Below are 144,179 nucleotides of genomic sequence, written 5' to 3' on the forward strand. Positions count from 1 at the left end.
GGCAAGTTTCATTGCACTAACAGTGGGTCCAATCCAAATTTTGGTCTTTCCTTTTTTATTGTTGTTCTTGTTTTTGGTTGACTTTCTTTTTCATGGTTAGATCATTATATTTACCTGGTAATAATGCTAACAGAGTTCACAACTTATTTTCTTCTTGTTTGCTTATTCTTGCATATCGTTATTAGCAATTTCTTTGTAAAACATCTTTTTAAGGCATTTATCCTTCACAAAGTTTAGTTTGGTAAAGCTAGTAGATAAGAAATTCCATGAACCAAGTACACATCAAGTATTGTATGTACTTCTGCATTAAGGTGAATTCTTTAGCATCTGAGCCATCAGGGAAACCTATAAAAAGTATCATCTATAACAATTCACTTTAAAAATTCCTTTTGTCAGAGAGTGTTTTACCTATGCTCTCTTCTGGGAGTTTTATAGTTTCTGGTCTTACATTTAGATCTTTAATCCATTTTGAGTTTATTTTTGTGTATGGTGTTAGAAAGAGTTCTAGTTTCATTCTTTTACAAGTGGTTGATCAGTTTTTCCAGCACCACTTGTTAAAGAGGTTGTCTTTTTTCCATTGTATATTCTTGCCTCCTTTGTAGAAGATAAGGTGTCTGTAGGTACGTGGATTTATCTCTGGGCTTTCTATTCTGTTCCATTGATCTATATGTCTGTCTTTGTGCCAGTACCATACTGTCTTGATGACTGTGGCTTTGTAGTAGAGCCTGAAGTCAGGCAGGTTGATTCCTCCAGTTCCATTCTTCTTTCCCAAGATTGCTTTGGCTATTCAAGGTTTTTGGATTTCCATACAAATTGTGAAATTATTTGTTCTAGTTCTGTAAAGAATACCGTTGGTAGCTTGATAGGGATTGCATTGAATCTATAGATTGCTTTGGGTAGTATACTCATTTTCACAATATTGATTCTCCCAATCCATGAACATGGTATATTTCTCCATCTATTTGTATCCTCTTTGATTTCTTTCATCAGTGTTTTATAGTTTTCTATGTATAGATCTTTTGTTTCTTTAGGTAGATATACTCCTAAGTATTTTATTCTTTTTGTTGCAATGGTGAATGGTATTGTTTCCTTAATTTCTCTTTCTGTTTTCTCATTGTTAGTGTATAGGAATGCAAGGGATTTCTGTGTGTTAATTTTATATCCTGCAACTTTACTGTATTCATTGATTAGCTCTAGTAATATTCTGACAGATGTATAGAACAGACTTCTAGACTCTGTGGGAGAAGGCGAGGGTGGGATGTTCAGAGAGAACAGCACTGAAACAAGTATACTATCAAGGGTGAAACAGATCACCAGCCCAGGTTGGATGCATGAGACAAGTGCTCAGGGCTGGTGCACTGGGAAGACCCAGAGGGATGGGATGGAGAGGGAGGCGGGAGGGGGGATCGGGATGGGGAACACATGTAAATTCATGGCTGATTCATGTCAATGTATGGCAAAAACCATTACAATATTGTAAAGTAATTAGCTTCCAAAGAATAAAAATAAATGGAAAGAAAAATCTCCAAATTAAACAGAAAAAAAAAAGTCTATTTGTCCTCCACTTTAGAGGGCTGAAGTCCCACTTTCCCCTCAGGATATCTTAGTTACCAACATTTCTGTTGGATCATTTGGTATCCACCAAAAATGGGGAAATCCCACTGTCTATCTGTACATTAAACATTAGTAAAATTAATTCATTTGTATTAAATATGAAAATAAATATGTTTAAATTTCTCCTCTTCTCACATCAATGCATAGTCTTGCACATTCCCTGAATTATCTGTATTCCATTTCAGGGACCATCATGTTAGAAACTGAGTCTATTCTCTAATATGTAAATTTTTAAAAAGAAAAATGACAAATATGACCAGTAATAGGAAAGATAAAGGAACTATTTCTACTGGAATAGTTTTATTTAGTCTCTAATCAAGCAAGCCTTGCCAATGTCCTATCCTTCCGAAGTTAAACAAATTTATATTAAGATGTAGGCTGACGTGTTAAAAACTCAACATACCTCAGAGATTTTACAGATTTGGTTCAAGATCACTGCAATAAAGCAAATAGTACAATTAAATATATATATATAAAGCACCTTCTTTTTCCAAATATCATTAAGGTCTATATTTGATTGAAGTAGCAAGTTGATAATTGTAAATACATCCTATTACACAAGTACTGTTCATTTCTGCTGTTCCATCTTGTCCATATTCTGCAATCCCTTCTTTTCCTTTTTTAATTTTCTCCTGTTTATTCCATCATAGTAACTGTCCACTTGGATAAACTCTTATTCTTTTCATGTTTTTGTCTTTGTATAGATTTTCTATGCCAACTTGTCCCCCAGCATCTTCATGTTACTTAAAAAAAAAAAATGTCTGAATCTGTTTCATTAGGTGTATCAAAGCATAGTTCCATTCAAAGTACAAGTATATGGTAAAATGACTGTATTCATTATTTCCTTTTTCAATAAAATATTACACTCCATACTTTAGATTTTTAAAAATCCCTACTGTTTACTTCAAGCATAATTAGAAAGTAGCTCTGAGAAAAGGTCCAAAAGGATACTTTAATGGCATTTTATAGTGCTTTTCAGATACATGATAGGTAACATAATTTAGTGGTAACTATGGATTATAGAGTCCGACCTGGATTCAAAATCTAACCCTAGAACTTACTAGCTATGTCATCTTGTGTTTTGTTACTTTACTATGGACTTGGCCAACATACAAAAAGAGATAATAATATTTTAATAATCATCTACAGTAGTCATGTATGGATGTGAGAGTTGGACCATAAAGAATGCTGAGCATGGAAGAATTGATGTTTTCAAACTGTGGTGCTGGAGAAGATTCTTGAGAGTCCTTTGGACAGCAAGATCAAACCAGTGAATCCTAAAAGAAAGCAACTCTGAATATTCACTGGAAGGACTGATGCTAAAGCTGAAGCTCCAATACTTTGGCCACCTGATGCGAAGAGCTAATTCACTGGAAAAGACCCTGATGCTGGGAAAGATTGAGGGCAAGAGGAGAAGAGGGCGACAGAAGATGTGATGGTTGGATGGCATCACTGACTCAATGGACATGAGTTTGAGCAAACTCAGGGAGATACTGAAGGACAGAGAAGCCTGGAGTGCTGCAGTTCAAGGGGTTGCAAAGAGTCAGACATGACTGAGCGATTGAACAACAACAGCAGCGCTTACTTGTGAGGTTGGTAAACATATAATCAGCATTGTTCTCAAACATACTTTCATTTTAAGAACAAGAATCACATTTAACTGGCTCTAGTTCAAGTAATGGCAACAGCTAAGATGACAGTGGCTTGTAAGCTTTGCAACTCCTTAGAAATTCAGGCAATAATTTTAAAATTAAAGTATAAAGAAAACTTTACTTCTTGCTTCCAGCAAAAATTTTGATGGACAAGGAAAATTGATTCTAAGACTGGAGAACAAAACTGTTATTCTCTATTATAAATGTATCAAGCACTGAATTTTCCATTTCTTTCTCTACCTAACAGAGCAAATGAATTTATAACTAACAAGAAATTCAGTTTCTTTAATACAGATATGGATATTCAAGTTATCTGCTTCTTAAGTGAGCTTTGGCAGTTTGTCTTTTAAGGACATAGTCAATTTCATAAAAATTTATCGGCATAAAGTTACCAATAAATATTATTGTTGTTCTAATGTCCCTATGGGATCTGTAGTGGTGTCTCTTCTTTCTTTACTAACATTCCTGATCTGTGTCTTACTTTTCCCTTATCATTCTAACTAGTGCATGCATGCTCAGTGGCTCAGTTAGGTCTGATTCTTTCCAAACCTACCAAGATAGAGATCAATCTTTTCAACTGTATGCCATGAACTTTGCTATTTGTGTTTTCATTTCATTCAATTAAAGATATTTTCCAATTTCCCTTGACTTTTTTGAGCAGGGGATATTTATAAGTGTGCCGTCCAATTTCCATATATTTGTAGATTTTTCAGACGCTATTTTTATGCTAATTTCTTCATAGCCTGAGAATATATTTTGTTTGGTTTCAATCCTCTTAAATATATTATCTTATGGCCCAGAATATAGTCTATTGTGGTAAATGTTTCATGAGTATTTTAAAAGAATGCTCTACTGGTTTGGAGTGGTGGTGTTTAGTTGCTAAGTGCTGTCGAACTCTTGGGACCCCATGGACTATAGCCTGCTGGGTTCTGTCCATGGGATTCTCTATGCAACAATTGTGAAGTGGGTTTCCACTGGGTGGTGTGGTCTGTAAATATTGTATCAAGATATTAAAGGGATTTCCCTGGTGGTCCAGTGGCTAAGACTCTAAGCTCCCAAATACAGGGGGTCCAGGTTTGATCCCTGGTCAGGGAACTAGATCCTGCATGCTGTAACTAAAGATTACAAACACACACACAAACACACACACACGTTAGTCATTCAAGTTGTGTCAAACTCTTTGCGACCCAATGTACTACAGACTGCCAGGCTCCTCTGTCCATGGAACTTTCCAAGTAAAGATTCCACATGCTGCAACTAAAAGAGCTTGCATGCACACTATACTATGTGCTGCAATCAAGACCTGTTGCAGTCAAATAAACATATTTTAAAAACAGATGTTAGTGTTGTTCAAGTTTTTTAGAACCTTACTAACTTTCTATCTACTTAAGAAGTTCAATTACTAAGAAAGTACTGTTGAAATTTCTAACTGCAGACTTGTCTATTTCTCTGTCAGTTCTGGTTTTGCTTTATACACTTTGAAGTCCTGTTCAGTTCAGTTCAGTCGCTCAGTCGTGTCTGACTCTTTGCGACCCCATGAACTGCAGCACACCAGGCCTTCTTATCAATCACCAACTCCCAGAGTCCACCCAAACCCATGTCCATTGAATCAGTGATATCATCCAACCATCTCATCTTCTATCATTCCCTTCTCCTCCTGCCCTCAATATTTCCCAGCATCAGGGTCTTTTCAAGTGAATCAGCACTTCGCATCAGGTGGCCAAAGTATTGGAGTTTCAGCTTCAACATCAGTCCTATCAATGAACACCCAGGACTGATCTCCTTTAAGATGGACTGGTTGGATCTCCTTGCAGTCCAAGGGACTCTCAAGAGTCTTCTCCAACAACACAGTTCAAAAGCATCAATTCTTTGGCACTCAGCTTTCTTTATAGTCCAACTCTCACATCCATACATGACCACTGGAAAAACCATAGCCTTGACTAGATGGAAGATTGTTGACAAAGTAATGTCTCTGCTTTTTAATATGCTGTCTAGGTTGGTCATAACTTTCCTTCCAAGGAGTAAGTGTCTTTTAATTTCATGGCTACAATCACCATCTGCAGTGATTTTGAAACCCAGAAAAATAAAGTCAACCACTGTTTCCCTATCTATTTGCCATGAAGTGATGGGATCGGATGCCATGATCTTAGTTTTCTGAATGTTGAGCTTGAAGCCAACTTTTTCACTCTTGTCTTTCACTTTCATCAAGAGGCTCCTTAGTTTTTCTTCACTTTCTGCCATAAGGGTGGTATCATCTGTATATCTGTATATCTGAGGTTATTGATATTTCTCACAGCAATCTTGATTCCAGCTCATGCTTCCTACAGCCCAGCGTTTCTCATGATGTACTCTGCATATAAGTTAAATAAGCAGGGTGACAGTATACAGCCTTGACATACTCCTTTACCTATTTGGAACCAGTCTGTTGTTCCCTGTCCAGTTCTAACTGTTGCTTCCTGACCTGCATACAGGTTTCTCAAGAGGAGGGTCAGGTGGTCTGGTATTCCCATCTCTTTCAGAATTTTACTCAGTTTATTGTGATCCACACAGTCGAAAGCTTTAGCATAGTCAATAAAGCAGAAATAGATGTTCCTCTGGAACTCTCTTGCTTTTTCCATGATCCAGTGGATGTTGGCAATTTGATCTCTGGTTCCTCTGCCTTTTCGAAAACCAGCTTGAACATTTGAAAGTTCACGGTTCATGTATTTGCTGAAGCCTGGCTTGGAGAATTTTGAGCATTACTTTATTAGTGTGTGAGATGAGTGCAATTGTGTGGTAGTCTGAGCATTCTTTGGCATTGCCTTTCTTTGGGATTGGAGTGAAAACTGACCTTTTCCAGTCCTGTGGCCACTGCTGAGTTTTCCAAATTTGATGGCATATTGAGTGCAGCACTTTCACAGCATCATCTTTCAGGATTTGAAATAGCTCAACCGGAATTCCATCACCTCCACTAACTTTGTTCATAGTGATGCTTCCTAAGGCCCACTTGACTTCACATGCCAGGATGTCTGGCTCTAGGTGAGTGATCATACCATCGTGATTATCTGGGTCATGAAGATCTTTTTTGTACAGTTCTTCTGTGTATTCTTGCCACCTCTTCTTAATATCTTCTGCTTCTGTCAGATCCCTACCATTTCTGTCCTTTATTGAGCCCACCTTTGCATGAAATGTTCCCTTGGTATCATTTTCTTGAAGAGATCGCTAGTCTTTCCCATTCTGTTATTTTCCTCTATTTCTTTGCATTGATCGCTGAGGAAGACTTCTTATCTCTCCTTGCTATTCCTTGGAATGCTGCATTCAAATGGGTGAATCTTTCCTTTTCTCCTTTGCTTTTCGCCTCCTTTCTTTTCACAGCTATTTGTAAGGCCTCCTCAGACAGCCATTTTGTTTTTTTGCATTTCTTTTTCTTGGGGATGGTCTTGATTCCTGTCTCCTGTAAAATATCAGACCCTCTGTCCGTAGTTCATCAGGCACTCTGTCTATCAGATCTAATCCCTTGAATCTATTTCTCACTTCCACTGTATATTCATAAGGGATTTGATTTAGGTCATACCTGAATGGTCTAATGGTTTTCTCCACTTTCTTCAATTTCAGTCTGAATTCGGCAATAAGGAGTTCATGATCTGAGCCATAGTCAGCTCCCGGTCCTGTTTTTACTGATTGTATAGAGCTTCTCCATCTTTGGCTGCAAAGAATATAATCAACCTGATTTCAGTGTTGACCATCTGGGGATGTCTATGTGTAGAGTCTTCTCTTATGTTGTTGGAAGAGGGTGTTTGCTATGACCAGTGCGTTCTCCTGGCATAACTCTACTAGTCTTTACCCTGCTTCATTCCGTACTTCAAGGCCAAATTTGCCTGTTACTCCAGGTGATTCTTGACTTGCTACTTTTGCATTCCAGTCCCCTATAATGAAAAGGACATCTTTTTTGGGTAGTAGTTCTAAAAGGTCTTGTAGGTCTTCATAGAACTGTTCAACTTCAGCTTCTTCAGCATTACTGATCTGGGCATAGACTTGGATTACTGTGATCTTGAATGGTTTGCCTTGGAAATGAACAGAGATCATTCTGTCGTTTCTGAGATTGCACCCAAGTGCTGCATTTTGGACTCCTTTGTTGACTATGATGGCTACTCCATTTCTTCTAAGGGATTCCTGCCCACAGTAGTAGATATAATGGTCATCTGAGTTAAATTCACCCATTCCATTACATTTTAGTTCTCTGATTCCTAGAAAGTTGAAGCTCACTCTTGTCATCTCCTGTTTGACCACTTCCAATTTGCCTTGATGAAGTTCTGTACATATTTAAATTTTTATGTCATCTTAACAAACTGACTTCTAGTATCATAAAACACCCCTCTTAATAATATCTTGTTTTCTTATATTAGATAGCCACTTCAATGGTCTTTCCACTACAACTGAATTCATTAGCATTTGTACACAGTATCTTTTTCCATTCTTTTACTCTTACCCTATGCCTTTAAAGAGGTTTCCACATACACAGCTTATAGTTGGGTCTTGCTTCTTTCCCAAGATGCCAATCTATCTTGTAATTGGAATATTTTCGTTTAACTTTTAGACCATTTATATTTGGTATAATTACAAATATGATTAAGCTTAAATCTAACATTCTGCTATTTCTATTTGTCCCATTGCTCTTTGTTCCCTGTTAAATGCATTCCTTATCCTCTTTTGCAGTCTTTTTTATGACTCCATTTTAGCACATTCCACTTACCATTAACACCTTATTAGGAGTTCATCTGTTTCATTTATTTAGTGATTTCCCAAGTTTGTATTTATAAACAAGAAATTTACAAAGAAAAAAAAAATCACCCAGTTTTATATTAGTTTTATTTTTCAAGCAGAATTATTACCCATCTTCAGCAAGCTGAGTTTTAAATTTCAACTTTAATTAGAGATTTAATTAAAATTTAGAAATTCAATGATATGGGGAGAAGGTCTATTGTTAGAAAATACAGGAAAAAATGTCAAACTTCTCACTGTGGGAACAATTAGGAGTAAAGAAAGAGTAGAAAGTATCATAAGAAAAACTAACATGACAGATGCAAGTGTTGTATTATCATAAATAAGGCAGTCAAGTATTTTATAGTATAAGCTATGTCCCTCTAACCTACAGAGGATGGTAAAAGCAGCAAAGTCAACTCTTAAAAATCTGGGGACTTCTTTCTCCCCGTGGATGTCACCAAGAAAGCATTGTTGAAGTCTCCGCTCCCCCACTGCACCACTGCCGTCATGTCTAAGTCAGAGTCTTCCAGAGAGCCCGAACAGCTGCGGAAGCTCTTCATCGGAGGATTGAGCTTTGAGACAACCGATGAGTGTCTGAGGAGCCATTTTGAGCATTGGGGAAGACTCACAGATTTGTGGTAATGAGGGATCCAAACACCAAGCGCTCCAGAGGCGTCGGGTTTGTCACATACGCCACGGTGGAGGAGGTGGATGTGGCCGTGAATGCAAGGCCACACAAAGTGGACGGAAGAGCTGTGGAACCACAGAGGGACGTCTCAAGAGAAGATTCTCAAAGACCTCATGCCCACCTAACTGAAAAAGATTTTTGTTGGTGGCATTAAAGACACCGAAGAACATCACCTGAGAAATAATTTTGAACAGTATGGGAAAATTGAAGTGATTGAAATCATGACTGACCGAGACAGTGACGAAAAGAGAGGCTTTGCTTTCATAACATTTGATGACCATGACTCCGTAGACAAGATTGTCATTCAGAAATACCACACTGTGAACGGTCACAACTGTGAAGTGAGAAAAACCCTGTCTAAGCAAGAGCTGGCTAGTGCTGCATCCAGCCAGAGAGGTTGAAGTGGTTCTGGAAACTTTGCTGGTGGTCGTGGAGGTGATTTCCGGGGGAATAACAACTTTGGTTCTGGAGGAAACGTCAGTGGTTGAGGTGGCTTTTGTGACTGCCGTAGTGGTGGCGGATATGGTGGCAGTGGGGATGGTTATAATGGATTTGGTAATGATGGTGGTTATGGAGGAGGCAGCCCTGATACTCTGGAGAAAGCACAGAGGCTATGGAAGTGGTGGACAGGGTTACGGAAACCAGGGCAGTGGCTGTGGTGGGAGTGGAAGCTATGACAGCTGTAACAATTGTGGAGGTGGAGGTGGCTTTGGTGGTGGTAGTGGAAGCAATTTTGGAGGTGGTGGAAGCTACAATGATTTTGGCAATTACAGCGATCAATCTTCAAATTTTGGACGCATGAAAGGAGGAAGCTTTGGAGCAGTTCTGGCCCCTAAGGTGGTGGAGGTCAATACTTTGCCAAACCATGAAACCAAGTTGGCTATGGTGGTCCCAGCACTGGCAGTGGCGAGTTTTAATTACTGACAGAAAACAAAGCTTATCAGGAGAGGAGAGCCAGAGAAGGAACAGGGAAGCTACAGGTTACAAAAGATTTGTGAATTCAACCAAGCACAGTGGTGGCAGGGCCTAGCTGTTACAAAGAAGACGTGTTTTAGACAATACTCATGTGTATGGGCAAAAAAACTTGCACTGTACTTGTGACTAATTGTGTAACAGGTTATTTTAGTTTCTGTTCTGTGGAGAGTGTAAAGCATTCCAACAAAGGATTTTAATGTAGTTTTTTTTTTTGCACCCATGCTGTTGATTGCTAAATGTAATAGTCTGATTATGACGTTGAATAAATGTCTTTCCTTTAAAAAAAAAAAAGTATATTATCTATGGTGAAACAGATCACCAGCCCAGGTGGGATGCATGAGTCAAGTGCTCGGGCCTGGTGGGCTGGGAAGACCCAGAGGAATCAGGTGGAGAGGGAGGTGGGAGGGGGGATCGGGATGGGGAATACGTGTAACTCTATGGCTGATTCATATTAATGTATGACAAAACCCACTGAAAAATAAAAAAAACAAAAAAACCCAAAAACCTGGGGACTTCCTTGGTGGTCCAATGGTTAAGACTCCATGCTTCCATGACAAGGGACATGGGTTCAATCCCTGGTCTGGAAACTAAGATCTCACATAAAAAAAAAAAAAAAAGAGTACACCTATGTTCATAGCAGTATTATTCATAATAGCTAAAATGTGGCAGCAACTCAAGTGTCCATCAGCAACCCAAGTGTTCCTCAATGAATGAATGGATAGACAAAATGTGGTATATACATAAAACAGAATTTTTATTCAGCCTTAAAAAGAAAGGAAATTCTGACATATGCAACATAGATGAACTTTGAGGACATTATGCAAAATAAAATAAGCCAGTCATAAAAAGACAAATTCCGCATGATTCTACATAGAGTAGTCAAAAACCACAGAGAAAGAAAGTAGAATGATGGTTGCCAGAGGCTGAGGGGAGGATGGGGGTTATTAATTCATCACCATTAGATTTTCCATTTTAAAAGATGAAAAGAGTTATAGAGATGGATGGTGGTAATGGTAGTACAATATTATGAATGTATTTAATGTCATTGACTGTTCACTTAAAAACAAGATGGCAAATTTTATCACAATTTTTAAAAATTAAAAAAAGAAACCTATTAGAACATATCCATTTGTTCAAATATATGCTGGCTGTCAGCTATTTGCAGAATGTCCTGCTGCCAGTATTCAACCTCTCATGTATTCCAAGCTAAATCTGATATGGCTCGAGACACTTTTTTTAAGAATGAAAAAGCAGGGAATTCATGTAACTCTATGGCTGATTCACATCAATGTATGACAAAACCCACTGAAAAATAAAAAATAAAAGAAAAAGAAAAAAAATAAATTAAAAAAAAAAAAAAGAATGAAAAAGCAGACTGGTACATGTTTTCTTATTTTATTAAATCTTACTAGTATTCCTTAAGGAATAAACACACAGCTGAGCAGGCTACAGTGAAGAATCTTTTCATAAGAAAGTTAAGACATTAAAAGCTATTTCCAGGTATTATCTTCAGTGATGTTTCTTATCTTTTTTCTGGGACTCCAGGTAATATTCAGCCCCTACAGCTACCACAAATGCAGCAAATCCCCACTTGAATCCTTTTAATAATGCTCCAACAAAGGAAACATTATTTGCAAAGCCACCCATGTATCTCCAAGCTTCATTGCTAGAGGGGGAAAAAAGGAGGGGAAAATTATAATCACATATGACTTATTCATTAAGTAAAATAAATTTGATTTTCACCTTTCTAACAGACTTAAATGCTACCTTACATAAGATAATTTAAGTGGATCACAATAGGAATTGTCTGTGGTATAAGATAAGTGGCTCTATATGCTCACATTTCATATATGAAATATAAGAAAAAGCACTTGATGGTTTCATATTTCACACTCATAATACTCAGAATGTTACAGAATTCTCAAACGCGAGACTCCCCTTGGCCTACCCACCACAGGTCAGTTGTGTAGCTTTGCCCAGGCTAGTCATCATAGCGTCATGGAAAGAGGAAGTTAGGAGACTTAGGTATTCATCTTAGCTCTGTCACTTTACGAGATACACACCTTTTAGGCTCAATAAATTACTTAATCTGTCAGGGCCTGTTTCTTCTACTCAGTAATTATTACTATCAACCTTATAGTGTTATTATAAGGATTAAACAGAGTAAGATATGATGTATTTCGGCACTAGATACTACTATTACTATTCAATGGAATCACTGCTATTCCCTGTCATGTAAGTCTGACTTTAGAGGATTAATTTCTTGCTCTGGAAACAGTTCTTTTGAGTATCCAGAACACAGAAAGAAACAAATCAGAGAGTTCTAGTGAGAAAAAGGGTTCTGTCACAGGTAAGGATAAATCATCTTACTTAATGATGAAAGACTGCATGCTCTCCCAAGTTAGGAACAAAACTAGGATGTCCACAATAAACCACTTTTATTCAATATTATATTAGCAATGTTAGCCAGTGCAATAACTCAAGAAAAAAAACTGAAAGAAAAGTGCAGTCTTTGTAGACGAAATCATCTTCTATGAAGTAAATAGAAATCTCTGAGAAACATCTGCTAGAACTAAAAATTCAATTTAGCAAGTTAACAAGATAAAGTCAATATATAAAAAGCAATTACATTTTTATATACCAGCAATGAACACTTGGAAACAGAAGTTTAAAAATACTATTTATAATAGCAAAAAATATGGAATAATTCAGGATAAACTTAACAAAATATGTACAAGACTGTACAAAAACTGCTAAGAAAATTAAAGGGGATCTAAATTGTCCATGGACTAGAAGATTCAATATTGTTAAGACATAAATCATCCTCAATCAAGTTAAAGATGCAAGGTGATCCCAATTAAAATCCAAGCAGGCTTTTTGCAGAAACTGAAAAGCTCATTCTAAAATTTAAATATAAATACAATGAACCTAGAATAGCTAACACAATATTTTTTTAAAAAGCAGACATCTCGTTTTATACTATCTGATCTGAAGATAGTGTCGTATTGACAAAAGATAGACATATTGATCAAGGTAACAAAAAGAATCCAGAAATAGTCCACACAGATATTGTCTATAGATTTTTGACAATGGTGTCAAGGTCAACTAATGGGGAAAGACAGTCTTTTAATATATAGTGCTAGAACTGGATGTTTATGTGTAAAAACTTTAACCTTCATCCTTATCTCATATGACATTAAAAATTAACTCAAAATGGATCATATACCTAAATGGAGGAAAGAATACTATAAAAGCTTCCAGAAGAAAGATTAGGAAAATCTTAGGATGCAAAAAGCACAAACTATAAAATAAAAAAAATGCTAAATTGGGACTTCGTCAATATTTAAAACTGTCTTAAAGACATCATTAAGAAAATGAAAAGATAAGTCATACTCTGGGAAAAACTCTGCAAAACTTTGATCTGATAAAGGACTTGGGGACTTCCCTGGTGGCCCAGTGGTTAAGGCTCTGTGCTTCAACACAGAAGGCCTCAGTCTGACCCCTGGTTGGGGAACTAAGATTTCCACATTCTTCAGTGGGACCAAAAATAAACAAATAAAACCATTTAAAACAACATATATATACTCTTATAATTCAATGAAAGAAAAACATTCTGATAAATAAAATGGGCAAAAGATCTGAATAGACATTGCACCAAAAGAAATATACAAATGGAAAATAAGCATATGAAAAGATTCTCATGATCTTCATTCTTCATGGAAATGTAAATTAAAACCAAAGAGATGTTACTATCACATTCACTAGAATGGCTAAAATTAAAAGGCTGATAATACCAAGTATTTTTTTTTTTTTGGCCACACCACAGGGCACAGTGGCTTAGTTCCCCAGCCAGGGACTGAACCCACACCCCCAACGATGGAAGCACGGAGGCAGAAGAATGGAGTCTTAGCCACTGGACTGCCAGGAAAGACCCAACACCAAGTATTAATGAGGACACTGAACAATTGAAATTCTCATATGTCGATGGTTGAGAATGCAAAACGGTACAACCATGTTGTAAAACAGTTTGGCAGTTTTTCATTTAAAAAATAAAACAAAACCCAAAAAAAAACCACTTTTCAAAAGATTCAGAAATCCCACTGTAAGGTATTTATCCAAGAGAAATAAAAGCATATGCTCACACAGAGTTGTACTTGAATGTTTAAAGCAACTTTACTCATAATAGCCCTAAACTGGAAACCCAGACAGAACTGGTGAACAGTAAACAAAATGACGCACAATCGTACTCAGCAATAAAAAAGGAAGAACCTATGCTGTAAGTTCACAACATACCTAAGTCTCAAAGGCATTATGCTAAGTAAAAGTGGCCAGGACAAAAGGTTATAGATTGTGTAATTCCAGTTTCATGAAATTCTAGAAAAAGCAGATCCAGGGTGGCCAGGATCCAGGGGAGGACAGCACTGAATACAGAGGATCACGAGGGGGCTTTTGGGTATGCTAGAAGTGTTCTGTGTCATACTGTGGTGGTGGTCATGTAACTGTACATATCTGTCAATACTCATGGAATGACACATTTAAAATAGGGTGAATTTTACTGTAAGTGATATTTTAATAAAGCTGATCTTAAATGTAAAAAGCCATTTTCACTCATTTTTTTTTTAAAGAATATATTGAAAAGGAACATAGATACTGTTTCTCTAGGATAAATTCTATCAAAATTATTTGATTGTTCTTACCGGCCCCATGGATCCCTTAGTCCTCGTGCAGCCAGTTTCTCCTGGACAGTTTCCAATGGTGTCCCTTCTATCTTCCATTGTTTATAATCTGGAAGTTCCATTTTACTAGGACCATGTTCATGTCCATGTCCGTGGGCCATGTCTACAGAAAAAATTAATTTAAGGGAGAAATACATACATTACAGATATCAAGTACCGAGTTTACTATTTTTTTAAGGCAAAACATTTAAACTGACTTTTAAAAAGAGAGCATTTGAAAACTCTTAAGAAATTTTATTAAAGTGTCTTATTACATAACTAACACCTGTTCATGGTTTGGAAACATACATACACAAGATATAAAAAGAGCCCATCACTAATAGAGTACATTTACTATTTGGTTTCTTTCTTACTTATAATAATAGCAAATATTTATCATGCTCTATGTGCCAGGTGCACTATGTTAAAGCAATTTAAGTGTCGACTCTGTTACAGTCTTCCTAAAACAACTCTTTGAACTTAGATTACTATTATTATCTTCATTTTATAGATGAAGCCAAAGAGGCTCCAAGAAGCTAAGTACCTTTCTGAAGGTAACAAAAAATGGTACGGCTGGGTTTTGAAACTTAAAGCTTCATTTCAGAGCCCTTGCTCCTAACTTTTAAGCAATACTGTCTACTTTTTTTTTAGTCTTTCACAGTGCATGAATATGTATAATAACATATTGTACATACTGTTTCGTTACTTGCTTTCTTCAGACAATTCTTTAAAACTGCAGTATTACTGTGGTTAATATATATGGATCACAAGAACTTTTTCTGTGAAGAGCCACATAGTCAATATTTTAGGCTTTGTTGGTCACGAGGTAAAATCAAGGATAGTATGTAGATATTTATATAACAGGAGAGAAAACAAATTTCCATAAATATCTTACTGATATAATTCAAAATATAACAGCTGAGTATAATTTTTGTAATACTAGTCTTCTGATGAAAAAAAAATGCAATTCCCTTTCAGTGGGTAACATTTTGCTTAACTGGGGCTCAAAGTTTAGTGTTCCTTAGTATCAAACTGATTGTAAATGTTCATCTGTAAAAATTCTTCTTAGCTCACTGGCCACATAAAAACAGGCAATAGGCTGAGTTTGGCCAGCAGGCTGTAGTTTGCTGACTCCTGTAATAGATCAACAGAGACTTTTAAAAACAATTTTTATTGAAATATAGTTGACCTACATGTGTTGATTTTCCCCAGTGGCTCAGTGGTAAAGAATCCACCTGCAATGCAGGAGATGTGGGTTCGATCCCTGGGTTGGGGAGATCCCCTGGAGAAGGAAATGGCAACCCACTCCAGTCTTTGCCTGGGAAATCCCAAGGACAGAGGAGTCTGTCAGGCTATAGTCCATGGGGTAGTCCATGGGGTTGCAAAGAGTCAGACATGACTCAGTGACCACACACACACACACACACACACACACACACACGAGTCTGTCAGGCTATAGTCCATCGGGTCGCAAAGAGTCAGGCATGACTCAGCGACTACACACACACACACGCACACACACACACACACACAATGTTGTGTTAGTTTCATGTGTGCAGCAAAGTGATTCAGACATAAACATCCATAAATGTAAGTATTCTTTTTTATATTCTCTTCCATTAACAGAGTCCTGAGGACCCTCTCTTAATTGATGTTTGCTTAAATAAAATTGCCCCCAATGGGTATATAAAATTTCAGTTTTCCAGAGTTATTTTTAAAAATAATACAGAAATAAACTTGAGCTCAGTCCCCAGCTATATTGTTATGAATTTCAAATAACGAAGGTATAAATTAATAATGCTATACTGTAATTTGTGTAAGATTAGCAGTAGCAATTCTATAATCACTGCTTTCCAGAAATAAAACCAAACCAAATAATTATTACCATTTTGTCTGCATTTATAACTATAAACAAATCCAATAAGGCAGGATTCCTACACTGCATTTTAGAAGACAGAGGTAATTATTAGATAGTGTATACTAAAGACATATTATGTGAAGCACTCATTTCATTAAATAATAGTTCCCAGAACATGGGGGACAAAATTGTACAAAGTAATTTCGACAAATCAGCCAACACTTAATATTTTTATTTATAGACATTAAATTGGTTTAAAACATTTATTTAAATTTATTTAAAACATTATGTTGATGATTTCACATTTAAAGGAGAATAAAAACCAATACCCAACAAACACAAGTTAAAACTACAACATTCACAGTTTTGAATAAAACATTTAATCCACTATTTCATTACTGTTTGGTGGATTCAGTAATATAAACAAATTATGGTTTCAGATTTTAGTCTGACTTTTGAGATTCAATACATTATCACAAAAGAAATACTTTTAGAAGCATTTTTGTTTCATTTTGTTTTTTTAACAACTGAGCCCCATGGGAAGTCCCTTGAATATTTTATGGCCTAGCAATTCCAGTCACAGGCACTGTGTTTTTATATATATAAACAGCATATGCTGTAAGGGTAAAATAAAATACATCAGTTTTGAAGACAGCATGAAGAAAATGCATTTCATTAGTAGCTTTTAATACTAAGTACATCTCACAATGATAATATTTTGAATATATATACTGGGCTACATAAAATATACTATTAAAAATAATTTTATGTTTCTTAACCAACACAACATTGTAAAGCAATTACCCTCCAATTAAGAGCAAATAAATTTTAAAAATTTTGTTTCTTTATACTTTTTTAATATGGCTGTTAGGCATTAGACAGCACTGCTCTAGAGAAGCTCTTGCATTTGGATAACAATTTTATATTATAAGAATCTTTCTAATCATATTATTTATGCTTGCCCCAAACTGTAAACAACTCAAATTCACAACCATGAAAGACTTTGAATGAATTTCACAATGAGCAAGGGGTAAGTCAGAAAAAATATATATAACTTTTAATGCATTTACATAAATGAAAAAAAACCCTAACAATTCATTTTTTTAGGAAAGCATCGTGGAAAAAATTTAAGTGAAACAAGTACATGATTATTACAAGTTAGGAGAGTGGTTACCTCCTGGTAGAGATGGCATCACAGAAACTCATTCACAGAACTTCTAAGGCAGTTTTTCAAAGTACTGTAATTACTGTACCCCAAAAGAGCTTTTTAAGACCTTTTTGTCCCTGTTAATTATGTTCTCACCTTACCCCTCCACATGAAATTTTAATACCCCAGTTTATGTACTATAGCTTTTTGGAGGGCCACAAACCATTGTATTGTTAACATCTAAGGTTTTTTTTTTTTTTTTTTTGCCCTCTCACCCCCATCCAAGAACCAATTTTTACTGACTTAAAGACAATCATCTCTGTTGAAAATGCATATTTTAAACTTTTGGCAATGCTTTATTTCCTAACCTGAAGGTTGGCGAATAGATGGGAAAACAATGGAAACAGACTTTATTTTCTTGGGCTACAAAATCACTGCAGATGGTGACTGCAGCCATGAAATTAAAAGATGCTTGCTCCTTAGAAGAAAAGCTATGACAAATATAGACAGCATATTAAAAAGCAGAGACATTGCTGTGCCAACAAAGGTCCGTCTAGTCAAAGCTATGGTTTTTCCAGTAGTCTTGTATGGATATGAGAGTTGGACCATAAAGAAAGCTGAGCGCCAAAGAACTGATGCTTCTGAACTGTGGTGTTGGAGAAGACTCTTGAGAGTCCCTTGGACCGCAAGGAATCCAACCAGTCCATCCTAAAGAAAATCAGTCCTGAACATTCATTGGAAGGACTGATGCTGAAGCTGAAACTCCAATACTTTGGCCACCTGATGCAAAGAACTGACTCCTTGGAAAAGACCCTGATGCTGAGAAAGATTGAAGGCAGGAGGAAAAGGGGATGACAGACGATGAGATGGTTGGATGGCATCACCGATTCGATGGACATGAGTTTGAGCAAGCTCCGGGAGCTGGTGACAGACAGGGAAGCCTGGTGTGCTGCAGTCCATGGGGGTCACAAAGAGTTGGACACAACTGAGCGACTGAACTGAACAGGATCAATTGTTTGCTTGATTATAATTTATTTAAATGTACTTATGTTTTATATAGCTTTCTTATATGTATTAGGCCCCTCTGCCCATGGGATTTTCCAGGCAAGAACACTGGAGTGGGTTGCCATTTCCTTCTCCATCTGCTATGTATATGTCACGATAAAAATTAAAATTAGATAAAGTGACTTAAACTGTGTCAAGGATTCATTAACAGGTGATTAATTTCCATTTCAGAGCTGCTCAAATAAGAACAGCAAGGAAATTAGTTCAACAAGGAAAGAACATGTAATCACTAATTTTTTCCCCCACCTCATTCTATCTATGTCTGAAGTGAACCTATAAGTTTGGTGAAGATCAACCTCCACTAAAGGGAGACGGCTCTAGTACAGGAAGAATGCAGGCATACTTTCCCTAAGAAGGAAATAAATGGGTAATGCCACTCACAATACACATAATTTCACAGTTTACCAAAGACTTTGAACTATATGTTTCCATTTCTCCTCATTTAAAAAATTGTGATTACCAAAGGGAAATTAGAAAATTAAACACAAACGAACTGGTTTCACCTTTGGTGTCCCTTCCAGTCCCTGCACCTCTGATAGGCAATTTAAAAAGAGAAATCACACTAAACATTAATGTGATGACTTTGTATCTCCTTTTCACTTTAACTCTGTGTCATAAACATTCATGCCAGAAAAATCTTATTTAAAAGTTACTACAGGGACTTCCCTGGTGGTCCAGTGGTTTAGAATCTGCCTTGCAATGCAAAGCAACTAAGCCTGGTGTGCCACAAGTGCTGACTGCCACAACACTGATCCCAAACACTGCAATGAAAGGTCAAGCATGACACAACAAAGATCCCATATGCTGCAACTAAGGCCCGACTGCAACCAGATAAATAAATAGTAAATCTTCAAAAACAAAACCAAACAAATAAAAGTATACTATGCATTCCAGGTAGCTCAGCGGTAAACACTCCGCCTGCAAAGCAGGAGATGCGTGTTGGAGCCCTGAGTCAGGAAGACCCCTTGGAGGAGGAAATGGCAACCCACTCCAGTAATCTTGCCAGGAAAAATCCCACGGATAGAGAAGCCTGGTGGGCTACAGTTCATGGGGTCGCAAAAAAGTCAGAGACAACTGAGCAACTCCCAGGTGGCTCAGCGGTAAAGAATCTGCCTGCAATGCAGGAGATGCGGGTCCTGGGTCGGGAAGATCCCCTGGAGAAGGAAATGGCAACTCACTCCAGTATTCTTCTCTGGGAAATCCCATGGACAGAGAAGCCTGGTGGGCAACTGTCCATGGAGTCGCAAGAGAGCCGGACACGAGTTAGCGACTAAAGAACAACAACAAACACAGGCTCGTGAGGCAGGCATTGTTAATTTACAAACTTTCCGTTCGAGGATGGTTGCGCCATCATTCGACTCAAAGGTAAACCAAAAAACACGGTGTGGGGGATGCTGAGGGTGGCAGAGGAGGGAAAAAAGGGTCTGGACTTAACTAGAGTGATTCTCACTGCATCCATCTACAGCCACCCCTCACTACTCCAGGACTTCATCGTTTTTCTCCTGCTAGTTCTTCGATCCTTTCCCTCTTGAGCATTCTCATCATCCTCCATTTAGTCTCTCCCTTTTGACAATCCTCAGAATAGAGTCCCATCCTTATTCCCGAGCGAGAGCTCTCCCAACAGCACCCCAATTTACCTGACAGCAATCTGACCTCTCAGGACACTCAAGATTCACCCCTCCAGCCAGAGGTAAACGGAAACGGAAGTTGTCACCTAGAGTTACTTACGGCAGGAAACCAGAGGATAAATTAAATATTCTTGCCCTCGGTCACAGATTCCTGGGCCAGTGGAGGTGACATGAAGCAGGCTTGAAGTGGATATTTTCCCTGCATATCTGTGCATCTGTAGTTTGACTGAAGTAAGGGAAACTGTGGAGGACAGAGGGTGGGGAAGACGCGACGTCGTCCTTGCTAGGAGGCCGGAATCTTTAGACACTGCACAGTGGGAGGGCCTCAGGCATTCTGCTACCAATCAGCGGCACCGTTGTTGGAGCGTGGAATCACCCAATGAGAGGGCGGGTTGTTGCGCTGCAGTTGGCAGGCTGCTGCGGGAGGCGGTGGCGGTAAGAAGCCGGAGGCAGCGGGGTGACAGGTAGGCGGCGGCGCTGTCTTTGGGGGACGCGGAGTGCCAGATAGGAAGGATTTTCTTCTTCTCCGGCTGCAGGAGCTATAGACGGGCTCTGCCGACGGTGGTCTGGGAAGGCGTTAGCTCGAGTTTTGGTGGTTCCGGAACCACTAGGAGACAGGTAGCCGCTTGGAAGGGTCGCGAGGAGGAGAAGCAGCCGAGACGGGTGGAGGCTGAGCCCTGCGGGGCGACGTGGGAGCCTCGGGCGTGGGGGCTGCGGTGTCGCTGGCGGAGACCGGAGAGAGGCGGGAGCAAGACGGTGTTGTGAAGGCTGGAGCAATTCCTTGTATGGAGCTCAGAGAGAGGAGGACGCGGCATTGCAGACACCTGAGAGAAATCCTAGGGCTTGCTTCTTCCTAGGGCCGTTTTCTCAGAGTGGGAACGGGGGTAGCGGAGAAGAAAGATATATATTGGCGGGGAGATTCTTGAGACTCTTCATAGCTATACATTATGTAACCCTTGGCTGTTATTTACCCAAACAACTAGGTTGTCCCTCCTGGGAAGAGGAAAGAGGAGGTCTTGCAACCTATTAACGTGTCTAAGTAGGTTTGTTTTTTTTTTTTTTTTTTTTTTTTTCGTTGGTTTGACTGTTTTCTATCCCGGCAGGCTCTGTGGGCGAAGAACCATGAAGGATAGAGTAGTCACGAAGAGCTTATCCCAAATATGGACTTGGGTTGAGAGATGTGTTAGTTTGAGATGAGCGTGGCCAGGTTCACGTTTTGTAGTTCGTGAATTTATTTGTTTTAAGGGTCATGACTGACTACGATTTTTTTTTTTCAAATCTTAAGGGAAGTGGAGACGCTCAAAAATCTATAGCAGAAGGTAAGTGCAACTTAGAAAATGACTAGAAAATTAGTTGGTAAATTTTTTTTCTTTTACTTCCTAAATATTGTGGACGTTAGAGACTGAAAATGAGATGGTGGTCTAATTTTTTTGGGGGGTGGGGGGGAAGGGGAAGTTATCTTTTAAGTAATTTGCTCTGTAAGTCTGGGAAACTAGGTATGAATTATTTATTTCTTAGGTTTAAAAAGTATGTCCTTTGACTCTCTCCGATAGAGGTAAACTGTATTTACAGATATAATTCTAAGTTTCTGTCACTCATTTGCACTTTGAAATGTAGAATTAAAATGGAATTCCATTCACTATGTGTTATGGAATGACATACTACATTAAAAACTTGATTTTTTATAGCTCACTGGAAAGCAGTTTTAAAAGAGGCATTGTACATTTCTAAAATGTAAGCTGATTGAAATGTTGCCTTTAGCTTAGACTATAAAGACTAATAGTATTTATTACCAAGTATGTAATTTTCCTGAGCTTATTTTAATACTGCCTGTCAGAAGAACTTTCCAAAATTCTTTTTTTCCTATTATTGATGATTTATATTATATATCCCTGAAACTAAATCAGAAAGTTTTTTTCTCTACATGTCACTTGGTAAAGTGTGTTGGATCATTATGAGTTTGTTCTGAAATCTTTAGAGTACTGAGATATTTATCAGTGTTTCAGATAAAATTTTGATACTTGGTATTTCATTCCTTTTTATCTTTTGGCAAGAATAATTCTCAGTCACAAAGAACAGGTCTGCTTCTGTTTTAGGTGCAGTTCTGTAGTGTGAGTACCTATGAACAAATCTCTGCTTTCATGCAGGTTATGTCTATCTTGTGTGTGTATGTATGTGTTTCTCCTTATTATGTAACCAGCCTACTAGAGATGTCTTAGAGAATGGCTGATTCTAAATGGCCAGTAGGTGTCATTGTTGAATGCAATAAAGTTGAACACTGAGTAGGAAATAAGCAAGTGATTTAAGGAACACTAATCCAAATTAGAATATAATAATAATTGGCTGATTATTTATATGTGATTAGGAATTCTCTTTTCTAGTACATTTCAGTATTGAAGCTGTTTATGAGGGATTTGAAACAAAGGCCGAGAAGAAGTATAATTGTTTGCTCGAAAATGGACCTTGAAAGCCTGTTTTTCTAATCCAGCTCTTAAACTGTCTTGACAAGCAATATAGATTAGGATTGTTTGATTTTTTTTTTCATACAGTTTTGGCATTCTGTAGTAGTTTATTAGGTTTTAGAACGGTTAAGGTTTTTAGCTTGACTAGGTTTTATAATAGAAAAATAATGCTACATAATGAAAAACTAAAATAATAAAATATGGGCAGAAAGTGTCCAAATAAGTTATCAGCTGCACAAAATAATACTTTGTTATTGTTCTTGTAATGCAGGAACAGAGAAATTTTTGTCTTTCTTTTTCTATGGCTTAGTTTTTTTGATGTTCAAAATAGCTTCTTTTTACATTTTATCTGACTAGTAGACTGTGTTTTCCTCAGGATGATGAGCTGAACGTTCATGTAAAATGTAATACAATGGGTTCTGGAGGGAGCTGGCACAGAAAACTCGGGCTGCTTAGGGCTGCTGTTAGTAGAGCCCCTCACCTGCTATGCTTTCTGCTGTGCTCTGGCCAGTTTGTAGTTCTGCTGTTTTTGTTTGCTGTTGATACAATGCTTAAAAATAGGATTGGAAAATATTTTAAAATTTTTAAAACGCAGAATTGGACCTAATTCAGGAATTCTCCATGAGAGTGAGGAGTTACATATATGTCAGAATAATCTAAAGAGTTTAAAAAAAAAAAAAATAGGTCCACATGCATATCTATTATATCATCTCCACTTTGCTGAAGAATCTTAGTGGTAGGGAGAATATGAAGGAGGTAGATCTATTTTGAAGGAAAAGTAAATCCCCTAGATGATACGGTTTACCACAGGCTTCGACTTGAGAATCATTGATCTCATTTTAGGCTCTCCCAATGTGGTGTGAACCAGAACAGTAGTTTTAGCTTGAGACAGAGGGCTTCTAAACCTAAAATCTTCTAAAATATCAATATATTATAGCTCAATAAATTTTTTCCATTTATTGTCATAACTGGGATGGGTTTTCTAGCCAGCAGCTAAAGTTGCCAGAAATAAAAACTGTGCTTAATGTTTTGGTTGGAATTAGTTTTTACTTGGCACTTAGCTCCTTTACATAAACCAAGCTAATTTCTTTCATTATTCAAACCTGTTCTCTTAATGTCTCTGAAAGCTATCTAGTTCTAAAACTAGAATTGGGACATAAGAATTTGAAGTCTTTTCTTTGTGGTTGTGCTGGGTTTTTGTTGCTGCACAGGCTTTCTAGTTGTGGAGATCAGGAGCTACTCTCTAATTTCGGTGCGAAGGCTTCTTATTACGGTGGCTTCTCTTGTTTTGGAGTGTGGGCTCTAGGGCTTCAGTAGTTGTGGCTCTCAGGCTGTAGCGCACAGGCTCAGTAGCTGTGGCACATGGGCTTAGTTGCTCTGCGGCATATGGGATCCTCCCAGACCAGGGATTGAACCCTTGTCTCCTGCATTGGCCGGTGGATTCTTCACTGCCGAAGCCACCAGGGAAGCCTGGAAGTTTTCTTGATGAAAGGGTTTTTCTTGCAATTATCGGTATGGTATGATGAAGATACTTATCTTTTGGTAAAAAAAAAATAATACATATTAAAACTTGAAATTGTGAATGTATTCACTTTGACACAGGATATATTTAGAAATTCATGGTTCATCCTTATAAAACCTGGACGTTCTATTTAGGTGTTTGTCTTCCATGGAGACAGGTATGAGAAAAAATAAATGTGTAGACTTTATTTTCGGAGAAAGGAGTAAAAAACTCAATTATGTAATATATTAAAAGGTGTGACTTTGTTTATAAAATTATAATTCTTTCTCAGTTTGAGATACAACTGCAAAAAATGTAGTCATAAAATAATGGTACATGGCACTTAAATTGTTAAATGGCAAAGCATGGATTCCATAATAGTTATTTTATTCTGTTGCAAAATACTGAACTTCCAAAATGGTTACAATCAAACTTACCTATCACTTTTATCATTATGAATCCTTGGCTTTTTTTATTGAGATATAATTGACATTATTCATTGACTTTTGATATTGCTTGATTCTTATTTAGCTCCTAAGATTTGTTAGTTTACCTCTTTAAATTCCTTTCTACGTATCTTTTTTTGAAAAATGGGTGGAGGGAGTTGGATGCTGAGAGAGGAGTGAAATTTATGCTTTTTACATATTCTTTTGTACTGAGGCTTAATTTTATTTTTTAATTGACTTTTTAGAGTAGTTTTAGGTTCATAGCAAAATTGAGTAGAAAATACAGAGATTTCCTATACACACTTTCACACGTGCATGGCTTCCAGTACACCCCACAGAGTGGTGCATTTGTCACAGTTGATGAGCCCACATTGATATCACCCAAAGTCCATGGTTTACACTAGGGTTCAGTTTGGGTATTGTACACTGTATGGGTTTGGACAAAAGTATACTGACATATTAAGACTTTTTAATCAGCTTTTATTCCTTTTATATTTCTTTTTAAATGAGAAAGAGAGTGGGGGAGGGGAAAGTATATTACTCTTTATACCTCATACTTTATAATAGCATTGTAAAACTGATAAAGTGGACATGAAGTGCTGTAAGATCTAAAGTTAATATAAATTTGCAGTCTGTCATAGTACCTACTGTTCTATTGTTAGTGGGGAGAAAAACTAAAGGGAACGATTATTTCTATTCTTCAGGGTTCTGTTATTAGATCTCTTGTCACTTTGTACCCTGTCTGTCTCCTGTTACTCAGCATCTAAATGTGATGATTCTCAAATCTCTGTCTCTAACCAGAGTTTTTCTTGATACCTAGTTCTGTTTTGTAATCTAATTGCCTGCAAGATGGGAATGATCTGCAAATCATCTGTGTACGCGTACTCAGTCGTGTCCGACTGTTTGAGACCCCATGGATTGTAGCCCGCCAGACTCCTCTGTCCACAGGATTCTCCAGGCAAGAATACTGGAGTGGGTTGCTATTTCCTCCTCCAGGGAATCTTCCCGACCCAGGGATCAAACCTGTATCTGCTACATTGGCAGGTGGATTCTTTACCACTGTGGCACCTGAGAAACCCTGCATATCCCATAAATACAGCATATCTAAACTTCAATTCAAATTTTGTCATCTATCTAATGTGCTGAAGCTGGAACCTAGTGTTAGTCTTGACACTTTATTTATATACCCCTCATCTAAGCAATGCTAGGTTCTGTTGACTCTACCTCCTTACTGTTTCTTTGATTCCATTTATTTCTGTCAGTTTCTACAACCACTGGAAACAATGTGAAAAGTTAGGACCTAGGGGCAGATTATCTAGGTTAGAATCCCAGATTCACCATTTATAGTTTCAGTTTCTTTGAAAAAACAGAGTTGTGCAACCCAGAAACTGCACTATTGAACATTTATTCCAGGGAGATTGAAACTTCAACTCATATAAAAAGCTGTACCTGAACGTTGATAGCAATTTTATTCCTAATTTCCAAAAATTGGAAACAACCCAAATGTTTTTCAACAGGTGAATGGTTACACAAGTGGTGGCACGTTCATAATACACAGCAGTGAAAAGAGTGGGCTGCTGATGCGTGCGACAGCCAGGATGAGTCTTCTGTGAAAAAGGCCTCTCTCGGAGGGGCACATTCTGTGTGATTCGCTGTACGTAGTGTTCTGGGATTCCAGTTACAGAGGCCAAGAGCAGAGTGCTGTTCGCAGGGGCTAGCCATCAGGGAAACGGGCGTGAGTGACTCTGAGGGATCCTCTTGGTGACAGTAGTTCTGTGCCTTGATTGTGGTGGTAGTTACACATGTCTACATCTTTTATAAAGTTGTCTAGAACTACACATACACATGCACAGGCAAATGAATGCTTGTAAAACTGGTAATATCTGAGTAACCTGAGTGATGGTATCTGCCGACTATACCAATGTTGGCTTCCTGGTCTTGGTATTTTACTATAGCTATGCAAGTTGTTACCATTGGGAAGAGGATACATGGGACCTTCTGGCACATAGTTTGGGAATGTGAGTCTGTAATTGTTTTAAAAATAAAAAGTTCTTTAAAAGGGTTGTATTAAGGATTAAATGAGCAAATACATAACAGATTTCTAACTACAGTACTTGGTACATCATAAATGTGTTATACCACTACTATATATAAAATAATAGAGACTTACTATTTAGCACAGGGAACTATGTTCAGTATCTTGTAATAATGTATAATGGAAAAGAGTCTGAAAAAGAATATATATTCTGTATATACACATCTGCATATATGTAACTGAATCACTTTGCTGTATACAAGATAAAAGTTTTTAAAAGACAGTCACCAAGTGACATTCTATAAAATAAATACATAATGCATGTAATAGTAGCAATAGCAGTAGCAGTAATTAGTCTAGGCATCTAATTTCCTACTAGACCCTTTCTAATTTCTCACTAGGACCCTTCCAAAGTATTCTTATTGGTCACCTGCCTTTGTAGGTCTTTCCTCCCTCTAGTCCATGCTACATTGTAACCAGGGTTCTCTTTTAAAAAGTGCCTATTACATATTACTCACTTCATTACAAAATCCTTTAATGGCTCTCTACTGTGTTTTCATACATTAATTTCTTTTTTGTTTTTAATTGTAGTAGAATGAAGTGTTGGGGTCAGCATGGCTTATAAGATACTATAATAGGTGAACTAAAGATAAAAACAGAAAAATCTGAAGCGGTTGTTCTCACCTTCAAAAAGCTATTGTTTTAAGTATTATCTTAAAGTTTGTTGCTGCTGCCTAAACCAGTACCCCAAAATTTAATGACTCAGGACTAAAAGATGTTTTTATGTTTCCTGATTCTGTAGGAAGACTAGCCTACCAGAGGATGAGAAGCCACACTGAGAAGAACTGAAGCCCTTTAATGAACAGCCAGCACCATGTGCAGACGTGCGTGTATGAACATCTTGGACCTTCTGACTCAGTCAGCTGTGTGAGAGAGCCAGGTGAAACCAGCAAGGGACTGTGTAGCCAGCCTGCAGATGTTCGCACTCGCATGTTTGCCCATGGTGCTGGCTGTTCATTAAAGGGCTTCAGTGCTTCTCAGTGTGGCTTCTCATCCTCTGGTAGGCTCGTTTGGCATCCTTACAGGGCATTCTTAAGGTAGCCTTCTAAAAAGGTGAAGGTGGAATCTGTAAGGCTGCAAGGCCTCTTTGAGGATTGGGCTTTGGAACTTATATAACATCCCTTCCACCAAATTGTATTGGTCAAAGCAATTCACTAAGCTAGCCCAAATTCAAGGGAGTGGAGAAATAGAAAAGGACCTTTCTCTCCATCAATTTAGGCTGCTATAATAAAGTACCATAGACTGCGTGGTTTAAACAATAAACATTTATTTCTTACATTTCTTGAACTTAGGGAGTCCAAGATCAAGGTGCCAGCAAATTTAATGTCAGCTGGTGACCCATTTCCTATATCTGAGATGGCTGCATTCTCATTGTGTTTTAACATGTGAGAGAGCTCACTGGGGATCTTTCTTATAAGGGCACTAATCCTATTCATGAGATGCTACCCCATGAGCTAATCACACCCCACCAAAGGCCCCACCTCCTAATTACATTGGGGGTTAGTATTTCAGTATATGAATTTTGGGGAGGCACAAAAATTCAGTCTATAATAGTCCACAGAGAAATCAGGTTATTTTCTATTTTCTTAATGTATGGATGAAAAACCCAAAAAATTATACAGTCACTATAAAAATGTGAAATTTTTTGTTGATTTAACAAAAATAAAAACACAGTTACCAAAGACATAAAATGGCAAGCCAAGAACAGGTTCAAAATCTTTATGAAGTAGAATATTGATCATAATATGAGAGAATCAGCCTTATCAAACTGTTGTGCTACAATAGTATTTCTTGGAAATTTGAAGGAGTTAATATGTAGAAAATTCACTGGTTTTTATTTGAACAGGTTTAAATAGCTGATTTAACATTTTCTATTAAAATGTTTATTTTTCCTAACCTCTTATTTTCATATAATTTGGTTTTGGCCAGTCACAATAAGTCACATTACTTTTCTAGAATATAACTCCTAAATGTTGGCAAGAAATTATAGTACTGTATTATGCAATCTTTTCAGTATACTAAACTATTATAAACACCCCTCCATCTGAGCTATAATGGTGGTGTACTTTCACAGAGTAGATTCTTTAGTCAGTTTTGCTTTCTATGCTACCCCCCAACTTCCCACCCCCCCACCCCGTTTCAATGGAGATGAACACTTTATTAGCATTGAAGCATAACTGAGATGGCTTGTTGGTATCTTAGACCATAGATTTGTTGCTGAAGTCTCTTTCTTACCTTACCAGTTAGGAATTGTTTGGGCTACTAGAAAGATAAGAAATAACCATTGCTTAAATAAGATAGTAGTTAATTTCTTTGTCTTGTAAAAACAAATTCAAAAATAACAATATAAGGCTTATACAGCAGCACCATAGGCTTGTCAAGGACCAGACACATTCTGTTTTTCCTTTGCCATCTTTAGCATGTGGCTTCTATTTTCATGATCACAGAATGGTTGCTGTATATCCAGCTGTCATATCCATGATCTAGACAAAAGAAAGGAGGAAGAAAAGATAAAAGGGGCATACCTTTCATCTTTTAAGAAACCTTTCTAGGGATTTCCCTGGTAGGCCAGTAGTTAGGACTCAGTGCTTTCCCTGCCATGGACCTGAGTTAAATCCCTGATTGGAGAACTACGATTCTGCAAATCATGTCGCGTGGCCAAGGCAGGGAAAAGGAAGGAGAGAAATCTTTGTATAACTCTGATCTTGATGACCAAAACTTAGTCACTTGGCCATACTTAGCTGTAAATAAGATTCAGAAATGGCTTTAGCTGACAGTGTAGACTAGATTATTGCAGATGGAGTGTGGATCTATATCAGATGGGAACTAGTAATCTTTGCCATACTTGCCTCCCTGTCTCCTCTCCTGAAGGGCTTCCCAGGTTGCTCTGATGGTAAAGTATCTACCTGCAATGCAGGAGACCTGGGTTTGAACCCTGAGTTGGGAAGATCCCTTGGAGAAGGGAATGGTAGCCCATTCCCGTTTTCTTACTGGAGAATCCCATCGGCAAAGGAGCCTGGCGGGCTACAGTCCATGGGGTCACAAAGAGTCAGACATGACTGAGCGACTAACACTTTCACTTTTCACTTTCACTCCTCTCCTGAGTCTGCTGCTAACTGACCGCTTGTTGCTGTTCAGCCCTTCATTCAGTCGTCATGAACGAAGTGCTGACTGTGTGCTGAGCCCTGTCGGGAACTGCGAATACAGGTACATCTAAGACATACTCCAGGTCTGGAGAAGTTACAAATCTTCTAGCTTTCCTGCCCTGACCCCAACCCCAAGCAATCACAGATCTCTCCTTAGGGTGTTACTGATACCCTGTTCTAGTCTTTGACTTGCCTTTTCACTCTCTTAGTCTGCCTTTTAATGACAGGTGTGATGCAGTCGAATTTATTGTTGCTGTGGTAGTGGTTAGTGCCTTTTTGTTTGCTTAAAAAATATTTGCCTGCTGTGTGGATGGAATTGAAATTTGAGGGAGAATGGATACAGATATATGTATGGTTGGGTCCCTTTGCTGTTCACCTTCAACTATCACAACATTGTAAAAAAAGAAAAAAATGCCTGCTTCAAAGACACAAAGATATTTTGCTATGGTTTTTTTTTTGGTTTGTTTACTTTCATTTTTAGATCTACATTCTATTTGGAATTTATTTTTGTGAGTTGTGTAAGGTTAGAGATCATGATACAATATTTTCTATAGGGATATCCAGTTGACCCTGCATCTTTTATTTAAAAGACTCTTTTCCCAAATGCACTACAATTTGCCTTTGTGATAAATCAGACAATCCTACTTGTATGTGACTTTCTAGGCTTTACTTTTTCATTGGTAAGTTTTAGTTACTGTACTTGTACAGTTAATTACTGTGGCTTTATAATAGGTTTTAACATTTTGGAGTATAGTCCTCCAATTTTTGTTGTTTTTAAAGGTTGCCTTGGTTATTCTTGGCTCCTTGTATTTCCATAGGGATTTCAGAATCAGCTTGTCAGTCTGTCTTTTAAAGGAGAGCAGTGGGATTTTGATTAAGATTGCTTCAAAACTAGAAGTCAGTTAGGGGAGAATTGACATTTTTACTCTGAGCTGCCAGGCTGTGAATGTGATATGGCCTTCAGTTTATCTATCAAAAATGTTTTCTTGTTCTCAGTATAGTGGTCTTGCATATCTTCTGTTAGATTTTTTTCTCTCTCTTTTTTAGTGCTATTGGAAGTTGCGTTTTTATTTGTTTAGTTTCTTTTTTTAATCTTTTTAAGTTTTTTGGCCATGTTGTACGGTGTATGGGATCTTTGTTTCCCAACCAGGGTTCAAACCTGTGTCCCCTGCATTTAGACCATGGAGTCTTAACCACTGGACCAACAAAGAAGTCCCTGATTTTGGCTTTAATATCTTCTTTGACCCATAGATGTTTAGAATTATAATTTAAAATTTCCAGGTAGCTGAGGTTTCTTTAGGTTTTTATTTATCCAGTTCAGGTCAGTTGCTCAGTCGTGTCCGACTCTTTGCAACCCCATGGACTACAGCACGCCAGGCTTCCCTGTACATCACCAACTCCCAGAGCTTACTCAAAACTCATGTCCATTGAGCTGGTGATGCCATCCAACCATCTCATCCTCTGTTGTCCCCTTCTCCTCCCACCTTCAATCTTCCCCAGCATCAGGGTCTTTTCCAAGGAGTCAGGTGCATCAGGTGGCCAAAGTATTTGAGTTTAAGCTTCAGCATCAGTCCTTCCAATGAATATTTAGGACTGATTTCCTTTAGAATGGACTGGATTGATCTTGCAGTCCAAGGGACTCTCAAGAGCCTTCTCCAACACCACAGTTCAAAAGCATCAATTCTTCAGTGTTCAGCTTTCTTATAGTCCAACTCTCACATCCATACTTGACTACTGGAAAAACCATAATTTTACTAGATGGACCTTTGTTGGCAAAATAATGTCTCTGCTTTTTAATATGCTGTCTAGGTTGGTCATAGCTTTTCTTCCAAGGAGCAAGCATCTTTTAATTTCATGACTGCAGACACCATCTGCAGTGATTCTGGAGCCCAAAAAAATAAAGTCTCTCACTGTTTCCATTGTTTCCCCATCTATTTTCTATGAAGTGATGGAACTGGATGCCATGATCTTTGTTTTCTGATTGTTGAGTTTTAAGCCAACTTTTTTGCCCTCTTTGACTTTCATCAAGAGGTTCTTTAGTTCTTCTTTGATTTCTGCCATAAGGGTAGTGTCATCTGCATCATCATCGTCATTTAGTTGCTAAGTCGTGCCCAACTCTTGCGACCCCATGGACTGTGGCCTGCCAGGATCCTCTGTCCATGGAAGTCTCCAGGCAAAAATATTGGAGTGGGTTACCATTTCCTTCTCCAGGGGATCTTCCCGACCCAGGAATCAAACCCAGGTCTCCTGCATTGCAGGCAGATTCTTTACCAACTAAGCTACAGTATTTCTCACAGCAGTCTTGATTCCAGCTTGTGCTTCATCCAGCCCAGCATTTCGCATGATGTATTCTGCATATAAGTTAAATAAGCAGGGTGACAGTATACAGCCTTGACGTACTCCTTTCCCAATTTGGAACCAGTCTGTTGTTCCATATCCGGTCCTAACTGTTGCTTCTTGACCTGCAGTCAGATTTCTCAAGAGGCAGGTTAGGTGGTTTGATATTCCCATCTCTTTCAGAATTTTCCACAGTTTATTGTGATCCACACAGTCAAAGGCTTTGGCATAGTCAATAAAGCGGAAATAGATGTTTTTCTGGAACTCTCTTGCTTTTTCGATGATCCAGCGGATGTTGGCAATTTGACCTCTGGTTCAAATTGATCTCTGCCTTTTCTAAATCCAGCTTGAACATCTGGAAGTTCATGATTTGCGTACTGTTGAAGCCTGGCTTGGAGAATTTTGAGCGTTTCTTTACTAGTGTGTGAGATGAGTGCAATTGTGCAGTCGTTTGAACATTCTTTAGCATTGCCTTTCTCTGGGATTGGAATGAAAACTGACTTTTTCCGGCCTGTGGCCACTGCTGAGTTTTCCAGATTTGCTGGCATATTGAGTGCAGCACTGTCACAGCATCATCTTTTAGGATTTGAAATAGCTCAACTGGAATTCCATCACCTCCACTAGCTTTGTTTGTAGTGATGCTTCCTAAGGCCCACTTGACTTTCATTCCAGGATGTCTGGTTCTAGGTGAGTGATCACACCATCGTGGTTAACTGGGTCATGAAGATCTTTTTTATATAGTTCTTCTGTGTATCCTTACCACCTCTTCTTAATATCTTCTGCTTCTGTTAGGTCCCTACTATTTCTGTCCTTTATTGAGCCCATCTTTGCATGAAATGTTCCCTTGGTATCTCCAGCGGATCTTCCCAACCCAGGGATCTAACCCAGGTCTCCCGCATTGCAGGCAGATTCTTTACCAGCTGAGCCACGAGGGAAGCCCTTTTATTTATTATTGTTATTTTATTTGTTATTGTTAATTATGGGCTTCCCTTGTGGCTCAGTTGGTAAAGAATTCGCTTGCAATGAGGAGACCTGGGTTCAGTCCCTGGGTTGGGAAGATCCCCTGGAGAGAGGAATGGCTACCCATTCCAGTATTCTAGCGTGAAGAATTCTGGGACAGAGGAGCCTGACAGCCTACAGTCTGTGGGGTCACAAAGAGTCAGACATGACTGAGTGATTATTGTTATTATTTATTTATTTTTGTAGTTAAAGAACATACTCTGAATGACTCAATTTTCTTATTGTTTGCCTGTTGGGTTTTCTTGTTTGGTTTTGTTTTCCTCAATTGAGAGCCTAGTATCTGTTTCCTTAACTTTGAAAGTCTTTTAGTGACCTATCTCTACAGAGCTTCCCAGCATAGCTCTCAAGTCTGCCTGCCTGCACTGCTTCAAAATCTGGCAATTGTCTCGGTGGTTCCAAATTCCTAAAGTTCAAGAAGACAGTCTCCTTAACATCAAATGTCTCTTCCCAAAGTGTTAACCAATTTCTTGTATATCTTTCCAGAGACATTCTGTCAGTCCTTTTCAAGTTTTTTCCCGATGGCAAAACTTCTCATGAAATAAAAAATTTCATGTGATAGCCCAGTGTGTAAGAGATGAAAAGTCAGCTGCCAGTCTTGGAGTAGGAGGTTTCCCGATGCATCTTCAGTTTGAAAAACTTTGGAGAATTTAGTATATGTGCTGCCGAAGCGAGTACAACTTTGGAGAATTTAAAGTGATAACGTCATTTAACTCCAAGAGAATTTTATTGCAGTATTCCTTGTATTAAAAAAGTATTTTGTCAAAACCCACTGGGGAAAAAAAAAGTATTTTGTGATGAACTATTTCAAAACGTTAATTTACTCTTGATATTTTGGATTCTGAAGTTGTGATGAATTTTGAATCAAAGAAATAGAGTATAATGTGGTCAGCAACTGCATGATAGTAGTTATGACTTTATGAGAAAAGTATACTTTTTTAAAAGTATACTTTAAGCAGTTTGAAAATAATTTTTAATGTTTTTGAACTTCAAGTAGTAGCATTTTCTGTGTTCTTTCGCAAAATGATAAACTTTTCAGTCTGTGAAATTCATGCAAAATTGTAATGTGGCTATTTATATTTATTATTTAAATTCTATTTTATGCTGCACATTAAAATTTTATTGATTGTTACGTCTGTGTGTGTGTGTAAGAGCACTGTAATGTTTCAAAAATTGGATTTATAGGCTTTTTGACTAGGAATTAACTTATTTTTGTAGATTATTCAGGTTAACCTCCAGAAATTTTAAATAGCTTACTCAAAGTCTTTATAGATATTTAATGGTAAATTTGAAATAAAACTCAGACTTTTCTCCAAATCTGATGTTTTAAAAATAAGTTTGATAATGGTATTTGAGTATCTCCTGGTTATAATAGAAAACTTAAAAATAATCCTAATTATTTTTTAAATTAGGTAAACTGTATTATAAATGTATTTTCAAAATTATTCTTTCTCCTTTACTTTACATTCTTGATAATATTCTCTCTCGGTATTTCACAGTTTTTCCTTTTCACTTTTTGTAGAGTTGGAAAATATTTAAGTCTCAACAAATGAATTCCACACTTGAACTCTGCTGCATTCCTGTGCCACCTCCTCCATTAGAACACTGATCTTACAACAGAGGTAAAATTATAGAATTTAACTTTTTAAAGGATAAAGAATGAAGTTCCCATAGTTAGACAGGTTGGAATTTTTGGTAATTTTTGGTGGGTAGCTTCTATTTACTAAGCAGTTTTTACCTAGGAGACTTGAAATAATCACATCTTAATTATTGCCTTTTAATTTTACTTTTGAAAGTGTTTCCTTTTTAATTGTTGTCTTTAAAACTTTTTGTTTCCTAAACTTTGTAGCTCTTAAATTATTGAGTTTACTCAGCATAATTGTGTTGTCTAACTACATCTAGATCAGTGCTGTTTATAGAATTTCTTTGATAATGTCTGTGTTCTACATTTGTGCTTCTAATATGGGAGACACTAGCTACATGCAGCTACTAAGTGCTTGAAATGTGGCTAGTGCAAGTAAAGAATTGGTGGGTTTTTTTTTAATAGTACAGTTTTTTTCTAATTTTTTTGGCCATGCCATGTGGCTTATAGGATCTTAGTTCTGTGACCAAGGATCAAACTGAGACCCTCTTCTGTGAAAGCTCTGAGTCCTAACCACTGGACAGCCAGGAAATTCCCAGGAATTGATTTTTAAATTTTATTTTAAAACTGGTCAGTGCAGCTCTAATGTTTTACTTAGAGTTTGGTATTTACAATAATAGCATGTGTTAAGTGCTTTGTTTCATACTTATACCTTGAAATATGTAGATAGTTGATGACCTTGTTTGAAAATTTACAGTAACAAAACCATTTTTTACTGTCATATGTCACCCTAATAATTGTATAGCTTTTTTTATCCAATAATTTTGGTCCATTAGAAATCCTTGAGAGCCTTTAGAAGTCCTTGAGAGCAGTTGTCATCATTTAGCTCACTGCTGTCTGTTAACTTATTTAACCTTTAAAAAAAATTCTTTGACATAGGTAATCTCCATTTTATAAATGAGGGATTTGAGACCACAGATTAGTTAAGTAACTTTCTCAAGTTAATATAAGTTGTAGGTCATGGAGCTGGAATTCAAACTCAGGCAGTCTAGAGCAAAAGCCTGTACTCCTTATAACTAGTAGGCCCTATTGCCTGTTGTATCCTGTTAGTTGCTCACTTGTGCCCGACTCTTTGTGACCCTGTAAACTGTAGTCCACGAGGGGCCTCTGTCCATGGAGTTCTCCAGGCAAGAATACTGGAGTGGGTAGTCATTCCCTTCTCCCAATCTTCCTGACCCGGGGATATGAACCCGGGTCTCCTGCATTGTAGGTGGATTCTTTATCATCTGAGCTACCAGGGAAGCCTAGTTCTCTCTAAATTGTCCATTTCTAAAGAAGAATATATATCCTGATGATCAGATAAGATACAATATATATCTGTGTAGGTAGTGGAGAACTTAACTGTACTTGTACAAGTATTGTGAATTTGCTTTCTGACAAGTATTTATTGATCTAAGATCATATTTCAGGACTTTATTTTTTTTATTATGTTTTATTCAGATCTTACTAATAAAGGTTGCCATTTCCATGGTCACTGAAAAGATAATCATTTTCTGTGATAGCCTTTTTAATTTGTTTCATACTCTGGAAGTGAGGCAGTATGGGCCTGAGTCGATCTGCATGCTAGAACATCAGCTTGATTTTTGCTTTTAAATATAGCTTTTATATACCAAGTGATGGGATGAGTGTAATATGCAGCAGAAGAAATGATTTTCAGAATTCTGTATTGTCTATTTAAATAAAAAGAGGACTTGCAGTATGTTAATAACTATGTTCATAGCCACCTCTAAATGCTAAAAGATGCTGATTCTAGTTAAATACATATATTAAAATTTTTTCTTTGTAGCCTACTGGTTACAAAAGAAGGCACTAAAATATCTTTATAGGATTTTAGATTTAGAAAGTAACTTATCATTGTAGCGACCTGAAGCACAAAGGGTTTAAGTTATTTGTCCAAGATCGTGTGAGCTTTGCGGTTCATTGATTCAGCAAATAGACATTAAGTACCTGTGATATGTCTGGATACCATAAAATATTTGTTAGCTTTGAGTTCATAGTGAGCACTCAGTTGCGAGCAAAACAGAAAAGGACCCTTCTATTCTCATGGAATTTGTAATCTGTTAGGAAAGATAGACGATAAGTAATAAGGTTTAGTAAGCAAGGTATAAAATCCATGTCCATAGGAAGAAAATGAACTGTTTTTGTTGGAGAAGGGGAAAAGGGCTTCTGTCTAGATAAAGTGGTCAAGAAAGGCCTGCTGAGACTGACAGGATTGGAGTAATTATTGTAGGACAGCACTACAGGCTGGAACAGAATCCCTGGTGTGAAGGTGTGCATGAAGTGATAGAGACCCTGAGAAGTGAATATGGTCAGAACATAGACAGCTCTAATACCTACTAAAATCTATGGTTGAAAGATGTAATTGTTCCTTTCTCACAGCTCACACTTCCAGTTCAAAGATAAATAGGTCATAGGTATGTAATGCACACATAGGGAACGTAGTCAATAATATCGTAACAAATTTGTGTGGTGAAGGTTGGTAACTGGTCTTATTGCAGTGATCTTTTCATAATGTATAAAAATATCAAATTTTTATACATACCAAAAATAGCAAATATAATATTGTATGTTAATTATAACTCAATTTTAAAAAATAAACATAGCTAGAGTTAGTGACCTGAAGCTTAATCTGGCTCCAGAGTCTGTGCTCAGTATGTGTCCTGGGAATCCTTTAAGTGGATCTGTGGAGTTAAAACTGATTTTCATACTAATACTAAGATAGTATTTGACTTCTTCTTCACTGTCATTCTTTGGTGAATATACCTTGAAGATTTCTAGCAACAGATTGGATGCAGAGGCAAGTATAAGATTTGCAGAAATTGTAAAACAGCACTATTCTTGTCACTATAGTTGTTTTTGTTTTGGAAAAAGAAGGTTTCTTTTTAAAATGTTGTTAACATGAAATGAGCTTATATAAGAAACTTGAATTTAATGGGTTTATGTAATAAATTTGAATGTAATGAATTAATAAACTTGTAAAATGTAGGGGTGAAACAGTGTCTACTGAGACAAAAATTGAGGCTAAACCACTACATTCTATTTCCTGTCATTAAATCAGGTAAAGTCCAAAAAGCAGCTAATACAGTGTTTATACTTAAAAGGCTCACTGATAACTTTCTTTTTTCTCACTTTCAAGACACGTTTTTTCACATTTTTGAAATCAAGATGTATATTGCCCAAATATGCTTTTCAGCAGCCAGGCAAGTAAATTTTGAAATAGCAGTAATCATTCATATTTGGTGTTTTGGGAATTTAGCTTTGTGTATTCATTTAGTCAGTTATCATTTCAGTTGATTTTAGTAAAACCACATAGGGTTGAATTGTTAACTGAATTTTTGCCCCTAATTGTTACTTAAAATGTCTACAAAATATCACAGTATAATACAGTTTTGCAGTAATAATTTTCTCAGCAGAAGATTGCCTGACACATGGCAGTTAATTCAAAGATGGCAAAATTGCCAGATCTCTGTCTCTAATATCATACCTGAGCAAGGTTAGTATGAATGACTCACGTATCTGGGAGAATATCTGCCTGTCAGAAGTTTCTGGATGATTTTGAAAGAGGCTCTTAGTTTCCATCTGTATTTAATTTGGAAAAAATTATTAAGCTTAATTAAACAGAAAATGCAGAAGATATTTCAGGTTTTGTTGTGACCAAAAATAAGTGTCATTGCGAAGGTGCTAAATAAATTGAGTTCATGAGCACAAATAATTAAATCAGATGGTTGAGTACCTGCTATGTGCCTGGCACTTGGGACACAGTGCCTATCCTTGTGAAGTACAAATTCTAGTGGGAAAGCAAACAATAAGTAAATAATTAGAACATTGTACATCAGCTATGCCTCATTTAAAAAAAAGATTATTTACAGATTTTGCTAAAATGATACGAAGGAAAGGACAGAGTGTTAAGGGTTGGAGGGAAGAGCATGTGGAGGCAGCCAATATAAACAGAGTAGACACAGGGGACTTCTGTGAAGAGGTTAACATTGAACAGCCATATACAGAGAACTAGGAGAGAGTGGCAAGTGTAAAGAGACTAAAGGTGGCCAGAAATGTAAGGGATAATTTTTAAAAGTCTTATGGGATTATATGGATAAGCTTGTGCTCTTATCCTTTAATTAAGCATTTTGTTTCATTTTCATAAAGGATTATTTCTTAATTTGTTAATAAACTACTGTCTTAAAATTAGTATCATAAAATCAGGGAAGTATGGTGTTTTGGTTATAATTATTATCACCACTATATTCTCCTGTCTAAAGTTAATTAACTTGCAGTCACATAGAAAAACAGTATTGATAGAAACTAAAGTGATTTGACATGGCAAATTTGTTTTTATGGGAGATATCATATAGAAATTTAAAATGAGAAATTTAAAAAATAAATAAAATGAGAAATTTAACTTGGATGTAATACTTTTTTTTTTAAACTGAAGGTAGTTATCAGGTTTACTTGGGGGAACTTTTTCAAAATGTATATTCTGGGCTCTGTATCAGGGATTCCAGTGAAGTATATATCAGATTAAAAAGTTTTGTGCTTCTTTCAAAAAATAATGTTTGATTTTCTTTTTAATTTTAAGAGCTGTTGATGTTCTTTGTAAAGATTTTGAAAATTTTTGATTAATTGTACTTGCTTTTTGTTGTCCTTTTCTATAAAGAAGTCAGTTGTAGTCAAAGTATAGATATTTCCTAAAACATAGAAATAAATCTTAATTTAAGTCATCTTCAGTATTTTAAATATTTATCTAAAAACTTGTTCATTTTGATTTTTTTTTAAGTATTTATTTTTGTATGTGTAACAATAGCTAGTTTGAAGTGATGAAAAAGAATCACAGTTGCAACAAGAAACTATAAACTGTTGACCCTTGAACAACACTGGTTTGAACTGAGCAAATCCACTTATACTCAGATTTTTTCAGTAAATACATGCAGTGCTACACAGTACATGGTTGGTTGAATCTGCTGATAGGGAGGGCTGGCTGTGGGAATTGTGTATCCTTGGCTTTTGGTATCTACAGTGGATCTGGAACCAACCAACAGAGAAGATTTTATGTAGGAATCAACTTAATTTGAATGTGTTGATCTGTGTGAAGAAAGCACAGAATTTATACAGGCATAAAAAAGATTTTTAATAAAGAGCAATGCTGTGCTTCTGTATTGGATGACTCAATGATGTGAGGATGTCATTTGAAATTAATTTGTAAATTTAATTCCTATGAGGATGGAGTATAGAAAAGAAAGTTATCAGTAGAAGTCTAATATTTAACTAGAAGAATAAAGCAGGCAATAATAATGAAATACATTTTTAGGAAAAATTAATATGGGACTTGTACTATTATAAAGTGTTAGTCATTCAGTCGTGTCCAACTCTTTGTGACCCCATAGACTGTATATTTACAAAGTGCATTATAAAGCCACAGTAATTAAAATATTATAGTCCTGGTACAAAATTGGGAATAATAGCTCATAAATAGTTCCAAATATATGTGGGACTTTTTATTGTTGTCCAGTCACTGAGTCGTGTCTGACTCTTCGTGACCCCAGAGACTGCAGCACGCCAGGCCTCCCTGTCCGTCACCAACTCCCAGAGCTTGCTCAAACTCATGTCCATTGAGTCAGTGATGCCATCCAACCATCTTATCCTCTGTTGCCCCCTTCTCCTCCTGCCCTCAATCTTTCCCAGCATCAGGTTCTTTTCAAATGAGTCAGCTCTTCACATCAGGTGCCCAAAGTATTGGAGTTTCTGCTTCAACAATAATCCTACCAATGAATACCCAGGCCTGATCTCCTTTAGCATGGACTGGTTGGATCTCCTTGCAGTTCAAGGGACTCTCAAGAGTCTTCTCCAACAACACAGTTCAAAAGCATCAATTTTTCAGCGCTCAGCTTTCTTTATGGTCCAACTCTCACATCCATACACGACCACTGGAAAAACCTTAGCCTTGACTAGACGGACCTTTGTTGACAAAGTAATGTCTCTGCTTTTTAATATGCTGTCTAGGTTGGTCATAACTTTCCTTCCAAGGAGTAAGCATCTTTTAATTTCATGGCTGCAGTCACCATCTGCAGTGATTTTGGAGCCCAGAAAATAAAGTCACTGAATAATGTATGTATTTTTCCTCCCAGCTTTTCACATTTACATAATTTTTAATGGAATTATAACTTATATACTATTATACAACTTGCTTTTTCTACCTGGACATTTTTCCATTTTAGAAAACATAAATCTACCTTCTTCAATGGCCTTATTTTGTATAGTGTGTATGTACGTATATGTTTATCATCATTTTGCTATACATACATGACCCTTAATTTCTAACTTTTTTACCTTTGTAAAAATCTGTCACATTGTTTATTCTATTATGTATAACTTATTCCAGTTGTATATTTGGTAAAAGCAGGGCTTCCCTTGTAGCTCAGTCAATAAAGAATCTACCTGCAATGCAGGAGACCTGGGTTCGATTCCTGGGTCGGGAAGATCCCCTGGAGAAGGAAATGGCAACCCACTCCAGTGTTCTTGCCTGGAAAATCCTATGAACGCAGGAGACTGGAAGGTTACAGTCTGTGGGGTCGCAAGAGCCAGACACAACTGAGCGACTAAGCATACACACTAGGCATGGACTTTTTCTTGGGTATTGTGCAATTTGATTTTACTTAGTAAACTAGATTTTGATACTTTGGAATATAGTTGTTGGGGAAAATATAAAAGCATTAGGAAATTAGGTTTCAAACATATCATTAAAGATAGAACTTATTTCTTTATAAACAATTTTGTTTTAATTGAACACTAGTCTGAAACTGGGGCTTGCCCTGTGGCTCAGCAGTAAAGAATCCGCCTGCGATTCAGGAGCCGCAGGAGACACAGGTCCCCGGAGCAGGGCATGGCAACCCACTCTAGTATTCTTGCCTGGAGAATTCCATGGACAGAGGAGTCTGGCAGGCTTCAGTCCATAGATTGCAAAGAGTCAGACACTACTGAAGCTACTTTCAGGAAGGCAGTCTAAAAGTAAGCCTCCTTATCTAAAATATGCACTAGATGAGTTTCTCCTTCAATGAAAGGCACACATGATTTACTGTCCTCAAATTCAGTGCTTTTTTTTTTTTTCCTTTTATTTCTTCCAGAAAAGAGGAATAGAAGGTAGAAGAAGATGCTGGGAACTGAACGTGGTGTTGTGGAAGAATGGTTATCAGAATTCAAGGTAAGTTGAGTTGAGAATGAGAATGTGTCATATGATTCTGTATGTCATAATTCAGTGTATATGTGTTCATGGAGAAACTGACACAAAAGTTATAAAATGGGAATGGCAAAATATGAAATAACTTGTTTCTATAATTGCACCTCTTTAAAAAGACACTAATGTGAATAATTGCAAAAGACCCTGATGCAGGGAAAGATTGAGGGCAAGAGGAGAAGGGAGCAACAGAGATGGTTTGATGACTTTAACGACTCAGTGGACATGAGTTTGAACAAGTCTGGGAGATAGTGAAGGACAGGGAAGCCTGCTCTGCTGCAGTACATGGGGTCACAAAGAGTCGGACATGACTTAGTGACTCAACAACAACAAATAATGTGAATTATGGCCAGAAGATATTATGTAAAAATGAATCTAGTTGTTAGGATTGATCAGGTAATATATAAATTTTAAGATATACTCAATAAAAGAAGGGAAGTCTCCAAGCTTTAATAAGGCATGGAAATCAAATTTGTGCTTTATGTTTTTATTTCCTGTGATTAAAAATCACTCATTAATTTGACTAAAAACTGTATAATTTATTGACACTATAGAAATAAGTGTTTTGTGAAAATAAAATACAGGAATCAAAATATATCCCACTCTGGTTTTTTTTAACTAAAGTGATTCATTTCAGCAAAGCTTGTGTAATATGTGATTTCTAATCATTTCTCATGGTTGACTAGTTAGAAGAATTGTATAACATCCTAATTTATTTGTTTTATTAGCTCATGGTTATTTCATGTATTAATTATTTCTTACTTTTATTAATTGACTCTGTTATAAATCTTTTTGAGAGGGACTCATATAAATTTAAGTTTTTGACTTCTCAAATATTAAGTTCACTTTAAGTTTCCTTTGATGTTTCTTTTAGGCATTACCTGACACTCAGATCACCAATTATGCAGCAACTTTACACCGGAAAAAAACACTGGTACCAGCCCTCTATAAAGTTATTCAAGACTCAAATAATGAGGTAGGGCAGTTTATAAGAAAAATGATTTCATTGTACTACATAAGAAATATGTGTACTAAAACACATATATGTAAGTTTTGTAGTTTTCCTTTTTTTTGTTTAATCCTTCCAATGGGACTGGAAAACTTTCTTTCTGCTTTTTTTCATTCTGATAGTTGCTTTGGCTTTCCCCATGACCTCCCTCTCCATATTTTTTAATGTTTTGATTAAATTTGTTCCAGTTGAGGACAGCATGTTTTAATTCTTGGCTTGAGTGACCTCCATCTTAGGAGAGTATTTATTTAACTTGAAACTTTCCTTGTTTCCTGTTTTGGAATGTTTTCTTCCTGGAATCTAAATTTTAGCCATACATGGTTTGAGATTTATTTAAGTATTGTTTGCAGTCCTTCTACTGACAGCATGGAACTCTGTGTAATCACTGTAATCAGAGAATTCAGTCAAACTGGTAACGTGAAATGTTGCTGCTAGTAAATTTAGCTTGGAAATGACCAGAGAAAGCCTAAATAGTCACAATCAATAAACTTAGAGAAAGAGTTTGCTGTTGTTTAGCCTTGTGCTAGAAGGGGGAAAATAGTGCAGCTATTGACTCTATATGTTAACTTATGCAAAATACACACATTATTTTTCCATTCACACAATAGTATGACATACAGTTTTATCACCACTGGATTCATGTATGCTTTAAAATGAAATGAAAGGAACACACAGGAAAGTAGCTTCTTATCTTCCCAGATACAGCCTCCAAGAGTGCCTCTGCTGTGTACTGGAGTGAGTTTGAAGAAGTTCAGGTAATCATCTCCTAACCAGCAGCTTAACTTAAAGTGCATCTTCATTTTTGTCCTATCACTAAAAGCTTGCTTATTGACCTCTTTCTTTCCTATCTCCTAAACTTGAATTGGCTCTCAGCTGGGCTTGCATCTGTTGCTATTTATAGCAGCAACCGCAGGACTCATTTGCTTCTTTTTCTCTTGCTATGTATTTTTGAATGTTTTGTAACTTTAGGTATGGTAATGGACACATATGCTTATCCTTCTTGGTCAGGAGTTTTCAGAATTCTGTGTGAATATTGAATGTATGTATTCCCTTGTTTTGTCTTAACATTAAGCTTTGCTTATTAAAATATATTTGTTTTATGCTTTCTTTTTATAAGTTTTTCATGGGCAGTGGTTATATATTTTTATATCTGTTTATATATATATATAGATATATGTATGTTAATTCCCTAGAATGTAGTATTTTATCACTAGTAAATATTGATTAGAAGAATAGTGAAATACATGAAGGGAATTCGCTAGCCAAGTTCTAACCACTGGACTGCCAGGAAATTCCTGTAGAAGTTTAATATTCCATATCATGACCAATCTGTACTATATAACTCGTTTAATCTCTAGACCAACATGTTTCTTTTTCTCCTTTCCCTCCTTCCAGATCCCTTAGTCACTGCAGCAGTTCTGCTTCTTCCACTTCCAGAAAACCATTGACCCTACTGCTTCTCTATGCTTTAATTGCTCACTTCCCTCTTCTCTTAGCCACGTTCTCTCGGTCCCTCATTGCAGTCGTTCCCTCGCACACCTTCTCAGTCCCTTCATTCACATTCTTCGGGCAGAATCTCAGCACTGGATGAAACCCACCCATCCATCTGCTTCATGCCTGTACCTGAGCAGCTCATTGTACCTGGAGAAAACAGTTTTGTTGACTTTCTCCGCTTAAATGCAGGACTGAAAATTAAAAATGAGCATATAATGGTTAATTGTACACTTTCCCACTGTTCATTTTATTCCTTCTTTTTCCCCACACTTACCATTCTTCCCCATTTTCAGTTTGCTTTCTGTGTCATTATAAAAGAAGGAAATAGTTGGAAGCTATTTTCCTACTCAAATCTGCAGCTCTGCCAGCATCTCTAGTCAAACTCTCGTGCTATTTCTGCTGTTCAGTGGATGAAGTGTCTCAGATTGTATCAAAAACTATCTCTTGCACTTAGGCCTGGATCTCATCTTCTCTAACCACCTCAAAGATTGCTCCTGCAGTTGCCTGCTATTTTTCTTTTATTGATTTTTTTTTCCTTTCTTGATGAAAGGAATATGATAAACAACAATATTCTGTTTTTTAAAAGCCTTCTTTGATTTGCCTCCCATTTTATCTACAACATTTTCCTGTCCCCCTTCCCAGTGAACTTTATAGTATTGCTATTCAGCCTCTGCCTACTTGTGCTCATTTCCTCTCCTCATATTTTTTCATTACCCACTCATATTTGGATTCATTCTCCATTATTCCACCCAGACTGCTCTCAATGCATTCATCATATGGCATACCTCTTAGTAATTATCATGTCAAAACTATTTGCTAAGTTTGAGAAAAGTGTAAGTTATTCTTAACATCTTTTGCTGTAGGTGATAGCACCATTTAAGTGTAAGTGTTAGTTGCTCACTTATGTCTGACTCTTTGCAACCCCATGAACTGTAGCCTACCAGGCTCCTCTGTTCATGGAATTCTCCAGAAAAGAATACTGGAGTGGGTTGTCATCCCCTTCTCCAGGGGATCTTCCTAACCCATGGATTGAACCTGCATCTCCTATATTGGCAAGAGGATTCTTTACCATCTGAGCCACCAGGGAAGCCCTATCTACCTATATTTCTGTCTGTTTATTTACTTATTTATATGCTGTGCCGCATGGCATGTGGGATCTTAGTTCCCCAACCACGGATTAAACCCAGGCCCTTGGCAGTGAAAGGACAGAGTCCTAACCACGGGGACTGCCAGGGAAGTACCATGCTCTTTTTCAAACTCTGTGGGGAGGTCATTTCTGATACTGAGAAACTGAGAACATGATGGCATGATACATACGCTTGGAATTAAAGATTTTAACAGTACATTGGCAAGTTTTTAATAGTCTTATTTTGCAGTGGTATCTGATGAAAATTGACTGAATTGCCAGTCACTCCTCTGCCCTCCTTTTAAACAAAAAAAGTATTAATTTTGGTTAATCTATATTTCTTTGCAGTGCTTATTAAAATACGGTCTCTACATGCTAATGTACTTTCTACTGAGGACAGGAAATAAGGTCTTTATAACATAGACAAATCATAATAGTACCACAGCCAATGAAATTTAGAGAAGGCAATTTTAGCATCTTACTGAAGAGGAAAGTAGATTTAAAACATAGACATATATTTTCAATTCTTAAATTTATGAAGGGAACAATGTTTAATTCCCCTAAAGAGCTGAATGTTGTTGTCAGTACTTTAAAAAGCTACCAGCAGTTGGCCATTTTCAAGAGTTCATTACTTCATTATTGGCACTACATAGACTATACTGCTTGAAATTAAGCAATCCTCACCTCTTCCTCCACGTCCTTTCTGGTATAAGAAGAGTCGTATAGTGAAAACATCATCTGTGTCAAAAGATCTGAATTCTGGTGTCTTTCTCCACCACTAATTTCTGTGACCTTGGGCAAATTGTCTTACTGGTCTAGACTTCAGTGTAAGGGGAGAGTCGGCATGATTTTTAAGATTTTAAATTCTATGATAGTGATTTCATATAAAGCATTTGGTGGTTAGTAGACTAGAAAATATGTAAATTTTTTTAGCTTTAGAGTTCTTAAGAGTTAAGCTTAAGTCATCTAAATAATATTAACTGTACAAGCAATGTAGGATTTGTTGACTTTAATTTACTATTGTGAAAGTAATGACTTTGTTCTGAAGTGTTACATTATTAGAAACATATATCTACATTCAAGCAGTTTTACAAGTGTGTATATATATTATCATTTAGAGTAGAAGTGTATAAATTACTGAATTATTCCTTTTTTTAAAATTTATTTTATTTTATTTATTTGGCTGCACGGGGTCTTAATTGAGGTATGCAGGATCTTTGATCTTTGCTGCTGCATGTGGGATCTAGTTCCCTGACCAGGGATCAAACCTGGGCCCCCACCACTAGGAGCATGGCGCTTTAGCCACAGGGCCATCAGAGAAGTCCCTGAATTATTCCTTTTTTTAAAGCTACTGTTACATTATTATATGTAAAATAGATAACTATTATGGACTTACTATACAACACAGGGAACCCTACTCAATAATTCTGTAATGACCAATATGAGAAAAGAATCTAAAAAAGAGTGGATATTTTGTTAAAATGTCTAATTTGAAGAATCTCTCTCATGACAACCATCAACAGTGAATACTCCTCCTTTAGTATGCTAAATGATACCTTTGACCTAGTCCAGTAATTTTTGTCCCCTGTTATACCTAAGCTCATGCTTTAGTCAGTCACTCAGTCATGTCAGTCATGTCTGACTCTTTGTGACCCCATGGACTATAGCCCACCTGTCTCCTCTGTCTTACGAAACTCCAGAATACTGGAGTGGGTAGCCATTCCCTTCTCCAGGGGATCTTACCAACCCAGGGGTTGAACCCAGGTCTCCTATACTGCAGGCAGATTCTTTACCTTCTGAGCCACCAAGGAAGCCGAAGCTCATCCCTTAGGTCTGTCAAACTTTAACAGATTTATTCAAGTACAATTCTGTGAGCACTACCGAGGGCCAAGATGGTATGTTTCATCCTTCTTAAAAAAAAACACGAACCTACTTTCTGAATCTCACAGTTTGAATGATGTCAGGCCCTCTCTAAATTTTAGATGGTTAATAAATACAAGAAAAGGACTCAGCAAAATAAAAAGAGTGGGTATATGTATATGTGTAACTGATTCACTGTGCTATATACCTGAAACTAACACAACCTTGTAAATCAATATACACCAATAAAAATTTTTTTAAAAACAAAAAGCTGGAGTTAAATTTTAATTTACATTATTTTATAGTTTCCTTTCAGTGTTTTACCTGCATTTTAAGATCACAGGCAGTTTTGTGAAGTTATTCTAGCAACACCATTGTAAATTAGCAGTATAAGTTTAGGAGGAAGGAAGAGGTTTATTAAAACTGCTCGTTTTCTTCTTAAGATTATGAAGTTCCTTATGTCATATTTTGTGATATTATATGAAAAATTATCAAGTTAAACATTGGAAGGGCTATTTCTGTATAGTTCCTCCTTTTCAAAGTCTTTCCAGTAAATACAATTAGCAAGATTTAAGTCAGTCTTAAAATATAAAAGTAATCTATTTTATTTATATGTCTTTAAATGAAAAGGTCAGTTTTCATTCCAATCCCAAAGAAAGGCAATGCCAAAGAATGCTTAAATTACCACACAGTTGCACTCATCTCACATGCCAGTAAAGTAATGCTCAAAATTCTCCAGGCCAGGCTTCAGTAATATGTGAACTGTAAACTTCCAGATGTTCAAGCTGGTTTTAGAAAAGGCAGAGGAACCAGAGATCAAATTGCCAACATCTGCTGGATCATCAAAAAAGAAAGGGAGTTCTGGAAAAACATCTATATTTCTGCTTTATTGACTATGCCAAAGCCTTTGACTGTGTGGATCACAATAAACTGTGGAAAATTTCGAAAGAGATGGGCATTCCAGACCACCTGACCTGCCTCTTGAGAAACCTGTATGCAGGTCAGGAAGCAACAGTTAGAACTGGACATGGAACAACAGACTGGTTCCAAATAGGAAAAGGAGTATGTCAAGGCTGTATATTGTCACCCTGCTTATTTAACTTATATGCAGAGTACATCATGAGAAATGCTGGGCTGGAAGAAGCACAAGCTGGAATCAAGATTGCCAGGAGAAATATCAATAACTTCAGATATGCAGATGATATCACCCTTATGGCCGAAAGTGAAGAACTAAAGAGCCTCTTGATGAAAGTGAAAGAGGAGAGTGAAAAAGTTGGCTTAAAGCTCAACATTCAGAAAACTAAGATCATGGCATCTGGTCCCATCACTTCATGGGAAATAGATGGGGAAACAGTAGAAACAATGGCTGACTTAATTTTTGGGGGCTCCAAAGTCACTGCAGATGGTGATTGCAACCATGAAATTAAAAGATGCTTACTCCTTGGAAGGAAAGTTATGACCAACCTAGACAGCATATTAAAAAGCAGAGACGTTACTTTGCCAATAAAGATCCATCTAGTCAAGGCTGTGGTTTTTCCAGTAGTCATGTATGAATATGAGAGTTGGACTATAAAGAAAGCTGAGCACAGAAGAATTGATGCTTTTGAACTGTGGTTTGGAGAAGACTCTGAGAGTCCCTTGGGCTGCAAGGAGATCCAACCAGTAAATCCTAAAAGATATCAGTCCCGAATATTCTTTGGAAGGACTGATGCTGAAGCTGAAGTTCCAATACTTTGGCCACCTCATGCGAAAAACTGACTCATTTGAAAAGACCCTGATGATGGGAAAGATTGAAGACAGGAGGAGAAGGGGACGAGAGAGGATGAGATGTTTGGATGGCATCACCAACTAATGAACATGAATTTGAGCAAGCTCTGGGAGTTGGTGATGGACAGGGAAGCCTGGTATGCTGCAGTCCAAGGGATCTCTAAGAGTCGGACATGACTGAGTGACTGAACTGAACTGAAAGTTGAAATTTAAAGTTTATTTCCAGCAATAACGTTTGACTTTCTTTTCTTCCAATAGAAATTTTTTTAAATGGAAGATTGTAAGGTTGGTAGGAACAGAAAAAGAAACTCACTGACTATAAACTAGTATATTAGTTAAAGGACTGATTATCTAAGAAGTTAAATAGTATAGTGTATTGAAAGAGATGTTGATATTAAATGGGCATGAACGACTTCTTATAGAATTAGTCAGTTCAGTGTGTAGTTTCTGTATAAATAGAGATTGAGGTTTTGGTTGCACTGATTTCGAATAAGCAAAAATTAATATTGAGAATTTATTTTTAAAATACAAGTATATGTGCCTTAAAAAAAACACAGTTACAGCCAAAAGAATGGAAATAGCTAATGCACTTTATTTTCTTTTTAGCTCCTGGAGCCTGTCTGCCACCAGCTGTTTGAGCTCTATCGTAGCTCTGAAGTTCGACTTAAGAGGTTCACACTGCAGTTCTTGCCAGAATTGATGTGGGTTTATTTACGGCTTACAGTTAGCCGAGACAGACAGAGTAATGGTTGCATTGAAGCACTTCTGTTAGGAATTTACAATTTGGTAAGTGGCAAATAATAGTTTGGAAAATGTCAATTTTTTTTTTAAGTCCTCTGAAATAATACTTACAGAATAGTTAGAGGAAAAGAAATTTAAATGTCTATTGAATAACTTATTTGAATTAAATTGAGTACATGGGTGTTCAATGTGTGCTAGTAATGCGTTTTCTAAAGTAGGTGAAGCTGTTATAATTGATGAAATTATTAATTTATGGCTTATTTTTCTGATTTCTAAATTGACTAATATTTGTAAATGCCTTGCATTAAAATTTTTTAAATTTATTTTTAATAATTTGATAAAATGTTATGTATCTGATACTGTATTGTTCATAAAATTGTTTTAAGAAATTCTTAAGTACCTTAAACATTCTGGGTTTTTTTTTTCTCATGGTGTCCTATTTAGAACATTGGTGTTGAAATTCCAACCCCTTGAATTCTCGTATTCTGTGTATACCCTGTAAACAAACACTCCACATAATAAAACTATGTTTGTAGATGAGAGGTACGTCAACCAAAGTACCTCACAAAACATTTGAGTCTACAAAAAATATTCTTCTGCACCATTTCTCTTAAGCATTATATCTTTAAAAATATTAAAGAACATTTCCATCACTGAAATCTGAAGGAAGAAACCTCACCTTTGAAGTCACTTGTATTTTGTTTAAAAATAGGCCCTGCCACTTACTGGCTGTTTTAAATTTAAGCAAGTTACATAATATGTTGATGTCAGTTGCCTCATCTGTGAAAAAGAAATAAAACTGATAGTAGTATTAAAAGCAATTAGAAGAACTCAGTGTGTTGCCTGAGGTGTTTATTGAATATTTACCACTATTACTATAAGTAGGAGTTGTAATAGAAGTGGTATCATAATTAAAGGTGAGTTTTAATGAAAAGCTGGTATAGGTATAAAGTTCTTTTGCTACCTTGCCTGATTTTTTTTCTTTGAAAATAGGAAATTTTGTTTCATCTATCATGTCTCTAGTACTTAGCAAATGTCTATTGATGTAAGTTTTCATTTGTATTGTTTGGAATAATAAACTTCGGTGGTGGAACAAATGAAGCAAAAATTTGGGTGCCTGACACGGTCCTGGCGGTGCTTGTTGGTGCTGTGGTTTAATTATCTTTCGGTGTCGTGAAACTATTTTAAAACCACTCAGTTATGTATCATAAATGTAACCTCAGGTTTCTATCTTCTTTTAATTCCCTTAATATCTTTGTTCTCTCATCTCTGTGGTTCTCAATTTTTCTTACCACCCTGGATTTCTTTCATGTATTCATTTCTTTTTTTCCTTCTTTTCTCACCCCAACACTTCTCCCTTGCTTCAGTAGCCTAACACCTTCTTCACAGATATACCTGGATAAAAATCAAAAGTATTTGACTTAATTTGAAATTTAGGGAAAGAATTAAAATTTTATTCCATAACTTAAATCAGGCCCATTCATCTTAGTATAGACTTTCTCTGAGACACAGTGGCTCAGATGTGGTAACTAGTTTGACTACAGAGTGGTTAAATGATTTCTCTAGGGATTTTTAAACCAATTTCCTGCCAAAATTAGAGGTATGGCCATTGTTCACAGGCAACTGATACTCTCCTATGACACGTTAAACTCAGAAACTGGTTCTCAAGGAAAGTTCTTTTGGGTTTGTGTTTTGGTGATGATAGTTGTTTTTTATTGTTGTTTCTTCCTTTTATGCTATACAACCACTCATCTCTGACCACCTTCCTTCTTAGGTCTACTAAGGGTAGTCTCTCTCTGGATTTTATGCCAGTCATGTATACTAATATGGTTTTAAAAGAAACAGATTATAATAAGAGAGTAGACATATCACAGGGATGTTTCTGTAGTTCAGTAAAAACTATTAAGTATGAACTTATGATTAATCACTTGGACTAGTACCATATAATTATGTTAATATGTAGCTTATTTCAGGTCATTAATTTATTACTAAATGATTGTAAGATTTTCTTTTAATAAATGTAGATCTCTTGGCTAAGACCTTTAATTTTAATCTTTTATATGGGAATTCTATTTTTAGTTTTCTGAAGAACCTCCATACTATTTTCCATAGTGGCTTTACTAACTTATATTCCCACCAACAGTGTAGGAGGGTTCCATTCTATCCATACCCTCTCCAGCATTTGTTATTTGTAGACTTTTTAAAGGTGGCTATCCTGACTGGTATGAGGTAGTACCTCGTTGTAGTTTTGATTTGCGTTTCTCTAAAATTAATGATGTTGAGGCTTCCCTGATAGCTCTGTTGGGAAAGAATCCACCTGCAATGCAGGAGACCCTGGTTTGATTCCTGGGTTGTGAAGATCGCCTGGAGAAGGGAAAGGCTACCCACTCCAGTATTGTAGCCTGAAGAATTCCATGGACTACAGTCCATGGACTTGCAAAAAGTCAGGTGCGACTTGCACTTTCAGCATCTTTTCATGTGCCTACTGGCTATCTGTATATCTTCTCTGGAGACATGTCTATTAAGGTCTTCCCTTTTTTCAGTTCGGTTGTTTGTTTTTTTGTTCTTGAGTTGTATGAGCTTTTGTATATTTTATCTGTAACATTTGCAAATATTTTCTCCTATTCTAAAAATGTGGAACACTTCACAGTTTTGCGTGTCATCCTAGGGTCAGGGCTATGCTAATCGTCTCTGTTATCATTCTATTAATCTTTTAAATTCAGCTAGTTTCTACTAAAAGATGTGATTACTTGTAATCTCGCTGGCTGTCCTGCAAATTTATCATGAGGATTTATATGTGTGCCTATTTCATGTCTTTATTTTCATGGTATTTTTTGATTAATTGTATTATCTCTCAGTGTCTCCCAAAGCATGTCAACTACCAAAGTGTACAAATTTGCTAATTGGTTAAAGATACACAAGGGTAATAATATTTTTATTACCATTTCTAAAAGTCTTCCTCAATTGCCAATTATATATTTGTTAAATTAAGAAAGCGATTATTATTTTTTTTAGTAGACTTGTGTGACTATTTCATTGTCTCTGGATATTTTTTTTTTTTACCGTAGGAAATTGCTGATAAAGATGGAAACAATAAAGTTCTGTCTTTTACCATCCCTTCCTTATCCAAACCATCAATATACCATGAGGTAAGTAAGATTGGAGAGGTAAAATTTTTTTAAATTATAAATATATTTAGCAAAAGTCAGTTTCTACTAGAGATAAATTATTCCTAACACATCTTTACAGATTTGTTTCTTTAAATGTAGATGTTTGTTATTAGTGATATAAAGCTGAGCTCTTGTCAGGAGAGATAGAAATTAATTATTGGAAAATTTTCCTCTAGTTCTGGTTTATTTCTTTTTTATTCTTCTACCAGTATCATCGCTGGTCTTTTCTATTATATGAATTTTTATAAATATTCCTTTAAATTTTTAAAATCATCCATATTAATTAGAAATGATCTATGTTAGGTTGATTTTTTATTATTTTTTAGGAAAATAACTACTTAGAAGAATATTAACACAGTAATTATTTCATTTCCATTTAAAGTAGTCTGATTGATGCATTCTAGATATTCAGTAACCTTACACTTCCAATTTTTCCAGTATTTATTTGGTTGAAGATTGTGAGAACACTAATAATTATGTAGGTGGATGGCTCCTATTGACCTGAACTCCTGCCTGCTCTCTTTAAGGATATATGTTATGAATCAAACTTCTTGTCGTCAGGCCTTTAGTGCATAAAGTTGTGAGGAAAGCATTTAAATTAACTAATTTACTAGTAGTCTAAAAATTAGATTCAAAGCAAACAGTATCCAGTTGCTTCATATCTCAATGCAGCTATTTATTTTTAATTAATTTCCCTGGGACTTTGTTTTTCGTTGGAAATAGAATGCCTCTTACTTAACCAAGGCTGATTTTAGCATAGAACATTTCTGAATATTAGATTTTAACAGTGTTCTCTGTATCAAGTTATAAAATGGAGGGTAGTGAGACATTTACAAATTGATGGTTCTAACTTTAGAAACATGAAATCAGTTATGTCACTATTAAAGAGACTTTTGATCATAGTATTTATTCTTGTTTGTAGTACACAATTATAACTCTCTACACCTTGCTTTCTTAATATAAGATTAATGAGAGTACCAGCCTCCCTGAAGTTAGACATACCTCCGGGCTTGAATGTATAGTCCCCAAGAGTGCTCTGAGTTCTGGAAACAAATTAAAGTTATTGCATTTGTAGTCTTTATTCTTTTAAGCAACTTTTCTTTTTCTGTGTCCTAAATATAGATTCATTCCATAATATTTCAAAAACCAAAACAGTGTATTTTTAGTTCTATATATCGTATATATGTTTTAAAAGGAGCTATAGAACATATATAATTGAAAAATTGAAGAGGTTTTGAAAGAGGAAAAGAAATGGTCTGAACTGCCTTTTGTTGAAGCAGAATTAAATATCCTTATGTTACAGATTTTTACTTTATTTTAAAGACACAATCTCATACTTTACCTTATTTTTATAGCCCTCCACAATTGGATCCATGGCCTTGACAGAAGGGGCATTGTGTCAGCATGATCTCATCAGGGTTGTTTACAGTGATCTTCATCCTCAGAGGGAAACATTCACTGCACAAAACCGGTAATAATCAAAACTGTAGATGCTAAAATTGTTAATTTACACTTAATAGCTAGCTGTAATTACTTTGGTTCACGTTTGGTATGAGAGGAGACATATTGTTTTCCAGAATCGTGTACCATGGTGGCTCAGATGGTAAAGCATCTGACTACTATGCGGGAGACCCGGGTTCAGTTCCTGGGTTGGGAAGATTTGGAGAAGGACATGGCAGCCCATTCCAGTATTCTTGCCTGGAATATCCCATGGACGAAAGAGCCTGGTAGACTACGGTCCATGGGGTCGCAAAGAGTCGGAAACGACTAAGCGACTTCACTTTCACATTCACTTGTAGTCCCACCAGCAATGTGTGATAGTTCCAGTTTCTCAACGTCTTTACCTACTCTTTTTCTTCCCAATCTTTTTGTTTATATCTATCTTAGTGGGTATGAAAAATGGTATATCATTGTGCTGTTGTTTCTGCTAAATGTTTTACTTTTTTATACAGTCAGCTATATCAGAAATACACACTTTTTTTTTTCAAAGTTAAATATGCATTAGTTCTAGAGATTATTAAGAAAAACTGCAGTCTCTGGCTCCCCGTGCCTTCCACTTCTTCTCTCCTGTATGTAACAGCTTTTAACCAGTGGTTCTCAACCCGGCACTTCTGCCCCTTCGGTGAACGTTTGTCAGCGTCTGGAGACTTGTTTGATTGTCACAGCTGAGTGGGAGGGAAGACTGCTACAAGCATCTCAAGTGTAGAAGTCAGGAATGCTGTTCAGCATCCTCCCACACCTGGGCCGGCCCCCCACAACAATCTAGGCCAAAATGTCGATAGTGCTGAGGTTGAAAAGTCTTGCTGTTAATATTTACCATCTTCGTAGTAATTTACTGCCTTAAAATGTTTCACTTTGGGGCATTATCTAATAACTTATCTCTATGAAAGATAAAAATTTAGGTTGTAACCTCTTGTCCTTTCTTCTCAGTATAGTTATCTTGTAATTCTGGAGAATCCGTTATTTAAATTTCTCATTATTATGAATGATTTTTTTTTTTTTTTTTTTGGCCATGCTGTACAGCATGCAGAATCTTAGTTCCCCAACCAGGGATTGAACCCGTGCCCCCTGCATTGGGGCTCTGGAGTCTTTAACCACTGGGCCACCAGGGAAACCCCTTGAATGAACATTGCTCACCAGAACTATTCAGAGCTGAGCTTTGTGAGTGGTTACTTTTCCTCTCCTGCTATCTTTTTGTTTTCCTTGAAGTTCATCTTTGACCTTTTGTTTTCTTTGTTTACTATGTGCTTTGTAATTTAACCCTGTAAATTTTCTGTCAGTTTTTTACGTAGGCTTCCAAAACTTTGTTTATACCACTTATTTTCTCAGTTATATTTTCCTGAAAAAGGAGCTCCCAGAGCCTCGACTTACTGCGATCTGGCCTGTGTTTCCCGCTTTACCCGGCGTTTACTTGTTATCTTGGTATTTCCCCTCACTGTTACCTGGGAACTCCCTTTGTCTTCTTCCTGTGTGGATGGAGCCACTGTTTCTTGCACCCTGTATCCTCATTCTTGTTCCTAGTATTCTGAAATTCCATGTGGTATTTCTTGGTGTGGGTTTATTTCCTGTTTGTGCTGAGCAGTACATGGGCCTTTTCAATTTGGACACATGTCTTTCAGACTGGGAACTTTGCTTAATTATTTTTTGTTAATTAGTGTAGCCTCTCCATCTTATCTAGTCTTTTATTATTTGTCCTTTATTTATTTGGTCTTTTCTTATCTTTCTTGTAGAGCTTTTATTATTTGGAGCTCCTGTTGTGGTACTCTTTTCTCTTCCATTTGCCATATCTTTTTCCTTTGGCTTCACTTTCTATGGTATTTCCTCAACTTCATCCACCAGTTCTGTTCCTGAGAATTTAATTTCTGTCATCATATTTTGTATATCTGGAAGAGAATTTGACCACCCTAAGAGGAAAGACTTAAAGATATGGACAAAATACATCATATTTTGTATATTCTGAATGGTCTTTTAAAATAGTTCCTATTTGGATTTTTTTTGTTGTTTTTTTATTTTTGAAACAGCATCTCATTTTTTAGAATATTAATGATAATTTGCTTTATTTAAAGTTATATTTTTCTCTTTTATGTTTATTGTGTCCTCCAAATTGTGTTCCCCTGCCCCTGTTTCTTTATTTTGACCTTATTTTTCTATTAATGAAGTTCATCAGATGTCTGATAATCCATTTTTCCCTACTTATGTTTAAGAGCAGGGAATTTAAAAAAATGAGACCCCAGAACCATGTTGGTAGGGGCTGCTTGAGTATGAACTTCATAACTTCTCACTGGGCCATTCATCTGGGGAACTTCCCAAGTCCGTATCTTTAAGTCTTTCCTTTTAGGGTGGTCAAATTCTCTAAAGAAAACTCTTCTAGTTTCTTAACCAGAGGGGTGCTAGCATTCTGATGGTCAAGTGGGAAAGGAAAACTTGAGGTCTCAGTATCCAGTAAGACCTATTCTACTTAAGTTTTCTATTTTCAGTATCTTCCCATCCTCCCCACTCCACAATTGTGCTTGGTGGTTCCCTGGTAGAAATTTCTCTTTTATCCTTTCAGAAAATAAGTCTTCAGTTTCAGAAAATAAATCTTCAATGAACCTAGCAGCATAGAGAAGGAGAAAGGATCTGAAGATGTGAACTGCTTCTGTGTCATACTTTGAACTCAATTTTTAACTTTTCATTTTGAAATAATTTCTGACTTAAAATATTTCAGAAGTAGCACAAAGACTTTCAATATACTCTTCACTGCCTATGGAAAGCTTTTTAGAAGTACTGTGTTCCTGGGTCCTGTCCTCAGAGATTCTAATTGGGTCAGTCTGTGTTGAGACACAAGAATATACTATTCCAAAATGTCCTGAAATAACTATAGTGTGCATTCAGGCTTAGGAGCCACTTTCTTAGTGACTACAGATTAAGAAAGCATTCATTTATTCATTCAGTAAAAATTATTTGAGCAATAATAATATTTTAAACACCGTGTCTGACACTAGAGTTAGAGATGAGTAAATTAGGGTCTCTGTCCTAAAGTTGCTTATTACTGAATGGATAAAACAGAGGTAGAGACAGAAAACTGATTTAGTGGGATAAATACTGTATTAGAGCTATTCAAATGAACAGTTTTTGTTTGTTTTAGTTGGGAGAATTAAGAATGTCTTTATGTCTGAAATTAAAATTTGAGCCAGGATTTGAAACCTTGGTAGGGGTTTTCCAAGTGAAAAGTGTTGTAGTAAGAAAGGGTAGCATCAGTAAAAGCAAGGAATTATGAAAGATTATGGCATTATTCATGGAATGATATCCTATGGTGTATGTGGTAGGCAGTGGAGGGAAATAAGGTTGGAGAGGTAGGTTGAGGATGGATTTTTAAAGGACCTTGTATGCCTTGATGAGTTTGGGCTTTACGATGCAGTCAATAGTAACAGTGAATTAATGCAGATAGAGGAGTCATCTATTCAAGCATGATGGGGGATTTTTGAGGAAGGAAATAAAGATGGCAGCAAGTGCTATGACCTTTAATAAGGCAAGTGGAAATAGGGAAATTATTGAGGAGGATATTACAATGATCTGATTGAGAAATAATTAAAGTCAATATTAAGGCATTGTTGTTATAACCATCCAATGAAGAAATCAATTACTACAGTCTGTAAGTAGAAATAATTATTTGTGATCTTTTTCTCCTTGTTTTTGTTTTTTCTAGGTTTGAAGTCCTGAGTTTTCTCATGTTATGTTATAATTCTGCTATTGTGTATATGCCTGCTTCATCTTACCAGTCTCTTTGCCGAATGGGCTCCAGGTAAGCAGAATACTTATATTATTTCATACATTTTTATTGAGCACATTCTCGCTGGTAGGCGCTGTTCTAACCCCTGGTGATACAGCAGTAAACAAAACTCAGGGAACTTATATTCCTATAGGAATTCCTTATCATTCCTCATACATCATGACTTCTTGAAAATACTTCCGTATTAAAGAAGTATTTTGTAGCTCAACATCAAGCTAAGCCAAGATGATTTAGGTTCAAGGTGGTTTATTGTTATACTGGATCACTGCCTGGATGCCAGTTTTTATAAATCACTTTGAGTGTTTTGAATAAATAGTCTTCTGAATAGAGAAAGTAAAGAAATGTGAACTTTTTCCTTTTTGTATCTCACAAATAACTGTCTCTTCTTTGGATAAGATTAGCAGTAGCATGAATTATGTGTATATCTCATTTATATTTGTATATTCTAATCTTTACCAAACCAGAATTTCTAATAATTTGAACAGACCTGAACTAAAATTTTTATTTCCACCGTTGAAAAAAATTAATATAAATTGGTTTGGAGACAGAGGAGGGGAATTTTAATTACAGAAGGAACACTTAATTTATCCTGCCCGGTTGATTTTTATTTGAGGAAATGCAAATAAAAAGGGTGAGCCTTCTCTAACCCCTGAAAGTTAAATGCTATATTACTTTTTCTATTGCCTCATAACAAATTGCCATTAATTTAGTTGCTTAAAATAGCATACATTTATTATTTCAGTTTTCTGTGGGTCAGGAATCTAAGTGTCACTTAGCTGGGCCTTCTGCTTAGGGTACTACAAGCTGCAGTTAAGATGTCCGCTGGAGTTGCCATCTTATCTGAGGTTCATTTGAGGAATTATACGCTTATCTTGGCAGAATTCAGTTCCTATAGTTGTAGGACTAAGGGCTTCAATTTCGTATGGACTGTCTGCTGAAGGCCAGTGTCAGTTCCTTGCCGTGTGAGCCTCCCAACTTAGGCAGCCTACAGCATGGCAGCTCACTTCTTCAAAGCAGAGAAATAAGAGGTGTTGCACTACAGTCTTATGTAATATAATCACATAATCATGTACATATATGCATGAAAATCATATCACCTTTGCCATGTTACAAGCAAATCACAGGTTCCACCCATGCTTAAGAGGAGGGGATGACATAAGGGTGTCAATACCAGGAAGGTATCATGAGGATCAGCCCTGCATGCCCCACCCCCAACCACTACTACAAATGCTTTGCACAGGTTCATACTGGTGTATTACTGAGAAGAAACTGTGGTCCTATTTATAACAAAACTCACTTTTGCTAACTGGAGGTAGGCCCATCTAAATTAGTTGCTAATTTGATTTATAGATTTGTAGATTATTTTAAAGTGTATTATTTCCACTTGTGTATAATAACAAGATTAATGACTAACAGAATTCTTGTCTCTTATCTACATGTTGTTTGTTTTTTTTAAAAACTTTTTATTTTGTATTGGGGTATAGCTGATTAACAATGTAATAGTTTCAGGTGAACAGGGGAAGGAGCTCAGCCATACATACACATGTATCTATTCTAACCTAGATGTTCTTATCAAGAGAGTATGTTGTTTAAGCACTTACTGCATAGCTGCAGATAAATTTATTTATAGATGACTATTTTTGGCTCAATTAAACAAATTTGCTATATCTCTAATAGGTAACGTTTAGTATGGCATCTTACAGAGTTCCTTAATAACACATGATAGAGTTTAGTAGTCCTCAAACTTTTACTCACATATCCCCTAATGAATTTTGAGAAACTTTATAGCCTTTATACGTTTTTAAGTTAACATTTAAATTAAACATTAACGTTAACATTTAAATATTTTATTCTTTTTTAAATAGCTGTAAATTATATGATTTCCAGTACGTACATATTAACATAATAAATAATTGTTCATTGCTATTTTAAATGTATATCATGTAAATACACAGTGATCTAATTGATACCATCATCCATATATGGAATAAATGAAAAATAGTCTTTCTTTAATAGTCTTCTCCTTAAAATTGAGTATCTATTGCACTTTATCCACATAAATTTTGTCCTAATATAGTGCTGTTATATGTAAAGAGCTTTTATTGATCAACTAATTATAAACCTCTGCCACAAAGAAAATATGTAAATTAAAAATATAAAAATATTGCCAGAGACCAAAATACACTAAACACTAAAAAATTTCTTCTGAACTCACCATTGCAGTTATTCTAATAAATTAATTTATTAAAATAGTAGAGGTATGTAACATCTCTGCTAATTATTAAGCATAACTTTTCTGGAAGCATCTTTTAATGAGATGGAAAATAGAGGATTGTTTATGACACTTTAAATTTGTTTTGAGAGTTCTGTATCATCCACTAATCCATCCTGATAAAATTTGGGACGTGTGAAAGTTATGCATTTCTTTTAGGAAGAGGGAGAAGGAGGATTATGAAAGAGATACCTATTTGAGAAAAGGTGTTGCTTTGAGGGCTTGTCGGGTGGCTCAGGCAGTAAAGAATCCGCCTATAATTCAGGAGACCCAGGTTTGATCCCTGGGTTGGGAAGTTTCCCCTGGTGAAGAGAATGGCTACCCACTCAAGTATTCTTGCCTGGAGAATTCCATGGACAGAGGAACCTGGTGGGCTATAGTCTGTGGGGTCACAAAGAGTGGGACACGACTGAGCAACTTTCACTTTTTCATTTCATTGCTTTTATTGCTATAGTCCACTAGAATGTGTGTTTTGTGAGAGTATAGATTTTTTTTTTTATCTTTTTACCTATTTACAACTGTATGCATAGGCCCATGATAGTGACTGACACATAACAAGTACTTTAAAAATATTTCAGTAAGTGTTGAATATGTGAACTTATAAAAACAAAAATATTTTATTTAATGAATCAGCAAATCACACTTAAGTAATATATTTTCCTAGGGTTTGTGTGAGTGGATTTCCACGGCAACACGAAAAACAGTGGAAAGAACTCTGTGGTCGAATAGTGTTGGATCCCGAATTTATGGTACAGCTTCTCACAGGAGTTTATTATGCCATGTAAGTAGGTGTACTGTGAAATTGTGTTGATTCTTTCTAGTCTTTGAAAACTTAATATTCCCCTTTTTTCCTTATTAGTTTCACAGCATTGAATTTTTTGTTCCATGATGGATCCATTATCTTATTTTTCTAATATGAATTTCTTTTAGTAGTTTTAAATGGATTATACTTTTTGTATCTGCTCTCTCAACAGCTTTCTAATATTCAATACTGTATTGTTAACTATAGTTAGCATGGTGTACATCATATACCTAGGATTTTATCTTATAACCAGAAGTTTGTACCTTTTGACCAACCCTTCTGTACCCTTTTTGCCTGCCTCTGACAACCACCAATCTTTCTGTGTCTATGAGTTCAGTTACTCTTTTGTTTTGTTTTGTTTTTAGATTCCACATGTACATGAGATTATACAGCATTTGTCTTTGTCTGACTTATTTCACTTAGCATGATGCCCTCAGGATCCATCCATGTTGTCACAAATGGCAGGATTTCCTTTTTTTTTTGACCATGTGACGTGCTGGAGTTCCCCAACCAGGGATCAGATCCATGCCCCTAGGAGCATGGATCTGATGTGGAGTCTTACGTCCTAGGATTTCCTCCTCCTTTTAAATGAATAATATTCTATTGTGTGTATGTAATTGTATATATAATATGTGTGTGTATAATAAGTATGTATATACTTATGTGTACACACACACCTTATTTTCTTTCTCCATCATCGCGTGTGTGTATAATAAATATGTTTATACACATGTATACATGTTTATACATGTACAGCCCATGTTTTCTTTATCCATCTGTGTGTTTATCTAACACATATTTGTTGTTCCATTGCTCAGTCATGTCTGACTCTTTGCAACTCCATGAACTGCAGCACGTCAGGCTTCTCTGTTGATAGCTATTTCCCTGAGTTTGTTCAAACTCATGTCCACTGAGTCAGTGATGCCATCCAACCATCTCATCCTCTGTCACCCCCTTCTACTCTTGCCCTCAATTTTTCCCAGCATTAGGATCTGTGCCAGTGAGTCAACTCTTCGTATCAGGTGGCCAGAGTATTGGAGCTTCAGCTTCAGCATCAGTCCTTCCAATAAATATTCAAGGTTGATTTCCTTTAGGATTGACTGGTTCTATCTTCTTGCTGTCCAAGGGACTCTGAAGAGTTGTCTCTGGCACCACATTTCAAAAGTATCAATTCTTCAGTGTTCATTTTTCTTTATGGTCCAACTCTCACATCCATACATGACTATTGGAAAAACCATAGCTTTGACTATATGGACCTTTGTTAGCAAAGTGATGTCTCTGCTTTTTAATACACTGTCGAGATTTGTCATAGCTATTCTTCCAAGGAGCAAAGCGTCTTCTAATTTTGTGGCTGCAGTCACCATCCACAGTGATTTTGGAGCCTAAGAAAATGAAATCTGACACTGTTTCCACATTTTCTCTATCTGTTTGCCATGAAGTGACAGGACCGGATACCATGATCTTAGTTTTTGAATGTTGAGTTGTGAGCCAGCCTTTTCACTCTCCTCTTTCACCTTCATCAAAAGGCACTTAGTTTCTCGTCACTTTCTGCCATTAAAGTGATATCATCTGCATATCTGAGGTTGATATTTCTTCTGGCAATCCTTATACATACTTACATATACATATATGCCATATTCTTTTTATCCTTTTATCTGTTAATTTACAATTAGATTGTGTCCATGTCTTGGCTGTTGTACATAATGCTTCAGTGAACATGGGGGTGTGAGATATCTTTTTGAGTAATTAAGTTTCCTTCCAATGCATAATAGAAGTAGAATTGCTGGATCATATGGTAGTTCTATTTTTAATTTTTTTAGGAATCTCCATATTGTTTCCATAGTTGTTCCACCAATTTACATTTCCACCAGTAATGCATAGGGTTCCCTTTTCTTCACGTCTTTGTCAGCATTTGTTATTTCTTGTATTTTTGATACTAACCATTCTTGACAGATGTGAGATGATACTAATTTGCATTTCCCTAGTGACTAGTGACATAGAGCGCTTTTTTTGTGTACCTGTTGGCCATTTGTATGTCTTCTTTGGGAAAAAGTCTATTCAGTTCTCTGCCTATTTTTAATTGGATTACTTGGTTTTTTGTATTGACCTGTATGAGTTGTTTGTATATTTTTTATATTAACTCCTTGTCATATATATGATTTGCAGGTATTTTCTCCCTTTCCAAAAGTGCCTTTTCATTTTGTTGATGGTTTTCTTTGCTGTGCAGAAGCTTTTAGTTTAGTGTGGTCCCACTTGTTTATTTTTGCCTTTGTTGCCTCTGCTTTTGATGTCAAATCCAAAAAATAATTGATGGGACCAATGTCCAGCATTCATCTTATAAGCAATAAGGGGCTTTTGTTTTCTTTTAGGAGTTTTTTGTTTTCAGATCTTACATTGAAGTCTTTAATCCATTTTTAGTTGATGTGTGATAAAAGACAGTTGTCTACTTTCCCTCTTTTTGCATGTGGCTGTTGTTCAGTTATCCCAGCACCATTTATTGAAAATAATATCCTTTTACCTTTTTTATATTCTCATATTTAAATTAATTGATCATATATATATATGTTTATTTCTCAGCTCTCCATTCTGTTCCTTTGATCTATATGTGTTTTTATGCCAGTACTATACTGTTTTGATTACTAAAGCATTTTGATACAGTTTGCAGTTAGTAAATATCATGTCTCCAGGTTTGTTGTTCTTTCTCAAGATTGCTTTGGCTATTCATTGTCTTTTGTGATTCCATATAAATTCTAAGATTGTTCTATTTCTATGAAGAATGTCACTGAACTTTGATAGGCATTATATTGAATTTATAGATTTCTTTGGGTAGTGTGGACATTTTAACAATTTTAATTCTTTCAGTCCTTGAGCATGGAATATCCTTCTGTTTATTTGTGTGTTCTTCAGTTTCTTTCATTGAAGTCTTGTATGAAAACTTTAAGTGTACTGTGTTCAGGTCTTTCACCTCCTTAGTTAAATTTATTCCCAGGTATTTTTTTTCCCCCAGGTATTTTTTATGCAGTTGTTAATGGGATCGTATTCTTAATTTCTCTTTCTGATAGTTTGTTACTAGTAGCTTCCCTGATAGTTGGTAAAGAATCCGCCTGCAATGCAGGAGACCCTGGTTCAATTCCTGGGTTGGGAAGATCCGCTGGAGAAGTGATAGGCTACCCACTCCAGTATTCTGGCCTGGAGAATTCCATGGACTGTATAGTCCATAGGGTTACAAAGAGTCGGATGTGATTGAGCGACTTGACTTTATAGGATGGTTTTCTTAATTTCCCTTTCTGATAGTTTGTTATTAGTGCATAGAAATGCAGTAGATTTTTGTATATTGTTTTTATACCTACAACTTTACTAAATTTGTTTATTCTAAGTTTTTTTGGTGTATTCTTTAGAGTTTTCTACAGTTGACTGTTGAACAATGAATGGGTTTGGGTGCCAGTTGCAGAGTTGAAAATTGGGGTATAACTTTATAGTCAGCCTTCCATATCCAGGGCTTCAATCAAGCACAGATTGTGTATTACAGTAGTTGGTTCTTATTGATAAGAATTCACATATAAGTGATCTCATGCAGTTCAAATCCATGTTGTTCACTGGTAAACTGTGTATATATCATGTCTTCTGCAAACAGAGACAATTTTACTTCTTTTATTTTTTATTTGCTTGAACTTCAGTGCTGTGTTGGATAAAAGTGGCAAGAGTGGGCATCCTTGTCTTGGTCTTGATCTTAGAGAGATCTTCTTCTTGATCATTTGTCACTGTTGAGTAGTTGTTGACTATGAGCTTGTCATATGCAGCCTTTATTGTAGTACATCTACTCTGTACCCACTTTTTTGAGAGTTTTTTTTTTTAAATCATGAATGGATTTTTGTCAAGTACTTCTTCTACATCTGCTATTATGATGAAGGATTTATCCTTCATTTTGTTAATATGGTGTATCACAATTGATTAAATTGCAGATGTTGAACCATCCTTGCCTCCCAAGATAAATCCCACTTGATCATGGTCTGTGATCAATTGTTGAATATAGTTTGCTAATATTTTGCTGTGGATTTTTGCATTGATGCTATGTCTGTCAGAGGTATATTGGCTTGTAATTTTCTTTTCTTATCGTGTCCTTGTTTGGTTTTTGTATAAGGGGAATGCTGGCCTCGTGATATGACTGTGGAAGTGTTCACTCTTGGAAAAATTTAAGGATTGATATTATTTCTTTAAATGTTTGGTAAAATTCACTCATGAAGCCATCTGGTCCTTATTGGGACCATCTTTTACTTATTGGGAGGTTTTTGATTACTGATTCAATTTCCTCTGGGTGTGTTCAGTGTGTGTGTGGTGTGTTCAGATTTTTATTTCTTAATGACTTAGTCTTGGTAGGTTGTATGTTTCTAGGAATTCATCCATTTTCTAGATTGTCCAGTTTGTTGACATGTAATTATTCATAGCCCTTTCAGTACTTTTAAAATATAGCTAGTCATTAAACTGAAGTCTAAATACTGTCACAGTTCATAACCCAGATTTTCATGAATTCAAATAGATAACCCAAAATATCAACACATGATAAAATCCAATTATTTTGAAGAGATATCTGTGAAGTATTTTAAATGTTAATATTTGAATTTTTCTTTTTGTTCTTATAGCCAAAAGTGGGATAGTTTAGAAATGCATGATGCAAAAATTAATGTGAAAATCTTGTTACAGAACCAAAATAATACGACTTGGATCAATAAAAAAGATTGTTATTGAAAATGAGAGATATTTTCTAGAGACTGTAATTTGCTTCTCCATAGGTATAATGGACAGTGGGACCTTGGCCAGGAAGTCCTTGATGACATCATCTATAGAGCTCAACTAGAACTCTTTTCTCAACCACTATTGGTAAGTTACTATATTTACTTTTTGTTAAACCTTCCTGCACCTAAAAAGGGTACTACTGGTATAAAATTCAGTATGTAATGTATGAGGCAGTACTAATCATTGAGGGGGAAAACAGGTTTATTCCATACCAACAGTTGAAAAGGAAACAAAATTATTTTAGATCCTCTTCTTTTACAACATAGCAAAATAAAGTTCAAATAAATTAAAGAATTAAGTGTCTTGAAATCCTTTAAGAAAAGAAAGAAGAGAGGCTATAAATATTTGCTCAAATATCTGGAGAAGAAAAGACTATATTTAAGTGATGGAACACATCACCAAAAAAGGCTGATTTTTTTTTTTTTTTAACTATATAAACATCTAAATTCTAAACCGTCAGTTTTTTGTTTTGTTTTGGAGGGGAGAAGGGGGGTGTTGTTTTATTTTTTGGCCATGCAGTACAGCATGTGGGATCTTAGTTCCTTGACCAGGTAGCAAATCTGTACCCTCTGCTGTGGAAGCACAAAGTCTTAACCACTAGACCTATAGGGAAGTCCGTAAACCATCAGTTTTTTAAAACCGAAATTAATATGAACTAATTATCAACGGGCATGACAAAAAAAGCAAGTTAATATTTAGTTTTATATAAAAATTTCATACTCTTCCACAAAATAACTATATCTCCAAAAGGTAAATGATCAATCAAAAAATAAATTTGAACGCCCAGTAGTAGGATGAGGAAGGCATTTTCTATGTTACCAGTAACAGTATGACATAATGTAATGTATATGTGTTTTGGTAATGTATATGTGTTTTCTTTGAGCTACTATCCCATCTTTACCAACATTTCCCAAGAAACTATTTAAAACTTTTTAAAATGAATTGTGAACACTAGATCAAGGTTTGTTTTAAATGCAAAGGAATCTGAACTCTAAACATTATTTTACAACAGAGACTCATTAAGTTATGTTATTTACTTGATGACATTATATATTTGAAAATTAATATTAAGGGAACATGCTAGATGTGTTAATGGTAAAGTAGTATACAGCTATTTTTTTTTAATCTAGACAGGACAAAGGAAAAATAACAAATATTAATAGTCATCTAGGTGATTCAACTGTGGATAGTTTTTATTTCTTTGCAATTTTCTGTATTTTCTAAACTTTTTCTAGTATTTTTAGAGTTGTATTTTTTTAGTTATGTAATTTTACTTGCAACAATTTAAGAGTATAATTTTTGAGTCATTTTTTCATATCTTTTTTATAGTTTAAGCTAAATATAAATTTATTGAAGTAACTTTTATGTTAATTCTTTCATATTTGAATTTTCTTTTTTCCTCATGTCAGCATCCCTAATTTTACCCTAAAGGTTACTGTGAAAAATAAAAGAGATTGCATAGGGAATTCCCTGACAGTATTAGTTAGGGCTCTGCTCTCTCACTGCCAACGGCATGAGTTCCATCCCTGGTTGGGGAACCAGAATCCCCCACAAGCTGCACAGTGTGACCCAAAACAGAAAACAAGTGGACAAGAAGATAAAAAAGTTACATCTTGATAATAACACCTTGCACTTGCAAGACTCTTTAAATTTATAATTTTATCCGTGTAAGTCTTATAAATTAAGTAGAAGTGGCATTTCCAAGGCAATATAGGTAAAGAGATTCGTAATCTATAGTTCTAGAATAATCCTTGATTGTTATGGGTCTCCAAGGGACCCAATAAATGACACTCCTTTTCTCTATTCAAAAATAGAGCCAGATGATAAATAGATAAAATAGTTGGTAGATAGAAAAACAAGTACCATTTATATTGCTGATTAAGGTTAGATTGAAAGATTTCACTCCCTACCCTTTAGTCTAGATGTTGGAACAGCCCACTGGAGAGGTTTGAGTTGGCAGAGCAGACAGGGGTATCCAGCTTGCTGCATTTCACTTGTCCTGTCCAAGTGGAGAGTGAGGGAGAAAGATGGTCCTCTAGCTCAAGATCTTTGCTAGGTCAGCACTACTCAGTCAGGAATCGTGGAGCAGCCAGTGGCTGTTGCTTTCCAGCCAGATTACCTCACTCTCCTCCACAGACGGCAGAACTTGCTGCTTGTTCCAAACAAAGTGCCAGATGTGTTTCGGGAAGGTGTCTCCTCATGAAAACAAAGCTAATTTTTTTTATTATAAATTAAATTTTGCATGTTATTTTATCATCTGAAGAATCAGAAAGAAACTTACTCCAAATTTTCTTGTATCAGGGTTCAAATGTTAAAAGCTCTTTGGAATGTATTTTCTCCTTGAAAGCCAGCAACTTCAGAGAGTCCATTAGGGTGTGTGACTCATATTTTTAAATGAATTCTCATCTTAGAAGCCTACCTAAATGAATACAGACCAGTGGAAATATAAACATTTCTGACACATTATACTTTTCTATTTTGTAGAACAACTTTTAAATATATATTCAAGATAATATGGAAACATGAAATGTACAGTAAGCATAAATTGTATATTGGATGTAAGTACATATAGACTTATCATTTTAGGTTGCCAATGCCATGAAAAACTCATTACCATTTGATGCTCCTGATTCTTCACAAGAAGGCCAGAAAGTACTTAAAGTCGAAGTCACTCCAACAGTGCCGAGGATTTCTCGGACTGCAATTACAACAGCTTCAATCCGTCGCCATAGATGGAGGAGAGAAGGTGAATATAAAATCCCTATAGCCCACTCATGGATTAAAGTAAATTTATCACTGTTTTTACAGAGTATATTTACACATGATGTTATAGTACTCTATGTAGTTAAAGTAAAATTGTTTAGTTGTTAAAAATAGCACTAGAAATGTGGTTTGTATACCTGAATTCATTTTAATATAAATATGTATATATATTTTATAAAGTAGAAAAATGTTATTTAAACTGTTCTCTGAATGTTAAAACAGAAAATAAGATCAAGTTAATTTTTTTTCTAACTAGTAATAACAATAGAAAAGAAATTTCTTTAAGCCTGTTTCCAAAAAAAGGTACCTGTATGAGCAGTGTGGGAGAAAATTATGTAACTGGCCATACTACTGGTATAATACAAGCCATACATAAAATAACTGATGTTTATCTTTCTTTTCCTTGTCCTGTAAGTGCTGAGTCCAGCAGTACTTCATAGCATATGCTACTTGAACAGTCAAGCTGTCTTGCCTAAGAGATTGTCATTTTAATAATCTCTCTTTTTCTCTCCTATTCATTTGCAAACCTCACATTGTTCATCTGCTGCCTTATGTGTGTGCATGCTGTGCACACACATGTAACTATATAAATAATGTTTGTGTTTATGTCATATCCATATATACATTCTCTTATCTGCCTGGGTCAAAATGCTCAGAAAAGAATAGAGCAGCAAAAAAGCACTAAAATTTTATATGTTGAATCCCAGATGGCTTTGACTTCTCAAACGAGGCTGACCCGAGTATTCCTGGCTCCCCGATCCAACACGGCTCCACTGACCTAGGGATCAAACGTGTGCAAGAGGGGGAGGTGCTGGTGCACAGGACTCCTGAGCACGGCTCGCCGGAGCCCAACTCAGCAGCAGCCACAACAGAGGGTAGGACAGAGATGAGGAGGCAGAAGTCAGTGAGGCAGTTGCTGGAGGAGGATCCTGGCTCTCTGTCCCCAAGCAGAGCATCTTTCCATTCTAGTGTGTGTTTCCACTATCCCAGGGTATATTAGACTCTCCTTGCAAAGCGCACACCCCCCCCCCCCCATTTGCTAGCGCCAGGTCAGGTACAATCTTTAGTTACCATTTGTGCTGGCCTGGAGTCTGCATCCCGGTGTAATTAAAGAGCAGCTTGGCATGGCTACTAACAAGGGAGAGGCCTGTCTCCAAAAGGTCTGCAAATGCTTGGGATTTCTTCATTACTGAGCATGTTTATTCTAACATCAGGAAAGGAAAAAATGCACCCAATGGACCTGAGTCGTCTTATTCAGTATGTATCAATTTCATTTATTTGATAATGTATTATTTGGAAAATAGGTGAGGAGAGTTTTAAAGCTTTAATACATTATCTTTGAGAAATGGGACTGAAATGGAGCTGGCCGATTTGTCTCTAGTCCCAGGGTGGCCAATTAACAAAAGCTTCGTATCTCTTTGACAGAATAAACCAGTATTGATTGGCTTCTTGTAATCTTCAAATTAAGTTCCTGGGTCTGAACTACTGACATCTTTCCTCTATAAATGTGCTCTCCTGGTGCATACTACATTTTTTATCATTTATTGTAAATAATGATTATCTTATATAGCTCCCAAACAGAAGTGAAATGTATTATTTAGAAGCCATAAATCCTAGTAGATCCTTGTTTATACAGTATGGGTATCTCAAATGAGAATTTTTTTTTACCCCTCCACCACCACCACGGCCACGATTGTTATCTATAAAAGAACACTTCTCTCTGATAGGAAAGTATTTATTTACTGTTTAACATGTGATGCCATAGAAATTGGTTTTATGAAAGAGGAAACTGTGGCCTAATAGTTTTTTCATTATTTAATGTATTGCTGCTGTGGAACTTGTACCCTAATTTATGAAATATAGCAAGTAGTTTTAAAATAGGTTACATATTTTTATTTATTCCACTTTAGGAAAATCTCTTGCTCTTTGGTGCATTAAAAATTTGAGCATGCTCAGTAAGAATCTAAATCTACCTTCTGTTCCCTTGCCCATTTGCCCAGAGTGACCTGACTTCATTTAACAGTGTTGCATGTGCATGATCTAGGGACCCAAAGAAGTTGGTACTATGAAGAGAACCGTGTGAAAGACACAGCCTTTCCTTTTCATTTTTTCTGTATCTCTTTATGTTATCCCTGGGAGTCAGTTGTATCTTGTATAAGGCATAAAAATAAGTATATAAATAGATGTCAAATTCAGAGTTGGCCTAAATTGATCAACATCTGTTTCTCCACTTTCTTGATGACTGAATGAGCCACTTGAAGTGTATCTACTGCTATTGTTAGAATATTAGAGTATCCATGCTAAATATAGTACAATATTCACTAACTTTGATGAAATTTTAAGAAGTATGGGATTGGGTAGAATCATTTCTTCCTATTAATCATAAGTCATACACTTTGAAAAAGGAAAAAATAGTAATTCCTTTAAAGTGTCCTTTTAAATGTTAAAACATCCTGTTTTAATATCTCCTATTACTGGTAAAATTTCGGTTTGTGAAGGTGGGATATAGCCGTTTGGAAAAGGAATGAGTCCCATTGGTGTGTTTGAAATTTCTCAAGTTATTTCGCCTTTTAATCTAGTTTAATTGTAGCTTTAAATCAGTATTAGTAAAAGCTAATTTATAAGGAAAAGCAAACATGAATAGGAAAGTTCATTAAAAATCCGTTTGGTTGTCTCATCTTTGGATCATGAATAGTATTATCACCCAAGGAGAAAATTAGAAAGGAAAATGTTATTAGACACAATAGCCTTTTTATTCCTTGAGGTTTTTTAGACAGAAATACGGAAATTATTAAAACTAATTAAAAGTTTTGGTAATTCTGAAGTCTGCTGGGGCTTTTGGAATTGCATCAATAATTGACCTTCTAAAAGAAAAAGAAGGGAATTTCACTGGCACTGCAGTGGTTAGGACTCTGCTCTCTCAGCTGCTGAGGACCCAGGTTCAATCCCTGGTCAGAGAACTAAAATACCACAAGTTATGTGGTGCAACCAAAAGAAAAAAGAAAACATGTTTTCTAATGGTTTTAAACAGTTTTACAGTTAAAGTTGTATTTATTACGTGTTGGAATTGAAGGGAGAATTCATCACCTACCTTCATCCAGATTGTTAAGTAACATTTATAACTTTTAAAGCTGTATTTAAAATTATTACTAAACTGAGGATTATGTTGTGATTAAAGTATATTCAGTGTTCCACTATACTGAAATAGCATTTCTTAGTATATAAAATATCAGTAGGTTCTCTTGCATGGCAGTTTCTACGTTGTCATATCTCTTTTATGGCCATATTGCTTGGGCATCAGATCTGCATGTGGCAAAATTCAAAAGCTAGCACTAAGTCTCTCAGTCTCTTTTCCTAATCATATGTATAGCCAATGACATATTTCTGTTCACTTGTAGTTTTATATTACTGATATTAATTCTGAACCAGCGACTATCTTTTCCTGAGCATTGTGGAGTTCTTCATAGTAATTATAAATAAATTGCTTAGATGTCATATAAATATAATTTAAAGTTTTTGTTTTGATGTACAGTATATACTGTTCTGAGGAAGGGGTTGAGAGAAGTGGTGTCAGCTGCATTTTCATATGGCTTTGCATGATGAATAAAGATTACTAAACTGCTGGATCTAACAAGAAGATGCCTTTTGCTCTAAGGATAGGCTATTTCATTCTTCTTTGGAAGGAAAGAACTAATCCATATGAGAAAATATTTATATTTTTCCAAGTACTATGTTAAATAAAGATTGTGTTTAACTATTTTGTGTATATTTTACTTAGGTAACTTGTATTTCAAAGTGATATTTTTTTGGATTTCTGTCCTAACAGTTTACCTTAGCTAAAATATTGATATCTGTATGTAGATTCAGACTGAACTTTCTTACAATCTGGTAAACATATTTTAAAGGTAGCAAACTTCTGTCAGTTTTTGAAAGAAGCAAATGTTCTATTTTCTAGGAGAGTGTTGATCATACTTTCAGTAAAGAAATCGGGCTTTCTGGAAACCCCAAACTGAATACGTGCTTCTTTTCTTACAAAATCCCAAGATAAGAATTCTTTTGTTAACTGCAGTTTCTGCATGAAACTTAATGGAATACTATAAGTATTTTGTGATCCCCAAATAATATATCTCAATATTTAAAATCTAAAATATGATATAACTATATAACATAAAATTTTTGTATATTATTTATTATTATATTATAAAATCGTAAAAAATTCTTCCTCAGTATCCTTGTTGGTTCTTACCTTTGTTCTCTGATAATCAAATATTTTCACATTAACTGATCAAGAAAATATGGAAACCAGTGAGTAGGCATGTTCATAAGACAAAATATGACTGAAGTTACTAGAAGCAATGTAGAGTTTTTAGAGTTAGAAAATGTACGAGTTCCATGTTAAAGATTTTAAAGCCATTTAGAAGCAATTAGCTGTTAAATATAAAGTTTCACAGTAGTTAAAAGGGGTTTGGGGATGAGTTTTTGACATTATTCTGGGTGACTGAAATTAGAAGGGTCTCATTTCCAAATTCTATTTTATGATAGATTAAGGAAGATAGGAAATTTTTTGTTTTTTTAGATAGATATACTCACCTCAAATTGACAAGGTGTATCATAAAGATTTACGATCACTAAGTATTGTATTTTACCAAAAGTTGTGTATCTATTGATATTAATAGTATGCTAGACTTGTTTGTGAATAGTTTTACATAAGCTAGCCTAATTAAAGCTAAATGAACAGAATGAATAACGTTAGAATTCTGTATAGATTGAGGCTCCTTCCCGTAAATTACTTAGGGAAAGTGTTGGTAGCAAGGGTCATTGCTGACCTATAAGCAAACATTACCTAGGAGAAAAGGTCAGTTGAGTTGTTATTCACGGCTGCTTCTTATTTAATTTAGCTATTGCTGAGTCTGTCTGATTTGTTTTTTAGGTGCTGAGGGTATAAATGGAGGAGAGGAGTCGGTTAACCTGAATGATGCAGATGAAGGATTTTCATCAGGGGCTTCCCTCAGCAGCCAGCCAATTGGGACCAAACCATCCTCCTCTTCTCAGAGGGGAAGCTTAAGGAAAGTAGCAACTGGGCGTTCAGCCAAGGATAAAGAAACAACTTCTGCCATCAAATCCAATGAGAGCCCTCGAGATTCAGTAGTTCGCAGGCAGTATGTACAGCAACCAACTGATCTTAGTGTAGATTCAATTGAGCTGACACCGATGAAGAAACACCTGAGCCTGCCTGCTGGCCAGGTGGTGCCAAAAACTAATAGCATTAATCTAATCCGGACAGCCAGTGCTTCCTCAAGTAAATCATTTGACTATGTAAATGGCAGTCAAGCAAGTACCAGCATTGGGGTTGGCACTGAGGGTGTTACTAATTTAGCAGCTAACAATGCTAATCGCTACTCAACTATCAGTCTACAGGAAGACCGGCTAGGTCAAGCTGGAGAAGGGAAAGAGCTGCTCAGCCCGGGAGCTCCCTTATCCAAGCAGTCTCGATCCCCAAGCTTCAATATGCAGCTGATATCCCAGGTGTAGTCTTGATATCCTCTCTCATCTTTCTGCTTATCTTCTAGACCGAACATTTCATTGTGCTTCAAGGAGACACTTCATCCCACATTGTGAAAACATTGGTCATCATAAACAGATCTGATTTAGTTTAGGTATCTTCATACTGTATTTTGTATGGAAACAGCAATAAGGTTTTCTTTTCTCTCTTTCCTATATCTTCTCTTCACCTGTTCCTTGTAAACGTGTTTGTGAAGCAGTAGAAAATGTTTGCGTTTTCCACACCTTCCTTTCTCCTTGGGTGATGTGCAATCCATCGTAGGCTGATCAGTCCCATTTCAACACTGTGAGACTGAGGTTATGTTAGAGGAAATGGTGTATATGATCCCTATGAATGATACTTTGGCTTTTGTTTAAAAAAAAAAAAAAAACGGGTTTGTTCTCATTATCTGTAGAACTATGAAGATAACTGGATCATATTTTTTCTCTCTTAACCAGGAGTGCCTCAGAGATTCTGCTATGACTTTGGACTTCTCTGAGTTTGTGCAATCATTTTCTTGAGAAGCATGGGGAAAGGTGGTAGACTGCTGCACCTTTTCATTAAAATGAGGGTGGCTCTTTTTTTCCCCCATCTCCTTTATCTCGAGGATACAATGTTCAATTACTGAGGCATTTGAATCAAGTTGTGGCCACCTCTGTTGGAGGACAGGGCTCTAAGTTGATTGTGTAATAGATAATGCACTTTCTCAATGACTCTATAGTCATTATTAACATGTCTTCCCTCCTCCCCACAGGACATAAGGTCATTTCTGTCCTTTGAGTTTGAACAGCTAATAAATCAGAGAATCCAAGGGGCTTGTTCTATTTCCCAGGAATGATTGCCACTTCGGTGCTGGGGTTTTATGGGGGGAGGGGGCAGTTTCTGTTTAGCTTGTGTGGGATTGTTTGTGTGAGGGGAAGTTTTGATTGTTTTTTTTTTTTTCTTTTCCTTTGTGAGCTGATGATGACTGAAGTAGAACAAGTACGTCTTCAGGTAAAGAGAGGGATTTCTCAACCCACTTTCTATGATGTCAGACTATTGGAGAAACCCTTTCAGCTGCTTTCTAGATGTACCTAAATTCAGTCAGATATTTTGGATTAAGAAACCTGAAGTCCTGATAGGTCATATACTCCAAGGAAATACATCAGGGACAGATAATTGGCTGAAAACACTGACGCTTCAATGTGACACATTTTTATAGAACATTTCTACCAGGGAGTACTGACTTGATTTCTCCTATAAGGACCACACTGCCTTTGTGTTTAATGTAATGCAATTTGTGTACCTTCTAATCATATATCTGCAAAAGTTCTCATTTTTATAAATCTTTGAAATCATGCCAGTAAGCTAGATGTTGAATGTATTAAGTAGCATTTGGTAACTGCTAAGAGGCTACGAAAATGCATTATTGGTTTTTTTAGGAATTTTTTTTTTTTTTTAGTTATGATTTGGTTGGATAAGATTTCATTATGACCTCATCTGGGTCCCAGGCTCTAATGCTTGATTGAAATAGAAGAAAATATATTGGTTTTTGAAAATCAGTGTATTATGACTTGAACTGCTATACATTCTTCCACACGATATTCAGAGCGATGAATGCTTTGTACATTTAGACATTCTTATTTTATTATTGTAAAAGAAAAATATACTGAATTTACAGAAAGCAAGTATTCTCCTAATTAACAAAGTTTGAAATATTACCTCTACTGATTAAAATTCCAATAGATTTTGATAAATAAAATAACCAGAAAAATGCTTCTCGTTTTTTTCCACACCTAAAAATCCAGCCCCTTCCTTTTTATTGTAAGAGGTTTTTATTTTTGCGGATTTTGTAAGGTACTTTCTGTTAGAATCTTTATGAAAACAGTGAGATGCTTGTTTGAATTTGGTGGTGTGTAATATTTTTCAGCTCATATGAAAATGGAAAACTGGAACCTGAACTGTTATCTATAACATTGCCAAAGTCTGAAGAAAAGCTAAAAGTTGATAAATAGAGATTTATTGATTTGTGTATATATGTGTATGTGTGTATGTGTGTATATATATGGTGTGTATATGTATATATCACAAAGACATATTTTGGATATCTTTTCTTTTAATTTAACTAAGGGATGTCAGATAAATGAATTAAAAGCAGCCAAATAAATGAGGTGTAAAGATCTATAACAATAAGGAAAGCAAAGTTTCGGGTATGAAAAGAGAAAAGCATTATACTTAGCAGGGGGTGAGATCTTGGCCATGGCTCGAGATCAGTCACTTTATGGTAACACTGCCAGGTTGATTTAAGAGACTGAAGGGTTGTTTTTAATTTAGCAAGTTGTACATTTATTGGCACCTAAATCTAGCATGCTTTTAGTCATAGCACAAAAAACCCCAGATAATACCAAATTACAGCAAAAACTGTGAAAGACATAATAAACTCTCCCTCTGATTTCTTAGAAATTTTATGTTACACTTGAAAAGTTGGTTTTGAAAAACTTTCAACTTAGAAGATTTCATTTATCTCTATGTATATTCATATATATTTTGTACATACACATACCCATTAATGTTTCATGACCCTCTAACATTTGTGTTCCATTCTTTTAAGTGGTATAATTTAGCCCCAAAGAAGAAACATTTCATTTAGTTCAAGTTTTGCATTCGGTGTCTTAGAACAGATTTCCTGTTCAAGATGTAGTTAAAATGGGGTGAGTCAGTCATAAACTATAGTCACATTTTCTAAGAGATTTTTAAATATTCATTTGCATTATTGCATTTAATGTAAAATAATTTTCAGATATACAACTGTTAGAAATATATGCCAGCAATATTCATGCTTTATCCTTTAACAACGTTTTGTTTTTATACTTCCTAACTTCCATTTTAAAAAGTTCTTTGATTTATGGACAAGCTAGTTAGAGAGAAAATACTTGTTTTCTATAATAAAATAATTTGATTGATGTTATCTATGCCAGGTTCAATTAAGAAATACAAACAAATTATCTGCAGGTTTTGGGAATTCTTCTCTATGATGTTAATTTGAAATCATGTTACTAGAACACATATGTTTTAGAACAAATCATGTGTAAAGTGAAAGCTAGCTTAGAAGTAAGATTTTTAAATACAAAAATATTTTGAGAAGCTGCATGGGAGGGTGATGATTGTAATTTGAAATCCTGATCATTACCACTAGTCTTACCTTCCCAATGAGTCTCCTGTGCCTATTTATTATAAAGTCAGATTTTTTTGTGCTAAAGAGACCATAGAGGTAATCTAGGAGTCTCCCAGCACCCACTCCTTCATATCCATCCTCAGGAAACTGAGGCTCAAAAAGGTTGTAATGTGGTCAAAGTCACATAACTTAGAAGCAGAGCCAGAGTCAAACTCCTGTCTCCCATCAAATGCATATTAGCACCCCACTGCCTCCTTTCACTCATCATATGGTGATCGTAGTATGGGACACTCTCCACTTCTGCAGTTTCTTTACAGTTTGGGTCTAGTAGTGGTGAATACAGCACATTAAGAAAAGTATTAAATCCAGAAAAAAATGTAGGGTAATAAACATAGATGGGGAAGGATAGATAATTTTTCTTACTCTAATTTATGCCTTACTGTTTTCTGCCACTTAACAGTTGTATGCTGCCATTTTATAGTTGATTATGTTTCTGGGAATTTATTTAAGTGCAAAAATAAACCCAGTGAAAATGACTTTAATCAGTGTTTCTAGGTATCTTAAGTAATTTTTGAATCGGGCAGCTTTCACAGTCACCTAGGTGGCAGGTTAACTGTATTGCACAACGTAGTATTGCAAAGATAAATTTTATTCCATAATTTCTAGTGTAAAGAGATTGAACCTTGTGCTCAGAGCAGATAGATAACAAGCAATTATTTCCTTCTGTGATTGAAAAAGATTTATAGTGTGAAGCTTATGGTTCTGTAACAGAATGGTGACCCATGTCATTTAAAGTGTACATATGGTACAAAATGTCTTAAATGCGGTAGTCCCAGCTATATAAGCTCAATATTTCCAACCTACATTCTCAAATTCCACTTGGTAGCTTTACTGAAGAACTGCGAATAACTCCTTTTAAGTTGTTTTGTTTGCACTATTTTTGTGAATATTTTAATGAAGTGGGGTGTTTTTCCTACTTGGACGAGTTAGTATGGGTCCATTTTTGAGTACTTTTAATTGTTGACAATCAGTAAGTTTCATTTAATTCTCTGCATGTTCATCTGTAAATAAAAATAATAGTACGTGTCTTTAGTGGGTAGTACACTATTTATACAGACACTAGCAAGGAAGATCTCCATTTCTGATCTTGGAATTACAAAGTAAGTTTTATGGTTTTGTTTTTTTTAAATCAGTATTTCAGTTACATACTTGTTTTTTAGTTTAAAAATGTTTAATAAGTCATGACAGTGGTCAGAAAATCTACAAGAATTTTAGAGCAATTTTTTCTATACTATGGCTATGTAAACAGTCTGAACCTGAGAACTTTTTATCTTTCAAGTTGAATGATTATTGTCATGTTTCAAACCACTAAGTCGGTTGAGACACTTATTTGTAAAAATACTTTAATTTTTAAAAAAGTGCTTTTTAGAAACAAGCTGTTTGAAAATCAGCTAGAAATAATTGATAGCTTAAAGTCTAAGTGTTAGGATATTTGCCAGATTATAAAATGGAATGCAGTATAAAATTGTTAACAGTGCTAAAAAAAAAATCATGAGTCACCAGATTGATAAAACTTTCCATTGCTAAGGTGGTCGTGTTGATAATGTAAGACATAAATTTTAGTATTACCTACACTGTATACCTAATGGGTATATCATATTGGCACTGAACATATATAGGAAATACTATTTGTAGAGTCAACCAATGTGCACTTAAACTATTGGATTTTTGGTGGTGCCAGAAATTTGTGTGGTGATCCCAACCCATTAGAATTAGAGGAGTCATTATCATCCAACCTTTCCCTGCCCGTGTAGGTATATTGCTTCTGAACCTGACCACATAACCACAAAATTTAACTTCGGTCTCTTCAGTATGTTTATAATCTTAGCCATTAATCACATGAGAAATAGAAGAGCGAATAGTTTAGGATAGAAGTTAGCAGATAGCTGGCAATGATGTGAAATAACTGGCAGCATAGTACAGATACGTAAGTTCTATGTTTTGTTTCTGGATTTTGTGAAAATGTTTACAAATTAAGTCATATTCAGATATCTGCTGTTATGCTATTCTGTTTAATACAGATTTTTACACCCAAAATTAGAATTAGGCATAGCTTAAAGTATAAATGAGTCTCTTTTTTTTTTTTTTTCAGAATTGTGTATCTGAAGGTAGGTTTAGTAAAGAAAGTCTTCTATTTTCAAAGAAAATGAACTTAATTGGACAGTCCATCCCCAACTACAAAATTCATATCAATCCGGTTTGCTGTATTTGAGTGTCAAAAGTGTAGTGTTAATGATACCAGAGGAAATTCTTCACATCTTCATAAACTACAAAAGTTACCAAAGAAAATGAATCAACCAAATATAAAATTTGAAGTACCCGTTAAGGAATGTGGCCCCTTTAACATGGAGGATTGATTTCTAGCCCTGGGGGAAATATTCTTTCATGTGGAACAGATATACAGAACCTACAAGATTCCATTGGAGGTTTTCTTACCACGTTTGTAAAATGTCAACATTTATACTTCCAGCAAAAGTACCAGAGTTAAGGGATAAATCCAAATATTATTTCTTATGGCAAATTTCATGTCTCCTTAATTCAAATTAAGGATTTTGTTCATCAGTATTAAATAAAAGGGGGGAGAGAAGAATTCCTATAACCGGTATACTATATAATATTGTGACTTTCTAAAAAAATTGAGGGTAAATTACAGAAATGTGTATTTTTAAGTGAGCAATGTCAATTTAAAGTATGACATTGGCTAAAACTATGTTTACTTAATTTATGTACTCAATTACTCTGGGTATTTTTTTTCTTCGCAGAAAAACATGATTTTTAACTTTAAGAAAAGTTAAAACACTCATTTTTTAAAACAACTCAGCACTAAAGAATTAAACTATTAAATAATGATTTGGGGGGATATGAATTTGTATATTACCTGATGTCCCAAACAGTCTCTATGTATTATTTTTTTTATATCAGATAGAAGTTAAAAAGTAATGAATGTCTTAATCTGTTATCTTAGAACAGATTGACTTTCTAACAATTACGAACGTCGGTTTTTGTGGGTTTTAGTTTTATCATCCAAACTGAATTGAGACATGTGCTAAATGTACTTTGTGTTGTTTTAAAATATTTGTAAGAAGTTTGTTAACTGTTTTACAGTGGTGGCTTTTTGATTCTTATTCTAAAACTTACACTGGCTTTACATTCATTTTAACTGGTTAAGTGAAACGGTTTTCATGGTGCAAAGATAATTTTCCCACTTTGTCATCATAATTTTGACACTCCTGACCTACAATTTCTGAAGAGTTTTTTACTACTGTAACATCATGTATCTGGTCTCTGTCACAGTGGACAAGTATACAGGAAATATTCAGCTTTCACGTTTGCTTCATAAAAGGATACAGGTTGAATAGGTCAGCTCTTCTGTTTTTGTTTCTTAACCATCATCAACCTGTAGCTTGGTGTAAACTTGCCAAGTATTCAGAGAATAGTGCTGGTTAAAATTTAAATATGATAGTCAGGAAGAAAATATGATGTCTATTGACTGATGTCCTTTCAAACTAGGACTAGTGAAAACATTTTTTTCAGAGCTGAAGAAAAAAAAACGCACATTTAAGATCATATTTATTGGTGCATGTAAGCCATTATCTTAACTGTCTTACTGAACTGGTTAATGCTGTTGATTGTTTTTTTTTTTTTTTTTTTTTTTTTTTTTTTTTTTTTTTTTTTTTTTTTTTTTACTTTTATTTGCATTTATTTTCTGCGGCATTTATTCCCGGGCCATAAGTTTTTGTTTCTTCAGTTTCTTCTGGGATATCTTTTTCTTCTGTGCAACCTCCTCTTCTGGTTTAGGAACAATCTGTTCTTTTTCAGTAAGGATCATCTCAATGTGGCAGGGAGAGCTCATGTAGGGGTTGATCCGACCGTGAGCTCTGTAAGTCCTGCGCCGCATCTTGGGGGCTTTGTTCACTTGGATGTGCTCAATGACCAGAGAATCTACATCTAAGCCCTTAAGTTCAGCATTACTCTCTGCATTTTTGAGCATGTGTAGTAAAAATTCAGCACTCTTTTTGGGCCACCGACCCTGCGTCCAGCCCCACTGTTTGGCCTGTGCACACCTACCAACTCCACCATTGTAACGACGGAATGGCACACATTGCTTCTTTAAAGTGACATCCTTCAGATACTTGGTGGCTTTTCGGATATGCATACCCTTTATGGCCTGGGCAGTCTCACGAGTGTTCTTAAAGTGAACACGAAGATTTGAACCTCTTGATTTGCATGATTTTGTGGGGTTTTCTGGGTCGAGTGAATAGCGCACCATTTTTAAGGGTCAGCTCTGGCCGCTTACCGGAAAAAAAGCTGTTGATTGTTGAAATGTGAAATATAGTCACTGTTGACCTTGTAAATATCTGCCAGAGATGAAAAAATATTTTAAGTTATAAATAAAGATGTATAAAATTCATTATCAGTCTGCAATGCAGAAACATATCTAAGATGTTAAATATTGTGTTTCTTGAGAGATGTGTAATTTTTCCCTAGATGTATCTAGTTACATTAAGGATGTAAATTTTCTTTTGTACAGTATAAAATACAGCTTTATTTGGCTTTTGACTGGATTTTCCTGAGTTAATTTATGTCATACCTAAGTTTCATAGCTTAAAATGGTCCTTCATTGCATTTTTTCAAAGCATGCAATTTTATTCATGTATGTCTGAACTTTTTAATTTATATGATACGCTATTAAGGAAATTTATAAAACTAAGGTAATATATAAAATTACATATAACACCCAAAATAAGAAATAACATGTAGGCAGGAGTGAAATTAATACATAAAGTGTGTGCCATACATTTATGTTAATGTTAAGGTACAAACTTATCTCTGAACTTTAAAGCAGCCAAAGAGAGAGAGATTAACAATGTGATTTTCAGATATCCTTAAGATAAATCAGTTTCTCAGGTGAAGCACAACTGTTTCTAGTACTGAGACATTAGAACTAATTTTCTTTCCTGTGCCTTACAAGAGGAGCCATCATTATTACAGTGCCATTTACATTCTTCAGTAATGTATGAAAGTGATTTTCTCATACTCTTACCAGAAGATCATTCTCTAGCATTAAACTTCTTGATCAATCCTACATTTCTTTCTAGAGATACTTTAACCTCCTCTTAGAACATGGATTTAACAAAGGCCTGAGCCCCAGGCCGCCTTTTCCTTTCCTTTTACATGCACTTTCTAGAAAAATCTCTTTTGTACCTTTTTCCCTCATGCCTGGTATTCCTTACTTATGAGCCAAAGCTTTCTCTTCCCTTTTATATCTTGTTATGCCTTAATGCAACTTGCTGGTATAGATTAGCAGTTCCAGAAGAGTGGTTTAAGGCAACTCACCAGACCTTTTTATTTCCCTCAACTCTAGTTCTGCATTAGTTAGGAAGAATGAGTTTTACCAGTTGACAGTTTCAGTATTCCTTTCATTAAAAATGTATTACTTGGTGGTCCATTGGTTAAGATTCTGCACTTCTACTGCAGGAGGTGCAGATTCAGTCCCTGGTTGGGAAAATAAGATCCTCCATACCACTCAGCAAGGCCTGAAAAAAAAAAAATACTAGTTTGAAAACCTTAGAAAATACAGAGAAAGTACAAAGGAGAAAGTCACTTTAAGGTACTGTAATAAAATAGTGGATATTAATAAGGTAGTGGGGGCAGTATCCTTCCACACAAATACAACTCTGGTCCAGGTCACAATATCTTATGGTCCAAGGATGAATTAAAAATGACGCTTGTTCAGTGGTAGGATGTGCCAAGCACCATTATAAACACTTTAAAGAAAATACCGCTATTCAGTTCTCAGTTAATACAAGTGTCTGATAGGTACTGTTTGTGGTGGTGGTGGTGGTGTAGTTGCTCAGTCATGTCCAACTCTGCGACCCCATGGACTGTAGTCCACTAGGCTGCTTTGTCTATGGAATTTCCCAGGCAAGAATGCTGGAGTGTATTGCCATTTCCTTCTCGAGGGGATCTTCCCAACCCAGAGATTGAACCCATCTCTCCTGCACTAGCAGGTGGGTTCTTAACCACTGAGCCACCTGAGAGGCCCCAGTAGGTACTATTACTCTTCCTTTGTAAGAAAATTTCATCCGAAGTATCAACAACCTCAGATATGCCAATGATACCACTTTAATGGCAGAAAGTGAAGAGGAACTAAAGAGCCTCTTGATGAAGGTGAAAGAGGAGAGTGAAAAAGCTGGCTTAAAACGGCTGATTCATGTCAATGTATGGCAAAAACCACCACAATATTGTAAAGTAATTAGCCTCCAATTAATTTTTTTTTAAAAATTCAAAAAACAAAGATCATGGCAACTGGTCCCATCACTTCATGGCAAGTTGATCGGGAAAAAGTGGAAACAGTGTCAGATTTCATTTTCTTGAGCTCCAAAATCACTGTGGATGGTGACTGCAGCCACGAAATTAAAAGACTTGCTTCTTGGAAGAAAAGCTATGACAAACCAAGACAGCATATTGAAAAGCAAAAGCCAAAAAAAAAAAAAAAGTCACTTTGCTGACAAAGCTCTGTATAGTCAAAACTATGGTTTTTCAAGTAATCATGTATGGATGTGAAAGTTGGACATAAAGAAGATCGAAGAATTGACACTTTCAAACTGTGGTGCTGGAGAAGACTTGAGAGTCCCTTGGACAGCAAGGAGATCAAACCAGTTAATCCTAAAGGAAATCCACCCTGAATATTCATTGGAAAGACTGATGCTGAAGCTGAAGATCCAGTACTTCGGCCACCTGCTGTGAAGAGCTGATTCGCTGGGAAAGATTGAGGGCAAGAGGAGAAGGGGACGACAGGATGAGATGGTTGGATGGCATTACTGACTCAATGGACATGAGTTTGAGCAAACTCAGGGAGATGGTGAAGGACAGGGAAGCCTGGCTTGCTTCAGTTCATGGGATCGAAAAGACTCAGACACAACTTAGCAACTGAACAACAAGGTCACAGAGCTAGTAAGTGATAGAGCAGAGACACTCAAGACATTCAGGCTCACAGACGTGCACTTAACCATCTAGACATTGCTTCGTATAATGTTGATTGTTCTCAGCTATTGTTCTCACTTGCCTGAGGCCAAGGCCCCTGTGGAAGTTAGGAAGGAAGGGGAGTTTGGATCTCAGTAGAGCTAGATTACTAAAAGGCAAATTAAACCCTTGCAAGAATCAAGTCCTAATACCCTAGATATCCGTAGTTATAAATTAACTTTTATCCTACATACGTTGGGATGGCCAAAAAGTCTGTTTGGGTTTTTCCATGTTACAGAAAATCCTGAACAAACTCCTTGGTCAATCCAATATAATGTTTCTAATTGACTACTGTCCTTAATTATATCCCATTCTTATTTCTCCAGAGTGCATTCGTGACTGGAGAAATGAGAAAATATCTTTCTATGGTTCATATGAGGAACCTCAGTTGAGAAAACCTGGTTTAGACCATTAATAAAGAGGAGGAGACTCCCAAAATACAAAACTTAAAAAATTTTAGTTCCTCCCAACCACCCTGGGAACAGCAGTTTAGGAAGTTGGACTTGCATTTATTTGTAATTTAATGTTATTTTTAACTGCATGGGAGAGGGTAGAAATAAAGTCTTTCGTGTTTAGGGCCTGTAAAGATCTAAATGTGGCCCTGGATCATAATTTTTAATAGGTTGGATGTAATCTGTGGTAATATCCCTAGATTTTTCCAAATGTTACATCAGAAAGGGGTGGTACTGACTTCTAAAACATGAAGGGCCAATTAGTTTTGGCACTTTATCTTAGGGAACAATGTTTAATACACATTAGGAATGAAAACATTTTTTATGGCTAGGTTATGTTAATCAGTCTGGAGAAGGAAATGGTAACCCACTGCAGTATTCTTGCCTGGAAAATCCCATGGAGGGAGGAACCTGGTAGGCTACATTCCATGGGGTCGCAAAGAGTCGGACACGACTGAGCAGCTTCACTTTCACTATGTTAATCAGTACAGACTTAACGTTCTGAGATACCTATAGCTTAAAAAGTTACATTCAAAAAAGAGATTAATCACAGGATTTTAAGAAATCTATAGACATTATCAAGTGCTATAAATAATTTTACACTGTGAAATTCTGAATTGAAGGTTATATTCTATAACTAGTTTCTCAGAACATGAATTACGATGTGTACTATGTACACATTTTGAAGAGCTTACTCTGCCAAATCTTTCACTGCTAATTTGTGTGTGGTTTATGAAGACCTCATTATCCCAGGTTCAAGAGAATACTAGAGATAAAATAGCTTCTGGTTACTATATTCTCTTTTATTCCTGGATTCTGATATTTTAAAAAATCTCTGGGTAGAAATTATTTGCTGAGGCATCTGCTATTGACATTCTAGACCTATTCTGTTGACATTCTAGACCTATTGTACCCTTATCAGATAAGTGTGTGTTTAATGAATAGTATCTAGGTCATTTTATATCATATTTTGATCTTCTAAAATATGGTTTGGATAAAAACCTTTGTTTCAATATGAAAACAAAACTTGAAAAAGTAATTTCACATTTAAAAATTCACTCACTATCTTACTGAGGAAATTTCTAGACATTCTGATTTGCTGTGCTGACAAATGAGATCATTGGTGAAGAGAAATGTGCAGCTGACATCTTGATGCTGCAATCTGCTGTCTAAAACTTTGTTTTTTTCTCTAGAATCTAAATTTGATGGCCGACATTCCTTTTTATATTCCTTCTTTTACAGATATAAAATCTTTGTCTCTGAGGTATTTTTAATTACAGTTTGGAATAAATCTGATTCCTAAATAGTCTTTTTGCTCCTGGTCTATTTGTTTTGTCTCTTTCAGAGTTGAGGCTTTATTCAAAAGTTGGTGAAGCCAGAATTGACTGGAACTCTGCCTGCAGGGGCAGGGATTATCAGCTGATGGGTTTCAAGGTGGATCAATAGATGAACTGACTTTTTCAATTGGGGCCGCCTCTTCTGATTAGTCTTCTGAAAAAGAAGTGTTTAAATAAATGACAGTTGCCAGTGTTCTGGGAGCCAAACAAGGAGATTCCTACTGTCCCACATAATCTGTTCAGTTACACTAGCCAAATTCAGTATGACTTCTCATTTCTACTCTGTTGAGTCCAGATCCTCTGGTTCACCTTGTAAACTCCTGCTGTTATGCTAAGTATGAGAAGAGATCTAGGATCTAATTGGTCCTTGTTTCAGACTTGGACCAGTCCTCCAGCCCTCAGTTCCAGCCTGGTCTTCTGACTTCAGAGGTTCCTATAGACTAATTCCTGAGCCTAACTGGAGTTCTGTGAGAGGAACAGACACTGTCATCATCCTTTCCTGGCCTGCATTTCAGCTTACTCTGCTTTGCCTGATCACTATACATCTTCTAAAATTTTATTAAATTATCTCACTTCTTTTCCTGTTTATTTGTATGTTTATATTTAAAATTTTCTTTTGACTCTGTTATTTTAGTGGCAGTTCAAGACAGTATTCAATTCACCATGTTAATCAAATTCTGACAAGTGAAAGTGTTAGTTGCTCAGTCCTATCTGACTTTTTGCGACCCAATGGATTATAGCCCACCAAGCTGCTCTGTCCATGGAATTCTCCAGGGAAGATTACTGGAGTGGATTACCATTTCCTTCTCCAGGGGATCTTCTCAACCCAGGGGTTGAACTTGGGCCTCCTGCATTGCAGGCAGATTCTTTAGTCAAATTCTAAAGACTTTTAAATTCAGAGACTTTTAAAACCTGGCCATAAATTTCAAACTATAACCCAATTAGCTGCTGGCGTCTCTACCCACTTAAGATATATTCAAAATTGGCTTGGTCTTCTCCTTCTCTTGGAAAAGTCTAATGTTCTCCCCAAACTATGTGTGGAATACATGGGGAAATTGCCATTTTATGATCACCTCTATCTTCAACTTCCTGCCACTCCTGAATTCTAGATGTCCATTCTGAATGGTATGACCCTTTGTTTTTATCTATCCCAGTACCAATCCAGAAGGGAAACTCAGCTCCTTCTGTCTCTTTCCCACATATGCGTGCAAGCGTGCTCAGTCACGTCTGACTCTGTGATGCATAGACTGTAGCCCACCAGGCTCTTCTGTCCATGAGATTTTCCCAAGCAAGAATACTGGAGTGGGATGCCATTTCCTTCTCCAGATCTTCCTGACCCAGGGATTGAATCCGAGTCTCTTGCATCTCCTGCATTTGCAGGCTGATTCTTTACCAACAGCGCCACCTGAAAAGTCCCATTTCACACATATATACCTTAAAAACAATTAAAACCCACCACTCACACCAAGTCTGAAGAAGACTAGTGAAGATTTGAGAGGGAGATGGAAGAAAGTTTCCATCATAGAAACATAACTTATTAGTTGAGTATTATTATCAGATCTTTCATTTTTAAGAACTCTTCAAGCACTTCAGTGTTAACTGTTGACTACGTTCCTTCTCCCTACTCAACCCCCAAATTCTGTTTTTGATTCCAATGTAGAGAAAATTAATTTCTCTTTTTTCTTAAATTTTGCTAACCAAAATGGAATAATAAGGTAGGTATCCAGCCTATGACTATTTCTCTTTCCCAATAAGATTTCCTAAACAGCGTCCAAAATGATGTAACTGTCTCTTCCTTCCCTTCACTCCATTCTTTACCACCTTAATCCACAATGATCTTTCAATACAAATTTGGCTAGTGTCCGAAGGGCCAAACTAGCCCTTCATAAAAACGGATTCAACTTTGGGGCTTGCCTCTTGACCCTTTATACACCCACTATGTTGATTTGGGCCTTCCACCTGGAAAACTTTACCCCTCCTTTTGTCTGGCTTAAATCTATCCAATTCTTAGGTTTCAGTTTAAATATCTCTTCCTCCAAAGAAAATTTTTTCTGAATCCTTCTGTCCTTTAATTAGATAATTCTGCCAGTGGTTCGATAAACACTGGGCTTTCCAAAATCGTAGCATTCCCCCCCCCCCCCCCATATATTCAGTATCTTCTATAAGGGCTACCGTGAGCACAGAGAGCAGGCTCCGCTAGCTCAATAGTTTAACGTTATTATCTGGTATGCAGGTTTTGTTCTGAATGAATGAATGAATCCAAATGAAATCGTAGTTAGGGGGTAATACTGTTATTCCAGCAGGTTCACTTTTTTCTTCTTCGTTACCTTTAGTTCTCTCTGCGTCCATTCCTTCCATTTTCCTCCTCTCTTCATCCTATCAGCAGTCTGATTCCAATCCCCACATTCAGTGCCCCAGCCCTAATTCTCTCCCTACTAGAGAGCACTGCTCCCCTCCTCCCTACCCCAAATCCCTAAGATGCACGGGGTCCTACCTTTCACGCCAAATGAGGTTACGTTTAAAAATAAATAAACCCGAATTCATTCCATTATCTTTTCCCTCAAAGTATCCAGAGAAACCAATGACACTTTGAAGACTGCGTTTGCACAGAGCACCCAGTTTCCTCGAATCTAAGCAACGCTTCCTACTCCCTTCCCCGGAAACGGAAAGAGCAGAAGCAGAGCTTGGGGATTCCTTTTCCTCCGTTTTCTTGTGGGCGGGGCCACCAGGCCGGCGTTGACTGGTGAGCAGAACCGTCGCTCTCAGCCGACTCCTTGTGCTATTGGCTACACGGGGCTCCGCCTCCTGAGCAGGGCGGGAGATTTGGTGTGCCTCAGGGAAGCTTCCCATCCCCCTCTGGCTCCCGGACCAACCGGTCGGCCCTGCGACCCTGCGGTTCTGCTCCTGCACTGCCTGCAAGAATTTGGCATTCTTGCTAGGGCCGAAGCCTTCTTCCCAGCGACGACCATTCAGCCGCATAGCGTCCGGCTGGCACGAGGCGGCCGCAGCCGCTCCGGGTGGAGACCTGGCGGTGCGTGGTGGGCGGCGGGCAGCCTGCCTTCCTCTCCTGCTTTGCTCGGGGCTTCTGAGGTGAGTCCAGGTGCACCCAGTCCCCAGCCTTCGCCCGAGCACCCTGGGCGGGGTGGCTGCGCCTCCCTCTCTGCGCTCCTCAGGCTGCCTCCAGTCTCACTGACCTGAGAGGCCAGCGAGGCCACCTCGGTGGCCTCCTCGGCTGCGCGAGGCCCAGAGCGAAGTCAGTAAATACTTGTTGGGGTGAGAGGCTCCCTCTTCAAAGACCGTTACTCTGTCCAGCAGTGATGGGTCTAATGTTCAGAGGATGTCTGTTACCAGAATATGTGTTTCCTGGCATGAGGAGCCTTCTGCTTGCAGAGAGAACTGTAAAAATCCGTAAAGAAAGTAGTAAGGTGTCCTGGGACAGGAGCAGGTACAGTGGGGGCTGAAGAGGAAGGACTCTTGTCCCAGAAGTGCCACTGGAGCGGGAACGCTTTGATGTCATCCCACCCTGGAAGCACCAAATGAATCCTAACAGCACAGTCACCCTGGGCCAGGGGTTGTAAAGCGGTTGCCAAACCAGGCTCCTTTCGTAGAGCTTTTAAGTTAAAAGGATGCTGAGGCATTACTTTTCGCTTTACATCTGAAATCCACCACACCTTCCTCTAGCTAAATTGCAATCTGAAGAAAAATAGCATGGCCCCACACCTTTGTGTGGTGGCACGGCACATTAAATGGACATCATTCAACTCTTATTGAGCACTGTTTCTCTTTAATGTGCTCACGAAAATTAATCAGTAGTCGATCTAAGATAGAAGTGGAAAATTTTATTAGAGCCAAACAGGGTTATAATTCCGAGAACTGTTCTGTTAGAGGTCAAAGTACAGTTATGTGGTTTTTTTTTGTTGTTGTTGTTGTTGTTATATGTTTTTGAGACTGTGGGCTGTACATTCAGTTAAATGACATATTATTGACACTTTACACTATCCAAATCTACACGTATGAAGCATATAAATGGGTCATGGGTCATCGTGGCCCATTACAAGACTAAGAAGGAAGGTTATCTTCTAAAAAAGTCTGGTTAATGCAGATACACAACACACACGAAAGTGGATGGAGGAGGCCCAAGTTGGTAGAGAAAAATTTTATATTTAAATTATGTTTAAGTCGTCTTGCCGTAAAATATGAACTTTCATCAGATGTTATTTGGGATATGGAGTTGTACAAGAGATCTGCACGGTTAAGTTGAAATTTTAAGTAAAAATGCCTGTAATAAGGAACTTGGTTAGCATTTTCATAGGTCAACCACATGCTCCCATTTAATCATCAACTTTGTCGTAAGTTAGATAGTTGTGTGGAGTTAAGATCAGAACCCAGGTTTATCTGATATTAAAATTGGTGAATAACACTAAATTAAAGCACTCTTTTTTTAAAGGATTATGTTTTTTAAAAAGTTTAGCAAACGCTTTATCTGCTCTCAATGGAGAGTGTAAGCTGTTAATGCTCATTTGTGTTAACTCTTTGAGAAACATCCACTTAAAGGAAAGCATCAGGACAGGGTCTTGAAGAGTAAATGGTCACCAGATATTTTCATGTTATTTGGTTGTCCTGGGGTTGTTTGTTTTTGTTTTCAGAAATTGTGGAGAAGGAAGGAAAGGTTTATTTCAAGGTTTCTGTAGAAATTTCAATCTTGTGATTCTGTCCTATATAATAAGATGCCTTAAAATCTAGAAAAGGGAATTATGTATAAATGCATTTGGCTACAGACAAGACTGAGTTAGGCTGGCTCTGCCCAGACAGTTCTTACATAAGATACCATAGGGAAACTGCCTGGGATAGTGTTCAGTTATCGACAATATTTGCTTTTTAAGTTTTTATTGAAAATCTTTTTTTTTCCCCCCTGAAGGAACTACTGAACTTTTGCTAATAAGATTTATGTAACTGACCTTTAATCCTTTTGATTTCAAGGAAGCTCAGAGCTAAAAATTCTTTGTATGATTTTATTTTCTGGCTTTCTTTTTCTTTTATTTTCCCTGATCCAGATTCCCTGTTAGTATTTATAGTTTATCATTTGTTTTATTGCATTGTTTATTGTCATTGCTTCAAATCCTCTGTACAGCATAGCCGACTCATTGGGAAAGACTGAGAGCAAGAGGAGGAGGGGCGACAGAGGAAGAGGTGGTTGAGTGGCATCACTGACTCAATGGATATGAGTTAGAGCAAACTCAGGGAGCTAGTGAAGGACAGGCAAGCCTGGCTTGCTGCAGTTCATGGGGTCTCAAAGAGTTGAACATGTCTTAGCTACTAAACAACAAAATGCCGCTTGCTCTTAAAAGCATGCTTGACAGAACTGATGTTTAACCTAATGAATTGGAAGCCTAGAGGGACTGCAGAAGTCCTTGGATATTTGAACCACTGTGTGGAAAAATGACTACACATGCTGTGAATAGTTTCCAGAAGTCGAGACAAGCATTTAGGATAACAGGTTTGTATTTAATGGCAGGAGAAGTGTGTCATTTGATAAAATGATCTGGGTCTTTGGAATTAGTCAAACTTGGGTTTCAGCCCTAATACACTTTCTAATTGTGTGAATTTTAGTGAGTAATTTAATATTTAACCTCAGTTAACTCATCTGTAAATTGGAGTTATATATATTTTAACTACCTCAGGGACTCTGAGGATTTACTGATCTGGTGTGCATAAAAGTGCCTCATACAGTGCCTGACAAACAGCCCCTCAGAAAGCTATTTTGTACAGATAAAAAGAAAATATTTCTTAATTTTATATAAATGTCACATAGATGCATTTAACTTTTTCTCTAATACATCCAATTCCCCATATTAAGCAGTATCATGACTAGAAAGTTGGCAAAGAACAAAAGAAATGTTCTGCTGGCAATGGCCTCATAAATTATGAGTGAAATATTATTTTTGCCAAACTCGGTATTGTTGTTGTTCAGTTGCCCAGTCATATCCAACTCTTTGTGACCCCATGGACTGCAGCTCGTCAGGCCTCCCTGTCCCTCACCATCTCCTAAAGTTTGCCCAAGTTCATGTCCATTGTATCTGTGAGGCCATCCAGCTAACTCATCCTCTGATGCCCTTTTCTCCTTCTGCACTCAATCTTTCCCAGCATCAGGAACTTTTCCAGTGAGTCATCTGTTCGCATCAGGTGACCAAAATATTGGAGCTTCAGCATCAGTCCTTCCACTGAGTATTTAAGATTGACTGGTTTGATCTCCTTGCCGTCCGAGGAACTCTCAGAAGTCTCCAACACCACAGTTCAAAGGCATCAATTCTTTGGCACTCTGCCTTCTTTACAGTCCAGCTCTCACAACCATAGGTGACTACTGGGAAGACCATAGCCTTGACTGTGCGGACCTTTGTCAGCAGAGTAATGTCTCTGCTTTTCAACATAATGTCTAGGTTTGTCATAGCTTTCCTTCCAAGAAGCAATTGTCTTCTGATTTCATGGCTGCAGTCACCATCTGCAGTAATTTTAGTGCCCAGGAAGAGGAAATCTGTCACTACTTCTATCTTTTCCCCTTCTGTTTGCCATGAAGTAATGGGATTGGATGCCATGATCTTAGTTTTTTCAATATTTAGTTTTAAGCCAGCTCTTTCACTCGCCTCCTTCACTCTCATCAAGAGGCTCTTTAGTTCCTCTTTGCTTGCTGCCATTAGAGTGGTATCATCCACATATCTGAAGTTCTTGATGTTTCTCCTGCCTATCTTAATTCCAGCTTGTTATTCATCCAGCCCAGCATGTGCTCAGCATGTAGGTTAAATAAACAGGGTGACAGCAGACAGCCCTGTCATATTCCTTTCTCAATCCTGAACCAATCAGTTGTTCCATACTGTTCTAACTGTTGCTTCTTGACCCGCTACAGGTTTCTCAGGAGACAAGTAAGATGGTCTAGTATTCCCATGTCTTCAAGAGCTTTCCACAGTTTGTTGTGATTCACAGTCAAAGGCTTTAGCATGGTCAATGAAACAGAGGTAGATGTTTTTCTGGAATTTTCTTGCTTTCTCTATGATCCAACGGATGTTGGCAGTTTGATCTCTGGCTCCTCTGCCTTTTCTAAACCCAGCTTGGACATCTGGAAGTTCTTGGTTCATGTAATGCTGAAGCCTAACATGCAAGATGTTAAGCATGGTCTTACTAGCATGGGGGCTTCCCAGGTGGTGCTAGTGGTAAAAGTATCCACCTGCTAATGCAACAGATGCAAGAGACCATGGTTTGATCCCTCAGTTGAGAAGGAAATGGCAACCCACTCCAGTATTCTTGCCTGGAAAAATCCCATGGACAGAGGAGCCTGGTAGGCTACAGTCCATGGAGTTGCAGAGTCATATATGACTGAACACTTGTTGTTTTGTTTTTACTAGCTTGGGAGATGAGTGCAATTGTCCAATGATTTGAACATTCTTTAGTACTACCCTTCTTGGGAATTGGGATGAGGATTGACCTTTTCCAGACCTGTGGCCACTGCTGGGTCTTACAGATTTGCTGACATATTGAGTACAACACTTTGATAGCATCATTCTTTAGGGTTTTGAATAGCTCTACTGGAATTCCATCACATCCATTAGCTTTATTGACAGCAGTGCTTCTTAGGGCCCACTTGACTTCACACTCCAGAATGTCTGGCTCTGGGTGGCTGATCACATCATGGTAGTTACCTAGGTCATTAAGATGTTTTTTTGTACAGTTCTGTGTATTCTTTCCGTCTCTTCTTGATCTTTTCCATGTTTACTAGGTCTCTACCGTTACTATGGTCATACAAATTATAGGTGAAATATTATTGTTGCCAAAATCTTAGCTCTGTGTACACCAATGTCAAATAAGAATATGAAGACAGAATTTTGAATGAAAGAATATAGCTTTATTTCTTTGCCAGGCAAAGAGGGAACACCTCAACAACTGTACCCCCTTCTCTGGGGAATAGGGAGAGGACTCATGGTCAGGGTTATGTGATAAGCATTAAGGCAATCTTGCATTCTTCTTTCTTCTGCAAAGTTTCAAATGGCCTCAACAATGGATCTGGTAGTCTCCAAGGTTATCAGCTTATGACCTTGTTTCTGAAATGAAGAATGCTACAAGGGAGTGTTACAAGGATGTTGGCAGGGGGAGGGGGGAGGCCAGGTGCAAGATATAATTCTCATAGAGAGTAACTAAGAAATTAACTTTGTGAAGGTCAAGCCTTGTTATGGGCACTATAGATTAGAAACAGCTGAAGTAAAACCAGGATTGCTAACTCTTACAGACCTATTCTTGGGGTTTTTATAGCCGTTTACTTCATTTCCCTTGTTTGTTAGCATTAAAAAATCCCATTTTCCATTTCTGTTGTAACAAATTCCCCACTGCTGGTTTATTTGCTCCATTTCAATGGAGAAAGAGAATCGGGTATCGTTCTTATTTGGCTTAGGAGAAAACTTCAGTTTTACTCCACTTGACAAATACCAGCTGTCCATCCTGGGGGCCCATCTGTCTCCTACCTTATTATCTTTGTACACAAAGTATGATCCAAATAGAATTGTTATGAGGATGAAATGAGAATACATGTAGAACATTCTAAATTTTGTCTAGCACATAGTACTCAAAATTTTGGCCTCCCTCCACCACCTGCCCCTGCAGTTTAGATCTCAGCCTCCGAGGCTTCCTGGCCAAAATGGTAATGGTCATTTTGCCCTTTTCCTGTGCCGTCATAGTAGCTTTGGCTTTGTAAGATCTGCCTTTACTCATCCCGTTTGTTAAAACTCGTGAACTTCTTTGGTTGCTCTCATTTTCCTGTTTGCTGGCCTGACTGAAGTCTTTTTCCCAAAACAGGTGACTCTTCTTGAATTTTCCAGCTGAAGAATATGTAGTACCTTTAAAGGTAAATGAAAACTGAGACAAAATCATTTAAGTGTGCTAGTTACAAAAGAAAACTTGGCAATATTTAGGAAGTCATCTGCATGCAAAGAACTGACTCATGGAGGACACAGCAGTGTGATCCTCTTGTCAGGGAAAAGCGTATAAATAGGATTTGTCAGAGACGGGAGAAAAAAGTCTTTTTTTGAGTAAACTGCTGATTATCTGACAGTTAGGTGGAGTTACTAATTTGTTTCAGGCAGTAAGTAGCATTTAAGTTCTGAAACTAAGTAAGTCATCGAAGTAAGAGTTGATCAAAGTTTTGCCTGCCAAACTCTGAAATTTATTCAGTGAAGAGCTGACTATAAAGTATTGGAAGGATTCATGTTTACTACTTAGTTACTGAGATACCTAGAAAGCCATATTCATAATTATAAAGCTGTTTGGGGAACATGCAATTTAATAGTAAAGAGAGGTCCTTGAGGATTATTTGATCCAGGTTTGGACACAGTGATGTATACAGGCTTCCCCTAAGAGACTGTATCTTTCTCGTGAACAGATATTAAAATCCACCAGACTCTCATTCCCTGTTTGGCTGCCCCTTTTCTGAGCTCATGTATTAATCTCCCCCTTCTCATTAATGTTGTTATCCTATAAATTGGTTAGAGCTTTTTTACCCACAGAATTTTGTTTTCCTGTCATCATATTTCAGTTGCCTTGATTGGGCTTGGCTTTTTGCTAATCTCAGGCACTTTGTCATCTCTCCCATTTTTCAGGTAAAGAATTGAGTTACTTATTATCAAAAACATAATTTTGATACAATAATGAATAATGTGTCCTTCATACTTAAAGACTTTTAAAATTATTATGCAAATATATGGATTCATTATGTGAATGTTTGACTGTTGATAGGAATTTTTCGTCACTTTTGAGTACTTTATTGCTTTTGTTTAGGTTAGCAATGACGAGCACGCTGGAATTAAAGGAAGACAAGATGCTGAAAGTTCAATTTGTGGGAGATGATGATGTTCTTAATCACATTCTTGATAGAGAAGGAGGTATTAAATGATTATACAATCGAAGGGATGTTTATTTAACGGTTTTGTGTTATTTCACTTTTAAAAGTCTAATCATCTATTTTGAAAATATAGCACAAAGTATTTGGTCTAGTAAGACTGCAAATAAGTACTACCTTAATTTTTAGTTTATTCCATTAAAAATGTATTAAAAATAGAGGAACTCCCCTGATAGTCCAGTGGTTGAGAGTCTGCCGTGCAATACAAGGGGCCCAGGTTCAGTCCCTGGCTGGAGAACTAAGATCCCAAAAAAACAAATTTAAAAAATTAAAACAAACATTTAAAAATAAAATAAGCAAATTAAAACTAATAAAACCTCACCTCATATAAAATGTTCAGCAGTGGTGGTAATAGATAAGATGACCATCCACTGTAATTAAAACATATAGTTATTTTGAGCCCCCAAAATATATAATTTCTAGGTCTTTTTTTTTAACTTATACAAACTTACACAAACTGTGATTTCTCTTGAATCAAAGAGAAAACACTGAATTTTTTTTCAGCTTTTAAATAATGACAATGTAATAGTATAGTTTATTTATTTAAATGTAGTGTTTACATTTAAAAGAATTTATACTACCTGTCATGTTCTAATTCTTTGGATGTTTATATAGGACCTAAAATAAAAAAGGATCGAGTCCAGCTTTTGGTCAACACAAAAAAAGTAGTGAAGAAGCCAGAAAATGAGTTGGAGGAAGATGACCAGGAAATTTTAAAAGATCAGAACTATGTTGACGTTTTAGGACAAGATGTTCAAGGTATTTACAGGGTAGGGGTGGTGGAGTTGGGAATGTACCCTCAAATTTCTGCAGGTAGCTAAAATTGCTTTGCAGGTTACATAAAAGTAGTCCTGTTGGTTAGGTAGCGTTTTGCTACAATTTTTTCCCAATTTTTTAAATTATAAAATACACATGTTAATAACAACATTTACCATCTTTACCAATTTAAGTGTACAATTTAGTTATATTAAATACATTCATAATATTGTGCTACCATCACCATTGTCCACCTCCAAAACTCTTTTTGTCTGGCATGCTATATTATTTCTCATCATAAAAGCATTCCTTTAGATTCTTTCTCTGCAATTGGAAAGACTGAAGCTCTGAGTTTCTACTATAGACTTTTTAATAAACAAGTAGTCTTGTTCTTACTTTAAGAAAGATAGAGTCTACTGACCTAGCACTCTAAAGATATTTTTTAAAAGATATTTGTACTTTTAACTAATTTGAAATAATTTCATAAAGCAAGTCACTTTATTATTACCTTGATCATCTTTACAGAAATAGATAGAAGGATTATTCCAAGAAGTAATGTGTTCCAACTAGGCATACTAATGTTATGTTTTTTTATACCTAAGCCAGATTCCTGCCAGATTATGCTTAAAAATGTTAGGCTTGAATTATAATTTACTTTAAAATGTTTACTTAAAATTTAAATAAATTATAATTTACTTAAAAATGTTAGGCTTGAATTATAATTTACTTAGGACTCAAAGGGCACAGATTTATATTACAATGCAAGGAGCACGGACCTGCTTAAGTTGACTTAAAAGAAACTTAAGAGCAAGGAACAAAATCAGTAGTGCTGGGCACTGGGGCGCTGGATCTAGGAGCAGTCGCTGCTCTCTCGGGTCTCCTGGTCTCCCTCATGTCGCCTCTGCGTCAGTTCTGTTCTGTCTCTGCCACCCGCCTCCCTGATGTGCGTGCCTTTTACCATCTCATACTTGACTTATAAGTGCTCATTGTGACTAGTCCTGACCTTTTTGTCACTTCTTGAGTGATAGCGCTTTTGGATTTTTTCCCAGTGTTAAATGACATGATGCAAAAAATGACCACTACCTGGCTTAGCAGGCAGGATCGATTATCATGAAAGTATCCCTAACTAGACAGTTGACACTTTTAACAGTTGTTATTTTTAAAGGGAAGATTAAAGAATGAAATTAAGTCAGGGTCTTTGTTGAGAGAAAGAGAACTTCTGTCATACGACTATTTTTGAATGTACCTGTGAATATCATGTTTTCTTTGTTTTAAAATTTAAACAGTATCATGGTCCATTGTGTATTTTAAACATTTTATTTATAAATACATATTGTTGAACCTTTATGCAAGACAGTGAGGGGTACATATCCTAAGTTTTTAGGTAAAATTTTACCATTTTTCTCTGTTAATTAACCTCACCCATTTTTCTTGCATTCTTTTTTTATGTTGCATTTTTTCTTTCAGAATCCTTGAAAAATGGCTCTGCTACAGATGGTGGGAATAAAGTTTATCCTTTTCAGAATAGAAAACACCGTGAAAAGATGGCTAAATTAGGTATGTTGCTTTCTGATTTCTGTAATCATTATTCATCTTTTCTAAGAAGGTGTGTTTAACCACATCTCCCACAGTTTTCACCCCATTGCTTTCACTAAAAGAATGACGAGGGATGTCATTTTATATTACATATTCAACCATACTTAAAGTCATTAGTATTTTTTCATACTCAGATGTCTTCTGTTCTCAGCTAGGTTCTAAGCTTATAGAAACCTTGTCTTAGATTCCTTTCCACAACATCTAGCACAGGTTCTTAACATTTACTTCTTTTGTTAAGTGAGTGACTTAAGTTGCACAGAATTATTCTGAATTTATTGAAAATAAGAGTTTTACACTATATGTAGAAGAAAAATGTTGTTTGTACTAGAGAAAATTATTTATATAAAATTGTTAGGAATGAGCTGTTCTAATACTTTTCTTACCCAGGTTACCAGATATACTAATTACACGTGAATTACTGAGTTTCAGAGAACTGAACTATAGTTAGATCCTGTGGCATGAGGAATCATCAGTTTTGACCATTTTGAGGAAAGGAAATAATATGTGAAAGCATTTTAAAATTAAGGCGGCCCATAAGTATAGAAAGCTTGAGAATACCAAAAAGTTAAGAGCAAAGGGATAATAATTAACTGCCTGGCAAAATGTAGTTGTTTATATTAATATAAAAGGACTTATAATCTGTAATTATAGAACATCTATATATATATATGTCTTAGGTGGCTTATTTTTATATAATCACTGTAAGCAATGATCATTTAAATGTTCAAGGTTAAAAAAATCACACATGTTGAGTGTTAAAACTGATGAGGGACATATAAAAAGTAATTATATTGGTAAGACCTGTGTTTCTGAACATAATAAAATTTAAACATTTGTAAAATTCAGTTTTCTGAAAGATACTATATGCGTCATTAATTTTGAACCTAACATGGCACATACAGTAATTTGCACTGATTGATGTTTTTCTTAGAGTTTATTATCTACATCAAGAAATTAAAAAAAAAAAAAACTTTATACAAATTAACTTATTATTTCCCTGGTGGTCCAGTGGTTAGGACTCTGCACTCCCCACGCAGGGGGCATAGATTCCGATCCCTAGTTGGGAACTAAGATCCCACATGCTGTACCATTAGGCCAAAAAAAAAAATGAAAATAGATACTAACCTATTGTAGAGGAAATACTGAATATGCTCAGGGGCATCCTTGCCAGCAAGCCAGGTGCAGTGAAGGGAAACTTACTATGACCATAAGTACGTAAATTATTTCCACAGTGTTTGTGATGTAAGTTAAATACACAGGTAAGGTTCTAAGGGGACCCTAGAAGGTCAAAAATAAAAAGACCAAATGAACTTATTTACAAAACAGAAATAGAGTCACAGAAATAGATAACCAACTTATGTTTACCAAAAGGAAAAGTTGGGGGAAGAATAAATTAAGAGTCTGGAATTATATACACACTAATGCATAGAAAATAGATAAACAGCAAGGACTTATAGCACAGGAAACTATATTCAGTATTTTGTAATAACCTGTATGTGAAAAGAATCTGAAAAAAATAAAACCAAAATCACTTTACTATGTACCTGAAACTGACACACCATTTTAAATCAACTGTCCTTCAATAAAAAAGAAATTAAAATTTTTTTGATCTGTAAAAATGACTGAATTCTATGTTGGATCTCTTCGAAACCAGAGGAAAATCCTGAAATAATTATTAGAGGAAAGATCAGATAAACACCAAAGCCAAAATGAAACCCTAAGGACAGTGGGGCATTGGAGAAAGAGGAGAACTAATAGTGAAGAGAAGAATGGAACCTCAGTGGGACCATCAAGCAGAAGTTCCATTCACATCTTCTATCTGTATACCCTGTGAGGAACTTAAGTATTGTTATGATGGGCATTTCTCTCACCACATCTGAAAGAAATATGCAGTCATGAAAAGGTAGCTTTTTGAATAATATGACTGATCATACTATCCAAAAATCTGTTTAATTATGATGCTCTTTGACTCATTAAGTGTTGATGCTAATTGGGTTTACATCTAAACATATCCATAAAATAGAATGCCTTCATATTTTTAAATAAGTGATTGCTCAAAAAATCGATATTACTCTTGAGTATAAAAGATGATTAAATATAATTGCACTAACTAGGATATAGTTGGGCTAGAAATTGAGTTGGAGTTAGTTTAGAAGGCTTTGTGAACTACAGAGAACACTTGCAAAATTGAAATTAATTTGGTCAGATAGGATCAGATAAAATCTGAGGAGAAGTTAGTTTTAGGCAGAGAGGAATTTTTTTAATTGGTTGACTTTTGGCTGCACTGGGTCTTCCTTGCTGTGCTCGGACTTTCTCTGGTTGCAGTGCACGGGCCTCTCATTGCGGCGTCTTCTAGAGCGTGCAGGCTTCAGTAGTTGCAGCATGTGGGCTCAGTAGTTGGGGCCCAAGGGCTCTAGTGTGAGGGCTCAGTGGTTGAGGTACATGGGCTTAGTTGCTGTGGGACATGTGGAACCTTCTCAGACCAGGGATTGAACATACATTCCCTGCATTGGCAGGTGGATTCTTATCCACTGCACCACCAGGGAAGTCCCAAAGAGAAATTTTACTTTAAAATTTTGAATATGTTGCAGGCCACTTGTTGTGTAAATATACAGTACAAATGAATAAGGAAAATGAAAATTAAATAAAATATATCCCCCATTTTTTTATTATGGAAATTACCATCCATACATGGGTGACTCTCTTATTCCTTTTCCTCTTTAATTCTTCCTTTTTCTTCCTTTCTCCTTTTTTAATTTAAAGTTATTTAAAAGCAAAGAAATTCTGTGTTTTAAAACCGAAATGATCTCAGCTAAGTTACTTTGTACTTTTGTGGCTTTTTGTTGACATGAAGGTTTTTTTCCTATATTGTGGATCAGCAGCCTTTAATGTAAACTTGACCTACTTTGCTGGTGTAAAGAGAAGGCAAGGCCTGAGCCTTAGATAGATTGCTTGGGAGAATGAGGACAGTGAAGAAAAGCTGGAATAACTACCAACAGTAGCCAGGGAGCAGGATAATACCATGGAACCCAGATGGAGGAATAATTTCAAAGAAACATTTTGTGAACTGTAATGAATGATAATGGAGGACCGAGGAGGTTAAGAAAAAAGTAGCCAGTGCATTCGTGGGGACTGCATAAATATCTTGGGTCAGTTCCAAGATTGGAGGATAGAGCTGTGTGAATTAGGTTAAAAAGAGTTTGAGTCAGTAAAATGGTTTTAACTTAACAAACCCAACTATATTTTGTCTTTAAAAAAAAAAAGATAATTTAAATAGTGTATACTTTTTTCCTCAGTGAACAATGTTCCAGTGTGTGTTATTGGGGAAATGTAAATCTGTTCCTTCAATTCCCATGTGCCTATTACAGTGAGAGAATGTGAGCATCTTTAACGTTTGTATTTTTTATTTTAAATGGCCCCTGCTGTTCAGAAGCCAGGTATTTTATCTGATGCTCAGTTGAAGAAATGCCCTGTTTAATGCTATATCATATTTTATACATTATTAATATGTGTTATAGAGTTTTAGACATAAATAATAAAGTAAACCACGTTTTGGGGAGATTTAAGAGCTTTAAAATTAGTATAATTTTTAATTTATACAGTTTTAACTTTGGACTCCACTCTCTGGCCATTCTTTCCTATGCCCTTGCAAAGATGTTCCTCAAGTATATATGGTAGAGAAATGGAAGAACTGTAAGCTTATCAGTGGAGAGAAGAAGGAGAGCATATGATGATTAGAGAAACCAGCAAGGTCAAAGTTAGCTCTTTATTTGTTTTTTTTTTTTTTTGGCAAGACCTTGAAGGAAGACTTGAAGATGCTTGGAAAACAGTGAGTAAAGGTGGAAGCAGTACTACTCTTACCATGACTCGGTTTATTTATCTTTCTGATAATAGTAGCAGCAAGTTTGTTTTCTTTTTTTTTTTAATTTGTGTAAGTGAAATAAAGATACTTTCCCTCTTAATCTGTTTGTTATACATTAAAAAAATTATTTTATGTATTTCTTTTGTCTATTTACAGCTTCTGAACTAGCGAAAACACCAGGAAAAAGTGTTTCGCTCAATACGAAGAATGATTCTGAAATTACAATAGACATTCCTCAGTGTAGCAAGGGTAAGATTTTAGCTCAGTTGTTTAAGGAGAGTTTTCAGAGTTGCTTCAAATTATATTATACTACTTTTTTTTTTGGTCTAAGTGCATGTTTATATATTTTCTGTTCTGTTCTGAAAATGCATTCGGCAGATGCAGTTAACACCCCAACCTATGTGCTATAGTGTATTTAGCAAAAATACAAAAAGTAAAGGGCACAAAGATCTGTGCAGGTTGAACTTGTACAAATTGACAGAGCCAATAAATACTGTTGTCATTTGCCTAAGTTAGCCAAGTGTTTGTGGAAGATTTGCTTTGGCAAATACTATTTGAAATAAGGTTTTGGGGATTTGCAACTCTTATAGTTTGTGGAGAATTGTGGAGCACTTGTTTTTGAATAACCCATTCCAACTAGATTAAATAGTATATTATTAAAGTAATGAGCCGGGTATTCCCTCATGGTCCAGTGGTTAGGGCTCCACACTTTCACTGCTGGGGCCTGTGTTTGATCCCTGGTTGGGGAATTGAGATCTCACAAGACACATGACATGGCTAAAATGAATAAATTTAAAAAAAAAAAAAAAAAAAAAACAATGAAAAGAAAGAACATTTCAGCCTCTAGTGGAGACGTAATTAATTGAGAATTCAGTAATATAGTGGCTTCTGGATAGAACCAGCAACTTTGTTTTTAATGAAATTAGGTTTTTATGGAACATGAAGTATTTATAGTGAGTAATGACTTTTTGTTTCATTCTTTAGGGCATTCTGCCTCAGACAAATCTCAGTTGAAGGTAAGCAATCGACTAAAAATAAGCAAAAACCATAGCATTACAAAGTAAGACATGATGAAAAATAACCATTCCACCTCTTAATTTAGATAGTACTTTATCATTTACAAGTATCTGCTAATTAAATGCCTAACTTATAGATGAAGAATGTGAGGTTCAGAGAAGTGAAGTGCCTTGTCTAAACTCACCAAACTAGGAACGGGACAAGCTGGAAAGTGGAGCCAGGTTTTCTGGCCCCAACTGTCCTGCCTGTTCTGTGTCAGAACTATCCCTGGGTATTTTCATCAAGTAGAGTTGGCTTGGACATTTTACAGTTTGGTTTGGTGTTGCTTTTATATGTAATGTGTTTTTTTGGGGGAGGGGGGGATTAATCCCCAAATCCACTAAATCCATTAATCTATCCCCCTATCATTTATGTTTGAAACCCAAGTTGACTTTGGTGAATTCATTCCGGGTAGCAACAGTAATGAACAGTTCATCCTCTCCTTTGTGTTTTCATTCTTTCATAATACTTTGTCACGTGGCCCTGCACAGGTGGGCATGGATGAATCCAGGATAATGAATATGTGAGTGGTGAGTGTTTCCAGGCCTAGGTGGCTACAGATTTAGACATGTCTGGATTTGTGTACAGGCTCAGTTCTGGGAACCCCTCATAACATTTTGGGTCTAGACATTCAGGGCCATGGTTGTAGCCTGTACAGGAATGTCCTATTTTAGGCAGGTGTAGGTGTGAGACTAGGCATGTCAGAGCCTCCCGTGCCTTTGATAAAGCTTTTCCCCCATATTACATCTTGTATCACTATAACAGCATAAAGCTCATTCTCATAATCCAGTGAGTGATTTAGATAAATTAGCACATTCTTTTTCAAGTTGTGGATCTTGTTGATTCCCTAAGACATGGCCAGAAAACCTGTTCATCAGTGGTGTTATACCCACCACAATAAGAGACCATCACCCTGAGAGAGTCTCAGTGTTTCATCTTAGAAGGGGTCAGTCGGGAGAGAATATGTACAGGACTTTGGGATCTGGCCTCCAGGGTTTTAAGGCACATCTGTCAAGATGGGAAACTGATCTGTATTAGACAAAAGTTCACGGCATAGTATTTTAGGATTAGTGGACACAGTGAGGAGAGGGTTTTAAACTGAGTTTTGTCCAGGGTAGCAGACAGTAATTGACATTTACTTATCAAAATTTGAGTTTTGATAAGTAAACAAGTAAGCAAGCTGTTTGCCCTGGTTAGTAATCTGCTATCCTAATGGGAGAATAGATTGCTCAGATGAGCAAACTGTCAGGATAAATTAGTTGCAGAAATTTCTGTAGAAAACAGTGAAGTTTACTAGTTTATAGCCTTACCTTTTTGAGCAAGAATTTTCTGAAATGATTATTTTGACACAGATGTTCTCAGACCTGATAATTAAGCTATGTGGACATAGGTTGTCTCAGTTCTCAATCCAGAAATCAGTTTGGTAGGACATGATCTACAATTTTAAAAAAATGAAATAGAATAAAACAGGAAATTTCTATATAAGTATTATTATAACTTAACTCAGTTATAAGCAGGGTATTTTATCTTTTTATCAATACTGTTATCATGTATACAACCGTAGGCATTTTATTGTGCAGCAATTGAATATTGTTAAAGTATTAGATTTTGTAAAGAAAAACATGTTATATCACTATAAATGTTTAAGAAATTAAAAATACAGAAGTAAAAAGTAGAAATCTCTGTTTCCGTCCTCACAAACTATTTTTATTTCTGGCTGCGCTGGTCTTTGTTGTGGCACACAGGTTCTCTAGCTGCAGCGCGTGGACTTCTCTAGTGGGGCATGCAGGCTTAGTTGCCCTGCAGCATGTGGGATCTTAGTTCCCCCACAGCGGGCGCAGCCCATGTCTCCTGCATTTTGGAAGGCAGATTTCTTTACTACCGGGGAAGACTCCTCACAGACTACTTTAACACCAGTCAATTTTTTGTACATTAAAAGGCCCATTGCTTTAAGTATAGGAATCCCATTTAAGCAAATCCCATTTCCTTATTCATCATCACTGAACAGTATTACCTTTTTAAAAAAAAATTCTGCTAATCTGATAGGTGAAGAATGGTTGAATAGATGCTTTTTCTTTACATAATAATAGAAGTCCATACTTTACAGATGTCTGGAATACAACTTATAGAATCACTCTAAGAATCCTTTGGAATTTGTTTGTATCATTTTTGTTGTTATAGTCTTTTTTTTTTCCCCCCAACAAAGTCCTTTGTCATTGTCTTCTAGTTCCAGGAAGTAGCTCCTCTAGTTCTATTATCTATTGAAAACAAAATATTTTTCTTTCCAGCCTTTCTTGCACCCAGATCCATCGTTAATTTCCATGTCATCATTATTATTTGACTATTTAAACTATGTTGCTTTTTTATTTTTGAACAGAACAATGATAAAAGTGAATTTCTGTCAACAGCACCTCGTGGGCTAAGGAAGAGATTAATAGGTGTGTATTTCTTTTAATACTGAGTTTTTTATTAAAAAGCATCTAAACAAGAGGCAATAATGGTTAAATATGCAGTTTCTAGCCTTAGAATGCTTACTTTTTCTTTGGCCTGTCACTTACAGGGACTTCTCTGTGCCTCAATTTTTTTCATTTGTGAAATAGGGACAACAATGGTACCAGCCTCAGAGTTATTTTGAGATTAATTGAAATAAAGAATGTCAGATGTGCTTAGTAGTGCTTGACCATGATATATGCTTAACAGGTGTTAGCTAGCTATTATTATCTTTTATTATTATTATAACTACTTCTATTTCTTTTCGTGACGGAAAGGATATGTTCATGTCATCAATTGAACTGTAAATTCCTTAAGGGCAAGGACTATATCTTATATTTTAACTCTTAACACTTAGCACCATGTCTTTGACATTACAGTCAGTGGATATTAAGGTTAGTTAAAATTCTTCTTCAATATAATAACATGCTTTCTGGTTTATTTGCCTAAGACAGTTTTAGAAATGGTTCTATTGATTTATTTAAAAGTTTTATATTGAAATAATTCAAAATATTCAGTTATACTGAATACTATACAAAGCCAAGTAAACAAACATGAGTCCCACCTTTGGGGAAACTAAGTGTTTTGGGGTTTTTTTGGGTTTTTGTTTCTTTTTTTTTTGCAGCACTGTATGGTTTTTAGGATCTTAGTTCTCTGACCAGGGTTGAACCCAGGCCACAGCAGTGAAATGTGGAACCCGAACTACTGGAACCATAGGGAACTCCCTGTTTTGGGGGTTTTAAATGTTTAACTTTGGGGCAAATTTCTTGTTGACGTTGGTTTCCTAAAGATATCAGCGCCTTTCTTTGGGTTGACTTTTTGACAGTATTAGCTGACATTGTTAAGTCCATGCCCCGTAGCTGTTCTTTTCAAGGTATAAAGTTGATGCTACATTTTTAATCAACATAAAATTTATAATACTAAATTAGGGGATATCTGAAGTAGTAAAAGATGATATGTGCAATTGCTGTTATTATTTTATGTCAAATACATCCCACATCTTAATTTCCTCCTTACTCCACAGAAGAATCTTTTTTAGAGAGAAGGTGAACGTCCTTTTCCTTCTCAATAACCATCAAATAAATACACCAACACGTATGATGTATTCATGTAGATAGGATAAAGACATTGTCTGGTGCCTCCTACCACTTCTCACCCATGCATCTACCATGGGCAGCAATCACCAAAATCTGAATCTTCTAAGCTACCTATGCCCACAAAATCAAGCCTTTTTTTTTTTTCTTTTTCAGTATCTATATTTGTTACATGCTGACTGGATATTCTGAAGTATATCTACTCTTCAAAATAAATAGTGATTTGCTTAAAATTATTTATTTTGGAAGTTAACCTTTTATGATAGTTTTATACTTATTTCATTGAGTGTAAAAACTAGTTTTATCCTTACTTTATGATTATAAAACTAGCCTTACTACTTCTAGAGAATGGTTGGGGTCATTATGGTTTGTTTAAAAATATAACCTTTATATCAACTCTGGGATGGATTGTGCCTAGGTATTAGAAGTACTTAAAGTGACTGTCATGTATTGAGTGCTCTGTCAGCCAGGATGGCATTTTCAAGGGGCAGCAATGGAAAATTCTGTAACAGTTGCTTAAACCATGGACAGTGAGGTATCTCACATCATAAGAAGTCTAGAGATACACAGTTCATGGTTGATGTAGTGACTCAACAGTGTCATGAAGGATCTTCCTGTTCTTCCTGTCTTTTTGCTTTATCGCTGGCATTTTTCATCTTTAGTTTTGATATTTTATATTGCAAAATGGCTTCCATAGCTATAAGCTATGGGTATAAGTCTTTGGGACCCCATGGACTGCAGTCCACCAGACTCCTCTGCCCATGGAGTTTTCCAGGCAAAAGTACTGGAGTGGGTTGCCATTTCCTCCTCCAGAGGAAGCTGACTTAGGCATCAAACCCGCGTCTCCTTCATTGGCATCCCACCGAGCTACCAAGGGGCTTTCCTTCCATAACTGAGGAGACTCTTTCCCAAAAGCTCCCAGCAAATTTTCCTTCAAGTTTCATCAGTTAAATGTTTACGTAGCCAACTCTGGTAGCAAAGGAGGCTGAGAGAGCATGTACTGGGCAAAGGAAAAGACAGTTAAATTTACTGTGATTATTTATTCCTTAGCACATTACCACATTTTACAATGAATTCTATTAGCAAGGAAGAAGGAAAGAACATGGTAGGCATGATCCACAATTTCTGCCTCAGTTCCTATGTGTTAGGCATTGTTAGTTGCTTTATATGCATTTCAGTGTAATCTTCACAATGTTTTATTAAAAACAGTGTTTTATTAAATTAGGCATTGGTAGCCTCGTTTGATAAATGAGGAAACTGGTGCTCAGAAAACTTACAAAACTAGCTCTGGTGAGATCATCATCATGTAATGACAAAACCAGAAGTCACAATCTCTTACATCAATGCCCACACTCTTCCTGATACCCTAGTGTCTCTCTTGTCAAGCTGTCCAATTTTCCCAATTACTTCTTCCCCCACAGTTCCACGGTCTCATTCTGACAGTGAAAGTGAATATTCAGCTTCCAACTCAGATGATGATGAAGGAGTCGAACAGGAACATGAAAAGGACACTAATGAAGACCAAAAGATTCAAGCTCAGAATAGAGTAGTCTCAGCTCCTGTTTGCAGAGAAACCCCTTCTAAGAAGATGAAGAGAGAGAAAACAGTAAGTGAAGAGAGAACTTTAACCTGAAAGAAAAATTAGTAATATTTCAAAGATGAGCTACCTAAAAGATCCAAATGGGAGGATCAGCACAATTTTTTTTCTTCAGTTTTCTACATTTCCTCAGCCTTTCACATAAATTCCCATATATATATTTCTGAACTTTGTATCCTGGCCTCTCTCTCTCCATATCCATATATCAATACCATAGCATATGCTAAAGGTGGCAATTCAGTTGACTGAAAAAGAGCTTTTCAATAAATATTAGTTGGATAATTGAAGGCAAGACTTCTCAGTATGTACCTTTTTATGTAGTGTTATTTTGTAACACTGTTGATGTATTCAGGTTAGCCTAAGTATATAATAAATGCTGTGACTCTGGATCCAGGTTGAGTTGTTTGGAGAACACTGCACATGGCCTGAGAAAAGGCTAATTTTTCTCTCGTTCTCTGTAAAGACTCAGAGCAGAGCCTACTGCTTAATACCTTTCCATTCCTTCCTTACTTTCATGGAGGTCAGTCATGCCCCAAATCATTAGAACACATGGTCAGTCATCTTACTGGAATAGTAAGCAAGTCTTTTTTTTTTTTTAACCTTGGTGTTGATGTCTTTCTCATTTTCACAGTCCTTCACCCATACTAATTAAAGAATTTGCTAGGACTGTGTGAGGCAAAACAAAGGTCCTGATATATAAAACCTTTTTTTTCTGTAAGTCTGAATGGGAATTATATGTTGAAATTTAGGAATCATATTTGGACAGACTACTTCAAACTAGTCACTTTCTTCAACTTTTATGATCAACTTTTATGAGTAAGAGTTACTCAGTTTTATCACTGGAATTAATTTTGCTTGGTCGTTAATCAAGGCGTTGTTGCTTCAAAAAGAAAATACTGACTGCCAAATAAAGAATTTCACTGGTCCTGTTTTACACTGCTGTTACTATCTAGTTTTGATATAAAACAAATATCTGAAACTAAGAGCTGACTTTGCTTTGTCCACTTTCAGAGTCACTTAGTAGAAGAATATTTTGAAGCCCACAGCAGTTCTAAAGTTCTAACCTCTGATAGGACACTGCAGAAACTAAAGAGGGCTAAACTGGATCAGGTATGTTGCAATGAATGCTACTTCTAAATTTTTCTCATTGTGAGCTGAAAAATATACTACATAAGCAGCAAAATCTGAAGAGTACTGTAATTATGTTTTTCCCTTATTTATCATTTCTTCAGGACCTGCAGTAAGCATCAGGATCACAGTTTCTTTATTTTATTGACATATATATACTTGACTTACAATGTTATATTTCTACTGTGCAACAAAGTGATTCAGTTACACATGTATATATACTTTCACATTCTTTTCAGTATGGTTTATCACAGCATACTGAGTATAGCTCCCTGCGCGGGGTCATCGTTTCTTTGAAATCCATGTACCATTAATCTCTGTTAATTTAACCCATATATTCACTGAACCTCACATTGGTCATAAAACACCGACTGACCTGATTCTGAGTTAAAAACCTTGCAAAATGTAGTGGGGATTCTGCTTTCTGATTTTATGGAAAGCCTGTCCAGTACAGTAAGGTAACAGGGTTACTATATACTATGATTCCAGCATGTCATATAAAAAATACCATACAGGTAGACTCAGGGCTTTATTCATACCTCACTAAGGCAAGACACAGAACCATCTGAATAAGAAAATGCTTGACTAGAAAGTGGGCTTGATAATTTGAGTCAATAAGAGATTGTTATTGACTCAGAGAATCAAGATTTTATTATTTTCTGAAAGTAGAATTCAGTGCAATTTTCTTAGGGACTTTTGACAGAGTTTTCAAGCTATAGGAAAGAGAGGAGATTATTGGGTAAATCACTGTGACCCGGATGACACGGTGCTGTGTGGTTGGTTTTTTTGGGTGTTTGCTTCTTTCTACCTGGCTCATTGGTATTGCAGCTCAGATCAGAGACTAGCTGAAAAATGTGTCAAGAAACCACATTGTTCCAAGGAAGAGATGGTACTAACATCTTCTTAGTGCATCTGCTTTTATATAAGCAGCTTGGGGTTGGGGGCAAGTGGATCTAGGGTCAAAGTAGGACTTCACAGGACCAAGAGACAAAGATCTCTCAGAGAAGGAAAGAAACACCTGTTACTGATAAAGGAAAGTCTCATTAATTGCAGACATAGCTGGTGGATGCAGCCTTAGCAGCCCATGTCAAGAAGATTTGATTTCTCATGTCTTCCAGTTAGCTGGGAGTTGGCTGGTCTAGGATTTGCTCCACATACCTGTCTTCCTTGTTGGACCTCCTTGGAAGGCTACCAGAGGCATGTTCTTCTCATGACAGTGTCAGAGACAGAAGTGAAAAAACAGAAGACCTCGTAAAGCCTGGGCTCAAAATTGTCTCTGTCACTTCTGCCTCATTCGGTAGCCACAGTAAATCATGTGGCTGAAAACAAAAAGTCAAAGCGCAGGGGACTAGACTCACTTGTTTAGTGGGAGGGATTGCAAAGTCACACAGCAAAGGGTACAGATGGGGGAGCGGCAAGTGCCGGGGCTGGTAATGTAATTCTGCACAGATGGAGAGAGAAATTTATTAAAGCTACCTACTTAACAGTTTCACTTAGAATTTGTCCTGTTTCTCTTTAAGTATATGAATAAATAAAAACTGTTGGCAAAAAATAGAAACTGTAGGCTAGAGTGTTTAGAATCTTGATTGCTACAGTAGTCTTCAGTACTAAAAAAATATTTTACTTAAAGGATAGAATGATGAAAACACAGTAGTGCCAAGGTTAAAAAGGAATACAGCTTTTTGCTAGTGTTTTCATTTCAAGAAGTGAGCTGTGTTTAGTCACCAGAGCGTCTGGATTTGTTGTCAAAACTGGGAGGCAGGTTTAATCATCTCATGATGGTAACAGTTTTTTTTAGAAATTAAAACCTTACATTTGGAGTTCATTGTCATGTAAATGGTTCTAGACAAAACTTAGCAAATTCATTACTGTTGTACATGTTTGTGTATAAGAGTATATAACATATTTTACAAAAACAAATATTGAAATACTATGTATATTCAGTAGATGCACTCATTACCAAACCTGATTAAAGTAATATTTCCACTAATAGCCTCTTCTAACCTCGACCTGTAAGGGAATATTTGTACTTTGAATTGTTTTGATGTATGTGACTTGAGAGTGATCTTCTTCCTGCCCTCTTTCTTTTTTTTAAAGCAAACTTTGCATAACTTATTGAGCAAGGTTTCTCCTTCCTTTTCTGCTGAACTTAAACAACTAAATCAACAGCATGAACAGTTGTTTCATAAATGGATGTTGCAGTTACAGTAAGTACTATTATCATTGCAAACCTCTGTAAAATAAATATATTTACATAATAATATTTGTACATAAGTCTATGCTAAAATCAAAGCAGTTAGACATTTTAATTTTTTTTGCAATGACCTTGATATCCTTTTTTACTTATGTGTAAAAATTTGAAAAAATAGGTGTTTTCCCAGTTTTATGACCCAAATGTAGAAATGTTATTATATGACTCTTCTCAGAAATTCCAGTTTATAGAAAATGTGTCTTTTCTCAGTTTAATCAAATTTGAAAGCCTTTATAAACAGCCTTTCTTAGAATTATAAATTATTACTTATAAAAATATTTGAAAATATAATTTGTCAAGATTGATAAATATATCAGATTTTACTTCAGTTTTTCACACCCAAGTTCCTAAAATGAAAGAATATATATTTTTCTTTTAATCCCATTCTATTTACATGTACTGTAGATCTTCAAATTTCATGAGATCTGTTCTATAAATATTATTTTACCATTTTTAAATTGTTTTTTTAGAATATTTTTTCAATTTTACAGTTTCTCAAATACTTAAGGTAAAATTTTAAACTATCATTAAAATACCTAGAATGATAAAAATTAAAATATAGAAATTGTTTCTATAATTATTTTTATATTTGTATTTAAAAGAAACTGAGTATAAGGAAGTGCTTAAAACGTATGCTAAAATGTGAATGCAGTAAGAACATGGAAATTGCCTCAGTTTTCCCCAGTTGATACAGGTTTTCTTTTGCCAATAATAAATCAAAGGGTTATGCTAGTAAGAAAATTATTTTCTTCCCTGTTAGGACCTCACCTTCTCTGAGTGAGTAACTATGGATCTGTTCGTTATAAATTTATATAGCGGATCTTCACTGTAATCCTACCCCACAGCCAACCAATTCTTTTCTTCCCGTATGTCAACTTTTGATAACTTGATTTGCTTTGCTTCCCAGCCTAGACCTCATAGTCAGCTACCTCAGTAGAATCACTAGTTCACTGAATTCCCTTGCTTTGTTTTTCCTGCTGCTTTTACCTTGTTAATCTCTGCCTTTGGGGATTTATCTCTTCTTTTCTTCTATTTCTAGGCTATCCTGCATTGCTGCAGAGCATCTCATAAATACTGTTTCTGATTGACCTCCATAAACAATCATGGAGTTGAACTTTAGCTTGACCCTTCATGCTTGATGTTCTGGGTTGTCTCATCCACTCTCTTGACTTCAGTTGTTCTTTGTATGTGAATAACTCCCATAACTGTATCTCTAACCCAGCCAGAATTCACTTCAGCAGCAGACTTGAATTATATTGAAAGTGTTCATGTAGAAGTTCTATAACTAATTCATTATACATAAATTTAACTTATCTTAAACCCATCATTTCCACTTGCCCCAACTACATAGGGTAGTGAATGTCACTTCATCATATAGTTGCCAAAAAACTGAGTTATTCTTAATAGTCCTTTTCACTTATCTTCCATGTCTAATCATTCTCCAAATCCAACTGATTTGACCCATAAAGCTCTTGACACCTTATGTTTTTCCCCATGATACCTAACTCAAGTCCATAGTCTTCAGTTTTACCCTCCTTCCTATCCATTCCCCAATTCAGCCAGTGTAATCTCTCAAAAAAGATCATGTTACTTTCCTACTTAAAATCTTTCACTTAACACCTGACTACTAACTTTAAATGATCATATTCCTTAGAATAAAATCCAATTAATGTCTTAGTTGGTTTAACAAGACCTTTTGTGAACTGGCCCCTGCTTACTTTTCCAGTTTAATCTCTCAATCAAAACTCTGCTTCAGCCTATTAAAATTTTTTAGTTTCTTGGGCCTAGTGCCTTGTTCTCTCTTTCCTCCTATTACTTGAAAGGTTATAGGAAGCTCTGATACTTTAGCCACTTGATGCAAAGAACAGCCTCACTGGAAAAGACCCTGATGCTGGGAAAGATTGAGGGCAGGAGGAGAAGGGGGTGACAGAGAATGAGGTGGTTGGATGCACCACCAACTCAATGGACATGAGTTTGAGCAAACTCTAGGAGACAGTGAAAGACAGGGAAGCCTGGTGTGCTGCAGTCCATGGGGTCGCAAAGAGTCAGACATGACTTGGCAGCTGAACCACAATAGGAGCTGGAGAGAAAGCTACTGAAAGTTGGAACTGCAAGCTTGATGCACAGATAACAAAATTGTGCTTTTTCTTTATGTATGTTGGGAATCACTATATTAATCGTTATTTAGCCATGCCAGTTCTTCCTGTATTCTTGATAAGCTTAAATTAAGGAAACTGGTTGATTATAAAACTGGCAATAAGTACTGAACTTTAATTTCGTGAGTGCTATTTTTCTTACAGCCTGGGGTTCAACATTGTGCTTTATGGTTTGGGTTCTAAGAGAGATTTACTAGAAAGATTTCGAACCACCATGCTGCAGAATTGCATACATATTGTCATCAATGGCTTCTTTCCTGGAATCAGTGTGAAATCAGTAAGTTTTAAAATTTTTAAAAAGGGGGTAACATCATATCCCCTGCCAGTCCATACTGCCATGTTAAAGAGGATGCTATTTCATATTCTGGAACATTCGTTTTTTGTTTTTAGATTTTACACTAGTAGGATTGCTTAGTGTTTAAGATCACGTGTTTGGACTCAGAGGGTCCTAGCTTTGACTCCCCCTCCTTGAATTTCCTGTTTGGTAACTGAGCATGTATTAAATCTTAGGGAAATGTTAGCTTTGTTTACTCCGTTGACTATCTACAAGACTTCTCTGAAGGATAGGATTATGGAAAAATTTAATTTTATTATGCTTTTATGTCACTTTGATACTCTAAAAATAGTAAAAATTTAAGTAATAGTTTATCGTTCTTTGATCATTTTTACACCAGATGCTCATTTCTCTTCATCATTTGAAAATGAATTTAAGCCTTTTGGGCTCTGGATATTAACTAATGTAATACTCCTTTTTAAAAACGTCCTAAATGTTTGGACCCTCTTTCATTTGATAAATCTATAGTTTTATAATATTTCTCATATTGTTGGGTTTGTTTAGTATTTTCACTACCCTGCTTATATTATTTACACCTTTGCTTCTCCATTTCCTTTTAGCAATTACTTATGCAAAAAAGTAAATTAGATCTACTTAATCTACTTACCTTAAAAAGTGGGACTTTTGAAGTGATTTTTCAAACTTGGTGGGAAATCCAAATTTATTTTTAATTTATTTTTAAAAAAAGGCTTGACTTGCTAGTTGTATTTATCCTACATGACAGAATAAGTTATAACTGATGTATCTCTTGCACTTCTATGACATAGATCCTGAATTCTATAACAGAAGAAGTCCTTGATCATATGGGTACTTTTCGCAGTGTGCTGGATCAGCTAGAGTGGATAACAAATAAATTTAAAGAAGGTAATGTGAAGAAGATGTTCTTTAGTTAAGCATGCACTTCTACTTGTTTGTGTACTAGTATACACAAAAATGTGGACAGTTTTAATAATGATATTTCTCTCATTGCTGATTAAGATTTCTTTAAAATAATTTCTCCTTTCCTTTTCTGTGAACGTCACTTAGCTAACAGGAAAGAATTGCTCCTGCTACCTTGAACTTATATAGCCAAAGCCTTTTTTTTCCCCCCAAAACCTTTTACTTCAGAATAATTTTCCAGTTTTGTTTGGCTAGTGTAAAGTGCTTCCAGCCAATTGGAACATCTGTGTCTAATAGTTTTATATTGTTTAATATGTTTATAAAGTATTATTTCTTTATCCTGAGGAAATATCAGTGCATTTGAATAATTTCATATACTAAAATCTGAGAAATGGGGGAAAAATTTGGTTTTTTTGGTATGCGTGTTTTGGTTATATGAACATTTCAGAAAAATAAAAATAAAATTATTTAGGTCCTAACAATTGTCATTTAGTCATTGCTTAACAATTAATTGGGGGCTTCCCTGATGGCTCAGATGGTAAAGAATACGCCTGCAATAACTAGACCTGGGTTTGAACCTGGATCAGGAAGACCCCCTGCAGAAGGAAATGATAACCCATTCCAGTATTCTTGCCTGGAGAATTCCATGGACAGAAGAGCCTGGCAGACTACAGTCCATGAGGTGGCAAAGAGGCAGACATGACTGAGCGACTAACAATTAAATGGAATAATTGGTGCTTAATGATTTAATAGATGATTTTGATATTATTTGTATGCTCATTAAAATAGGTGCCTGAGTCATTTTTAATATGTATATGTAGTATATAATCTGTATTATATAATCTATAATAAATGTATATTATCTATAATTTCTATTAAATATATTTATAATTATGTAAGTCATAAATATTTTAGTTATGTAGCATGCATGTTATCCAAGTTTTACCTTCATGACTTTTGTATTTTACTTCTCTGACCTCCTCCATGCCTTGAGGAATATCCTAGGCCTCTCCCCTTCTCTTGTTATTGTCTCTTGGCTTTTGTGATAACAGGTTTTCTATATTCTCTCTTAATGCTTAATGTGAACTCTCTTTTAGGGATGGGGATCCATCCCACCTTGCAGTTTAACATGCACAGATTCGCCTGCCAATCTAATATGTATCTTGCCTTATTTCCTATGCTTATTAAAACTGGTTACTTCATGGACTGATTCAAGTGTTAACCATTCCAGTTGTCTTTAACTGCTTCAGAGTCTACTGATTTTCAATGAATTTCATCTTTTAAGAGTATAATAGTGTCTTGCCTGTTTTATGAGTGACTGACGTATCTCCTCAAATAAATTGCATACCCCTGAGAATAGCTGTTTTGTCCTGTATTACCTTGATATGTTCTTCAATACATAAGCCTTGCGTGTGGTGGGGACTTTACAGGTACTCACTGAAAATAATAATTGAATTCTCTTTCCTTTTAGATTCTTCTTTAGAACTCTTTCTTCTTATTCACAACTTGGATAGCCAGATGTTGAGAGGAGACAAAAGCCAGCAAATTATTGGACAGTTATCATCTTTACGTAATATATACCTTATAGCATCTATTGATCACCTCAATGCTCCTCTCAGTAAGTTGAATGTTAACTGTTTTTTCTTCTTGAGATAACAGTCTTTGAAAATTACTTTTCTTAACGTTGTAAGTCATAGCATTTATATTGTTTTTACGTATACATTTCCTTTGTTCCATGTTTTAAAAACACAGTTGACAAAAATATAGGTGTCCTCAATCTGATTTAGAACATAACTCTTGGAAATAAAAATTTAGATAGTAAAGGGTGTGTTTTATGTTAAAGTTTCTTGAAGGAGACCCAACTATTACTTTGGTTTCTTTCTAACTTTTCTTTGTGATACTGCAATATTTATTTTATGCCTTTAGTTCAGAGACTTTGTGATAATCCTGTAAAACAAAATGCTAAATTATTAAATTTTTTAAAAGAATGCCTTGGTAGTGTTAATATATTTTAACCTGAATTTAATATACACATAAAGATTCAGATGGTGATTGACAATGAAATTAGATTGTGAGGTACTGATTTGGATGGGGAAATAGCAAAAATGAAAATTTTCAGCATTCAATTTTTATTTAATCCTTTCTTGTTCTTTCCTAGAGTGGAATCTAGTAACAGGACAATATGAAAATAATTAGTCATTCTTATTTTTTTTGATCATGTACTCTAGTGTGGGATCATGCAAAGCAGAGTCTTTATAACTGGCTCTGGTATGAAACTACTACATATAGTCATTACACTGAAGAAACCTCCTATGAGAATTCTCTTCTGGTTAAACAGTCTGGATCATTGCCACTCAGCTCCCTAATTCATGTCTTACAAAGCCTTACCCCTAATGCAAGGTAAGGATGAAAACTGTTGTTTCTTTAAAAAAAAAAAAAACTTTACACATTTTAAGATATGCCCTGTTAGGTTTGAATGGCAGTACTTAAAGTCCTTACTAAGTTTGCAGGATTAAGAGAAATATTATCAATGATAATAATAGCTGCTAGTACTGAGTTATGCATTAGGTAGACTACTCAATAGTAGTCTCAAATTGCCCAATAATAAAGCAGGGGTACCAGCATTTTTAGTAGATTTTTATGTTTCTGAGTAAGAACATCTCAGTGGTCATCGTTGAGGAAACAGCAGAATTTTGATGGATTTTACTTACATGTGATAATTATTTTTAATTACATATTGAACATTATGACTCAGACACAGGGCCCTTTACACCAAATAGCTTTTTGGATCCTCATAAGCACTCTAAGGTAGATGGTAAAGGGCACAGAGATTTGGATTCCTATCTATGTGGTTCCAAAGAGCTAGTTAATAAAGGCTAAGAAAAGTTGTATATAGCATAAGCCAGAAAAAAATAAATTACATAATTAAGCTGTTGAAAAAGGCTTTTTAGTAGCCTCACAGGGAGGCCACAGAGAAACGTACAGGCAGGTCCAGCGCATCCCTTTCCCAGCCACCCCCTGCCAGTAGCTCACACCACAGAGCGGTGTTAAAGCCAGGAGACTGACGCCGGCACAATCACAGCGCTCATCCAGGTTTCACTTCTGATTCGTGCACTGATTTGTACATGTGTGTTAGCTCTGTGCTGTTTTCCCACATGTGTAACTTTGTCAAGATACGCAGCTTTATCATCACAAGACTCCCTTGTGATGTCAACCCTCAAATGCTAATTTTAATTAATTTTATTATTCCTTAAAGCTATTTCTGTACACTTAAAGATTATCATTGCATTAACAATGAAATATGTATTAAATGACTTCCCAGATGGCTCAGTGGTAAAGAACCCGCCTGCCAATGCAAGTGACGGGTGGGTTCAATCTCTGGATCAGGAAGACTCCCTGGAGAAGGAAATGGCAGCCCACTCCAGTCTTCTTCCCTGGAGAATCCCATGGACAGAGGAGCCTGGCAGGCTACAGCCCATGGAGTCGCAGAGTCAGACATGACTAAAGCAGCTTAGCACATATGTTAAATGGGTATCTAATCAAAATTTTTGATGGAATTGGGAATAGAAAAAATGTTCATTCAATTTTACTATTATGCTAACTCCTAATGGACTGTTGCAAGTTCCTACATAGAAACTTGGGACTCCAGCAATGCAAATATTCTCAACATGACACTGACTGCTCTAATGCAATTATTTTTAGTTTGGCATACCTAAATGTCTATATGCTAGCCTCCGGTGCTTCTTTGGTTCATACTGTACACTCCAATACACGTTTAGTCTTTACTTGGTATGAATGTGATTGATCAAAAATACTTATAGAAATTATCTTCTAGACTGTAATAAAAATGAAAATGCAAAGGTTTAAAATTTTTGCCATATCCAGGGACTTTTGGGAAGGTTAGTTTTGTATAACACTGCTTCCAACTAGTAGTTCTACCTGGGACACTTTCCTACAGAAACAGTTCCAAAAACATGAAAGAATATTTATTACGATTTTATTTAATGTGGTGTTATTTTTCATTAATTTAAGTTGGAAGTAATGTGAACATCCAAAACCAGTAAGAAAATGGTAAGTTTGTGGTATGAGCTGGCATTAAAAACTGTTTAGGAAGAATTTTAAGACATGGGAAAATAAGTAAGTGAAAAAGTGAGGTTTAAAATGGTGTATACCGTATATAAATGCTTGAATTTATGTTTTCACAGTGCTTCATTCCACATTGAGAAAGCAGCATATGCAAATATGATCTCCACATCAAGTTAGTTAGTGGCTGTAATTTTAGGGTTATGGAATTAATATTTTTCTCTTTAGTTTTTATTATATATTCCAGGTTTTCTATAATAAACTAATCTCTAGTCTAAAAAAAAGTTGACCCTTGAACAACATGGGGGTTAATCTATGTCTAACTTTTCATAGTCAGCACTCCATATTCCACTGCATCTGCAGAGTCAATTAACTAGGGACTATGTAGTACTGTAGTGTGTACTGCTGAAGAATATACACATGTAAGTTTGGTTCAGGTTCAGTCACTCAGTCGTGTCCAGCTCTCTGCAACCCCATGGACTGCAGCATGCCAGGCTTCATATGTAAGTAGACCAGTGCAGTTCAAACCCATGATGTTGAAGGGTCAGCTGTATTCCTAGATTTTCTTTAAAAGAAAGTAAAAGTGCTTCTCCTTTTTAAGTAGACCAGGATATGATGTTCTTTGAAAAAGGAAAGAAAGGTAATATAAACAGGCTAAGTGTTTCACAGTCTTTGTGTACTTGACTGTTAACTGTTATCTGTGGATGTTAACGTTCTGGATTTCAATTTGTTTTTGTTTTTTTCCTTAGGGGAATTTTCCGGCTACTAATAAAGTATCAGCTAGATAACCAGGATAACCCTTCTTACACTGGTATCCAATATTTATGATATTAAATTGTGTGACCTTTGTTTCATCCCATAAATTCTTTTTCCTGGAATCTAATAATAGCACTGCAGTGTTTCACAGCAGTAAATAAATGGTTTGCTCTGTGATCGCTGTGTCTGCCATATCGAAAATTTTTTTTTCCCATTTATTTTTATTAGTTGGAGGCTAATTACTTTACAGTATTGTAGTGGTTTTTGCCATACATTGACATGAATCAGCCATGGATTTACATGTGTTCCCCCCTCCCCCCTCCTCTCCACCCGATCCCTCTGGGTCTTCCCAGTGCACCAGCCCCGAGCGCTTGTCTCATGCATCCAACCTGGACTGGTGATCTGTTTCACCCTTGATAATATACATGTTTCGATGCTGTTCTCTCTAAACATCCCACCCTCGCCTTCTCCCATATTGAAAATTTTCAAGCAACCCTACAGATACACTGCTGAGCAGGCTATTTGTATTATTTGTCAATACAAATTGAAAAACAAATCCAGTTTACTTCTTAAATTTCCTCTGCTAACTATGGATGTGTGTCTACCAACATATATTTCATATACTGGGCAACTTAGATTTTCTTTCACTTGAGTGAAAATAATCTGCTAAACACACATTTTAGTAATCATTCAGGGGACTGCCCTGGTGGCCCAGTGGTTAACACGTCCCCTCCCATTGTGGGAGTTTCAGGTTTGATCCCTCATTGGGGAGCCAAGATCCCACATGCCTTGTGGCCAAAAAAACAAAACATAAAGTAGAAACAATATTGTAACAAATTCAATAAAGACTTTGAAAAAAATATTAAAAAAAAAAATCATTCAGCTCTCACTTGACTTACTAGTTCCCTCTTTTAAAAAAGTCAACTTTCTCCAACTAATAAAAATAATTGGGGAAAAAATAAATAAAAATAAAGTCAAGTTTACTCACACTGTTTACAACTGCCCATGAGATTATATTATACTTGGCCGCAGTTGACTGCTTTCAACCAATCAGTTCTCATTAAAAAAAATGTTAGCCACAGTATATAACACCTAAGTATTCTCTAGTTTTGCTTTTTCGAGAGGTATTTACTTTGCATTTACTGACTGCTTTGACATACTCGGGTGATAGCACTTTTTTCCTGTGTTTTTCAGCATGGGTATGCATACATGGGGTCATGTCTTAAATACTGACTTATGTTCACATCTTCTTTTGAACTTTCCAGGACTTTGTTTTCAAGACTTTTACCAGCAGTGTCGGGAGGCATTCCTTGTCAATAGTGATCTGACACTTCGAGCCCAGTTAACTGAATTTAGGGACCACAAGCTTATAAGAACAAAGAAGGTGAGACTTTGCTCTGTAACACTGTATGCCAGGAATAGTTCTCTTGTTTACTTAAGGACAAGTGTGCCTATTGTGAAACTGAGGTTCCCTTGGTGGGTCACAAGGATCCATTTAGGCAGTGTGCCATTTGAGTTCTGTAGAAAGAAGGTAGAAGTACTCCACTTCAGCATGGAGCAGAAGACTTATGACTTCTAGTTCAGAGTAACAAACAGGCCATTAGAAATGAGTCAGATAATCATGTTCCCTTCTCCTCTATTCATTAATCCTGTCTATGTGTATTAAGCACTAACTGTATATATTGCACAAAGCATTAGGATACAGAAGTTAAGCAAAAACCTAATTTCTTGTCTCATAAAGCTTAGTCTTAATGGAGAAGATGGGCATTTGTCAAATAATCACATACATGTAAAATTTAAATTGTGGTTAAGTCCTATGATCAGGAGGGACATGGTTCTGAAAGAACATATTACAGTAGGTGGATTTGACCTAATTATGTGTATCAGAAGAGGCCACTGAGCTGAGACCTAAAGGAAGACTAGGAGATTTACAGTCATCAGGGGAAGGAAGAGCATTCTAGGCAGGAGCAGCCTGTAAAGAGGCTTTGGAACAAAATAGCAGCCAGCGTGACACAATCCTGTTTCATTCTGAAATAATGAGAAGTCACTGAGAAAACTGTTCTGACAGTGGTGTGGGGAGTGGGATGGGGCAGCGTAAGATGGGCATTGCCAAAACTCAGTGCACACAGACCAGCTAGGAGGGTGTTGGTAGCCTGGGTGAGATGATGGTAATCTGGACTAGGTTAAAAAGAGAAAAGTGGTTGGGACTCAAAATGGACAAGAACTGATGACCGACTGGATATGGGAACCGAAGGAGAAGAGAGTGTTGAGTGATTCCTGGTTTCTGGCCTGTGTTTTTCCTCCATAACCAGAGAGATGGTGGGATCACTGGATGAGAAGCTGAAAGAGCAACATTTGGGGGAGATAGAGCATGAGTTCATGGTCTTAGTATATTTGGACTTACTCCTGTTGAGGTTTTCCAGACATTTTCAAGTGGAGATGTCAGCTGGGCATTTGGATTCCTGGGACAAGATACCAGGGAAAAGATCTGAGCTAGAGATAAAAGGTTATGATTCCTACATATTTAGATTATAATGGAAACCAGGCTTTGGTGAGACAGTCTAGAGAGAGAACATATAGTGAGATTAGAGGGCCAGGAACTAAGCATAGTACTGTGATATTCAATGGCCAAGTAGAAGATAAGCCTGCAGGAGTGGAAAGCCAGAGAGCCAAGACGTCACAGCAGCCAAGAAGAGAGGCATGCTTTTAGGTCAGCAGTGTCGGGTGCTGCCGAGAGGCCCAAAAGGCAGAGACTGAAGATACCTAATGAATTTAGGAAAATGGAATTCCTTGGTGGCCTAACCAAAAGCTCTTTTGGTGTGACATGATAATGATGGCAGTAGGTAGGATGGCTTGGGTTGAGTGAAAAGTGAGGAAATGGAGACCACCATTTATAGACAACTCTTCTGGAAAGGTGCCATAGTTTTATGATGGTTGCAGAGAAATGAGGAGTCTAGTGAGGATTGTTTTAAAATTGGAGATACCTGAACCTGTAGCCAATGGGAAGGATCCAGTTGAAAGGGGAATAAAAGAACAGAGGTATCAGTAGTGTAGCATTTTAGAAAGAGCAGGAAATACCCACTTTCTCATTCTTTAGTCTTTTCCACTATAAAGTGGTTTAACTATAAACTCAGTGTATTTAATAGCTATATATCCCTGTGTGTCCCCTGACTGCCCTTGTTATTTATACTTCTCTATTCATGTAAAGTATTAAGGAAATCAAGTCCATTTTTTGTTTAACATTTCAAATACATTTCTTACGAATGACTAACATTCAGGTATTCTCACATCTTTTAGGGAACTGATGGAGTGGAATATTTATTAATTCCTGTTGACAATGGAATACTGACTGATTTCCTGGAAAAGGAAGAAGAGGAGTTATAAAGCACTCCTGTACTCTTGAAACCTTCCATGGAAGATTATACCCCAGCTGCCAGTCCTCTAAAGTGTTGTTTACATCCAACACTAGACTCTTCAGTGTACAAGATTTTAAGTGGGGAGGGGTAATGTCATCACCCAGAACCGTGATTAGCCTGGCTGGTATACCATCCTAGTTCTATGCAGCAGTCCTCAAATTGGAGAAAATGTGCCTTTCATTCATTACCTCTCTGGAGACTTCTTGCTGGAAGGAACAGTGTGCTCAGGGACTCTTTGGAACTGGACGTTTTTGAATTCTTTTATACCAGAGATGATGCTCCTAGTTTTTTGAGGGCCTTTTATCACTGTATTTGCAAATGTGCTTGTTCCAGAGTGTGAAAGTTATAAAGACAGCAGCATAAAGTAAATCTGCTTTATTTGCTATTCCGCGTGTCAGAACTGAAGAGTATAATGGAGTAGGCAGATCATCTTTTACTGTATCTGAAATGGCTTAATAAAAGGTACAGGACTGGGGGAAAGTAGGTGATTTTCAGCTTTCTCCTTTTGGATTTAGTACATGCTGATGGAGGAAGGAGCATAATGCTATTCAGTTGGGAAAGTGGGAAAAACCTAACAACTGTATAGGGCGTTCGCCCATCCCAGAAAGCACATGAACAGCAGCAGATCCTGCTCCTCGAGACAGTTAATGTCTGTGCCATCACGTTCACGATATGAGTGAGAAGTCAGGCTAGAGAAACACGATCCTGAAATTCTATTTTAGTCGTTTCTTTCCAAGGCAACAGAAAAATTTAATTATTCTTGTATATCAATGTATTTTTTTCTTTTCTTGAATAACATGCATATGAATAGCTTATTAATGGCTGGCTTTAAGTTAATTTTATTTCTCTATCAAGTAGGCCCACCTAAAACTCACTGTAAGACATTTCAGTTTTTTCTTAAAGTGACAATTTCGAGCCTCCTAAATACACAACCCTTTTTTCTTAGGAAAGAAAAAAAGACTAACCTTGACCACTGGAGTCAGCAGATAGTCTTTACATACTCCCTGAAATGTTTCATACTTGGAAGTTAAATTCTGTCACTGTAATATACTGCATCAGCATTTCTCACTCATTTCTTATCCTGTAAACCCCTTTTACGAAAATATTTCCCAAAATGCCCAGCATTTTAAAAGTCATCTCTTTGTGTCATATAATGAAGTAATTTTATATTAAATCCATGTATAAGGGGGGTTAGTCTTAACCATAATTACTAACCAATATTTAAACAAATTTGTACATGAATAGGATTCAAAAATTTTTTAATTGTACCAAAGGATATTCAGTGAAAAGTGACTTTCCTTACCATTCCCTGATCCAGTCCCTTAGGCAGCCATTGATAGCATTTTAAGCATTCTTCCAGAGGTATTCTATGCACATCTAAGGGTACTTGTCTATATCTCTCCTTTTGAAAACACAAATGGTGGCATATGATACTTGCTGGTTTGCACCTTTTTTTTTTTTTTTTGCTTAATATATTAGTTTATAATAACTTACAATATATAAAAAAAGTATACAAAGTCTTTAATGACCTACTGTGAAACTTTGCATTTGCCCTTAAATTTATCTACTGGTTTATTTTTATATTTTTTGTGTCTATACTGTCTGCAAGCAATATGTGTGAATAGTCTACTATTAATAAAGAAATTTGGATAGAACTTTTTTTTTTCATTTATAGTACTGTTTTTTTACTTGCAACTCCCAGATTCTCTGGGACCTTCCCCCCCCCCCCCCAACTTTTGGCAATGCAATACAGCATGTAGGATCTTAGTTCCCCAACCAGAGATAGAACCTGCACCCCTTACATTAACAGCACAGAGTCTCAACCACTAGACTGCCAGGGAAGTCCCATAAAGTGCTATTTTTTTTACTAAAAATGTTTTGAAGTGCTTCAAAAATTTTATGAGTGCATCTTACAGCTCTGATAGTGATCTTGGCAGAACTATATGCTCTTCACTAACTTGTTCCAACATCAGTGTAGCTTAAGCTCTATCAGTTTGACTGCTAAGGCTCCAAACTTCTGCTGTTACTTGCTTCTGGCAATATTAAACAGACCTGAAACCTTGAAAGATTCTTCTGGCTTCTCTTAATAAAATGGCTAAAACTGGGCTAAAAAGGTACAGGGGATGCAGGACAGATATTTGCACTATGCAAACTTGGCATAATACTGAATTCCTTATGCAGAGAGTTCTAAATGAGTTCCTGTTATATTCCATTAATATAAACAGCTTTCTTAGTATATCATATTTGTCATTTTAATACATGAATATTTCATTCTTATAAAAGATCAGGCAATTTGAGGGGTGGTTTATAGATTTTGCTTAACTTAAAAAAATCACTAATGAAACTTTAGACATCTACAGTTGATCCTGAACAACACAGGTTTGAATTGTGTGGGTCCACTTATGTGCAGATTTTTTCCAATACTAAATAGTACAGTACTATATGATCCATGGTCCATTGAACCCACGGATGTAGAAAGGGAAACCAGGCATACACAGAGCCAACTGTGGGTTATAGTTGGACTTACTGTGCAGAAGGTCAGCACCCCAACGATCTTCAAGGCTCAACTGTACTTCAGCTCCAGTCAATTGAAACCTGGAGCCAGTAGCATGTTCAGAATGTATTTTTCTACATGCCATGTTTTTGGCTTAGTCCTGAGTAGCTGTGGAGTAACAGGCAAATTTGGCCTTGGAGTACAGCATGAAACAGGGCAAAAGCTAATAGAGTTCTGCCAAGAGAACCCACTGGTCATAGCAAACACCCTCTTCCAACAACAAAAGAGAAGACTCTACACACGGACATCACCAGATGGTCAACACCAAAATCAGACTGATTATATTCTTTGCAGCCAAAGATGGAGAAGCTCTACAGAGTCAGCAAAAACAAGACCAGGAGCTGACTGTGGCTCAGATCATGAACTCCTTATTGCCAAATTCAGACTGAAATTGAAGAAAGTGGAGAAAACCACTAGAACATTCAGGTATGACCTAAATCAAATCCCTTAGGACTATACAGTGGAAGTGAGAAATAGATGTAAGGGACTAGATCTGATAGAGTTGCCTGATGAACTATGGACGGAGGTTCGTGACATTGTACAGGAGACAGGAATCAAGACCATTCCCAAGAAAAAGAAATGCAAAAAAGCAAAATGGTTGAGGATGCCTTACAAATAGCTGTGAAAACAAGGGAAGCAAAAGGCAAAGGAGAAAAGGAACGATACACCCATTTGAATGCAGAGTTCCAAAGAATAGCCAGGAGAGATAAGAAAGCCTTCCTCAGCGATCAATGCAAAGAAATAGAGGAAAACAATAGAATGGGAAAGACTAGAGATCTCTTCAAGAAAATGAGAGATACCAAGGGAACATTTTATGCAAAGATGGGCTCAATAAAGGACAGAAATGGTAGGGACCTAACAGAAGCAGAAGATATTAAGAAGAGGTGGCAAGAATACACAGAAGACCTATACAAAAAAGATCTTCACAACCCAGATGATCACGATGGTGTGATCACTCACCTAGAGCCTGGAATGTGAAGTCAAGTGGGCCTTAGAAAGCATCACTACAAACAAAGCTAGTGGAGGTGATGGAATTCCAGCTGAGCTATTTCAAACCCTGTAAGATGATGCTGTGAAACTGCTGCACTCAATATGCCAGCAAATTTGGAAAACTCAGCAGTGGCCACAGGACTGGAAAAGGTCAGTTTTCATTCTAATCCCAAAGAAAGGCAATGCCAAAGAATGCTCAAACTACCACACAATTGCACTCACCTCACACATTAGTAAAGTAATGCTTAAAATTCTCCAAGCCAGGCTTCAGCAATACGTGAACCATGAACTTCCAGATGTTCAAGCTGGTTTTAGAAAAGGCAGGGGAACAGAGATCACATTGCCAACATCTGCTGGATCATGGAAAAAGCAAGAGAGTTCCAGAAAAACCTATTTCTGCTTTATTGACTATGCCAAAGCATTTGACTGTGTGGATCACAATAAACCGTGGGAAATTCTGAGAGACATGGGAATACCAGACCACCTGACCTGCCTCTTGAGAAACCTGTATGCAGGTCAGGATGCAACAGTTAGAACTGGACATGGAACAACAGACTGGTTCCAAATAGGAAAAGGAGTATGTCAAGGCTGTATATTGTCACCCTGCTTACTTAACGTATATGCAGAGTACATCATGAGAAATGCTGGGCTGGAAGAAGCACAAGCTGGAATCAAGACTGCTGGGAGAAATATCAATAACCTCAGATATGCAGATGACACCACCCTTATGGCAGAAAGTGAGGAAGAACTAAAGAGCCTCTTGATGAAAGTGAAAGAAGAGAGTGAAAAAGTTGGCTTACAGCTCAACATTCAGAAAACTAAGATCATGGCACCTGGTCCCATCACCTCATGGGAAATAGATGGCGAAACAGTGGCTGACTTTATTTTTCTGGACTCAAAATCACTGCAGATGGTGATTACAGCCATGAAATTAAAAGACGCTTACTCCTTGGAAGGAAAGTTGTGACCAACCTAGACAGCATATTAAAAAGCAGAGACATTACTTTGCCAACAAAGGTCCATCTAGTCAAGCCATGGTTTTTCCAGTGGTCATGTATGGATGTGAGAGGTGGACTATAAAGAAAGCTGAGTGCAGAAGAATTGCTTTTGAACTGTGGTGTTGAAGAAGACTCTTGAGAGTCCCTTGGACTGCAAGGAGATCCAACCAGTCCATCCTAAAAGAAATCAGTCCTGGGTGTTCTTTAGAAGGACTGATGTTGAAGCTGAAACTCCAATACTTTGGCCCCCTAATGTGAAGAGCTGACTCATTTGAAAAGCCCCTGATGCTGGGAAAGATTGAGGGCAGGAGGAGAAGGGGATGACAGAGGATGAGATGGTTGGATGGCATCACCGACTCAATGGACATGGGTTTGGGTGGACTCCAGGAGTTGGTGATGGACAGGGAGGCCTGGCATGCTGTGGTTCATGAGGTCGCAAAGAGTCAGACACGGCTGAGCGACTGAACTGAGATGAGTAGCTCTCAGAGATGACACAAAGTCATGAGAGTCTGCCTCATCACAGATGGGTGTCTTCTGTAAACCAAGGGATAGTCATGTACATAACTTTCTCAGGCTTTTTGTAATTATTTGATTTCACCCTTGGGAGGTTCTCCCACACTTTAATTTTTCAAATTGTTGTTAAGCCATGTTAATTCATGTTTTTTGAGAACTTATCATGCAGAAAGCTCTGTTGTAGGCAGCTGAGAGAAAATCAAGATGTGATATGAAATACCTAGCTGAGGATTTAATAGCATTAAAAATTACAGTATTCTTAATGTGTTGAATAAAGTCAATTTGAAATAACTAATGCTACAAAAAATAGAACTTTAAGCATAACAAAGCTTATTACCAAGTTTTCATTTTTTTGGCATGTATCAATTGGGCCTCAAGTCTTTTGAGGTATTTGGTTCACCTGAATACTTCAGCATGTTTACTTGAACAGTTTGGAAAATCTGACAGCTGAAAGTAAGGAATCTTGAGTGATTATTTTTTTCTTAAACTGCATAAGAAGGAAGAAAAAAATAAACTACATAGGAGGTGTCTGGGGGTATTTTTTTTAGATATTCAGAAGTGCAAACAGGCTGAAAATGTATTAGAGTAATAATATCATTCTTTATTTGGCAATAAGTGTGTCAATCATAAACAAATTCTTTGATTCATTAACCCCTCCTAAAATTCTACCCAAAGGGATTAATCCACAACTGTCAATTCCGAAATCCTGTCTGCCTTCATGAGTCACAGGTCAAATCACACCACACCTTAAGTGTGCTGTGACAAAAAAAGCAGGGTTTGAGAGCTACTGGCCTCGGGCTACCCCTTCATCACCACCTTGGACACAGCTTTCCTGCCTTCTCTCCAGGCTGACAGTACTGAGTTGATTACTCGGGCTTTGTCAACGGGCTCTGCTGTTTGTCTACTCAATGCATGTTTCAGCTGTCCCCCAGAAGACCTTCCCTATAAACACCATGCTTGCCTTGTTCATAGTTAAGAGTTTACTGTCATCCTCAACCAAATTCTGTCGTATCCTCTCCACATCTCTATGGGTCCAGCACACAGAAAGCAACCAGTGAGTGAATGAATGAAGCAAATACTATTAAGATAGTCTCAAAGCTGCTATCTCATTCTTGCTGCTTCGACAGACTTGACCATCTCGTAGACACTTTCTAGTTCTTGGCTTCTGACACTTATCTGTTCTCCTCTCACCTTTCCTCGTGGCTCCTCCAACTTTACATGGGGGCATTTCATAAGGCTCACTCCTGTGGGCTATTTCTGCAGTGAACCAGTATTACAGGTGAACCACTGTATTCTTAAAAATTAAGAATAATTTTTAAGTTAGGATCCCAAATCCTGCAGGAGAGAGAAGATGGGTAGGAAAAGGATCCTACAAATATTAAATTCTATGCTTTCTCATTTTTAGACAATAGTATTTTAAAAGATTGCTTTTGTCATTACCACAGTAACATGCTCAGTGTAGAAATTGGAAATAAATATAAAAGCATGAAAAAGAAAAGCCTCTCATCATACCACCCAGGGAAGATCACAGTTAAGATGGATTTTTTTTTCCCTTCAGAATTTCTTCCATACCTCTTATATCAGTCCTGCCATCAATGTATTTGATTAAGATCCACTGCAATTAATAAGCACATAGGCTCTGGAGCCAGACTCTGAGTTTATGTCCTAACTCCATCACTTCCAAGGTACATGGCCTTAGGCAAGCTACACAACCTCTGTCTCAGATTCCTCATCTGTTAAAAATGAGTAAGAATACCTATATACTTGCATATAAGGAATTGAAAGTGTTTACAGAGCACACAGTAGAGTGCCTGGCACAAAATTAATACTGTACAGGTAATCACCAGCATTATTTTTAAAGTTAAAAATCTTTAATGAAATGCTGAGCTACTTAAAAAGCAATACTTACATGAATAATCCTGAATATTCATTAAAGGACTGATGCTGAAGCTGAAATTTCAATACTTTGGCCACCTGATGCGAAGAGCTGGCTCATTGGAAGAGACCCTGATGCTGGGAAAGATTGAAGGTGGGAGGAGAAGGGGACGACAGAGGATGAGACGGTTGGATGGCATCACCGACTCAATGCACATGAGTCTGAGTAAACTCCAGTTGGTGATGGACAGGGAAGCCTGGCGTGCTGCAGTCCATGGGGTCGCAAAGAGTTGGATAGGACTAAGCGACTGAACTAAACTGAACATGAATAATGATCATGTATATTTACAACAAAGAGCAGAACTCATCCTGAGGGACATCCCTGGAGGTCCAGTGGTTAAGACTTCACACGTGCACTGCAGGACGCACTAGTGTGACCCCTGGTGGAGGAACTAAGATCCCCCATGCCACGTGGGATGAGGAAACTGAGACAAAGGTTAAGCAGTTTGCTCAAGGCCAAAAAACAAAATCTCATCCTGACTCTGAAATTGAGGTGGGAGATCAGTGATCTAGGAACAGGAACATCAAGACAGACCTTACCACCCTCCAAAGGTTATGACCTAGATATAGGTGAGCTAATATCAAGTTTTTAAAGTATACATATATAGACATACTTTTCTGAAAAAGTATATTTTTAAAATAACTAAGGACAGAGAGATCTAGAATGACACATCCCATCTATAACTGAGTTAAAGAGATGATTACTTGAGCTATTTGCCAAGAATGTTAAATAAATAGGTTTACTCCATATTTCCTAGAGTTTATAATAAATTTATATTACACAGTATATTATTTAATTTGTCCTTTATAATATTTATTCTTCAATGGTAATTACATTATAGTTTTTATCTTCTGAGCTACAGAACATCTGGAGAAGCAGATTAAGAAACCAGAAATGCTAATGTACCTTCTAAGATACTCTTTTGGAAGGATACCAACCCCACTGATTCATGTAATGGATTCACACTGGGAGCCACCTGATTTCTATACTGTGTTATCTGGCTGTTCCTGCAGGCCTTATATCACATGAAGAGGGTCTCTGTCTGTTTCTGACAGGATAATATTAATCTTATTCTCCAAGTGAGCACCCAGCATATCTCGAAGATCAGAAAGAAAGCCTCGTTCTGTGTTGCTGTGTTCACAGAGGATGACACTTATTCCTTGGGAAGCAGCATCCAGAACATCATGGTGGGACATCTCACCTGCCAACAAAGGAAAGAGCAAGTATTTAAATATCAGATACAGTCTGTGGACTGTAGTTCTGTGCTTAACCATAACAGCAGAAATACCAAGTTTTCATCCTATATGAAGCAAGTGTAATACAGCAGAACTTTATACGTGAATCTAGAAAGTTATATGCATGTGTCTTATATGTCCTCCAATTTACAAAGAGAGACCATCCCACTGAGAATTCCAGATTCTTTCTCCTTGGCATTTGCAAGGCAAGTATCCAAATTCACACATCCTACAGTATCTGATGCCGCCAGAACTGACCTATAGGAACACCCATTCAAAAGGTTTCCACAATAAAATAAAATAAATGACCACTGCTTACCTCCCAAAGACTTCTTTATACTTTGTGAAATAAAGTGAAGTGTTAGCAGCTCAGTCATGGCTGACCCTTTGTATCCCCATGGACTCTAGCCCGCCGGGCTCCTCTGTCCATGGAATTCTCCAGGCAAGAATACTGGAGTGGGTTGCCATTTCCTTCTCCACAGGGTCTTCCCGACCCAGGAATCGAACCCAGATCTCCCACATTCCAGGTAGATTCTTTACCATCTGAACCACTAGGAAAGCCACTTATACTTTGCGAATACCAAAATTCTCAGCATCAACTGTAGTCTAATTCATAAGAATGAAATGAGCTTAAGGTTATTTCTAAATTAAAAACAAGGTATTTTCCTTTGACTCAGGCAAAATGCGGAGAAGGCACTGGCAACCCACTCCAGTACTCTTGCCTGGAAAATCCCATGGACGGAGGAGCGTCGCAGAGAGTCAGACACGACTGAAGCGACTTACAGCAGCAGCAGGCAAAACGCCTAGAAATTCTGAAGTTACTGGTAGAAGAGGATCTCATCTTTTGTGGAAAGATTTTGGGAAAACTCAAATGCGTTGAATTTTTAAAAAACACTTTGTGAATCTGATGTAAGAGCAAGAATATTTGGCTTTTTCATAAAAAGCACAATTTTGAAATATACTTAAGACAAAAAGGTATTAAGAAAAAAGTCTTAGGAAAAAAAAACACCTCAATTTCAATTCCCCACACTCTCCCCTAGCCAAATACGTATCATCTCATTATGAAGTGTTAGTCACTCAATCGTGTCTGACCCTTGCAACCCCACGGACTGTAGCTTGCTAGGCTCCTCTGTCCATGGAATTGTCCAGGCAAGAACACTGAGGTGGGTAGCCATTCCCTTCTCCAGGAGATGTTCCCAACTCAGGGATCGAACCCAGGTCTCCTGCATTGCAGGCAGATACTTTAACATTTGAGCCACCAGGGAAGCCCTCATTGTAAGGACTAGTTTCTACTCAAGCACCTTTTAAAATATCTTAATTTAAGTAATAGTAGAGAAAAAGTGAAAGGAGGAAAAGACACCAAGTGGCCCAGTTAGAAGTCATGCTTTAGGAAAGACAATCTGGCTGTTTGGACTAGTATACAATTTATATTTCCAAGGAGCAAGCTTGCCATCTGCTGGTCTTCCTAGGATACTACCCTTTATGATCTAATATGCAAAGCTCAAAGGAAGGGTGATGAAAATGGTCTTTTTGGCTGGGGTTTCCCATCCCTAAAGTGATATTCAAAGTGACACCTCACAGATTACAGACATCTAAAGTAAGCTAGATAAGACATTTTCTGTTTCCCCAACTAACCATATAAGAAGAACATTTTAACATCTTGGAACTGTGTGAATTTATCTCATGTACACACTGCTTTGTGATACGAAAACTAATTTTAAAAAGTCATTATTTATGAGAAAACAATCAGACACTCCAAACTGAGAGATGTACAAAAAGGCAAATGGTTAAGCTCTTCAAAAATGCCGGTGCTCTAGAGACAAAGTTGAGAACTAGAACAGAAGCAGTGTGTGATCAAGAATTGAGCATCAATCTGAAAAAGAAATACTATAAATTTTGATCAATTAACAATATTAAATTCCTGAATTTGGTCATCATAACATGGTCATATAAAAGAATGTCCTCACTCCTAGGAGATATAATGCTGAGGTATTTGAGGGTAAAAGGTCATCATATCTGTAATTTATTTATAAAGGTTTAGGAGAAAACATAAATACATATTAGGTTGGTGCAAAAGTAATTGTGGCTGGTACAAAAGTAATTGAGCTTCAAAAGTAACTGTTGGTGCAAAAGTAATAGTAACTCAGGCTGATGAAAAAGTAATTGAGGTTCAAAAGTAACTGCAGTTGGTGCAAAAATAATTGAGGTTGGTGTAAAAGTCAACCACAATTACTTTTGCACCAACCTAATGCTTATGCATACACAAATATACACACACATATGTGATGTTATAGAAAGACAGAATGTACAAATGTGGCAAAAAATAGCCATTAGTAATCTAGGTGAAGGGTATATAAGAGTTGATTATACTATTCTCACTGCAATTTTTTTATAGGTCTAAAATTCCTTCAAAGTAAAATGCTAAATTTTAAAATAGAAACATCATGTTAAACTGTCTATACACTGAAAGTTTATTTCAATCTGGTATAACTTTGAGGGCTTATAAAAATCTTACAATGTAGGTGACCTAGACAGGAAGGAAATCTAAAAAAGAGGGAATGTATGTATACACATAACTGATTCATTTTGCTGTACGTTGGAAACTAATACAACATTATAAAGCAATTATACTCCAATAAAAATTAAATAAATAAATAACCCCCTCCCAAATAAAACCCTTGCTTCTTTAGAAGGAAAGAAAAGAAAACAGACAATGGTCCCATACACTTTTAATTGGTTCAAAGCAATACATCAGGCTTGCTAAGATGCTGCACCTATTCTCAGAGATATGACATTATTTCAAGTGCAGCAGCCTTCGTAAGGGAGCATGCTGGATAAGAAGACATGGGTGTGTGGTGGCAGGAGAGGTCTAGTGATGGCAAGTCCCAGAGGTGGCCAAAGGAACCCAGGGCTTACGACCCTTGAGCCTGGCTTTAGAAGTGGGTACAGTAATCTCAAGCCCCTGTCTCCTAACCCTCAAGCGGCCCAGAGGCAGTAACGCAGCTGGTAGCAGCAGTGTTCAAAGTGCCTCCAGCTCCTTTGGAGGAACAGTGGGCCATGTTACCAATTAGGTATTACCAACACGAACAGGGTATAGAGCCTGGGAGCCAAACAATTTCTGTCCAAAAGGAATGCAAATTGTAGATTAAGAACAAAGTGACAGGAATTGGGAGAGGAGGGTATGATCATCAGGGGTAGGAGCCGGACACTGTCAAGAAAATGCTTCTCAGGGGAGGTTATCTTTGAGCTTATCACTAGAAGTATAAGAAAGGAGCAGAGAAAAGACATCCTAGCCAGGGAAAACAGCATGAGCCAAGACTGCACGAAAGAGGGAGGGACGTTCCGGCTTCAGCAGGGCACATGGAGGAAATCGCTGAAGGGTTTTCAGCCACGATAATATTATACACCATCACATCTGTACTTCTCAAAGGAGTGTGTGGAAGATTAAGCTTAGAGGCTTAATGAAGTACTTTAGGTAGGGGATGCCTGGACGGAGGTAAGGGGAAAACTATAAAGATTTCGGAGCTAGAACTGAGAGAAAGTGATCATTGCCTTCAGGGCCTAGTAAGAGGAAAAAGTTTCTACCTAAGGCAACAAGTAAAAAGTGTCCCAGTAACTTACGTGAAATCTGAGAGAAATCATGTTTAGGAACAAAATAGGTTAAATAGATGCTGAACATCACTTTTTAGATAATCTATTAGATGATTATTTTTCCTTCCACAAAGTATGTGGTATGTCCCCAATGTTGACATAGTTCTTATTTAGTTCAGGTTCAAAAACATTTATTAGATCCATCTGTATGTTAGATGCTGTCCTAAAATCTGCTAATTTTTACCTTGTAAAAAACAAACCAAGGTAGGGAAGGGATACACAAGAAAAGGGTACAAGAAAGGTCCAACGGCCGTCCTACCTGTGAGATAAAGGTCGGCATCTGTCCCCTGCAGGACGCTGCTCCCAGAACCAGCGCACAGAGCCACGACTTTGACTGGGGATTCTTCACAATAAAGAAAGCAAGAGACCGACACTTTACAATTCCCCTTCATATTCATATTACAATCTGTACCAGGCATCCGATATGTAATATCTTATCTTACCCAGTCTTATCACCAGTATGTGAATTTTGTGAAAAAAATTTTTAAAAATAATAGAACATGTCTTCATATAGGCAGACAGACTATTCCGTGGTATTACAGAGCTAGCTTAAGGCAGGATTATTGCTCCTGTGGACACTCGCTGTGGCACAAGCCCCCACGAGGCGCCTCCGAACAGCATCCACCGCCATGAGCACCAGGTCTGAGGCTTCACCGGAGCGGCCCAGTCAAGCGACCTCACCTGGTCTCCAGGTGACAGTGAGAGGCAGGCACATTTGTCTCTGTTCCCAGGTAAGGAAGCTAAGGAGCTAAACAGGCTAGTGAGAGGATGCTATGCAACGGATTTGACACACATCTTTTTAACTTTTGATTTTATATTGGAGGATAGTTGATATATAGAAAACGAACTTATAGTTACCAGTGGGGAAGTACGGAGAAGGGATAGTTAGGGAATGACATGTACATATTGCTATATTTAAAATGGATAACCAAAAAAAAAAAAAAAAAAAAAAAAAAAAAAAATGGATAACCAACCAGGACCTACTGTTTCGCATAGGCGACTCTGCTCGATATTACATAACAACCTAAACGGGAAAAGAATAGGTGCGTGTATAACTGAATCACTGTGCTGTAATCCTGAAACTAGCACAACATTGTTAACTGACATATTTTTTTTAATACGGTATTTTCCTAAAAGAGCATCCTCTGGAGAGTGAAATACAGAAACTTTCAAGCCAAAATCCAACAAGTGTTGAGCACTGAGGTTTCTAGAACGGACACTGCATTAGTAGTATTTCAAAAAAGGGGCAATGGGGCTGGTCAGAAGTCTTACTCCACCTCTGCCACCCACCTTCTTTGGAAATGAGCACTCGTGAGTTGTTTGATCCAACTGTGGATTTTGGTTAAGTCAGTTACCTCTGCAAACCTCAATTTTTTTCACCTATACAACAGGAATAATAATACTTTCCAGACATCTAACAATAGCTAGCATTTACTGCACTTAATGTGTGCCAGCCACATGAATTGTATCACCACTTTCACGTCTGTCAAAGTCATGCAGCAGACACGACTGTTACATGAACCCACAGCATCAGACTCCACACTCATGACAACTGCACTCCACCTGTTGCCTTCGCAGTGGAAACACACACTGAGGGCACTCTGAATAGTCCCAGGCTCACTGCAGGGGCCCAGTAAATGTTCTGCTCATTTCTTTTGTTCCCCAAAGTACAGGAGAAAGCCAAGAGAGAAGGCAGTGGCTACAAAACTCAGCAACTGCAGTCAATTACATCACCGAGCATAGCAATACCTCACTGTAAGTTATCACCAGTATTGTAAAACTTAAGATCTGCCTTGTAACTGGAGCAATAGCGGCTTCTAGCTTTCTTCCTGGAACGTGGTAGGACTGCACTCCCTGGGCTGACTGACTCTGCACAATGCATTGAAGAGAATATGTATCATCTCTAGACTACAATGTTTAACTGCAGTTTAAGACCCTCCCTCTTCAAGACCTGTCTACAATGAGCAGACTCCCCTGCTGATCTGAGATGGACCTGGAGTGTGAATGAGAGATACATCTTGTTTAGGCCGATGAGATGTATACCACAGCATAACCTTGTCCACTCTGACTGATAAAGTAAACAAGTCATCTTCAGTGAGCTGCTAACACATCTCTATCATATTGATAGAGCCAGAAGTTTCCATTTTTGCCCAACATTATCAGTAGGTATGCTGGACAAATATAAAAGACATACTTACCTAAGGTCTTCCCTATTCCAACAGCAAGGCGGACATGAGATAGTTTTAGGTGGCTTTTGATTCGCTCAATCATGGTTGCCAAGGAGACAGACTCATCCAGTGTGCATAACCGTCCCATCCCAGTATGGAGAAGTAGAGGCTGTAGAGAAACAGAAATTAGGAAAACTGGACATCATCAGTCCTAGAAAACAATTGCATAGAGCAAAGAGCAAACACTGAGATCCATAAAACAAGGGTACTATGAGCTTGCTATAAAACTATCTCCAGGGCTTTTCTGATGGCTCAGTGGTAAAGAATCTGCCTGCTAATGCAGGAGACACAGGTTCGATCCCTGATCTGGAAAGATCCCACATGCTGTAGGGCAGCTAAGCCCATGTACCACAACTATTAAGCCTGTGCTCTGGAACCCGGGAGTCGAAACTACCGAAGCCCTTGGACCCTAGAGCCCGTGCTCTGCAAGAGAGAAGCCACCACAAGAAGATGCCCATGCATAGCAACTAGAGAGCAGCCCCCAATCACAGCAACTAGGAAAAAGCCCACGCAGCAATGAAGACCCAGCACAGCCAAAAATAAATGAATAGATAGATAAAAATTTTAAAAAGAAAAGTAGCTCCAAGCTAAAATTTAGGAATGCAAACCCGACAAAAATATCTTCTGACTTCTAGGAGCTCAGTCTCCTGAGAACATAGTTTTCTCTTTTCCTATTTTTTTTGGCTGAGTAACATGTGGGATCTTAGTTCCCTGTCCAGGGATCAAACCTCTGCCCCTTGCATTGTAAGCATGGAGTCTTAACCAGTGGGCCACCAGGGAAGTCCAAGATAGGCACTATTTTTTAATTGGATCACAAAAGAGTGACAATATAGATGAGTTGAGATGGGAGGAAGGTGGGTACTTGAAGTAAGGGGAGTAAAATAAGCTTCTACAAGGACTTGGGTCTTGAAGACAAACCAGAGAGGCGTTAGGAAAGGAGTGATGTCAAGTGCAGGATGATAGGGTGAGATGTGGTGAGGCATTCTACTTTTCTTTTTTCCTTTTTAGTTACTTATTTATTGAGGCATTCTAAACAGAGAGAACATGTACAAAGGTGCCAAGGTGTGAGGGAGCACACGGGCAGATCTAAAAGCAGACAGTACAGCCGGTGTGCAGAGCGAGGGACGGGGAGGGAGGAGCTGGGACAGGGGTCCTTGCTGGTCAGGAAAGGCTACACACTCTAAGCCGAGAAGCCTGGACTCTCTCCTGGAGATGCCGGCTCAGGAGTTCACTGTGTCTTCTATCCCAAGGGAGGGAACATGAGCATTTCCAATTACTGCGGCGGCAAAGCAGACAGAGAGGAGAAACATCTTGTAGATTTAGGGACAGAATCAGCAGGGCTTGGATGTATGGGAACAAGGGAGAATTGTGCAATCTGCAAATGAAATAGCTCTTAGGGTCACCAGTAAAACAGAAAAAAAGACCTTGTATTTAAAAGCATGGTATGTGGATAAGGTCAGTATTTGTATATATTGGATTTTAAATACTTGTGAGATCTGTAAGTGGAAAATGTTCAGAAAGTGGCTGGAAATACAGATTTTAAAAAAATTTTTATCTTTTACCTTAAGAAAGCATCCTGAGACAGGAAGTAAAGACGCAGGGATCATTACAAGTCAAGTTAAAGGAATGAAAAAAATGGTCCAGGCAGAGGGTACAAAATAAGAGACTGAATCTGTAACTGAGTCCCTAATCGTGAAGCAGTACCATCATGGTCTGGATGTTTCTGTCCCCCTCAAATTCATAGGATGAAATCCTAACCTATAGACTAGGAGGTGCAGCCTTTGGGAGGTACTTTCGGGTCATGAGGTTGGAACCCTCACAAATGGCATCAGTGCTTTAGAAAAGAGGCTCCAGAGAGATCCCAGGTCCCCTTCACTGTGTGACGACACAGACAGAAGCGCCACCTTTGAACCAAGTAGTGAGCTCCATCGGGCAACACTCAGAATCTGACAGCGCCACGATTTTGGACTTCGCTTCCTCCATAACTGTGAGAAATAAGTGTCTGTTGTTTATAAGCCATCCAGTCTACAGTATTCTGTTACAGAAGTCCAGAATGTTATGGCAGCCTGAATGGACTAAGATATCTACATTTTTGTATTCCTGAAACGTCTCCCTTTTTCAATAAACTTTCCAGGGCATAACATGCTTTCCTCGCCACTTTGGGCTTCTACTCTAGGCAATAGTTAATAACTTGTTGAACTAACACTTTATATATGAATTTGTCAAACAAAACTGCACTATAACGTAAGATATCTTTTATTACCTTCTCTAGTGACAGAATTTCAGTCTTCTGATAAAACTGCCTATTCTGGGAAAGAAAAGCCACCACCTGCATCAAAGCTTGCTGAGTACAATTCAGACTGAGCCGTGTTTGTTCTTCATCATCAGTCCTGGAAAAAAAAGTCACTTGGTTTAGGATAAATATAAACAAAATAAATATAAATTTATAAATATATACATACATATAAAAATTTATGTATTTAAAATAATCCATAGTTTACAACCTCCTATAATAGGAGATTCGATTTATATGGAATTTACGATTTAATTCCAAACCATTTTCTAGAATAGTGTTTCTCAAACTTTACCATGCATCAAAATCATCTCATGGCCTTATTAAAACAGACTTCTGGGCCGTACCCTCAGAGTTTCTGATGTAGTAGATCTGAGTGGGGGCTGAGAATTTATCTAACAAGTTCCAGGTGACACTGATGTGCTGGTCCAGGGACCTCACTTTGAAAACCCTGTTCTAGAACTGTTCTTAGTCCTGGTCGTGCATCAGAAATCTCCTGCTGGCTTCTTAAAATAACAGCTGCTGGACTCTTCTATAGACTCAGTGAAACAGAACATCTATGAATGGGGCTGGGGCAAACAATTTTTTTAAAGCCCTAGGAAAGTTAATTTTCAAACATCATTGAATACAAGGATCTCCCAGACAGATTCTCAGGCAAATCCCATTCTAATTACACAGATTTAGGATAAAGCAAAAAATCTGCACTTTTCTTTGTTTATTTTTAAGTAAAGGATAATTCTGCTATACTATTGCATTGGTTTCTGCCACACAACACGATGCATTTTTCAAAAGCACCCATTATGCTTATGATTCAGAGGGTCCCTGAATCACCCTTTAAAAAGCAACACCCTTGGGAATTCCCTGCTGATCCAGTGGTTAGGAGTAGGTGCTTTTATTGCCAGGGCCTGGCTTCACTCCTTGGTCAGCGAACTAAGATCCTAAAAGCCACGAGGCATGGCCAAAAAAAATTTTAAAAAGGAATATCCGAGAGCCTCTCCAAAAAAACTAGCATCAAGAAAGCTTTGTGTTTAACCATAAACTCTAAATATAATCACAGAATTTGAGAACTCAAAGATTCCTTACAAGATAATGTGGAAGCGTAGTTTCAACACTGGAACCTTCTGCAAAGATTTGAAAAGAAAAAGCAAAAACAATGCCTGGTCCCAGTCTAATTGTTAAGTCTCAGATACTACCTGTAATATGGAGAAACTGGAACCAAACTAAATGTGTATCATTTCTTTAAAAGGTCCATCAGTTAGGAAGGGAAATGCTTCAAGAAATTACAGTACATTCATAATAAGAAATCTACATGGAAAGATTACTATGACAAGTTGAAAAGGCAAATACAGCATACCATTTAATTAAAAAAAAAAAAATGACTAAAACAAAACTATACATTCCTTCATGTCCCTATACATGTTTGGAAAGATACCCACTTCTCTGAAAACAAAAGAAAAGACAACTTGAGTTGAGGATCTTCGGACTGAGTAGAAGGGACAAGGAGGACTTTGGTATTGTTTGAAGTTTTCATGCTCTATTTGTATAATTTTAATTCCAGTATTCACACAGTATTTCAGAATGGTAAAAGATATCTATGACTGGAATCTATGCAAAATCTTATAAATAATTTTCCTTAAGTTTCTTGAAATCTCCCAATACTATTATAGGACATTTACTATGGCTTTAGTATAATGTATCTACACATAAAAACCACTCATCAAAGAGTCATTTTTGGTGTAGCCTATATGGATTTCCATTTTAGCTTTGCACAGTGGCAGTATCACAGCCAGTGAGATTTACCCAAGGCATGATTACTGCTAACAGATTTCCATCTTATTAAAAGGTCACTATATTTATCTTTGGGTTTTTTTGATAATTAAGTCCTAGCTCTGTATGTGTCTTTTACAATGCTTTAGTGGCTTCCCTGGTGGCTCAGATGGTAAAGTATCTACCCGCAGTGCAGGAGACCCGGGTTTGATCCCTGGGTAGGGAAGATCCCCTGGAGAAGGAAATGGCAATTAGTAGGCATTAAGGTAAATTAGTCCCCCAAAAATCTCCAATGAGGCAACACTTTTTGGTATTTCAGACCTAATTAAATAAATGATTGGCCTATCTGAGAGGCATTTTAATGTATTTTTTCCTTTCAAGTGTTTGGGAATCATCATGTGCTGGGAACTGATAAAAGTAAACCTATACTATCAGTATATCACTAGGGTTTATCTACATACCCTAAAGTAAAAATAGCTTTCAACACTGTCAGGAGGATTAGAAACACTGTAAGATGTGTGGTATAGTCCTTCCTGAATAGAAAATAGTCAGTAAGTGTTATCACTTTTATTGTATTGAAAAGATTCCATAGTTTTCCTTCTCAGGGACCCATATGCAAATGAGAAGAACACTCTTTAGTAAACCTACCGGAGGAAAATGATTTCACCCAAGGAAAATAATTTGTTGTAAACTTAAATAGCAGGGTTATAGAATTTGCAAGAAAAATTCCTAACATATACACAAAAGAGAAAAATATATTGTACCTAGCAGAAAAAGAAGTTACAGATACACCTGCAATTTCTTTCAGTGCAGAAACGACTTTGTCCAGGTCTTGGGTGTGGGTAACACTGAATTCTACTCTGTGAGTTCCCTCCGTGGGGTAGTCAGGAGCTTTGGAAGGATGGATGGGCCTGGAGGTGCAAATACCTAGAAAAAAAATTGTCAGGAGTTAAAAGAGATTTTGTGGGTTTTTTTAAAAATTAAAAAGAAAAACTACTACTGTAAGAAATGAGTATTCTTCAAAAGATTCATTCTTAGATGCTTCTATAATAAACACACACAACATGGTCCTTACATATACACCCAATAGTCCCCATAACCTAAGGATTTCATATTATCATACAGAATCATATTTCTTTTCAGAACTATTCTCCAGAAGACTTAAATATCACAGAAAGTTGGACAAGACTGACTCATGACTTTCTGATGACATATAGAATTGTGACTGCTTACTAAATTTACTTCTGTAAACTATGATTCAAGACACAAAGCTCATAATCCACTGACCACACTAATCCAGATTGTATCATCACAGAAGCTTCAGCCCAGTACAAGGAAACTAAAAAAGGCTTACCAAAAATAAAGCTAAAAACACGTACACTGAATTCCCTCATTGTGCTGGGCATAAGCACTAACCCATTGAAACTATCTGACTGATATATGAAGTATATTCTGGAGAGGCCTGAGCTTTCAATTCAATTCAACAGGCATTTCTGGAGCGCCTGAGTGCTAGGCACTGTGCCACTTGAGTAAAGAATCACAAAGCTCAGCCAAAAATGAAGATTTCCAATGTGGTCTTTATTCAATAAGAACAAAATTTCATTTTCAAATATAATTTAATTGTCAAGTTTCAGCAAGATTATTTTAAAATATATAAAAACAGAATAATGGTCCCCATCCCTAAAGAGGTTAAAACACGATTGAAAAGACACTATAAAATTTCAAAACACTGACAGGGAAAAAGCTAGATATGAAGGAACAAGAGGCTTCTCACCAAGCCCTTTAGCCAGCCAGCTGTTGACCCCCTGAGGAGCAGCGTCATAGGCGGTGTGAGGAGAGTAGATCCCAACTCTGTTCTCCAGTGCCCGGATTACCAGGCGCTCCTTCCACGTTTTCCAGGTGATGCGCTTCATGGGTCGGAAAATAGGCGGATGGTAGGAGAGGATGAGATCTGCCTTCTTCTGCAGCGCCTCCTCCATCACTTCCTCCGTCAAGTCATTGGTCAGGAAGAGCGTGTTTACAG

The 144,179-nt window shown here is 36.8% G+C and overlaps 5 protein-coding genes, 1 non-coding gene and 1 pseudogene across 17 annotated transcripts in view; 3 read left to right on the plus strand and 4 right to left on the minus strand.

The window, feature by feature from the left end:
• Positions 1-8,516: 8,516 nt before the first annotated feature.
• On the plus strand, positions 8,517-9,621 carry LOC136164135 (heterogeneous nuclear ribonucleoprotein A1 pseudogene; annotated as a pseudogene).
• A 1,409-nt stretch (positions 9,622-11,030) lies between these two features.
• Positions 11,031-20,369, minus strand: NDUFB3 (NADH:ubiquinone oxidoreductase subunit B3). 2 transcript variants are annotated; one of them, XM_065930848.1, is made up of 3 exons: positions 20,186-20,369; positions 14,370-14,511; positions 11,031-11,338 (listed from the first exon to the last, which is right to left on the minus strand). In XM_065930848.1, exons 1-3 carry the CDS (start codon positions 20,298-20,300, stop codon positions 11,182-11,184), a joined length of 414 nt encoding a protein of 137 aa, XP_065786920.1. In that variant the 5' UTR covers positions 20,301-20,369; the 3' UTR covers positions 11,031-11,181. The 2 variants fall into 2 exon arrangements, with proteins under 2 accessions (XP_065786920.1, XP_065786921.1); XM_065930849.1 differs by lacking the exon at positions 20,186-20,369 and adding an exon at positions 20,095-20,182.
• Positions 20,370-20,401: 32 nt separating this feature from the next.
• On the plus strand, positions 20,402-75,711 carry HYCC2 (hyccin PI4KA lipid kinase complex subunit 2). 6 transcript variants are annotated; one of them, XM_065930840.1, is made up of 14 exons: positions 20,402-20,549; positions 21,371-21,404; positions 34,612-34,711; positions 41,850-41,926; positions 42,834-42,935; positions 49,822-50,001; positions 53,025-53,105; positions 54,482-54,597; positions 58,315-58,410; positions 61,335-61,451; positions 66,263-66,350; positions 68,853-69,012; positions 69,737-69,904; positions 73,960-75,711. In XM_065930840.1, the coding sequence occupies exons 4-14, from the start codon at positions 41,876-41,878 to the stop codon at positions 74,559-74,561; spliced, it is 1,761 nt and encodes a 586-aa protein (XP_065786912.1). In that variant the 5' UTR covers positions 20,402-20,549; positions 21,371-21,404; positions 34,612-34,711; positions 41,850-41,875; the 3' UTR covers positions 74,562-75,711. The 6 variants fall into 6 exon arrangements, with proteins under 6 accessions (XP_065786912.1, XP_065786916.1, XP_065786917.1 ...); XM_065930841.1 differs by lacking the exon at positions 20,402-20,549 and adding an exon at positions 20,567-20,703; XM_065930843.1 differs by lacking the exon at positions 20,402-20,549 and adding an exon at positions 20,740-21,128.
• On the minus strand, positions 52,585-52,686 carry LOC136165737 (U6 spliceosomal RNA). Its single transcript, XR_010662729.1, has one exon. It is a non-coding gene; the product is annotated as a U6 spliceosomal RNA (small nuclear RNA).
• A 5,703-nt stretch (positions 75,712-81,414) lies between the features above and the next one.
• On the minus strand, positions 81,415-82,080 carry LOC136165003 (large ribosomal subunit protein uL22). The gene has a single exon (XM_065930847.1). It carries the CDS (start codon positions 82,053-82,055, stop codon positions 81,501-81,503), a length of 555 nt encoding a protein of 184 aa, XP_065786919.1. The 5' UTR covers positions 82,056-82,080; the 3' UTR covers positions 81,415-81,500.
• Positions 82,081-89,443: 7,363 nt separating this feature from the next.
• ORC2 (origin recognition complex subunit 2) lies at positions 89,444-125,646 on the plus strand. 2 transcript variants are annotated; one of them, XM_065930851.1, is made up of 19 exons: positions 89,444-89,690; positions 95,439-95,487; positions 96,175-96,238; positions 96,417-96,520; positions 97,153-97,296; positions 98,761-98,850; positions 102,908-103,000; positions 103,736-103,767; positions 106,185-106,245; positions 108,813-108,997; positions 110,000-110,098; positions 112,214-112,323; positions 114,668-114,800; positions 115,625-115,721; positions 117,208-117,354; positions 117,965-118,136; positions 120,569-120,630; positions 121,841-121,959; positions 123,873-125,646. In XM_065930851.1, exons 4-19 carry the CDS (start codon positions 96,424-96,426, stop codon positions 123,957-123,959), a joined length of 1,728 nt encoding a protein of 575 aa, XP_065786923.1. In that variant the 5' UTR covers positions 89,444-89,690; positions 95,439-95,487; positions 96,175-96,238; positions 96,417-96,423; the 3' UTR covers positions 123,960-125,646. The 2 variants fall into 2 exon arrangements, with proteins under 2 accessions (XP_065786923.1, XP_065786922.1); XM_065930850.1 differs by lacking the exon at positions 96,175-96,238.
• A 6,124-nt stretch (positions 125,647-131,770) lies between these two features.
• The window catches only part of NIF3L1 (NGG1 interacting factor 3 like 1), a 15,599-nt gene continuing 3,190 nt past the window's right edge, over positions 131,771-144,179 (minus strand). For 4 of the 5 annotated variants that reach the window (XM_065930855.1, XM_065930854.1, XM_065930852.1 and 1 more), the window contains 6 exons: positions 143,931-144,179; positions 142,921-143,083; positions 140,360-140,486; positions 138,067-138,205; positions 136,128-136,211; positions 131,771-132,183 (listed from right to left, as the gene is read on the minus strand). The exon at positions 143,931-144,179 is cut by the window's right edge. In XM_065930855.1, coding sequence (XP_065786927.1) covers positions 131,999-132,183; positions 136,128-136,211; positions 138,067-138,205; positions 140,360-140,486; positions 142,921-143,083; positions 143,931-144,179 — 947 coding nt within the window. In that variant the 3' untranslated portion in view covers positions 131,771-131,998. The remainder of the gene's footprint in view (positions 132,184-136,127; positions 136,212-138,066; positions 138,206-140,359; positions 140,487-142,920; positions 143,084-143,930) is intronic. The other variant, XM_065930856.1, reaches the window with a different exon arrangement.

The sequence above is a fragment of the Muntiacus reevesi genome, chromosome 3 (genome assembly GCF_963930625.1).
Source record: "Muntiacus reevesi chromosome 3, mMunRee1.1, whole genome shotgun sequence".
Lineage (NCBI taxonomy): Eukaryota > Metazoa > Chordata > Mammalia > Artiodactyla > Cervidae > Muntiacus > Muntiacus reevesi.

Excerpts from the sequence above, each read along its gene's own strand:
- ORC2 (XM_065930851.1), top strand. The coding sequence starts at position 96,424 with ATGACGAGCACGCTGGAATTAAAGGAAGACAAGATGCTGAAAGTTCAA. Across the intron at positions 114,801-115,624 it reads CTGGAATCAGTGTGAAATCA|ATCCTGAATTCTATAACAGA; the intron begins GTAAGTTTTAAA and ends TCTATGACATAG. Across the intron at positions 117,355-117,964 it reads TCACCTCAATGCTCCTCTCA|TGTGGGATCATGCAAAGCAG; the intron begins GTAAGTTGAATG and ends CATGTACTCTAG.
- LOC136165003 (XM_065930847.1), bottom strand. The coding sequence starts at position 82,055 with ATGGTGCGCTATTCACTCGACCCAGAAAACCCCACAAAATCATGCAAA.
- HYCC2 (XM_065930840.1), top strand. The coding sequence starts at position 41,876 with ATGCTGGGAACTGAACGTGGTGTTGTGGAAGAATGGTTATCAGAATTC. Across the intron at positions 53,106-54,481 it reads AACCATCAATATACCATGAG|CCCTCCACAATTGGATCCAT; the intron begins GTAAGTAAGATT and ends TTATTTTTATAG. Across the intron at positions 69,013-69,736 it reads CCATAGATGGAGGAGAGAAG|ATGGCTTTGACTTCTCAAAC; the intron begins GTGAATATAAAA and ends GTTGAATCCCAG.
- NDUFB3 (XM_065930848.1), bottom strand. The coding sequence starts at position 20,300 with ATGCACAGATATGCAGGGAAAATATCCACTTCAAGCCTGCTTCATGTC. Across the intron at positions 14,512-20,185 it reads TTATCCTCTGGTTTCCTGCC|ACATGGCCCACGGACATGGA; the intron begins GTAAGTAACTCT and ends TTTTTTCTGTAG. Across the intron at positions 11,339-14,369 it reads CTAAGGGATCCATGGGGCCG|CAATGAAGCTTGGAGATACA; the intron begins GTAAGAACAATC and ends TTCCCCCTCTAG.